We start from the raw sequence: 112,156 nt of genomic DNA on the forward strand, positions 1-112,156 counted from the left end.
TATTTGTATAAATATATTCTTTGGCTCTTCCAAAAAAACAACAAATAATGTTAGTTGTGCAAATCTATTTTTTTCTCTCTTTAAAATAAGGCAACAGATAATGTTATTTGTGTAAATATATTCTTTGGCTCTTCCAAAAAAACAACAAATAATGTTAGCTGTGCAAATCTATTTTTTTCTCTCTTTAAAATAAGGCAACAGATAACGTTATTTGTGTAAGAATATTCTTTTGGATCTTCAAAAAAAAAACAAATATCGTTAGCTGTGCAAATCTATTTTCTTCACCAAATTCACAAAACACATAAATCTTCACCAAATTCACAAAACACATAAATTCTACCCATGAACTGATCATGCACACACCACATTGTTCAGTGCACGCCCCTCGTATAATTGACACGTTTTTCTCCATGCAACTACCATTTTTTATTCTCATTCTCTTTAATATAAGCACTCAAAACTAGTTTGATCATCTTATATTTAGTTCCTAATTAACCCTGAAAAAAATAGTTAACAACAAATATCAATTACTTCCATTTTAATTATTAAATATTACAATTTTCTTGCAGCAAATATGGTTATCTTTTTAAATTCATACTCTGTATTATATCAAAAACAAAATAGATAATGTTATTTTTGCAAAATCTGTACTCTTTATAATCGCAATAAAATTAATAGATGTGATTATTTGCCTAAATCTGTACTAAGTATTATATCAGAAAAATTAACACATAATGTTATCTTTGTGAATTAAGTACTCTATATAATCGCAACGAAATATAGTTATCTATTATAATCTATATTCTGTATTATTCCCAAAAGACTAACATATATGGTTATTTACTCGAAATCTATAATCTATAAAATGAATAAAACCTAGAAATATTGATATGATTATTTGTCCAAATCAACATCAATGTTTCATTTTTTTGACTTTAGCCAATTTTTGTTGTAAAAAAATTTGAGAGGTGATTTTCAAATCACTGAAATGTGGTCGTAGTCATCTACCCAATTTTGATATATATTTTTTTTTTGGCTTTATGCTGAATCAAAAGAAGAACACTACACATGTTTATGAAAAACTTTGAACACCTGCATGACTATCCACTGAAAGACCAAACATTAAAAAATTATTATGCAAACAAATTAAGTTCGTCACAACTCTGAGATTTTCTCATAAATTGCTGCTCATGTGATTCAAGAAACATCACTGATCTCCGGCGATTTCCTTCTCTCTCTTTCCATCGGTTACCTCCCTCTCAGCTCCATCTTTGTCTTTCTCTTTCAAGGCTAACAAAAAAAAAGAAAGGCAAAATGGAAAATGGAAACCAGCGTATGGCAGCCATGGCCGCCGGGTTCCATCGCCGCCACCACTTCATCTCACTTCACCTCTCCTCCCTTCCTTCTCTCACCTTCCCTCTTTTCCTTCCCGACTCCTCTCCCCTTCTCCTTCTTCCCCGGCCGAACCGTTGCCACCGCCGTCGCGGCACAACTATGTGCAACTGCTGCTGCCGTGGGCTACTGCTCTCTCTCTCTCCTGTGTACTCGCAAGTGGGGTCTGGGTATGGTGCCGGCGGTGGTGCTGCGGCTACCATTTTCGTCGGGGACAGAGAGAGAGACAGCGAGACCCGAGAGGGCCACACGGCAATATAGAAAGACATAGGAAAAAACAACCGTCAATCATTCCCGGGGTATTTTTGTCCATTAAAGGACCTTCGGCACTATAATTGTTAAATCAATGGACTCTACACCCCATACAAACTTAGCGTGGGCTAGTTGGCCCAATAGACTCCTATTAAGGAGTTTAGACCAATTTTCTGCCTTATTTTTGGCTTGCCAAAGCACGCCATAGAAGAGGGCCCACGTATTAGAAGGGTGTATATTACAATACACCCTTCTATCGTGGCATCCAAACAGGCCCTTAGTTCATAAAATAGGCCCGGCCCTTGGGATAGCGTGGGCTTCACACTTTGCCCTCGGTACTCACACGTGCCAAATCCGACCGTTGTCGGCACACCGCGTATTTACTTTCCTACTCCTATTTCCCTTCCAAAACTATACTTCCAGTCAGATTCTACATCGTATCCTCCGTATCCGAAAAGAAAGAGAAAATATATATTAGTTTCCCAAATTCATCGGATTTTCCATTCGCAAATCACATATTCCAGAAATACGCTCCGTACCCATCTCTCCAATTCACCTCTTCTCTCTCCTCTCTGGTATTCTCTGATACAGGGCTAGCTCTCTCACAGAAGAAAGAAAGTTTTTTTTTTGGGCAATATTTCCTCAGAATGGAGAGGTATTACATTGCGTATGACCTCTTTAATATGTACTCTGTAGATATATGTATAGTTGCATACATATTTGTACTCTCTCTTTTTTTGTCTTGTATATGCATAAGATTCTTGATGTGATTCGTCTGATGTATGATTTGGGAATGTAAGCATAGTTTGTTGGTGTTATTAGGTGTATCTACTTCTTAATTAGATTCTAATTTCCATAAGATTTCCTGTGTTTTGTAATTTTAGTTTCTTTATGACAGCATTGTAATTTGTGGTCATGTCTTTTATGATTTATTCCTACAAGTTATATTACTACGGCAAGGCAGCATTACTATTACTGTATAAGATTGTTCTGTCCGAAGTAATTCGAAGTATCAATCTTTTAAGGGTTCCAAAACTGTCTTTGTAGTCTTTTGCAAACTAGTAAAATTGGAAAAGGGTGCTAATTGTTTTGATAACTCAGGTGTCTGGGCCAGCTTACGCGCGCCTCGACTAATCCTGGGGGACCAATCTGCACCCAATTGCAGGGAATCGCAATTAAAGTCGAGCAAAGCTCTGTATGGAAAAGGGTGCTTATTCGGAGAGGTTATTTTTGCTTTCTGGCCTCCTCCATTTATGGTTATGCATTGGGTCAAGTATTTGTGGAGGTATTCATCATTCTAGGAAAGCATGAAAATGCGCTGCTGAATCATCACCTGTTTCGAAACCCACAAAGCTACACTGAGATAAATGTGAGGTGCCTTCATTTTTGTAGCAAAACTATGCAGATTTGATAGTAAGATTCTTTAGTCTGCTGTCCTTTGAATCCCTTCTATGCGTTATTTGAAGGTAATAGTTTTTTGGGATTTCACAATTGTTCTACACAATCAAAATATAGCTAGTTACTCAGTCCTATTGTTTTCTATTCTACCTACTTTTTCTTCTTTGAAATTCAATTTTCTGACTGATTGTTTCATTTTGATAATGATTAGGGAACACGTACCGCACCGACAAATGAACTTCCATTGGCAGAACTATCTCTACAGTGTGCCACCTGCTTTAGGGGGTAGTAATTCTCAGTTTCCGCACCACAGTACCAGTGGAAGGTATTACAACTTCCTTCCGAGCATGCCAACTTATAACCATACTTCTGGTCCACAAGGTTATGGCTCGTCCACGGCAATTCACAATCCCAATCCTTCAGTTCAAGAGGGCTACACAAGCTTCCCTTCCCACCCACCCACATGGTATCTACTTGCTAGAGCAACTTTATATTGTTTATAGTCCATACAACATTAAGTTAACTTTGATTCTTGGAATTCCTAAAGTTTTCCTTTTGCTTGATACATCCCTCCACAGATTAAGGATCCAAACACAACCTTAAGTTAAATGCTGAATGTACCCAGCTTGCAGAAATGGCCTTTTTGATTCATCACGTGTTAGAAAATCCAAAATCCTTAGATGAGGTGGATATTGGATTCCATGTTCTCCCAATTGGAGTTTGTTTAACAGAATTATGCTGATCTAGTTTTGGATGATAATACATTTGCAGTGTGTTTGGATCTTTGATTCGCGAATTGGTTCGTCGAGGCAATTGGAAAGGGACTAGAGAACCGTGATGTTTTAAGGACTAATCTTTTTGTTTTTCCTCTGTAATTATCTGTTGTTCTTCAACTTCTATATTACTAACTGATTATTCCATTTGATCAACACTAGGGATCAAATACCACATCTTCAAAGAAATTTTGATGGATCGCGTCAAAACTGTCTCTCTAATTGGTGGTCCACCATAGAGCACAACAATTCTCACCTTCCAAACCAAGGAATCAGCAGAAGTAATCACTACTTTCATCTTCACATGTCAGATAACCAGAGTGGCATGATGTCAAACTATGGTCCACGGCGTTATGGCTTGCCTGCATCAATCCATAATCACAATCCTTCTATTCAAAATAACAGCTATACCAGTCTCGCCGCTCACCAACCCAGACAGTACCTAGTAGAGCAGCACTCTGTGATTGAAGATGGGGAGATCCGTATGATTTGGAAGTCCACAGAGTTAGCCCAAACTTCATTTTCCCATGGTAATTCATTTGCTATTCTTAGCTTCTAGTTCCTCTTAACTTCATTCTGCTTGCTATGTCATGCTTTCTGTTTTCATATTTCATTATTTGCATGATAAGGCGTTTTTTATGGAAAAAGCAGCGAGAAGTTGCAAAATTGGAAAATAATGTGTGGGAGAGGGAGAGATACTTGGATTGTATTTGGAACTTGATTTTATAGAGGGTTTTGTCGAAAGAAAACATATGGAAACTAGGAAAGGGGTTTGGGAAGCTATTTTGTTCTCTATTTTCTGTTGTTTTTCTTTTCCTGCAAATCGCTTCCCGCATCCAAATCCAAACACACCCCAAAGAAAAAATCAGATTTAATTCATGTCTCGTCCTCTCTTTCTTTAATGGATAATTGATTCGATATTCTAAAATCATGTATTGGGCTTGTGAATGTAAAGTTGGTTATACATATTGTGGTGATTTCTTCACAGGAATTAGTGCCCATGAAGGTTCAATGGAGACAAGGGAAATGAGAAGAATGCCATACCGAGAGAATGAAATGAATGGCTTTGTTGACTCTCATATGCATCCGTCTTACACTGGCAATTACCAACTCCATCCGAATCAACAGCTACCACATATGCAACCTATGAGAGGAAACAATCTCAACCTTCAACCTCAAATGCCATCATCTTCTACACACTGGCATGAAATGGACAACCCTCAAGCACTATACAGTTCACAGGCAGATAATAGGAATAGAAACTTTGAATCCTCCATGCCTGTCGACCAAATGTATAACCAAGAAAATCTACCTTCGGAAGACAACATGCTTGACCTTGACCGCTTAATAATTCAACATGTAGATGTATGTCTCTCTCCCTTTCTGCTGTTTTATTTGACCTTTTCTGCCATGCAATTGATTGTAAGCATTGAAGGATATTACTATATACATGTCCAAGTTTGTCATATTTGGAATCGGAACTAAGTTAACCCAAACTGTCTGTAGGATGTGATAGTACTGGAGGCTTTCGATGTGGATGTGTACCTGCGGGTTGCTGACGAGGATGGGTTATTGTCTTTTGAGGTATTAGTCTTAGCCAAACTTATCTCAGCCCTTGAAAAAGCCCAATTGTTTTCTTGTTTTTTCTTGAATGCGCACTTTGCAAAATACTTATTTTCGTTTTGGGGTGTAGCTATGAATTTATTTTTCATTACACAAAAAATTAACATACTTCAATTGAAAATTCACCTGCAGGAGCTGATTGATCTTGAAGAGCAAATGGGCCACGAAAATACAGGTTTGTCAGAGGATGAAATCCAAAGACATCTAAAGAAAAGGACCTATCTTTCATCTGCAAATCAGTTCAACTTAAATGAAGCTCCTCTTAGCAAAACATCCAGAATTAATGTGAATCAGTTAGATTTAAATGAAGCATGTTCAGACTCGGATGAAGAACCTGATATCTGTGTTATATGCCAGGTATGCAAAAACGATTCTCTTTACTCTGGAAATCGTAGGTGTTGAGTTCTGTGGAGTGTATTATTTGGAGTTTCAGTATCTTAATTGATCCCCGTGGTGACACTTTTTTGCAATTTTGTAGGTCGAATATGAAAGTCGGGAGAGAATTGGGACTCTTGAGTGTGGACATGAGTATCATGCAAACTGCATAACAAAGTGGCTGCAAGAGAAGAATGTTTGCCCGGTTTGCAAAGCTACTGCTTTGTCCATAAAAAGCTAGAAATTTTGTTGGCCAGTGAATGTTGGAGATGCTTCCATTTATTCCGGTAAATCTTAAATTCAGTCCAAAAGGCTTCTGGTAGTTAATTTTCTTTTGCACTGTACAAATGTATATAGTTTTTTTCCCACACAAATTTCTGTAGTTTTTGTCCTTGCGGTATATTTTCGCAATTTTTAGTCATTTCACAGCTCCCCTTACCTTTCTTCGCCCACTAATCCATTTTCCCCATCCTGGAAAACCTATTGTTCTCCAAAGAGAAGTACAAAGAGAACCAAAGAACAATAGAACCAAAGAACAATGGAACTGACAAACAGTACAAGTAACTTCTGTATGTATTATTCTCCAGTTTTTTTTTTCTATGCATGCAATGCATGGTTTGTCACTGCCATTATATGAAACAGAACCTGCTAGTTTTGATGAAAACATATACACGCAAATGCAGGAAAGACAGGAGTAGCTTTCAGTCTAATTGGATTGGAAAGACAGGAGTAGCTTACACAAGCACACACACACGAAACCTGTTGGTATTAATTGGATTGGATATCATTTCATATGGCCACCTAATAAGAGTAGGTTTCAGTCTATACCAAAGACTGAATGCATGTTCATTCCATAATGTTCATTCCATACTCACCAGAAGGGCATGCCAATGAACAATTTTTCGTTTCGTCAGCCACCATCCTACGGCAGTTTCTTAACCAGGCAACATGAGAGAGAGAGAGAGAGAGAGAGAGAGAGAGAGAGAGAGAGAGAGAGAGAGAGAGAAACTAGGTGAACAAAAGAGATGGGCTCACTGTATCTTGACTGGAACAATTAAATCCAAGTAATCACAACACCAGTAGCGCAATGAAGTTAATGAACACAGGAATGTATCAACCATTTTTCCATGGACGATAAAAAACAACTAATCAATCACTTAGGTGCACCAAAAATCAAATTATAGTAATACATTTCCAAAACCCAGTTGTAAGCAATCGAAGATAAACTAACCTAGGTTAGCTAGTAGCAAAATAGTACAAGGCAAAAAAGAAAAGGAAACGACTGAGATAAGAGGAACTAGGGAAGTTCAGAGTGTCATGCCTACATGAGCCGTAGAAACTAAAGTTCTTTGTCTCAACATTCTGTGCTTCTAGTTCAACATAATCAACCATGTTGAGCAACGATATAGAAAAAGGTGCTCCTGCGAGAAGGATAATGATATGGCACAGTGGTATTGTTGTTTTTCTTTGAGACTATGTTGAGCAGCATCCAACTTTCTTGATAGCCGATACATCATCCTTGCCGCCAACATTAATGGTTTGTCCCTTGGGCAGAGTTGCCTGATCATCCCCAGCATCAAGTGCCTTACGGCTGACAACACGATAAATCTGACTTAGTACTTCTGTGAAGGCATTTTCGACATTCATAGACTCTAGAGCAGAGGTCTCCATGAAAAAAGTGCTTTCTTTTTCAGCAAATGCCTTGGCATCCTCGGTGGACACAGCTCGTAAATGACGCAAATCCGCCTTGTTTCCGACGAGCATAATGACTATGTTGGAATCCGTATGATCACGAAGCTCCTTTAACCATCTCTCTACATTTTCAAATGTGACATGGCGAGTGACATCATAAACAAGCAACGCGCCGACAGCTCCTCGATAGTATGCACTTGTGATTGCACGATATCTTTAACAAAGAGTGCAAAATGAGAGAAGAATTTATTCTTAAAGCAACGCAGTGTAGTCAAAATACAAAGTTCAGCAATCATGCAAACAGACTCATATGACCATTTCCACACCATTGGGAAATAAAGCTCCACACCAATAAGAGGAATAATTATCTGTGCAGGGAACTACTTGAAAAATCCTAAAGTTCATCTCCGACAAAGGAGTCATTCTTGTAGCAATGAGGTAAACAACACTGGTAGAAACATGCAGTAGGATATGTCCTCAAAAGAAAGAGACCTCACCAAATTCATACATAATTGGGACAGTTTCAAAACCTGGGAAAAGATGGCTCCAAGGCAAAAGCAGGAACAAACACCTTAGGACTGAAACTACTTAGAGTTACACTAAAATCTAAGTTTGTTGTTTGCCTACTTAAATATGTAAACTGTAAAGTGTATGGAAGACATTAAACATTGAAAGAAAAAAAAAAACTGTGCTCACTTCAAACCATCACTGCAGGAAACTATAGTCAGAAGGATATGGTCCCTCTGAGACATTACCTCATTCTTGTAGCAATGAGGTAAACAACACTGGGAGAAACATGCAGTAGGCTATGTCCTAAAAAGAAAGAGACCTCACCACATAATTGGGACAGTTTCCAAACCTGGGAATAGACGGCTCCAAGGCAAAAGCAGGAACAAATACCTTAGGACTGAAACTACTTGAGTTACACTAAAATCTAAGTATGTTGTTTGCCTACTTAAACATGTAAACTGTAAAGGGTATGGAAGGCATTAAACATTGAAAAAAAAAAAAACTGTGCTCACTTCAAACCATCACTGCAGGAAACTATAGTCAGAAGGATATGGTCCCTCTGAGACATTTCCTTGGAACGTTTAAACTCAATTCAACATAAATTACCAGAAAGATCATATGTCGAAAGGAACTCAACAAAAGCATGCTGGAAATTATAGTAGTACTTATGTTGGAAAACCATTTTGACATCTCACCAATTAACATCAAGTAAAATTAGAAGCATCTGACAATGGTACACGTACGCATCATACGTAGTGAATAGATGTAATTAGTTGGATTCGAATTAACAGAAAATATGACTTTCATATAGCGTACGTGGCAGTGCTACATTATTAATTTATTTATCCAGGCAAAACACTATCCAACAAGTTTGTTAAAACTTAAGTTCCAATATAATTGATGCACTGAGAAGCTAAATAAACTAGTCTAACCACACGCACACATATCTCACAGGAAAATCAAGGATCTTAATGCAAAGTATTTTCAAGAGAATCCAACTCATGGCAATATATGCATTTAGAAAAGAAAAAAAATTTACATGGTAGTAATTGATACCTGACAAACAAAAACCTCCACTCGGCGGAAATTTTATATACCCAAAAGCAATAGGAAATGAGCCGGGAGGTTTCTCCTGTTATCAAGTGATCTCTAGATCCATAACCAATGTGGGATTATTCTCTAACACCCCCCTCGCCTGCAACTCATTCAGCTGTCAAGCGTAGCCAATTTTTTTGTGTCCGTCATCGTGGAGCATGGGCTATTTCAATTTTAATTAGGGATTGTATGGACCCGCTCTGACACCATGTGGAACCAATCCAAAACCAATTGGCAATGAGTGGCTAGACCCCTGTTATTATGTGATCTCTGATTCCATACCCAAGCAAAGTGTGACACTTCTCTAACACACTCAAGTCTCAACTAAACCCAGTACACAAATATCAATAAACCACGCGAATGCTTCATTTCCCACTAGGGCTGCAAGCAAACCGAGCTGCTAGTGGCTCGGCTCGTTAAGGCTTGGCTCGATTTGTTTGGTAATCGAGCCGAGCTCAAGGCTTGTTTACTAAACAAGCCGAGCTCAGCACTCAAAAGCTCAAATCGGCTCGCACATGCCCTGCTCAATTGTATAGGCTCGGCTCGTTTACAAACCAGCCGAGCTCGAACACTCTGAAGCTCAGCTCGGCTCGTTTGCACCCCTACTCCCAAAATTCCCACAGACCATACACTGCTACTAGTACCCCCCAAAAAAAGAAGCTTAAAATCCGACATTTATGCTTTTATCTTAGTTTCCTCAGCAACCAAACCATACGATCCAAACCACAATCCAGATTCCATAGTAACGAATCACTAGACCTCTTTACAGCCTAGTAGTACAGATCTCAAAACTGGAATAAATAAATAAATAAACATTTGAATCAATCGAAACAAAGCCTAACATTCGAGAAAATGAATCGAGAGAGAGAGAGAGAGAGAGAGAGAGATCTGTGTGTATACCTCTCTTGGCCGGCGGTGTCCCAAATCTGGGCCTTGACAACCTTGTCGTCGACGTGGATGCTACGGGTGGCGAATTCGACGCCGATTGTGGACTTGGACTCGAGGCTGAACTCGTTGCGAGTGAATCTAGAGAGAAGGTTCGATTTTCCGACCCCTGAGTCGCCGATTAGGACCACTTTGAACAAGTAATCGTAGTCGTCGTCTGCTCTGTAAGCTCCCATTTTGGTAGGGAATGTGTGTGCAGATGAAAATGGTATAGGAGATCAAGTTCTACTACTTTTTAGGGGGCAGATCTAAATCGAGAGAGAGGGTACGGAGGGCGCCGTTATATATGAAAGTTTTGAAAGGAGAGAGAGAGAGAGAGAGAGAGAGAGCATTCAAAGCTTTTTAGGCTCCCCCTCCTCCTCAACATAGATTTGTTTTTTATTACTCTATTCGCTTCTAAATAAATGTTCCGTCTGCAAATTTAGATATTTAAATAGATGTATTCTTTTAATTCAAAAAATTTGAAAAAATACCTTCGCCCCTAACGTATTTTTTTCCAATTTTTTTAACAAAAAAATGCATATTTTTAAAGACCTATTTTTTGAAAAAAAAAATGTATGTCTTTAAAGATCTAGATTTTCGTTCCAGACATTTATTTAGGAACAGAAAAAGTAGGTGCATAGGAGCATAAAATATTCAAACTCTTGAACTTGTAATGAGATTAATCAATTTGAAAAAGTTTTTTTTTTTTTTTTGTACTGAAATTTTGTATAAATGTTTACTCCTTATAAATCCGTCACAAATAAGTGTTGAGATTTTATCATTTTCACCTCATTAAAAATACTTATATTTTTTATATGCGTTATTTGATTAACTTCGCTAGACAAAAATTATGAAAAATCTTATAAAATATAGTAAAATATAAATTATTTTTAACCTTTTGAAATATTAAATAGTAAAATATGGATAATTGTTTCGGGACGGAATAGTTCTTTTTTTTTTTTTGAAATGTGGGACGGGATAGTTGATGTATACTCATTTGTTTATTTTCTGAAAAATGCCTATATAGGAATATTAAATTGTGGTAAAGTTGGACAAAATCATAGGAATGGCTGCAAGTGGGAAGGAAATATAGCTGTATTGCTCTTTTCCAATTTTATTCACATTCCCATTCCCATTCCCATTCCCATTCACACCCACATTTGTCATTTGACTTGTCTACTCAATAAGAATTTTCAAGCTTTTGAATTTCAAAATTTAGAGGCAAACCTGTACACCTGTTTAGCTCTATTTTTATCATAGGCAATTAAGGAAATTAATAGGTCACCGGAATGAAAACATGGCGGGCTTCGCGAGCACGCTGTTTTCAGAAGTATAAGTGTTTTTTTCTTTATTTCTTTTTTTGCAGGTATTAATAATACTCGTATGAATATTTCCAAGTCCTAGTTCACGGCACCAAGATGCCTGTGAAAATGCAGGAACTGATTTAAGCTTTGCGATACGCCAAACAATCGTTGAATTTCTTATTGCCTAGTATTATTTTGTTTTTTGTAAATTAATACAACATGGAGTTTCCATGTATCTGTGTTGGTGAAAGAATAAGATTCATTCACTGTTTGCATAATAAGTAACCAAAATTGAGGAAAGACTAAAACAAGTGAAATGGGAACATGTAAATATGGTTCACTATGGCTACCAAAAAATAAATATGGTTCACTATGAGGTTACAAAACCATATTCAAGTCGACTGTTCACTCCTTGGGCTTATTCCTCATCATTTTACGCTTGTTCGCGTCCAAGTATTTCTTCCTTAACCGTATGGATTTTGGCGTAACCTGAATAACGAAAACGAATTATAACATTTAAGACAACCAAATCCTGAGTCTGGAAAATATCTGGGAATTAAGTCACCAGGAGCAATAAGTTCTCAAGATTCATACAAAATGTTGAGAATTTCGCAATGTGTACTTGAATCGACAGGTCTTACCTCGATGAGTTCATCAGAAGCAACATATCCGATCGCTTCTTCAAGAGTCATCTGTAGACAACACATTCAAATGTTAGGTCCCACACATCACATGCAAAAATTATTAAGTTTCTACTTTCACCCATAATTTCGTTCATGCTTGGTAACCAGAGCTGTAGAATGAAGATTTAAGAAGCAAATGGTTGAAGAGCACGTACAAGGCGAGGAGGAGATAGCCTCACAGTATCATCCTTTCCAGCAGACCGAATATTGGTAAGCTCCTTAGCGCGAACTGGGTTGACCTGTGACAAGGCAAAGCAAGGTCAGCGACCACAAATTAAAGTTACACCGAAAGTAAGATGAAACCAACTGCTTACATCAAGATCAGTATCACGAGAATGTTCACCCACTATCATGCCATCATATGCCTGCATAGGGAATATAGCAATGCCACATTAAAACGGATGAAAAGAAGCATCCCTTCACTAGATTGTTTTCTTGTTGGAATAAGTACATCGAGTATATATAGAGTTACAGTAGTATTTTGCAATAATCCCACTACATGTGTGCGCGCGCGCATCTTCTTTAGGTTACATCCACGTGACAACATAAGGGTTAGCTGCTAAAGGGATTCCCTTGCACTAAAACTATGCAGACCAACATAGTGATAACCATTGAATAAAATCATCAAGATGCAAAGGAACGGAATACATTCAACAAGATTAATGACATAAGCAAAATGGAACAGCATTTGAAGCTAAAAAATGGAGGTCCTCTGCTGTTCAGATTTGTGTAACAACAAACAGCAAATATAATTGTTGAGGCAAAGGCATAATAAATAAAACTTATCATTTTTAAACCTACCTCCATCCCGGGGATCACAAAGAGAGTTCCACGAGGTTCTAAACTCATGAGTGCATAAGATGTGATCGTTCCACGGCCCATGGACACCTGCTCAATGAATCAAATGACAAGAAATTAGGTCCATGATAAAATTAATGCGCCATGTCAATCTAAGCTAATTTCGAAGTTAATGTACCAGAAGATATGAGTTAGTCATGAACATATATTTCTCAAGGCAAGAGGCGATCGCAATGTATGAGCTCTATGGTCACTTTATTGAACGGCCAAAAAGATACAAAGAATAAAACCATAGCTTCTGATAGATTTAACAAACACTGCAAGATTAGAGAGACATTACCAATACTCCTTTCCTGACATTTCCGAGAGGACCTCGATGTTTGGCATATGCTGCAAAATTAGAGAAGGAAGGCGTCAGCGATAGTATTTTTTCCAGATTAAAAAACAAAAAGCAACAGGCATGAAGAGCTGCAAAAAGGTAAAAAAGCAAAGGGACCAAAAATTGAAGGGTAAATGAAGGCACAAGTAGAACATGAACGTAATGAACTCCGGTGATATAATTTCAGTCAACTAGCAAGAAAGAAAGATGAAAACTTGAAAGAACTGGAAATTATACAGTTAATCTACATAATTGAACAATAACCAAACCAAACCGAGCCTTATGTCCCAATCACTTGGGATCGGCACATAATTGAACAATGCAGTTTAAAAACCAAAGGCAAAGGATGAAGGGTCAGTTTTTCAATGAACACAATCAGACTAGAATCTATAAAGAATGGAGACTTGCTTTTACGACATGTATCGGTGTTACGCTCTTTGGACTGTTGGACACTCGGACAAGTTGGGGACACAAAAAGGACACTCCTGTGTCCAGAAACCACCCAGAAACGGGTGACAGATAAAAAAGTTATCTGGGGCGGATTGTAATGTGTAAATGTTATGCCCGTTATGAATTGTGAAGGTCAGAATTGCACCCAGCATTTCAGTTCAGGCTGTAAACAAGATTTACAAGATTTCACATGGATTTTAGATGTGTAAATGTGTAAATGTTATGCCCGTTATGAAATGTGTAAATGCTATGCCCGTTATGTTATACCCATGTGATCAGAATTTCAGTTCAGGCTGTAAACAAGATTTCACATGGATTTTGCCTGTTCCAGTTTGCTTTGTTTCGATTGTAAGATTTACATATTGTTATGCCGCACTAAGAGCAAGTCCAAACAAGCTCTATAATGCTCCAAGTCCACATCTCAAAATTGAGGGGATATTTTGTAATTTACTCTCCGTTCTTCAACTTTTTGTACTCCCAGAAAAATACTCTTAACAAAATCCATGAAGCAATTATATCGTCTTCACTCCAAATTTTTTGGGGTGGAACTTGGATCGTGTGTGATTTTGGACAGTGGAATGGAAATTTTGGAGGACCAATTCACATATACAAAGCTCTGTGAAAATGAGAATTCTGTAGTTGAGGATAAACCAAATTATCTAGTTTCACAAGATGGGCCCGTCCCAGACAAAGAAAGAAATCTATCTAGCCAACTTTTCTGTAAGTACAAATTCCAGCCAAAATAAGAAAGGTTACTACAGGAAACAGTAATCGGAAGGGAAAAATCTAAAGTCAAACTGAAGGAAGGAGGTAAGAATATAAGGCAGCACGAGCTTACTCAGGAAAGCGCGGTGCATAAATCCAGTGCCACGGGTGTCACTGCTAAACACACTTCTGTAACCAACCAGCCCCCTGAGTTTCAAGACCAAAAAACAAAATTATTTTCGAACACGGGAAGAAACCAGTATCAAGTGGAAAGGGCAAAAACAGAACAAATGCATTTGAAAACAAGAAGCTACAAAAATGAAAACCTACCAAAATAACAGTTTTATATAGTCAACTGCGTGTTTGGGTTTGATGACGTAAACGCTATGTCATCAGTACTTGCTTTACGCAGCCGATGTAATTATACTCCATTCTTCACGCAATACATTGTAAAAACTTATGTGAGCCGTGGATTTTCGCAACTACACAGTTGGGAAACCAAGTAAAAGCTTTGTCTTGCATTCTCTTTTTTTTTTTCTTGATTGTTCTTCGCGCATTTATGTTTGTTGATTTGGCTGGTTTCTCGGCGTTGAGCCCAAATCATGCCTCAAACGATGATATTTTCTGATTCATGACGGTCCACTCAATCAAATATCAACACTCACAAGATGTATGAACATGTGTATGTACGCAGCTGCATGTAACATGTGTAGTACTCCATCCTCTTGTCACATATATTCAACTGTGCTTCAGTAGTTCAGTTTGCCATGAAATATTTAAAACAGTATCTTTAGGTAGGAGAACAAGGTATTAAGTCTGGAGGCAGCATATTTGAGCATATTATGCCAATGATTAAATTCTGTTCCCATTTCACCGACTTTGCATTAGCAAAGCACACAATAATTAGTTTTCTCTCTTATCAATTTTGGTAACCTTTATGCCATGAATTTGACATTAACTTAAACATTTTCCACATCAACTTTGAAAATAGTTGCGGTTTTAGTAATTTCTGAAGGAACAATGGCAGGGATAACAGGGCCAAAACACGCAGGGATAAGCTGTTCAAAAAAATAGAGGCAAGGATAAAGAAGTGCTTCAGAGCCGAACCCCAATTGGGTAAAAATGATTTTTACCCAAAATATTCTAACTGCCCATAACCTTGAACTCCCATAAAATGAGCCTATATTCTCAAAATTGCATTTTCTCGAAAAATTTGCATTTGCATTACTCACCACTATTGCATAGATTTCAGCCATCATAACTTAATCGCCTCCACTTCCAATCCCCGCAACCGTTATTTTTTCACTCATCAATGATATCATTTCACTTTTAGCAACATTTTAATCTCAACCAACCTCTCTAAATTTGGAATATGGCCCAAAAAGGAAATAGTAACCAAATCACAAACATACATATGTTTGCGAGCAGATGTTTGATTCCAAGGTTGGAAGAGGAGGATCACAAGAAAAGGGTGCTAAATGGAAAGACAGTTGGGCAGCAGCAAACTAGTTTTTGTTACAAGTTACGTACCAAAAGAGACTCTAATGGTACAAGCTCACATTCTTATATTAGTGAGAACAGACCACCACAAAAGAGAATCAGTCTAATAAACCTGAAAATAGCATGAGGTAAATCAGCTAACGACCAAGGACAATAACAAAAGCAACGTGTATATATATACAGCATACACACACACACACACAATTATGTACATGGATATCAGATGTATGAAGGACAAAGGTTAGTACCAACCTGGATGGACAAGTCAAACACATTCTGGTTCTGCCGAAATTTCCTGGGACTGGACCCATGTCAGTAACCTCAGCTCGTCTGTGAGATAAGGCTTCCATAACTAACCCCACATGCTCTTCGTTTACCTGAAGTGACAATAGAAATGAATGGCGGTTCAAAACTTAAAAGGATTGCACGCATATACAATCTACAAGTTCTTACCTCAACAGTCACTTCTTCAATTGGCTCCAGCTTTTCACGATTCTCAGTTTTATACCTGATTCAATTCAGGAATATTTTTCACATAAATAGAACAAAAAAGCCCCCAGAATAGCCATTGCCAAGACTCACGATATACCCTTAAAAATTCTTGGCGACATCGGTTGTTCGGTTCCCACTAGAACCTCTCCTTTAACACCACAATCACCAACAAAATTTGCCAAAAGTTACTACCATGTTTCACGTGATAGTACTAATATCACATATGTAACACAAAGTATGACCCTCACACTATTGAAAATGATTAATTGATAATCTCGTATTTGGCTCAGGCGGGATTGGTTCTTTTGAGGGCTCAACATCCAGCCTGACCTTGGTTGCTTGCAGATATCAAAACTCATGCAAGATCAAAGCAGCCCAGGCAATCTTATTGATAATATAGTCAGATTCAACGATTAGTGGTGCAGTCAGATCGAATCCTACATCAGTATGTCTCAATAATACTAGTAAAGTCAGCATTTGTTTAAATGCACATGCCAACACGTGTTTATATCTTACCTGTTTAAGCTTTGTCAAAGTATTATTCTCAAACTTTACAAAACCAAGAAATAGAGTTGCGAAGAACTCAATCAAAGGAATCCACAGTTTTGACGACAGTGCTAACTTACAACACATCAACCAAAATTATTGCTTCTTAATGTTGTCAGAGTACAACCAGGTTTTACGTTTTCAAACTACCCTCAGAATAGTACTCCCTCCATCCCAATTTGTTGTGTCCATATTAACTTTCCCAAAATTTAAGGAAACATCATAATTACATTGACTTTATCAATTTTACCATTTTACCCCTTTAACAAAATATTATAATTTTGTAAAAAATAAAAATAATTGAATCCAAATTATGGTATTATCCACAAGTAGTAGTCCTATCATGTCAAATCAAGTTTAAATTTTGAATATGGGAGGGAGAAAATGAGGGGTAAAATGGTAATATGAACATTCAAAAATGGAAAGTTTTGTAACAAGCACATCATTTTGGGACATCCCAAAAGGAATAAGGGCATAACAAAGTGGGACGGAGGGAGTAAATAGCATAACTTAAAGATTCAGCGTCAACTCCAAACGTGTAACAGCAGACCCTTTCTCTTCCTTGATAGAATTCTTAAGGGATTATGTATCAACATACCTCTGCCTGCAGAATGCAACCCCAATACACTTCAGCAGGAACCAAAATTTTATGTTCTTTTCTATGAGAGTTAAAGGAGATTGAATATTGATTCTCCACATTCTGTATAAGCCATTTGGGGGCTGGAACTGAAGTAATTTTTTCCCATATCTAAGTTAAGAAGATTGGATTTTGAATCTCTAAATTGTGGAAATGCAGCAGGATATGTGACCTAAACCGTTGGGATGTTACACGGGATGAGCAATGCCTGAAATTCTATCATTACTGACAAAATTTAAGTAATCATCAGTAGGACTCTAGTTAGCTCAAAGCTTAAATCTGCAGGTCCTCTTCAAAATTTAAATTGAACCATGTTACCGATGAGGTTTACTTCTGGACAACATAACAACCATATTATATGCTAACGTTTCAATGTTACTCCATTGTTTCCCTAGAAGGCAAATCTGATGAGGGTAAATAAACTGGAATAATTTTTAAGTTTGACATCTCTTCACAAAAGGTGCATGTACGTTGACATGTGATTCTTCCATCCATAATGATGTCAAAATAAACATTAAGCACTAGTAAAATGCCCAAAACTAGGTTCAAAGAAAACTCACATGACTTTAGGAGGTGAGACAGAGAGCTCAAATCCTTCACGCCTCATATTCTCAATTAAGATACCTGATTCAGCGAGGAAATTACACTTAGCATATACCCAAGTTTAAAGCTGAGAAGCAGAAGAAGTGCAAGAGGAAATTGTATCACTAAAGAATTATAAAGTAGTTCTTTTTCAGCCTTTTTAGAGGTCCCATTGAAACTAGATCACATGTATGATAGGTTAAGAAAACTAACCCAATTGAAGCTCTCCTCTACCCTGGACTTCATATGACTCTTGCAAACCCGGGATGACATTAATGGCAAGATTTGTTTCTGCTTCAGCCACTAGGCGATCACCAATTTTTCCACCGGTCAACTATATCAAACAAATCAGAAGATCAAAAAGGGTAGCATGGTCAACAACATTAGTGGCAGAAAAAATTAGACGCCTGACGAGGAAGCAGAAGCATAACATCGTTCTGATGTGAAAGCAGAATAGTAAACAATATAATTCAAATGCACCTTGAGGTGCCTCTGTCTCTGATTTCGTTACAAGCCAAGTACAATAGTTATAAAAAAAATACCAATAAAAAGGGTATAGAAGGAAAAATGCCACAAAAAGGGTATAGAAACAGGTACATAATATAGAATGTGGTACAGGTGGTGCCGATATGTTCTGAGATGATACTCATCTTGTTTTCATGGTAAGCACACGAGGGCACGGGTTTTTTTGATAAGCATCACATAAAACTTCAGAAGAGTCCAAGTAACATATCGGTCAAAACAAGCCATGTTACAACTCATAGGGTAAATGTTGGCCTAGGAAGTTCAGCTTGAAGAATGACATAAGTATTTGAGTAAATTACACCAACAGGAAGTGAAGGCACACAAACTAGATGAGAATAGAAGCCAAAACAACATTATTAGAAAACACAAATCCATTATCCATTATCTACCTTTCGTGAGAGTTATAAAAATAACTTATAACTACTGAAGTATCCTATACGCCTAGATAGAATCAACGAAGTGCTTTGAAAGCTTGAGCTTGTCTAGCAAGGAATCATTTACTTTAATACAAGATATCCACAAGTAACTAGCCAGTGCAAACTCAAATAGTCCATATGCAAAACCTTATACACAAGGTTATACCAACATAGCATTGCAGTACATACATTGTTTCATAGGTGACGGGGTATGGAGAATGTAAGGCAGAGGAGGTGGGGAGGGAAGAGCAACAGTGTGTTTGCCAGTGGTAACTGGTGTGACCAATTGGAAGAGGGTTGAGGAGTACGCAAGTGCTTCATAGGTCTGATGATGTGCTGTTCTAATAATAGGTATCTTCTAGATTGCCCTTATCTCAAGGCTGTGGCCTGTGGGTATCATTTGACAAAACTTAGAAGATCTTCAAAATACCCAGTGAATCTTATAACAGTCTCCACAGGTTATAAGGTTGTGATTTTGATTGGTATAAAGAGGATGTGGAAGGTTTCATCGTCCACTCGCGATAAGCAACAGTGACACAAATGTAGGATGAAAAAGCACTCCAGAATAGGTCCAATGGGATAAGGATGCATATGTGGGCCCATTATGTTCTTTTCAGATCTATTCCTCCCTCCCCGGACCCCAAACAACACCCTTGAAAGAACATCAAAGAGAAAAGATGAAGAAGAGAATTTCGGACATTGCCTCAAATAATACTAAAATGGTTAACAAAGAGATAATAAAAGCCTTTACATGGTAGCCTTTTTTATTAGGTAACTTGATACTGAAATGGTCATCCACTTTCTGAAATTCGGATAAATTTGTTATTAAAACGCATAATTCATAGTTCAACTAATTAAACTGACCCACTTTTCAGAGAGAGAAGAGAGACTATGGGCCGTGGGGTTACAACTGTAGGGTCAATTGGGAACTGTTATAAGGCTTTATTTAAACACAACTGTGAATATGGATCATCTCCATCTAAAGTAAAGAACACAAGAACAAAAGATAAAAGAGAACACTTGTCAAACTGAAAAATAACAATGGAGGAAAATATAAGGCTCACATGGGTCCCATCACGACCAGCCAAAGGGGAGTCATTGACACCAAAAGTCATTGAAATGGTTGGAGGATCCAGCTCAACGGGGGGCAGAGCAGCCATGACCTGGAGAATATTGTCAGACTCGGGAGTCAGTTTAAAAGTCCGACAAATACACTAAAATTCTACTCATGAAATCCTGGATTCAGAAGAAAATATTGGAGCAACATTAAAGAACACATCACTCCAAAGTTATGGAGAACAAATGGGGCAAACAGAGAACTTTTGTATCAAGGAACCCAGTGCATCATCAGCAATTTAGACATTAAAACCAAGATGAGAAGCCAACGCCATGCTCACATGCCTACATAGGTTTATGTATCTATATGTGCAAATACTCGTATGCATAGCAGCATAACGGATTAGTTTTTGAAACCTTTGAAGGGCACCTAACTCTGAATTGACTTACGCTGCTTAGTCTGAAATGAAAAAATGTGAATTAAGAATGAGCATCACTGAAGAGAGTAACATGAAAAATTCTAATTGTAACCAAAACTTGTTAGGTGGACTGGACACAACAAGATAATGCTAATCTGCAATGATGTAGCCACATAGTGCAAATCGAAGTATTTACAGAAGATTGTAACGTTAAATTTATGCCTTTTTGTGCATGTGCATGAATCATATCATATGCTTTCTTTAATGAGCTTTGTTTGGAATGTTTAAAACTTCAATTTTCTCTCCTGAGAAGGGGTGGGCAACAAAGAAGATAAAGATCAATTATCCCTTACAGTGCAAAAGCTACAAATGAATTCATGTACCTCCACATTTGCCACTGTATGTCCTATTGATGGACTTGCCAACCCGGCCATTGATATTATATCTCCAGCTCCTGCACTATCAATTACAACCATGCTTGTACCCTTCTTTTTCATCAATTTCACCACCTACATATAGGAATTGTTGATTAACCCAAGTAGTGTCCTGAATATTTAAAATGGTAGAAGACACATCGTACGGGAGAATACAATATGAAAACTGTACTTCCTCAAGTTCAGGGTGAGGGGTTTGCACCTCAGAAGAGAAAACCAAGAATATTGTTGAAACTTTTGAATTCGTGTATAAGGAGATTCAGAAAGACCAGCCATATAAATGCTCATACTTCGTAACAAGAACAGGGGCTCAACCAAAAGAGCTGACCAAGTAGATGTCATTGGGGTTCATTACTCATGCTTAAAGATCCAAAATCTGATGTGGGACAGGTTTGTTTCGAACGTCACCATTTTACCTTGCGGTCTCACAAAGGGGTTGAGCACCAAGCACCAAACACCATACCACCCCCGCCCCCCACCTAGTAATATTTCGACAACTTCAAGACATGGTCGGGATCTCTCGCAGTTGAGTGCAGGTAAGAGGGCTAGAAGTAGCAACCATTGGGAAGCAAGATATAGGTCACTTCAGCCCATAGCTCCAAAGATCACCTACGCAAATTTCCAACAGGAGGACGGGATCCTTGAAACAGAGGGCAGGTTTACTTGGCAACCACCCTCATTACTGCAAGCTAGGAAGTAGAAAGAGTAATATATTGAAAGCCTAATGAGGTTGGCAATTTTTGTATTACAAAACTGCCAAAGTCTTTGATGGGGTTCTTGGAAATGATTTCAACAAGTAATGCCGTATTATGCTATTCGAAAGTCCTAGACAATCAGAAAGCCAAGTGCAAGGTCATCACTTCAGTTCCATTGGTGCTGCAAGTGTTGCAGCATATGATAAGCAATACTAGTTTGCATCATGGAGTAGCATCCAAACATTTTGAAGCCAATTTCCAGAGAGAAACAATTTCCTCATCTTTTATTATCATGAAACTGGACTTTTAACCTAGTTCAAACCCTGAACTGCAAATTTTTAACTAATATTGTTCATCACTTAGAGAACATGACAATAGCCTGACTTTTATATTGAGCAATAGTAGTTCAAACTCAATCCAAGGGTAAGACGTCCAATACCACAGAAGTGTAATGACATTGGATGACTTTACTACAATCAGGCAATTAGGACTACCAACCTTTCCTTCTTCAATTTTCTCAGCCCCAGAATCCGTTTTTCGAAGTCCATGTACTCGGTCACCAATACGAATAAGTCCAGAAGAAACACGACCAGTCAATATTCGCCCAAGATAGAAGTCCTTTTCCATCATAGACACCTGAAATAAACTGTCAAGCGTCGTTTTCAATGTTCCAAAGAAAAAAGTAAAACAGGGAGAGAAGGGAGCCTGGGCATTCTCCCAAGAACCTACAAGATAGCAGAACCTCCCAAAGAAGAAGGAAGACGGGGGGATTCAAAGACCCATAAGGCTATTGTCAGCTCTTGGATAGGGAAAGGAATTGTGAGGAAATAGACTAATTGAAATGGATTCACAAGAAAAATGGATTGACAAATACATCTTTCTTCTCATTTTCCTACTCCTGCTAAAATAAACTCCACCACGTTTTCTTTAACACCGAATTCTCAAAGAGAAATGCTGGAGTATTCCAAAACATACACCATCCACTTCATATTATAATAATAGGTCCAAAGTGAAACAACACTAACTAACAATAAAATTTTATTCATGGTCAAAGCACGTGTAAAGGTCATCCTTGTTCCTCGTGATCAGAGGGGAAGAAGGTTCCTATTCTAACAGCAACCTCAACTATCAAAGGCAACTCAAAGTCAGATTGAGAGGAGACTCAACCCAAGTCAGGGCAACTCTATTACAATTCTTATTGTAGCAAGTGAAAATTCAAGTAGTTCAGTCATCTCATCAATGCAAGAACCTGCATCTAAAATTCATCAGGCGAGCCCAACCTTAAGTAAATAATCAAAATATTAAGAAAAGGCATGACTGCATGTGGAGATGCACTGTAGCGTGGACCAGACACCAGAGCCCCACCTTAAGCCAATAATCGAAATATTCAGAAAAGCCATGACTGTGCATGGGTGTGTGTTTGCAACTTTGCACAGTTACACATATATTACGAATGTAGCTTGAAATCCATATCTACTACCAACCATCATCTGGAACGGTGCATCAAGGCTTGCTGTTGGCGGTGGGACATGTCGTACAATTGCATCAAGCAAATCTGCCATATTCTTTGCATCATCCGAAGGGGTTTTTGTGAAGGTCGACGAAGCCCATCCCTCTTTAGCAGAAGCATAAAGAACAGGAAAATCTAGTTGCTCCTCTGAAATAAATAGTAATAGTGGTTATTTAAGTAGAGTAAGACTTAGCTCAAAAAAAAAAGGTCGAGCAAATGATGGCACAGAAGTTTCCACAGAATATATATTGCACCTGTAGCACCAAGATTCGCAAAAAGATCAAAAACCAGACTCTCAACTTCATCACACCTTTCCTCAGAGACTGCATGAAAGGTTAAACATGAGAGATGTAGATGTAGGAGCAATGATCATATGACCTAATAACATTCAGACTAAGGAATAAAGTACGTTCTTGCATCAGCCACCCACTCAGGTTGAAAAAGCAACACTTACTCCATACCAAGTAGTATAAGCACTTGGACGAATGAGAGAACCAAAACTCTGGATTCTCCTCCCTCTTAGCTATTCATTGTTCCATATTTTCCTCTCTTTTCTCAGTACTGTTATTGACTTTGTAAGTTTGTATAGTACCCAGTACTTGAAAGAACAAACAAAACTTATTGAGATGCACATCTAAATAGTAAGTTCCAAACATTTACACTAGTCTGGAAAATGTTCCTAGAACTTCAACTTCCCAACACAAGGAAAAGAGTGTCCTTGTCCCAATTATCTGTTTGTGCATCCAGAAGTAGGATGGACCCACACAAAATGGCTTCAGTTCTAGGATGCTCATACTAGAAAATGATAACTGGAAGTCATATTTAGGCAAAGGACAATATTCAACCACACAGTTACAACAACGAAGCCACTAAAGCAAGCAAAGCTGTCATGACATCAATTAGAATAATGGCCAAACAAAACTCGACTCGTGTCCATTTTTTTATTTTTAAGTTTTTTTGATAACTCAAGTGTCCGGCCCAGCTTACGCGCACCTCGACTGATCCTGGGACTCAATCCCACCGCTTACTTGTGGGGGATTGAGACAAGTTTGATCTTAGTTGCAGGGAGCTTCTAAAGTGGTGCCACTCCCATCTTAGGAGCGCACTCCTGTGCCCCCAACTAATGATCTTGACGAGAGCCCACTCCATTGAGATGGAAGCACGCTCCATACAAAGATGGGAGCCTTTGCGCAATCCTAGTATAAAAAAGCATGGATTTACCACTTGGTTTTATAGATTGGTCTCTGATAAACTTATATATATAGCCCAAGTCATGATATCTTGAAAAGAAAACCATATATTGTAACACTAGCCCATTTCTCACACTTATGTTATGGTGCATTTGGCACATATTTGTATTCCCTAAAATGACCGTACTTTTAAAGTGTATATTCTATGCTATATTATTTTCATCATATATGTACACGTTTGGTTCACGATCCCAACCTTAGGAGCTTCTATATTCCCACGCTCCCCTGCCCCCGCTTCGTGCAACTAAGAGTTTGATGCTCAACATCTTATCATCTAATGAACTTGATCAAGTTTTCTCACATACAAGTGCCACATCCCTAAGATGTCTAAATTCATACTCCTCAAAATAAGAAATTGAAGTTTACTGACAAGTGACAAGTCAAGTCACTATCACAAAAATAAAAAATACAACTAGAGCTAATTATAGTGAACTCCACTGAGGTTTCTGCCCATTGAAGAGACCTCCCTTGAGGTTTTCAAAATATCACTTCACTCCATTGCTTTACCTACCAAAACCTAGATTTTCCCCTCCCTTATTTTTTCCATAGCAGCGCTCAATTTAACAATTAAATGACAACACGACCCATATTTTTCCTCCTTGGATCTCATCCCAATTCTAAGGTTAACAAATAATCCGATGAGATAACATCCTAAATCTCTATAACCAAACAATGCAGAAAATTCTGAATCATGCATATGTTATCCACCATCCCTTCCAACCCACTCTACTCCCTCTCTTCAATTCCTTCATCTCCCCAGCCCCCATTACCATCCACCCTCCAAAACTACAAAACTCAGAACCCCTCCCCTTCCCACCTCAGTCCTCTGTCTTTCAAGTTCTGCCCTCTGCTTTTCTCTCTCGACCCCCGTGCGAATTGCGACCCACCTACACCATCGTCCACCCATTTCAGAACGTAATACAATGCAATGGGCAATATGCACTAAATGTGACCACCATTTGTATGCTTTTGAAATAGGGCATCAAACATTGAATGGAATGCATCCGCGTTTAGATATGCTAATCCAAACATACATAATACAACACACGTCAACAAGAGGTCATACCTGCAGGTCTGTCCACTTTGTTTAGAAGAAGAATAGGACGTAAACCATATTTTAAGGCTTTAGCAAGTACAAACTTTGTCTGGGCAAGCGGACCTTCACCAGCATCTACAACCAAAATGGCTCCCTCAACCATCCCAACTACACGCTCAACCTATCAGCCAAATCATCAAAACAAAAAATTACATGAATCATAAAGATGCTAACAATAAAATCAATAAATACATAAGGGCCTCTTTGTCTGTTTTGACCATATCAATTGTAAACATCCAAAAAATTTAAGAAGTTAACCTTTCTACATCAAAAACTTATTCTTCTTCTAAAACAAATAATCAGATATTCCAAACCATAGGACACTGGCACAATGCTGAGATAATTCATTTGATCCATTGTGCTTTTTGAGTTTTTTCAACATTCCAGTGCCTCAGTTTACTAAAGAGCTATGCAATAAAAGAAATCAAGAAGAAATGTACTTCACCACCGAAATCAGCATGTCCAGGTGTATCAACCATGTTAAGCTCATTTTCCTTCCACGAAATAGACGTAACCTGCAATAAATTGTCAGGAAATCAGCTCCAATCTCGTCCTTCTATATTACCCCAACTATAAAGCAATCACCAAAATGTCACTTTCCCACTTTCCTATTTACCGGAAGTCGGGCACCCACTCCCTAAATACGTCAGGTGTGGGAGTGGGTAGTTGAGCTTGAGTGGTTTTACTACTTTCCCCAACAGTTAACTCATGCTATAACAAAGGTAGTATTAAATTTTATTTTACTTTTTATGTTTGGTAATGCAGGGTGTCCCGGGCCAACTTGCGTGCACCTCTGACTATTCTCTACAGACCTCCCACAGCCGTTTCACATGCTTACGCGTGGGGTAAGGTGGCCCCAAGAGTTGCTAGCCCCAAGAGTTGCTAGTGAGGGGAATCGAACCTAATAACTTAGAAGGGAGCAAACTCTTAAGTCCCAAGCTAAGACCATCAGGCCAATCCCTTGGGGTTATAGTAGTAGTAAAATTTTGTTTTCTATTAAGACAATGCTAGAAATCATTTCGCGACACAGCTTCAAACATTTGTTCACACCATTTACTGTTCTCCCTTTCTCTAACTTCGTGTCCTATTTATGTTTCGTCAAATAATTTCCGGACTCCACTTTCTATAAACGCACTCCAAAATTCGACTTCCGTGCTTACAATTACATGCAACACAGGCACTAAAACACAATATTTCGAAGTGCAATTACAATACTTTCGTTTTTCCTTCATTTTATCAGCAACCAAACAGTAGATTAGGGTTTAACAGCGAAAAAACCTCGAACCTTGGAAGCGATAGTGATGCCGCGCTCACGCTCGAGGCTGATGGAATCGAGGGCGCGTTCGTGGGCGATGTCTTCGCCGCATTGGCGGAGGAGGCGGTCCATGAGTGTGGTCTTGCCGTGGTCGACGTGGGCGATGACAGCCACGTTGCGGAGGCGGCTGGGGTCCAGCGCGCCGCCGGGAGCCGTGGCGGGCGCGGGGGCCGTCGCGGCGGACGAGAAGGCGCGGCGGGCATAGGCATAGGGTTTGGGAGTGGCGGTGGATTTAGTGGAGTAGTAGTAGGTGGAGGTGGATAGGGATTTTCTGGTGGTAGACCAGAGAGACCGGAGCAAGGGACCGGCCATTTTTTTTGGAAGAGAAATGGCGGTTTGGTTTGGTTTGGTTGTGGTGTGTTTCAGCTCCGATGGAGCGACGTAAGTGGAGTCGAACAAGCGAAAGGGTTATAGCTTTATAGGGTTTATGGTCCAAGTCCAACGTCATAAAAGACTAGTCCAACCATTAGTTAGGTAATTCTTCAAAAATCTCCACATCTACACGGGTCATGTGACTTTGGCCTTATTTCAGAACGAATTTTAAATATTTATTTTTTAATAAAGTAATTTCAAGCTTAAAATAATAGACTTAATAAAATCTAAAAATATGCAATATGGATATTTTTGAAAGATCTTATAAAAGGTGAAAAAAATCAAAAAATTATTTTTATTTACATTATTTTTTAATTTAAAAATATGAAATAAAATACTTATTTTTCAAAAATATATTCTGGAACAGGCTCTTAGGTCTAACCCATAGGCCCACTGTTTTTTTGCTGCCCAAAGACTTGTTTGTTTGAAAGACTCAAATTTTCTACGCAGAGTCTTCAATAAATTTTCTTTATCTATCTATCTCCACCTATTATTTTTAAAAACCTCCCTCAAAATCCAAACCGAGTACAAGTGGTTGGTTGGTTACTTGGAGTTGGACTTTCTAGTTCAATATCCAAGCTTCCAGTCTCCATAAATGGTTATTAAGATTAATTACATTTTTCCGAGCTTGTTTATTTGGAGGACTTATATGTCCGAATCAGTTCATGCGCACATTGAATAATCTTAAGGCACAATCTCATTGCCCAATTGCGGGAGACTCCAAAAACATTATATTTATGGTTACAAACGAACCGTGCTGCTCGCCAAACACACGAGGTAGCCTATATTGTTCAAACAATTTCGCAAGTTTTACTTCTACGAATGTAACCTTATAAACTTATTCCATAACAGGTTTTAAGTACTTATTTTTTAATAAGGTAATTTCAATCTCAACATAATAGGTTTAATAAAATCTAAAAATATGCAATATGGATATTTTTGAAAAATCTTGATGAGATCTTTTATAAGGTGAAAAAAATCAAAAAATTATTTTTTATTTACATTATTTTTGAGTTTGAAAATGTGAAATAAATACTTATTTTTTAAGAAAGTGTTCTGGAACGGGCTTTTAGGTCTAACCCATAGGCCGACTGTTTTTTTGCTGCCCAAAGACTTGTTTGTTTGGGAGACTCAAATTTTCTGCGCAGGGTCCTCAATAATTTTTTTTTATCTATTTATCTCCACTTATTACTTTTAAAAACCTCTCTCAAAATCCAAACCGAGTTGGTTACATGGAGTCGGACTTTCTAGTTCAATATTCAAGCTTCCAGTCTCCATAAATGGTTATTAAGATTAATTACGTTTTTCCGTGCTTGTTTATTTGGAAGACTTACATGTCCGAATCAGTTCATGCGCACATTGAATAATCTTAAGGCACAATCTCATTGCCCAATTGCGGGAGACTCCACAAACATTATATTTATAGTTACAAACGAACCGTGCTGCTCGCCAGACACATGAGGTAGCCTATATTGCTCGAACGAATTCGCAAGTTTTACTTCTACGAATGTAACCTTATAAACCTATTCCAGACGATCTATTCTGCTATAGTATATTTTTTCGAATTTTGGTTCAACAACACTAATCCAAAAACCCGAAAACAAAGAGAGAGAACGAACAAGCAACAGAAGTAAGAACAAACATTAGAGGAGAATAAAGTCTGTAATTCCTCAAGGAGTATAAATGAACAATATTATTATTATTACAAATAAAAATGATGGTTAATGAAAAGGTAACCAAATTGGAAGAGGAAAAAATCATTACATATTTTTTAAGTTTGCCACAATACCTCAAATACGATTTTCACTCATTGATACAATTTAGGTCGATTTTTAACATTTATAAATTGAGTTATTAAAGAAACACGCATGGCCTAGGCCTTCGCCGCCTTTTCTTTTGCTTGGGAGGCTGCAGAACCACCTTGATCGCAGCATCGAATACGCCCTTCACATTCTGGAAAAACAAAATTGGGAAAATAAACAACCAAGGTAAGGAATTTATCTACAATGAATTCGTAAAAGGGAAGATAAAGACTTTGTTCGGTTTGGATTTTGAGAAAGATTTTAAGTGTAACGAGGAGAGAGAGAGAGAGATTTATTGGGAATCGCGCTCAGAAATTCTGAGTATCTCAAACGAACAAGCCTTTAAGTGCATTATTGGTCATACGATCCGGTTCATTCGCTCTAGTCTCCAAGTTTTGTATACCTTTTGTTACTCCCTCATTTTCCTTTCCGACCGAAAATTCAAGATCCGAACACAACTTCGTGAGTGTTAATTTGGTTACAATTGGGTAGTTTTTATTTGCAAGCACAAGTTACTTTATGCGTACAGGGAAACGAAATCCGTTGTACCTGTTGGGTCTTTGAGCTGCACTCTATATAAACAGCGGCACCGATCATCTTCTTGAGTTCTTCACCCTGTCAAACGCAATCCTTGTTAATATTCACCCGAAATTCGTGTCCAAACAAGACACAATCAATCTATGTGATGATCATGAATTTGCCTGAGCAGTAGTGATTGCGGTTGCTCCGGGGTGATTAGTCAAATACTGCTTGTCCTCGCGCAAATCTGCAAGTAACATACATGTACGATTCGGGAAATCAGCAAACAAAATCATAAGTTATATTTCTAACAAAATGGAGCATAATTTTTCTCACTGGAAATGAACAAACCAGAATTTCTTACCTAGTTTGGTTCCTACTAGCACAACTGGCACAGTTGGAGCATAATGCCTTAGCTCAGGAATCCACTGACAGGGGCCACAATGAACAGGATTAGTGTCAGAAACCCATGGTTTAACCTTAACATAACATGAATCAAAGCAAAAGGAAATGTTTCAAAAGGCAAACAATATTGGATTAGAGTTCTTGTGATCGGTAATTGATTACCTTCTTTGAGATATTCTCATAGCTAGCTTTGCTAATGAGAGAAAATGCCAACAAGAAAACATCAGCACCCCTGTAACTCAGAGGCCTCAGCCTGTTGTAATCCTCCTGGCCTGAAAAAATGCATCAAATTGAACGCTGTTAATTATATTGACACTCGAAGTTACACGTTCATTTGTAATTTTACGGTAAAAAAAAAGTGATGCACACAAGCCATCAATCCGCTTGAACAGACTAACGTGTCGAACACTGATTTGTCATCGTTGTGGTCAACTACGAGGGCGAAGCCAGGATTTTGCATTAGTGGGGTAAGAGTAGTCTAATGATTTGCATTTGTCATTCGATAAGCGAAGGAAATCCAAAAACACGAGAAATGAAACCTTCCAGATTTAATTTTCACAAACCTGCCGTGTCCCAAAGCCCAAGGTTAACCGTACTGCCATCTACCACCACATTAGCACTGAAATTGTCGAACACCGTAGGCACATAATCCTATCAGAAGGGGACCAAATGGAGAGATCATGAACCAGGAATCAAATCAAAATTAACAACATGGAGTAAAAAATTTACAGCGTCCTAAACATGAATATTCATCTTTAAAACGTTCAAATACGCGCAATCGATCAAAAACTCATATTCAGGTCAGCATAATCATCATGAAATTACATACAGTGGGGAAGGTGTTGCTAGTGTACGAGATCAGCATGCACGTCTTGCCAACGGCTCCGTCGCCGACGGTAACACATTTGATGAATCTTGCAGTGGTCATCTCTCTCTGTCTCTTGAATAATGGGATGTCTGTATATCTGTGTTAAAGAAACCAACACACAGAAGAAAACTGGAATAAGATAGAGAGGGAGGTTGTGGGGATGATTTGAAGTAAAGAGCTAGGTGGGCTCTTTGAATTTTGAATAGAAGTGGAGGGTGGTGGGAGGGTGGAATCTTATAATAAGTAATAATCTTTCTCTCCAACCAATTCTAACCCACTTTAGCCCAACTCCCCCTTTTCCCCCTTTACAATGATTGTTGTTTCCATTTGCTTTCTGTTTCTTTAAGGGGAAGGACAGACCAAAAGCTAGCCTAACAAACTCAACTGGGAGGGGCGTTTGGTGCTGGTGCTGTTAGCTTAGTTAGTTAGTTTAAGTGTTGAACAAGGGAGTGATTGAATCATTGAAGAAATTTTGAGGGGAAAATATATAATCAAATATGTTGGGACAAAAGTTAAGATGATGAGATTCGAAGACTTTGAAGCGTATCTAAAGACACTATCTTTAGAACGTAATTTGCCCCCACTCGATAGAGTTTGTTGTTGGGTTCAGGCAAAGTCGTCCCCAGGATTCAACAAAGCCTTAGGGTGAAGACTTGCAACCAACAAAATTGAAAGACTTCCAAGAAACCCTTTTTTCTACTGTAACTATTATGAGAGAGATGATATCTTTTGTGGAGCAGTAAAAAACGTTGGGGTGGAGGAGTTTATATTGATACATAAGTGCTCTTTGGGAAAGGTTACAACTCTTGAAAGAATCACATCACTTGGAAGAGTAATCACACCCTTTCATTTAAGCAACGCACCCCTGGAGCAATTAGTTTCTCTTCACACCCATTCGTTTAAAAGACATCCATTCGTTCAATTAAAATCGGACCGTTGATCAGGCGCTCCAACTCCAACAGTTTTAGACTGTTGATTTTTGTTAACGAACCGGAACCACGCGATGTGTACGAAGTGTATAATCAAACATGAGACAAAATGTCTCAACAATCCCCCACTTTGATTATAACAGTAAATCTCTCAATCACAACAGAAACAATATTATTATGAATACAAGAAGGTGTTTTATAACTTAAACCTTCAATTAGTACAAGTACATCAAAGTTTCAACAAAGTCATTGGTGGCCTGAGCTTTAAACCAAGTACTCTTAAAATGGTAAAACCGGACATACCATACACATAACAACATTCTGTATACAAGGATTTCTAAAACTGCTTTAGCACTATTATGGCCATGTGCTAACTCCTGGTTTAATGAATGATCCAAAGAGCAAACCTAAACTCTCGTGAGAAGCGGCACCACTCCGACGTTCATATAGGTGAAGTCCCTTACATGCCTCCATTACCAAACATTTTAGACTTCATTAAGAATGTAATTCAACCTTTTTTTTTTCTTCTATAATGGACAACACTGATTCTCCCTTCGTCTTCTTTTCCTTCCTTTGTGTTTGAGTGGAGCCAAAGTTCCGAATCAATGTTACTTGATCACTTTTCAACAACTTGTTCTTACCCATTAAACCTGTGACTAGAGGCTATCTAGTTTTGGGTTGGGTTACCATTGTCGGTGATCTTTTGAAAAAGTTTTAGCCCCATCTCCCTGGTCGTAGACCACACCAATTCTCTTGAAAGCGCTTTGGTGAAAGGATCTGCCAAGTTTTTGCTTGACCTTACATATATTATTGTGATCACGCCGTCTCGTATCAATTGTCTCACAAAATCATGTCTTAGACTTATGTGTCTAGACTTGCCATTGTAAGTACTACTGTAAGCTCTTGACAAAGTTGCCTCACTATCACAGTGAATACTTATTGGCGGCATCGGATTAGGCCACAACTTAATATCTAACAATAAGTTCCTAATCCATTCGGCCTCCTTGCCTGTTGCCGCTAATGCTATGAATTCAGACTCCATAGTCGAATGGGATATACAAGTCTGCTTCTTAGATGCCCATGAGATAGCACCCCCACCAAGAAGAAACACCCACCCTGAAGTAGATTTATTATCTCCTTGACTAGTAATCCAACTAGCATCGGTATATCCCTCAAGCGCAGCCGGGAAACTATGATAAAATAGCCCAAGTCCTATGGTTTTCTTGAGATAACCAAAGACTCTAACGACTGCCGTCCAGTGTTCTCCACTTGGATTACTAGTATAACGACTCAATTTGCACACAGCAAAAGCAATATCCGGTCTAGTACAATGCATTAGATACATCAAAGTACCGATCGCACTAGCATACTCAAGCTGTGCAATTGCTCTACCGGAATTTTTTGTCAATTTAATACTTGAGTCAAAAGGTGTATTAAAATCTTTTAAACCGAGATGCTTAAATTTAAGAAGCATCTTATCAATGTAGTGCTCCTGACACAAAGCGTAGCCCCCACTATGCTTTCTCACTTTAATACCCAAGATAGTATCAACTTCTCCAAGATCTTTCATCTTAAAACTTGAAGCTAGATACTTCTTGGTTTCCAGAATTCCAACCATGTTCGTGCCTATGATGAGCATATCATCAACATACAAACATACGAGCACACCATAGTTTTTGGTAAACTTGGAGTAGATGCATTTATCAGCACTATTATGAGTAAAACCAAATGCCAAAATGCATGAATCAAACTTCTGATGCCACTGTTTAGGTGCCTGCTTCAGACCATATAAAGACTTAGTTAACTTACACACTTTTCTTTCATTTCCAGGAAGGACAAATCCTTCGGGTTGATCCATATAAACCTCCTCATCTATATCACCATTCAAAAATGCAGTTTTCACATCCATTTGATGAATTTGCAAGTGATATATAGAGGCCAATGCCATAAGAATTCTTATAGAAGTAATTCTAGCAACAGGAGCATATGTGTCAAAATAATCAACACCCTCCTTATGTCTAAATCCTTTGGCTACTAGTCTTGCTTTGAAAGTATGTACTGTGTTATCAGTATTATACTTTCTTCGAAAAACCCATTTGCAACCAATAGACTTTGAACCTAGTGGTAGATCAACTAATTTCCAAGTACCATTAGACAAAAGTGAATCCATCTCATCATTGATGGCTTCTTTCCAAAATGCAGCATCTCTAGAACTAATGGCCTCTGTAAACGTCTTGGGGTCAGCCTCAATTTGTAACACCATGGGGATTTTATTTGTTACCACTTCTCTATCTCCTTCTACTAAAAAGATAATAGATTGAGATGAGATATGATTTGGATCTAGGCCTTTTTCTTTTCTTTGCCTTGTACTTCTTCTTGGCTCTTCATTGAGCACGTGTCGTTTGACACCGTTCTGTGGTTCTACTTCTTGATTAGGGCTAGAACCAAAATTCTCAGTCACCACACTCTTAGAATCTGCTCGAAATTTATTCTCAAAAAATTCCACATCACGAGATTCTACTATTGTGTTAGACTCGAGATCAAGAAGTCTATAGGCTTTGCTATGTTCAGCATACCCAACGAAAATACTTTTCATTGCTCTAGGACCTAATTTGGTCCTCTTAGGATCTGGAACCCTATAATATGCCAAACACCCCCACACTTTAAGGTATGACAAATTAGGCTTTCGCCCTTTCCATAACTCATATGGACAGAGATTAGTTTTCCTTGAAATGATTCTATTGTGTAAATAACAAGCAGTGTATAAAGCTTCACCCCACAAATATAAAGGAGCATTAGCATGCACAATCATACAATTTGCCATTTCTGTAAGCGTGCGGTTTTTCCTTTCGGCTAAACCGTTTTGCTGTGGTGAGTAAGGTGCAGTTTTTTGATGTATAATACCATGCGTTTCACAAAAATCATCAAACTCATGAGGAAAATATTCCATGCCTCTATCACTCCTTAAGACTTTTATTTTCTTGTTCAACTGATTTTCAACTTCATTTTTATAAGCCTGAAACTTGTTGAAAACTTCATCTTTTGTTCTTAAAAGATAAACAAAAGTGAACTTTGAAAAATCATCTACAAAAGTGGCAAAATATCTTTTCCCTCCACGAGTTAAAACTCCATTCAATTCACATATATCTGAATGAATCAGATTTAGAATTTCAGAATTCCTTTGAACACTAGGAAAAGATTTCTTAGCTATTTTTGCCTTAGCACAAATTTCACACTTATCGCAAACATTATCATGGTAATTGATCAAACCAAATCTGCTCATGTTTTTGATGGACCGAAAATTTAAATGTGCTAATCTATTATGCCATAATGAAAAAGACTCAACAATATAAGAAGAAGCTGTGTTATTCTCATTGATACTCAACTTAAACATCCCATTACAACCATACCCCTTTCCAACAAACATCCCATTCTTAGTAAGGATTAACTTGTCGGATTCAAAAACAACCCAAAAGCCTTTCTTACAAACGAGATCAACAGAAACTAAATTCTTTCTCATATCCGGAACATGAAGAACATTCAGCAAAGTCAGCATTTTTCCAGATGTGAAGTTCAATTCAGCACTGCCTTTTCCAGCAACCTTGGCGCAATCATGGTTTCCCATTTGCACTTCTTGACCATCCAGTTTTTTCGTATGTCTTGAACAGCGATCTGTCCTTGCACACATGAACCGTAGCCCCGGAATCAAACCACCACCCAGAAGATGTGTCTGCCATATTGATTTCAGTCACCATTGCGACCAACTGGTCTTCCACCATATTGGCAGAAGTTTTTTGCTTCTTGGAGCGACAATCTTTAGCGTAGTGCCCTTTTTTACCGCAATTGTAGCATTTATCGTTCTTCTTCTTATTGTTCCTCTTCCTTTTGTTGTTGGGACGGTTAGAACTAGAACCAAATCCAGATTCAATGTTATGAACATCAGTTTTAAAAGAATTCTCTCCCTTCTTATCTCTATTACGAGATTCCTCTTCAATTCGGAGATGTTTCTGAATTTGCTCAAGGGAGAAATCTTCCGCCTTATGCAGAAGTTTCTTCCTGTAGCCTTTCCACGACGACGGCAATTTTGCAATAATAGCCCCAACTTGAAAAGCCTCAGGAAGAATGATGTTCATACTACTGATGTTATTAACAACAGTTTGCAAAGCATGAATCTGGTCTAAAATGGGCTTGGTATCAATCATACGAAAATCGAAGTATTCGGCAATTAGAAATTTGTTTGTACCTTCTTCTTGAACCTTATACTTGAATTCCAGAGCATTCCAAATTTCTGTTGCAGTCTTTGTTTCTTCGTAAAAATCATAGAGACGATCTGACAAAGCATGCAAAATATGCCCACGGCACATCAACGCATCTTCGGCACGTTGAAGCCTTTGTTCCTTGAATTTATCTGCTCCCGACTCCGGAGGGTCTGGAATTGGTTGAGTGTTCGGATCAAGGATGTAGTATAACTTCAATGCAGTTAGAAGGAAAATCATCTTGTCTTTCCAACGGGTGAAGTTGTTGCCATCAAACTGATCCAACTTGATGAGATCCTGATTCATCATCTTAATAGAAGACTCGTTCTTCGCCGCTGCCATGATCGGAAATTACGTTCTAAATTGTTGGGACAAAAGTTAAGATGATGAGATTCGAAGACTTTGAAGCGTATCTAAAGACACTATCTTTAGAACGTAATTTGCCCCCACTCGATAGAGTTTGTTGTTGGGTTCAGGCAAAGTCGTCCCCAGGATTCAACAAAGCCTTAGGGTGAAGACTTGCAACCAACAAAATTGAAAGACTTCCAAGAAATCCTTTTTTCTACTGTAACTATTATGAGAGAGATGATATCTTTTGTGGAGCAGTAAAAAACGTTGGGGTGGAGGAGTTTATATTGATACATAAGTGCTCTTTGGGAAAGGTTACAACTCTTGAAAGAATCACATCACTTGGAAGAGTAATCACACCCTTTCATTTAAGCAACGCACCCCTGGAGCAATTAGTTTCTCTTCACACCCATTCGTTTAAAAGACATCCATTCGTTCAATTAAAATCGGACCGTTGATCAGGCGCTCCAACTCCAACAGTTTTAGACCGTTGATTTTTGTTAACGAACCGGAACCACGCGATGTGTACGAAGTGTATAATCAAACATGAGACAAAATGTCTCAACAAAATACATTGCTTAATTGATTAGCTAAAGGGTTATGATGGGTTTAAAGAACATACAATAAAGAAAGAAAACCAAAGGACACCCACAGAGAGAGAGAGAGAGAGAGAGAGAGAGAGAGTGTGTGTTATCGTCACCCTTAACATGGCCAGAAGTTTCATATTACCTCTCTGTCGGTCAATAAAAATAAATATCAGGTGCAACCAAATTGACGACGGATTTGCCACATTAGCATATGCGAGCTATCATTTTGACCATAGGAAACATTCATTTTATAGAACACGTAAAAAAAATGACGATGCCAAGATTCATGTTTATCAGAGGTCGATAAATGCATGATCAGAACACATTTATAATATTAACTCACACAAAAGACAAAAGTGTTCTGATGATACATTTATCGGTTATAGATAAATATGAATTTTCGGCGTGCTCTATAAAGTGGGTGTGTAAGTAGACTTTTCCTATAAAGTGAACAATCCCGATCATCAAAATGACAGAGAGCCCATATGGTAATGTCGCAAATCAATTGTAAGTTTTGTTGTAAAAGTGGGTGTGTAAGTTGATTTCTCCTTTTGTCACATTATCTTCGATTAAGACTCTCCGCTTCCGTTCTCAATCCTTGATTAATATTCCTCACTCAATCTTTGCTCTTACAAATTATAGAAGCTTAGAATATTTTGGAAAGGTGCTTTCATGCTCTTGCCTACACTTTGTTCATGCTCACACACACGCAGTATGTAACTTCAACTTAGAAAGCTATGTTGTTAGGCTCATCAAGGTTACTTTGCCATAAAAAGGGGTTAATAGGGCTCCAATAGTAACATAATCAAGGCGCTTTTATCTCGCAACGTATTCATAAAATTGTAGTAGCTCTTTGATGAATAATATCTCTAACATAACAAGTAAATGTGATATCAATTTTGACTTTTCAGATGAATGAGAGACTCAATGTCGATGAAATAAACGATCGATTTAGACTAATTCATTGGAGTGGACTCCATTAGACTTAGGTTTTATGAGCTTTATCTCTCAAACATCTATCTGGGCCTTCCCAAGACAAGCCAAGGTACTCATAGGACGTAAGCTGGTCTGAACTTCTGAATTTAAAAAAAAAACCCATCTACATGGGCCTTATCTACAAGAAATTATTTAATACCCTGGGCATAGTTGCACACAAATTTAGACTACACAAACGTATAAGGTCCACTCCCAAGTATGTAAACTCCGTCCAGTTATGTGGTCGAAGTTCATGCTCAACCATGCCCCAAGAGCATGGAATAACTCCTCCCTCATCTACGATTCTATACGGACACAATTTTTTTGTTTTGTGAAATTACACGGAGATCCTCTCATTTATACATTTTGAACATGGAGACCCAATAACATTTAAAATTATATATTCAGACCCCCTCATCTATATGAAATAAAAAATTTGGCTAACTTTGTTAACAAAATGAGGAGAAATGACGATTCTACCCCTTAAAAATTGCCTACACTGACCCCTCATGTATAAAAAAAGTGTTCACACTGATCTCTTCATGTTAACAGTCCGTTAACAGGATGGTATTGATTGGCTAACGGTTTGTAGATGAGAGGGTACTTTTGGATGTTTTTAAAGGTTAGGAGGTATTCGTGTCCAAAACGTATAGATAAGGAGGTTTCTATGTAAGTTCACTTCTTTCTTTTTCTTTTTTTTTGAACCAGACATGGTCACATGATTGCATAGGAAATACAATGCACCTGCTTTGAAAAGTAACTCATTTAAATCGGTGCTAGTGGGTGTCACCATAATTAAGAGAGAGTTTATGTGAGTGGTTATGAGCTGTTTCCTGATTCAAAAGGTGAGCTCTTCTTAGAGAAGGTTTTGCAAAGTACTATTCTGTTTAAATAAATTTTGCAAATTAATAGGGATTTTATTGTTAGTCAAAAAAAAAAAAAAAGAGTTTGCAAATTAATTAAAATAGGAGTACTGGTAAACAATCTTATAATGAGGTTATGACTGATGATCGGTGGATGGAAACTCCATTAACATCCGGTACAAAGTGCTTCTTCTTTTTTCACGTGTGGAGTGTTAGCTAAATGATAGGCGAAATCGGGAATCCAATAGTGCAGGGCGCACTACAGGTTTTAGTGCGGTATGCGAGCTGTCCATCTAGCAATCAATTGGTCTGAATGTCATCTCGGCAACCCTGTTGTAGCCGTTCATTGATTGCGAGATTAAGATAAACGATTAGGATGATGCACTACAACCATATAATGTACTCCTGCACTACAAGGCCCCAAGTGCACCCCTATACTCACATGTATTTTTTTTTTTTTTTTTTTACAGAAGTTCAAATCTCACAAACTATAATTGACAATACTATTTTCGCCTCGCAAATAAAATAAAATAACTCTTGGGACAGGTCGTTTGAAAATGATGGAGACAGCAAAATAGCTGTAAGGATTCTTCGGCCCAATGTGCTCTAGGATCTACTTTTGCAGATTTATAGCCCAATGAAATATAGGCCGGATCCAAACCAAAAGAAAAAAGGGTCCATCCAGACGGCCCAAATTGAACATTTGAACAAGGATTTTATTTTTATTTTTATTTTTATTTTTATTTATAAAATGGAGTTTGCACTTTTTTTAATCATCTGCATTATTTTCTCTTCTTTTTTTTTTGAAATCAGGCAATTTATTAATTCATACCCGAAGGCAAAGATTACCTTGCAATAACAGGATTGCACCAAACTACCTAATCCAAGACACGAGTACTGCATTAAGCACAAAGACTACAGACTCAATGACACTTTGCAAAAGCACCCGGCACAAGTGTCGGCCTAGAAATCCCGTCCAGGACTAGGCAGAGAGATACCAAAATGGGATCCCAGCACAAACCATTAAACATGAAGCAAAAATGTAATCACACTAACAACATAATACAAACGAAAACAAATATCTGCTCCCAATGACATGCCTCAAGGGCCGTCGGCCGGAACTGGACCAGGAGACCCAATCCAGAGCTATGGAGTCCTCAGGGGGATCCGAGGCAAACCTTCGCTGACACGCAAGGCTTCGGGCGTGAAGGCCGAGGCAATGCCGATGAAAAACTTTGGCTGGCCCAACACGCCCACGGTGGCCAAAAAACAAATACTCCCTCTCGCTGGACCTGCTGTTGACCACCAACCAAAACAGAGAGAAGTAGCCGACCAAACGAATCGGAACAGATCTCGGAAAACTCCAACACAGCCACCGCCTACCACCACTGCCGTTGCCGGGAGAAACCCCAGTACCCGTCCACGATTGCCGCCGTACCACTGAAACCCTAAACAAAATTATTCACCCACCATCCAAAAACAAAAAAAAATTATTTACCCACCACCACAACCTCACCAGATCCGGGGGAGACCTGAATTGGCACACAACTGGACTGGAAAACCAGCCGGTAGAAGAGGCGGAAGACCGCCGGAAAACAAAAACCTAACTCCACAAACCTCACCTTATTGAACCCTTCCATCGACCACTAGCTACCGGTCTGAGCTCCCACCGCGAGGATGGAACGAAAAGACCAACACGCCATGGCCGGAGTCCCCACCGAACTCAACAACTGAAAAAGCTGAAACCGGATAAGTGGAAACAACAGAAAGGAGAGGGGGGGGGGGGGGGGGGGAGAGGAGGAGGAATTAGGGGGAAAAAGGGGGGAGGAAGGAGGGAAAATTGAACATATGGCAAAATTGAACCACTGCAAGAGAATTTTGCTGGGCTTAACCCACAAGTGATCTATCCCCTCGTAATTGGTTTTCAAGTGTGTGATCGAAGTTGTGGATTTGAGCTAATAAAGCGGCGTCGACCTCCATAGTAATCTAAAGTTCGAACTAATAGGGCGGTGTCAGTGTCCGCAACAACCTCGTATATTATTAACATACTAAGGGGGTGTTTGGATAAATAAGCCAAAGTGACTTATTTTTTATCCTTATTCAAATTTTTTTCGTATCACTTGGCTTATTCTCATTTTTTTTGGGGGATTATTGTATCCTCATGACGAGAGGAATCTAAAAAGTATAAAATTTTGATCGAAATCCAATATTTTTTAAATAAAGACGAAAAAAATGACTTATTGGCTTATTTTTGTTTTTATGTGGCTTTATTTGGCTCATTTTTTACAGAAAAGCCAGTGGCTTTTTTAAAAGAACAACTCCTAACATTTGTAGCGTGACGAAAATGAAAAAAGAGAAGACTACATGTATTTTTATAAATTCCCCTTACAATTGGCTCCTCTTTTAAAAACTGAATTCTTTTGTGAGTTTCACCTCCATATCATTTTATTGTTCTTTTGTCTTCTACTCATTCTTGGATCAGGGATCATTAATATTGCTCATGAGCATCCAATCGAGCCCAGTAGCAGTGTAGCACAGAAACCCTCTTCTTTGAAGGACTCCCTAGTCCTCTGGTCTTTCCGGCATCTAGTGTTTGTGCTTCCGAGCTTCCGACCACTAGGACTGTGCCACGTGGCAATCTTCACGAACATAAAGTCCACATGATTACACCTCATTAGACATCAACATAAGCTTCCAATGACACGGGCACGACTTTAAAATACAACTCGGTATGTATACAACTGTGTCCAGAATCGTTGGATATAGTCCAGATCGCCATTAGATGCACATGAGTAATTCACGTACATCCAATGGCTCCGTGTCCGGAGTTGTCCCTAAAACAAGAGAAATTCTCCACCACTCCCCTTAAAGGTGCGTGCTCCATCTCCAATCGCACACCACCTACAATTTTACAAAAAAAACAAAAAAAAAAACTAATTTTGTAAGCTTAGATAATATTTACAGGTGTCATAGAAAACCCAATACCTATATATATATATATATATATATATATATATATATATATATATATTATACTTAATTTACACCTCTTCTTCCTATGATCTACCTAAATTCAAATCAACCCTAAACGGATAACCTTTGTTTTTATCTTAATCCATAGACCATCTTTTCATGCTCACAACTCATCTTTTATATAGGCACTCTTTTCATTTTTTTTCCCATAAAAAAGTTTGTATAAGGTATTTTTTTTTCTCACTAGATTTCTCCTCGATCTTGTCCCAATAATTCTTTCAATGTACTATCTTAATTAATTGTTTTGTTGATTTGATTTTCACTTTTGATATTATAAGATGCAACGGAATGCCGGCATGCCGGCATGCGCATCGTGCAAGCACCAAAGGAAGAAGTGCAGCGAAAAGTGCGTCCTGGCACCCTACTTCCCCGCGGGCAAGAACCGAGAGTTCCAGGCCGTGCACAAATTGTTCGGCGTGAGTAACGTGACGAAGATGCTGAAGAGTCTTAACGATCCGGAAGACAGGAGAAGAGCCAGCGACACGCTCGTCTGGGAAGCTTTTTGTCGCGAAAGAGATCCGGTGCTGGGTCCTTACGGAGAGTATAGGAAAGCGTACGAGGAGCTCAAGTTGTACAGGAGCCAGTACGGACCGATTCAAGTGCAAGCACCAGGGAGCATGATGTACAAACCGGCACCAAATATGATGGGATGGAACAATAATAATAATAACAATGGAATATCTAATAATAATACTAATCAGAATAATTCATTGAACTACAACAATAGTATTAATATTCAGAACAACGACGGCAGTTCCATTAATAATGGAGATTCTACTACGTCGTTTGGTTATTCTTCTGATCATCATCTCATGCAAGGCCTAGAGAGAAAGAGACAAGAGAGAGAGCTTGGTTCAGTCATAGTTCTTCCACAACAGCACCCCATGCATAGTCACCAATACTATCTTTCAGGTATGTAAGTTCAAATAAAAATATTGTACAAAAAAAAAAATCATCAAAAAAGATGTGGCTATCAATTTTGAAAATTCACCCTAAATTTTTGAACTGGTATTTTTTTTCTAGCTCTTTTTGCTTTTCGCAATTCTTTGTTGGAAATTGATTTCTACACTCTCCTAATCGATACGAACACTATTTTTTCCGTCTTTTAGTAGGTGAATTCACGAAATAGTCCCCGCATGCATACACTTTTTATAAATTTCAGGGACAGTTTCGTAAATTCACACGCTAAAAGAAGAAAAATGAGTGTTTGCATCAATTAATTAGGGAGCGTAGAAATCTATTTCCTTCTTTGTTTAACTTATGTTGTATTTTTTGGAATTAATCATTTCTCTCGACAAGAGAAACAAGAAGTATAAAAATGTAGACTAAAGTTGAAAAAGCTCATACAAGAGTTGACAAAAGTACTTAAAGCTTGAGTGGTTTAGTATAATTTTTGTATCTGGTGAAGTTTTTTTTCTTTTCTTTTTTTGCTTTTGGTAATATTTTTTTTTTACATTTTACACTTCTTTCGTCGAGACGAATCATTAATCCAAAAAATATGATGCAAGCGAATCTAACAAAAATTCAGAAAAGACAAACGAAAATACCAACAAATTTTTTAGGGGGAGGATGCGGCCAATCATGATTGTTTGGATTTGAAATAAAAGCATCGCAAAATGTAACGTCATTTTTTTTGCGGTTGAGGTATTAATTTCGCAGTTCAAATAAAAAAAAAAGTAGTGTATTTTCAATTACCTGCAAAGTTGTTCATTTATAGTTTCAATTCAACCTGATCAAAATACAAAATCTGATATACATAATTAGATCCTTTTGCTTATATATACTTGTAGGTACGTAATTAGTTGAGTTTTGATGGGCACCAAGCAACCAACAGGCCAGGAAGTCTTTGCTCGATCTTCACGTATCGCCAGAAGAGAGTTTAATTTTTTACTAAGTAGTAATATTAATTTATCTTTTTGTTTTTTGTTCTAATTATAAAGTATCCATTCAATGAAGCTGGAGACTTCTTTTTCCTACTTTCCAATCTCATAACTTCGTTTGGAATTGTTAGTAGCTTGAAGTATGGATTCTCTAATGTGACATAACACGATACTCACTGCAATCCCATTTGACTGTCTGATACTCTGATCTATTCATTTTGTCGGTCTCGATATGTTTATTTATTGAAAAAAAAAATCTTAGAATTGACTGAACTTCAGTATCCACCTAAATAAAGCATTATTGCAACACGTATATATTTCTCTATGACCAATACTCAAACAATTACCGATCGTCCGATCACTTTAATTTTTTGTATGGATGATAAACACATCTAGATATAACAAATAGACCGGCCGATTGGATTGTCCGGTAATTTAGACCGTGGTGGATCCCATTTTACATCAGATGAGAGAGTTCCATGGAACAATGTCATACTAGATAGCCTTGACACTTAGCGTGGTGATCGATCAGAACCTGAGAGAAATTATTGATGGTTACTGCTTCTTTGTAGTTCATCACTTAACACGATTATGTTGACAAAAATTTTACAAAGTCCATAATATTTATGATAGGCGCGTGGCTGAATATATATGATTCGTGATCGACAAATTATTTATTTTCACAGGTTGGAGAAGACGAGTCTCCACTATTTATTGGCCTTCATGGCTGTTTACACCCTATTTTGGCAAATTTCTTAACTGCCTTATTTGCCTGAGTTAGGAATTAACTCGGGTAAATAATGGCTTCAATAAGTTAACGGCTGGAAAAATTTTGATAAACGGTGAAAAAAAAGCTTCAACCTATACTTAAAGTCCGAAAGAGATTCTACAAACCTCTGACAATGATATCAATAATGTCATTTTTGATTCAATAAAAAGCCTCAACAAGGTCATTATGAGTTTCTTTCAATAAGAAGCCTCAATAATAAGTATGTCTTTTATGTCCTGATACAACAATTAATGCGATCTTGGCTAGTGACGGAATCAGGAATTGAAAGTGAAAGTGGTGGTACCAAATTAAGAAGGTCATTATACTAAATACCAGGAAAAAAGTGCACATATTCCAGCATTAACCATACGTCGACCCAGGTTGGAAAATTTCTGACAAGATGTATTGCCAACCAATTGGTTACATTCCATGCTACATTGGCAACACAGGGACCCAATGATGTTCTTACAAGGTGCAACATCGTTTACTAAAGTAGGAGTCTTTCTTTCTTTCTTTTTTGTCACTCAACGTATGCAGGCTCGCGCAGTCTTGGGATAGTGAGATTTCGGAGGCTCTAAGAGAGATATGAAAATGGGCCTCAACATGAGAAGCAAAATTTGTATCTTAGTGGCATGCATGTTGCTTTGAGTATGTTTTCAGTATCTTAGATCGTGAGTTTGACTCTCAACGCTATCAATTTGAATGATTTTTTTGCACAACTTCAAAGAATGTGCACGAGAAAACTGAGGCCTCCATGGATTATTTATTTTTATTTTTTGATCCGAAACACATTTCATTAACAGTCATAAAAGGTAATTACAATGAATCCATCCGAGTATAGAGAAAGGAAAACGTATAACAAGCCATCACAAAAAAAAAAAAAAAAAAACCCATGGAAAACATGTGACAAAGGGGCAACGACAAATCCGTCGCAAAACTAGAGACTAAACCTAAACATGACCCACCGCCTCAAAGGGTCAGGTTACGAGAGGCTAGCAATCTATCACCTAGCCGCCCCAGCCAGAAGCACAATTCCAATTAGAGACAAACAACACTCAAACGAACCTAAACATGACCCACCGCCTCAAAGGGTCGGGTTACGAGAGGCTAGCAATCTATCATCTAGCCGCCCCAGCCAGAAGCACAATTCCAATTAGAGACAAACAACACTCAAACGATGGAAATAGGAATAAACTAAAAAAAAAGAAAGGAAACAAAACACAGCCACCATGGAAAAACCTCCACCAATGCACACCGGCCAAGCTCCGGTTGAGAAAAGACCACCCGTTGCCGACAATGGAGGCACCAACTGGATCCCAAACCGAAACAGTGGAGAAAAACAACTCTAGCAAGCTCCCGTTAACACGAGCAGGCTCCTGGCACAAGGGGATGAAGAAGAAATCTGCTCGTGGGCTACAACTCCGATCTAACCGGCCCACGGCGCCGATGACTGTGAATCTCCTCTGCACAGATCCACAGCTGAAACAGGAACTCCAGGCTCCGGGACCAAGCCCTAGCCCTTAATTATAAAGCAGATCTGAACCAGACCCGTCACCCATCGCCCACCACCACACCCTCCGAATCTGGGTGGAACCCGAACCGGAAACAAACCGGATTGGGAAACCAGCCGATGGAAAAAAGACGACAGAAAGAACCTCATCACCCGACCTCCATCTTTTATTTGCCTCACCACCGCCTCTACCTCGCCGGAGTGGAGTTAGAGCCGCCAGGGGAAAACCCAAGACGAGGGAGAAAGAAAGGACGAAAATCTTGCCGCCACAGTAGAAAAGGCCATACTTAATGAGATTTTGGGGCACTTATTTGCACTGGCCGTAATTCTCCAAATATGGACAGGGAGAATGACCAAAGAAGCAGTCAATACGGGCTAACAGAAACAAGTCAGCCCACAACGATAAATGGACAAATTTAGCCAAAATTCAAGTGCACAAATAATTTATACCATGTGCAGTGTATAAGGTTTTTATGTACTAAAATTTTGATATTAACAAAAATAATTTTGACATTATTACGGCCTAATCTTCTGCTCCTATGTTACACTGGCTTCCTTAAATACAGGACCAGAAGAAGTCTACGCACAACTGAGATGGAGAGAACAAGTCTTCTTCATCAGCGTCTCCGGACCAACTGTTACTACTCCCTCTCTCTCTTCTTCGTCTTCGCCCCTTTCTCTTCTTCTCTCCTCCCAATCGGCATCCACCCCCTAGGTCCTCTCTCTCTCCCTCTGTACGCACCCACACTCTCTCTCTATATGAACGTATCTGTATAGTTTTGGTTTTACTAGTATGTGTTATGATTGTGATTGGCAGATGAGAAGTACTATGCTACGGAGGTGATTAAGTGCAGAGACGGATCCAAAGCTTTCACCAGAGACCGTCTCAATGACAATTTCTGCGATTGCTCTGATGGTACCGATGAACCCGGTACTGCTCACACTTGATTATTTTTTATTTTTTTATTTTGGATAACTCAGGTGTTACGGGCACCTGGACTAATCTTGCGTGTCCATTTCCACCACTCACTTACAGGGAGCCCAAATAAATTCGGAGCAAAGTTCCGAATGGATTGGACCCAAAGGAGCACTTGTGAGAGGTTCCGAACCAACCTAAGACCTTAGAAGGGACTAGGGAGCAAATTCCTGAGTCCCCAGCTTTGACCACTGGGCGAACCCCGGGTTCTCACACTTGATAATTTTCAAACAGCAAATACATATGTTTATTGTGTGGCTAATGATAAAATGTGCTCTCTTTGTTTGGTGTTATGAATCGGGTTTTTACTTCTGGGTTCTAGTTGGGAGTTGGAGTGAATCGACAAATGCTTTAGGGTTTCGTGATGCATAAGCTATTTGTTGATTTTGAGAAGACAAAATGCCTCATTTTCTTCTGTTTTTTTCTAAGAATTGAGAAAAGTCACTTAAGAATTCTAACTGATTGGAATGCAGGGTTTCAGTTAATTTGTTTTTAGGGTAGCAGTTAATTTGTTTGGGTTGATTTATGTAGTTAGGTAGGTACGGCTCAGTTCCAGTTTCATCAACTTTGGTGTGTGCAAAGTATGTTTCTTCCAATTATAGAGCTCATGAGAGAAGTCACTTCTTTTTTTCCATGTTTTGAAATTTGATCAGCAGAACATGTTTTGGAAATATGGTTTAGAAATTTCGAAGCTACCTACTTTATTTTAAAGTACGGTAGGCGTCCGCGCAATTTTGCGCCTTTGTCACTAGTAGACTTCAAACCACATGTTCTAGGAGTGTCAAAAGTATTGTGGACATAATTTGAGTCTTTTACTATCCTCGTGGGCGAAAATCGGTGCAATGAGAACACTTCATATACTATTAGCGGGCTTCTTTCCAGATGTAATGCACACAGTACTTCCCTCAAAATGATGGATAGTACTAGAACAAGGATTAGTGGTGGCATATGTGACTAAGGCGAGCCAACTTGCGACATAAAGAGTCTGTGTGCGCCTTGGAGTGGGGTTGTAGGTGTAGGTTCTATTTCATTTGATTTTTCTCTGCAACCTAGGCCTGAGATATTTTGTTCTCTTTCTGGAAACAAACTAGGCCTGAGATATTCTGTTCTCTTTCTAGAAACAATCAAACATTAACTGGCATGGTCTACTCATTCATCTGAAGAACTATTGATATCAATAGTTGTTGTTGAGAGGGAAGATTGCCTGTCGTTTCTTCTCTGCAACAAATACCAATTAATTTTTCTTTCTTCCTTTCTTGTCTGTATTAAATTATTATTTTTATAGTAAAATGTCACATGTATGACCAAATTCGGTTATTATTTATTTGTTCAACTCAGTATTCCGTTTTCTCCTTGTGGTTCATGTAGCCTGCTTTGTCTATTTTGCAGGAACATCAGCCTGTCCAACGAGTAAATTTTACTGTAAGAATGTGGGAAGTATACCTCAGTTTTTGTTTTCTTCTCGGGTGAATGATCATATTTGTGGTAAGTGCAATCTGTGAAACCACTTCCCTAATCTTTTATTTCGTTCAGGTTATCAACTTATCTGTGTTTTGATAGTGTCGTTATTTACATTTATAAATGAGTGATATGCGGGCATTGGGTGCCCTAGAGTTCCATAATTTCCCGTGGGTTGGACGTACATGTGATCTACCTCCTGGAAAGATGGTTGTCAAGAGTTATGCAGTACCTATTGTCGTCTTATCATTTGATTCAGTTTTTACAAGGCCCTCATTTGCTCGTAAAAGGACCATGGGATTAGTGACATGTTCCCGAGAATCACTCCCATCATTTGGATTTAGAAGGACCAAAACCATAATTGCAGACTTGCAGTCCAAGTCCAACTAGTTTCAAACAAGAATAAATGTAGAGTCGTAGACGTAAAATTAGAGGCTTTAAGTTCTTGTTCTACAGCATAGAATACGTGTTAAATTGCATGTATGGTATGGTATAGTTGCTTTCCCTGGTAAAATACCTTGCCCCTCACTTAAGCTGTATTATATCTGTCTTGTTAATTTTGTGTAGCTTCGGACAATAATTGATCTTATGGTTCATTTACCGAAGGAAAAATGAAGTATTTTATGGTTAGTAAAAGTCCTAGCTTTTGTTCTTGTTCCTTCAGCATTAAATTCAGTTGCCAATGCATTGTGTTTATAGATTGTTGTGATGGAAGTGACGAGTTTGACGGAAGCATTATTTGTTACAACACTTGTGTCATGGGCGGGAATGTTGCATACAATACAATAAACTATGGATCGACAACTGCTGATCTGGGTTCTGTTGATGTGAAAGTAACTGGAAAGGGAGTGATTCCGGAGGATTCAACTCAGAAACTTCAAGGTATTGTTTTGTGTATGACAGCTCTCGTGCAAAATGAGAATTTCACTAACTGTATGTTTGATATTTTGTGATTCCAGGTTTGAAGACACTCATAATCATACAGATCATCCTCATTACTTTTTTGGTGGCTTTCTGTTTATGCCGTAGACGTGTCAGATCAAAAAGAAGATATCCCCGTTGAACAAGTTCACTCCGAGCTTGCCATTCTGAAGCCAAAACATACCATTAAATTGCTGACATTGCCAAAAACTAATATCATTCCTCTCTTCCCTTTTCCAATACCTCCAAAGCCCCAATCAGAGATAATTTTACAACCTTAACCATATTTTCTCCCTCAAGTTGCCTATTCCTGCCTTCTCTCCTACACCCTGCACAGACCCCTCATCCCCTTCCTCTTTCTAATTCCAATATTCAATCCCTTCGCCTTCATTCTTACTCCCCAGACTCACTGTCTCCTTTTCACTGCATGACTTGATTGCTGCTCCTATCTCATATAGGATACAGCACTGGTAGTGGCTCTTGCAATTGCAGTCTTCCATAGGTCTGTGCTGTTGCTGCTCGAAAGTGGTGATGCTGTAATTTGTGGAATTGGTGCAGTCAGAAGGGCCTCAGGGGTGGGAGAAAAGATGAAAGGTACAGTGGCTAAAAGCCTAAAAGTGGGGGATTGACATCAATGCAGGAATTAGTGGTGAAAATGGTCAGACTATGGGCAGGTGAAGAGATTTGGAAAGCAGTCGCGATGGTTCTGGTTTTGGAGACGGCAGATTCTTGTTGGGTTGGAACGCAGAGTATTGTAGCACTTTGTTGCGATTAGTAATAGTATCTAAAACTAAAATACACATTTATGCCTTGAGTTTGAATTTCTGGTGCCTTTTAGATTTACATGACCTTTTGATTATTTCGGATTTCCAAAATCTGTATGAACTGCAACCAAGTCAATTATCCCATATGCTACTTGCCACCCCCTTTCATCTAACTCTGCTAAGGGATTGTGAATATTACTAAGCTACCAATTTTTATCACTATCTAAATTCTGCGAATTTCGAAATCCTGTAGTATAGCCGAGAACCCAAGGGACCATCACTTTACTACTGGCCCAAAGCCACCACAGTAATGTTGACCACCACCCCACCGTGCACAAATATGCCAGTAAAAAGCACCGCCGCCGAGCACTGCACCAGACCATCCACTCCATGGTTTTCCTTCTTTTCCTCTCTCCCTTACGACAATGGGAACCCGCATCTTCTGCACGTGGGCTCCTCATTCTTTGTGGAGCTTTTATTTGGAGCCAGATGCTTACGGCTTCTGATATATTTGTGTTTCAATTTGAACCCAATAACTCATGTTTGCAGACGAATTCCTCTTTTTATGCTCAAAGCATGTACACCAATGAAAATGTAAAAATGCTGATCAACAATGCATTTTTTTCATTTTACCTATTCATATCTCTCTCAACACTACACCAATACTATCTATTTTACCTAACTCCAATTAAAAAATATATTTTTTACTCATTTTTTATTATGTTTATTGTTTAAAGAGAGGAGGGAGGAGGGAGGAGAGAGAGAAAGAAGTAATAAAAAAAGAAAGGAGTATGAATAGTGCATAGGTAAAAATAGAAAATAATTATTCATAAATGTATTTTAGCTCCTCTTTTAAGTCATCTGGTGTAGATTATTTTTTTTATATTTCTCTTAGATAAAATAACAAAAAATGCATTTAAGTTTATCTAGTGTACTTGATCTCAGAAGACCATGAGATGGTTGTTTAGTTGTGAGTTTTAAGATAAGTTTTTAAAATTAAAATATTCAATATTGTATGAATTTGCATATTTTTTTTTGTCTTTAGTAGATTTTTAATATTTTACCACCTAACTTTTTATTTTTAAAATAGAGAAAGCAAAATCAATAAAGATGAAAAATTCCAATGACGAAGAAGAACGAGCTGTGCAGAAAGGTGCACAGCATTGTGTTGTACACCTTCGAGCCGTCGGATTATGCATCCGACGGCTCGAAAGTGAACAACACTGTGCCACGGCACAACACACGATCCCCAAATTCGAAGAACAAGGGGTGCAATGACATTTCAAAGATAAATGAGAAAAAAGTGTGATTCAATAAATTCCCAAAGAGTTTTCAGTGTAATTCTTCAAAAATACAACTGGCTATGCAAAATTAGTTTTTTGATTAACCTCATCTAATTTACGATTCCGAAAGTTCCACTTTAAGCACTGTAGAAGAAGAACAAGGGGCCCCAACCCTAGAACAAAACGTCACAGTCACCGAACGTCACCCCAATGACCACCAGCTCCTCCCCCTCTCTCTCTCTTCCCCACCAAGATCCCGAATTCCCACATTCCCAAAACCCAAATTTCCAACAACAAACTGAAACTCAATCCCAACCTCAATCCCCTCAAACCCTAACCCTAGATTTCCCAAACCCACAAGACCAAGAAGCTCAAGAAGAAGACCCTATAATCGTTGACCACAAGGGGGAAGAAGAACCAAATAAATCATCTATGTCAAAATCAGGTATTTCTTCTTCTCTCTCTCCTCCGCGGCTTATTATTCCACCAAACACGGACCAGGAGCCCAACCCGCGTTCTCTCGCCTCGCCCACGAGCCTATCGCGTCGACCCAGCAAGAAAAAGAAGGGTTGGCCCAAGAAACAGAAAGCCATCGAGAAGAAAGTCCAAACCCTAATCGAGAACCTGAAACCCATTCCTTTTAAGCCCTCGAAAACCCTTAATTTTGGTAAGCACGAGAAGTTGCTGAAGCGATTGGGGTTGTGGGATTTTGTTCATATTGAGTTCGACCGCGAGGTTCGCGTGGATCTCATTGCCCAGTTGATTGCGAATTACGAGTCTAGGTCTAGTTACGTGAATGGGCTTAGGGTTGCGGTGAACCGGGCTGATTTGGGCCGGGCTTTTAAGTTGCCGGTGAAGAAAGAGAAGGGGGGAGGAAGTGTGTCGTCGGAGGCGGTGGATTTGGATTCTGAGGCTGTTGTGACAGAGGAGTCGATAGGGTTTGTTGAAGATTTCGTGTCGAATTGGTTGCTTTTGCATGAGGACACGTGGATATTGCCGAACGAGGTGGTGAATTGGACCAAGGCGGTCAAGGATGGGCATCCGGAGAAAGTGGATTGGGCCGGGTTGATTTGGTTTATGGTTGAGAAGGAGTTGAACCAAGGGAACAAGTTGAAGGAGTGCTATTACGCATCGCATTTGCAGCACTTGATAAGGTCGCAGAGGGAGGAGTTGTTTCGGGAAGAGAATAGGGAGGAGGTAGGGGTGGAAGTGAAGGATGAAGATGATGGTGGTGATGTGGAGATGTGGCAAGAATCGAAGGGGGAGGCAGAGGTGGAAGTGAAAGAGGAAGATGATGGAGGTGAAGTGAAGATGGGGCAAGAATCGAAAGTGGAGACCATGGTGGAAGCAAAGAAGGAAGAGGTTGATGGTGAAATCAAGATGGGGGAAGAACCTGCAGTGGAAGCAAGGGTAGAATTGAAGGAGGAAGAAGAGGATAGTGGTGAAGTGAAGATGGAGAAAGAACCTACGATGGAGCTAGGGGTGGATGTTAAGGAGGAAGATGGTGGTGGTAAAGTGATGATGGAGCAACAGCCTATGGTGGATGTAGGGGTGGATGTGAAAGACGATGAGGATGGTGGTGATGTGAAGATTGGGAAAGAACCTATGATGGAAGCAGGGGTGGATGTTAAGGAGGAAGTGAATTTGGGGGAAGAACCTTTGGTGGAGTCAGGGGTGAATGTTAAGGAGGAAGTGGAGTTTGGGGAAGAACCTATGGTGGAGGCAGTAGAGGAAGTGAAGGAGGAAGAGGATGGTGGTGGTGAGATGAAGATGGGCGGGTTTGATGATTTTCAAGGACAACAGTTAGAGGACAATGTTATGGGGGAGGAACTAAATGTTGAATTAACCTTGGGGAAAGAGATAGCTGAGATGGAAGAGCAAGACACAGATGTTAAGGAAGGGGACATGATGGATGTAGAGGACAGCGAGGCAGATGAACAAGAACAAGGGCAATGGCTTTTGGATGGAAAGAACAGCGCGGGTGACCACTTCTTGCAGCGTTGTAACATAGATGCTAGTACGTGTATGGATGGTGATGAGGAGAGGAAACCAGAAGAAGAGGAGGAGGAGGAGGAGGAGGAGGTGGATGATGAAGAAGAGGAGGAAGCGGAGGACGACCATTTTAGTCTTTTGTCTCGGGGCAATACTTTAGAGGGCAATATGTTAACAGGCAATCTACTTCAAGGAATGGAGACAACCCAGATGCCTTTTTCTTTGACAGATACACATGGGACTTCGGGTGGTTCATCAATTTTTGGTCATGGCAGTTTTGGTCATGGCAGCAAAAGAGAGATTGTTCATGAGGATGATATCTCGCATAAGAGGATCAGGAGTGATGGGCCTTGGAGTCATAAATCATCCGACTTTGAAATGTGCATGGAAGAAATGCAGAACTGGATGGGAAAAGCTAGGATGGTGTATCAGGAAAAGGAGAACGCTTTTGAAGTATCGAATACGAGCCAGCAACTCTTACTTGGTGAGATCCAGCGTAGGGATGATTTGATTGAGCACTTGCAAAAGACCAAGCGTGAAGAGATACAGAAGAAAGATGGGGAAATATATAGACTTGAACGTGAACTGTATTTAATGGGTAATCTTTTAGATGGTTATAGGAAGGCTGTGAAGGAAACCCAGAAAGCATTCTTTGAGTATAGGCAACAGTGTCAACTTCTGGAAGAACCAGTTTACAAGGATGTGGGTCCTGGGGGCCTGGTACTTAGCACAATGGAATTGGAGAAACGACGACAGAAAAGGGAAGAAGAAGAGAAGATGGTTCGTATGGTGTTGGAGCAGAAGGTGAAGGAGTTCGAAGAAAACGTCTTTGGCAACATAGAGGAGAAAATGGAGGCACATTTCAATGATGTTCTAAAGCTGAATAAGCGGTTGATGGATGCTGAGAATGAATTCAAACTACTGAAGGAGTTGTCCGCGAAACCCAAGGTTCCGGTAACATCAGAATCTGCACCAGTTGAAACCACTCCAACGTCTGATGTGGTTGATATGTAGGTCAGACTTAACCTTTAAAACTTGTGTTGATATGACTTGCACGTTGCTTGTATTTTTGTGTGATTATGTTGATGCCTTGATATACGGGGTTGAGACCTCGTTTTGCTTGTACCCAGTCTCAGACTTAGAACATGAAATCTTGACAGTTTGTGGTTTTATATATTCACTGTGCACCATGCTTTGTTGTCTTTCTGCCTGGTTTCTTGAAGGGAATTGAGGATTCAATCCTGGTGAATCCATTTTATTTGGGAATTACTGAATTAAGTTGGTTGATCGGAATGAAGTAATGATCTACTATTGTTATCTGGTTCTGCTCTCCTAATTTTTGCCGGAATAGAAGATATCTGCTCTTTTCACTTTTTGGTGGCATTACTCAATCGTTCTCACTTCCCTTGTCTTGCTGTAGAAATATTCAGAAAAAGCACCTTTTGATAGAATTTTTGTTTCACGCTAATATATTTACCAGAACATTTTCTGGGTCACGAGCTTGAATAATGTAGTTGTGTTTCTCCAGTGCTATGTTGTTTTACTTGAAAAGCAGAGTTTGATGCAAGTATTTCAATGAGCTCGCTCTCTCTCTCGAGTTTGATGTAAGTAATTTGATGAACTCTCTCTCTCTCTCTCCAAAATACTCACCTTCAGGCGAACATATCAACATCTGAGCATTTCACTCTCCAAAATACTCGCCTTCAGGCGAACATTTCAACATCTGGGCATTTCAGTTTGTCCTTCCTTTCTGAAGAATTTGACAAGATTAAAATTTGAAGGATGACATTCCTGGATTTATTTGGCCATTGCAAAATTTTGGGACAGATTATGCTTTGCTTGATGTGTGTTGTCTAAGTCTTGCTTCCTTCACCTTTTCGAAAATAGCAAATTTCATCTTTACTATGTCTTGTTGACCGAGCAAACTATGTCCCATTTAGCTTTAATTGCATCTTTTCGATCTGTTATTGACCATAGCAAACTAAGTCTAATTACCGGAAGCATGGCCTTATTCCTCTCGGTGCCTTGAAGATTATATTTTGCCATAAACGCAAGTTCCTTCAATTGCATACCAAGTTCTGTCACACCCTGCAACTTCTTGATTTCAATTATTTTCTTACTTCAAAGAATAGCCAAGACTAGATTAGTCTGCCGGAAAAAAGAAGATAAAAATAAAAAATGAAGTAAATTAGTGGGGTTACATCTTTGGTTCTCTCTTATCATCATTTGCTTATTGAATTGCTCTGTAGATTTTTGATCCAAACTCAATCAGGACGTAATTTTGTTACCAGAAAGGCATGAGGTCTAATTCATTATAGCACAGACAAAATATTGGACATCAAAATACATCGGATTGCAAGAAGACCTGAAATGTTATTGACGTTTTCTAATGGAGACGTTACATAAAACTCCAAAGTTTCATTGCCTCATCATAGACAACACGAATATATCGTAAATTCTCCACACGAAAGGAACAAATTGATCAAAAATTGGTGTAGCAGCTCCATAAGGCTAATCCAGCTTGGATATCCTTGGCGGATGGCTTCACGACCAGCTAAACTGCAGTTCTGCTGTTGGGATTGTAGGCCAATGTGGACAAGATAAAATAGGTACCAATTCTCACGTCATAGGTCACACAATTTCACAATTTTACTATAGGACTCTTTGTTGCCGCTCTCAGTCATCGCTCTATGCTCTAGTTCAGTAGTGTGGGATATTTCCAAGAGGCGCTATCTTGCTCTTGATCTTGCTTTCAATTACGCACATGCATTATGTGACTTAACTCACCAGCAAAGTACAGGATCCACGGACTTTTACAATAGAGTCGCGGCACAAGCTGTGAAGGCCCAGCCAAAGGCGGACAATAGTTCACCAGTAGCCTTTAGTTAGCACTCAGCCCAACTACAACCAGGATTTTTCTGTATTCTCTTATCCCTCATCAGGTTTCTAATTTGTGCTGATCTTTCCCAGTCATTAGAAGTCGCAAATATGCTTGATAGCTGCATGTAAGCACCCGAATTCTCAGGATCCATATCTGTAATTCTCTCTGCCAATTTCCTTCCAATACTTTTATTACCATGAGTTACACACCCTCTCAAAACTGATGACCACATGCTTGCGTCGGCCTTGAATGGCATCTCTTCAATAAGGTTCATAGCTTCTTCAAGCAAACCTGCCCTGGAGAAAAGATCTATCATACAAGAATAGTGCTCAATCCCTGGATCTATATGATAGTGTTGTTTCATTGCATAAAACCATTTCCGTCCCTCTTCGACCAGTCCACAATGGTCGCAGGCAGACAGAATGCCGGTAAAAGTAATATCATTGGGAACAACGTCTGCATACCTCATGTCAGTGAACAAATTCATTGCTTCATTTCCAAATCCATTTGTAGCATAACCCATCAACATAGAGTTCCATGAAACTTCGTCGAATTTAGTTGTTTGGTCAAACAGTTTTCGTCCAATTTTTACAAAACCACACTTGCAGTACAGATCGATGAGGGAGGGAGAAACAACCTGATCGAATTCAAGGCCAACGATAGTGGTTCTACAAAAAATCTGTTCACCAAGTTCAAGCGAAGCAATGCTAGCACAGGCACTGATCGCACTGGCAAGGCTAAATTTGTCAATTCTCAAGCCCATCTCGTTCATCTTGCAGAAAAGATCTAAGGCTTCGATTGGACAACCGTTTTGGCTTAGTCCCACTATTATTGAATTCCATGAGATCAAGCTTTTCGTTTTCATGCTCTCAAAGATTTGTTTGGCATCTTCAATTCTTCCACATTTCGAGTACAAAGTTATCATAGAATTCAGCAAAATAGTGTCATGCTTTTTGAACTCTGTGAACAATTTGCAAGCATCGTTTGGGCTTCCACACTTCGCGTATGTGTCAACAAGAGCGCTACCAGTGATAAGGTCATCAAGGGTTCCCAACTTAGAAGCAAGAGCATGCATTTGCTTGCAGTTTTCAGGAATACGCAAACAACTGCATGCGCTCAAGACGCTGGAGAAAGTAGAAAAGTTTTCTCGAATTCCAGTTCTTCGCATCGTCTTGAAAAGAATCAATGCTTCATTTCTTTCCTCATTAGCAATGTAGCCTGCTATCAAGGTGTTCCATAGCACAACACATGGATCACTTCTCATATAAAAAATTCTTCTAGCATCTTCCATTCTACCATTATTTGCATACCCTGAGATCAATGCCGATACAGAGAATTCATCTGGATCTTGCATCACATTCAAAACATGACTTGCGCTATCCATATCACCTGACTTCCCATACAAATTTACAAGAGAACTCGCCAACACGGAGTCAAATTCCACTTGGTCAACAATGATTCGAGCATGGACTTGCTTCCCACAATCAAGAGCTGCCAAATCAGTACAAGCACCAATAACCGTTGCCAACACAAACGAATCCCCACGTGACTCTCCATCAGGATCCGCACCCAATTCCTTAAACAACCTGACGGCATCTCTAGGACGACCATTACTCGCATATCCATGAATCATCGAATTCCAAGCGACCCAATTCCTCCTCGGCATCTCATCGAACAACCCACGAGCAATCTCTAACTCACCCGCTTTTGAAAAACCCGAAACCACCAAATTCCACGAAAAACAATTCCTTTCGGGCATCAAACCGAACAACTCCAATGCCTTCTCCTTGACACCTGACTTCATGTAGCCTTCAATCATAGTGTTCCAAGTGAAGCAGTTTCTGTGATTCATTTCGTCGAACAGTTGTTGTGCATCACTGAGATGGCCGCATCTTGTGTACATCTGTAGGAGGCGGTTTCCGAAAGTAACGAAAGAACCGATCACACCCACTTTGAGAAAAAGGAGGTGGAGTTGTTTGCCGTGGTGGGAATTCAAGGATTCGAGTCGACGAGCATAGGAATGCAAATCAAGATCCATTTGATCAACGGAGAGTGAGTAATAAGTGGACCTAAACGTAGAGTTGTTTTGAACCCAGTTGAAGGGTATATAAATGCAGTGAACCGGAAAATATGTATTTGAACCGGCAAGAACGTCGGACTCTTATCCTCTTGGGATGGAGAAAATTCATGAGAAAAGAAAAGAGAAAAAATTCTTTACACCGCCAGTGTAAACATTTATTACCTCCAAATCAATTGTATTGTGACACGTGTCAAAACAGAAGTCCCAATTAATAAAACATGACGACGTGGCGCAATGCAATTGATTTGGAGGAAACAAATATTTACACCGGCGGTTTAAAGAATTTATTCTCAAAAGAAAAAGGAAAAAAAAGTTTTGATTTCTAGCCAAATCAGTTATTTGGACGGAGTATTTTGGGGAGAAAATGAGAGAAAAGTATAAAAATGAAATTTCTTGATTGGCTCTTTCCATTTCTTATCTCACCGTTTTTCGCCATCTAAAATACTCATTTTCATTGTTTATTATTATGTTTATCTCTTGGACATTTTTATTGTCCATTATTATGTTTCTCTTTTATGTTTTTTACCTATATCTTTTAGTGTGGATCTTAAAAATATATGCAATATAGATCTTGTTTAATAGATCTCGATTAGTTCTACAATACTAAGTTTTTAAAATTATGAAAAACATTATAGATTGAAAGATATAAGCAATTAAAAAATAGCAGGCAATTAAAAAATGGACAACGAAAATGGGACTAAGGGAGTAACTGTTAGCACTTTGTTAGAAAGTTGGATTTTAATAGCTCTGAAAGTTGGTATTTAGCCTTTGGAAAGAACAGTATTTTTTAATCGCTATGTTAATAGGAACGATTAACTCACCAAGCTATTTGAGTATGAACTCGTGTTTTCCCATGTTAAGTGCTTGTTCAAGATCGATTTGTTACTTAAATAAAATTTTCAAACTAAGTTTGAACAACATAATAGGCTCGTTTAGTTTATGATGCAGAAACATCGTCTCATGATTGACATGGTTAATACGAGTAGCACTTTTATCAACCTTATTCATAGGTGCCATGAGAAAAAAAAGCCCTTAGTCATGGGTGAGTATGAGTGTCTCCCTTCCTTCAACTCTTTTATCAACCTTAGCCATGGATGAGCATGAGTGTGGGTGTAGAAAAGGTAAAAGATGACTTGGGTTTAATGGAACCTCAAAACCCTACAAAGGTAAAATCATATGGCAAGCAGATGTTTTCGGGTCAGATCCACAAAGGGGCTCGGATCCCGTGACCCTCCAGACTTTTTGCGATGTAATGCTTGCTTTTGTTTTTTTTTTTTTTTTAAGAAAAATTCTAGTATTTTGTTGTTATGAGCTTTCTTGGCGTGCAAAAGTGGAGTAATTTTTTTATGCTTTCCATATCCCTTCCCAACCCTTTTTTTTTTTGCAAACCAGATCGTCCGAGATATTTTATATAAGAAGAACACAGTACAATAAAAACGGAAACTATCGGTCCGAAAATACAAAAAACAAAAAACAAAAAACAAAAAACAAAAAACAAAAAACAAAAAACAAACAAACAAAAAACAAAAAACAAACAAACAAACAAACAAAACAAAGCAGAAAAGAAAGCCGCTTAGAGCCAAGACGCCGGAGTCGAACCCGTTGATCACACTTGTGAAGAAGAGTTAGAATGGCCAAGTATAGAGTGACCAGATATAGACATTAAACACGTAGCAAACTCTCTTGGAATCTTGGATGGAGCTGCCTCAGTAACTTGAGCTTCCCAACCCAAGAACTAAGAAGGATGTCAACTTTCTCTTGGTAGGAGTTAAGCCCATAATCACAGTACGTACTGCATTAAAAACTTCTTTAAATTTCCCAGATAGTACTTACGATGATGATAGTGAAGTGTAAGATTTGAGAGCTCATTCAGTGCCCCAGGAGTCACTACCACGTGGTTCCCTAAACTTATTTCATATCACGCATTGTGGTGTGATTCATACACTTTATCTCTGATCTCACCGCAACGTGTAATAGAGAAAGAACCTGATGCACATGAGCTTTGAATTATTTTCTTAAGATTAGAGATGAAGTACAACACACTTCTTCAAATAATTATTAAAAAAAAAAAAAAAAAGAAAGAAGGAAAGAAAGCGATTAAGTAACCACATGAATGTACATATGCAACTCTAGTTGTCGCTAAAATGTATATATATAGAAAACTAGATATGACCTACTCCATTTCTCCCTTTGCATCATCGTATTTGAGGGAGCTTAGGTCATGATCGGATCCAGGGAAGGCTAAAACTGAGGAAAGTGCGTTTGGCTTTGCCCCACTGAACAAACTTCCGAAAAAGTTGTGACCATAAAGCGACATGCAGGAAAAACAATGCGACATGTCGAAAAACCTTTGGGGGTTGGGGGGTGTGTTTCGCCTCTTTTTTTTTCCGACATTCAGAGGTGTTCGGGTCAGTTTATACACAAATAGCTCGATTATTCCCAACCGTTCCTAGTCTGGTCAAAGACGGATTATCCACACTGAAATTAAGAGATTCACGAAAGGTTTATTTTTTGTGACCTGGCTCGCTGGCTCTAAGAGGTTCCCGAAAGAACCTTTAGAGTGGTTTGTTAAATGTTTTGAAGAAAGTTTTTAGGGTAATGAGCGAAGATAGAAAAATGCGGAAAACTTATTAGAGACTGTGGAGAGAGAGAAAAGTTCCGAGAAACTTATTTGAAACCGTTGATTTATTTTTTTCTTTTAGAATATTTAATTAAGAATGGCAAATGCTACAAGGTATATATGAGGCACAAGTTTATGTACGGTTCTTTAAATACATTAATTATATATTTTTTACTCATACCGACATTAATTACTAGTAATGACATTGAGAATGTAAACCACTAGTAATGATATTGAGAATGTAAACCACCCCATCAAAAAAATTCACAAGATTCGCTGTAGTGGAGGTGATAAGTAAAATTACTCTCTTATCCTTCCGTATTTGAAAAAACGGTCTTGCTATTGTTAGCCCAATGGGCTGAGGATAAACACACTATAAGACAAAAAAAACACGCATTTCTGTGTATTTTTTATATCTTTTAATACACATTCACACTCTCACTATTGTCAGTCCACTGGGCTGATTTTAGAATTTTCCTTTTTTAAATAACAAAAATGACCATACGACTCTCTCTATTCTTCTATCTTTAAAAATGAGAAAACCAACTACTCCTACTTTTTTGGAGGGATAGCTTTGTGGGGAAGAAAATGGCAGCTATTTTCTTATCAGAAGAACAATAGAGGAAGCCATTTATTTTTATTTTTTAATGTCATTAGACTCGTCACCTTGTATTAGTTAATTGTTTTTTCAAACGTTAGTAGTAATTAAATTGTTGACTCCGCGTCAAATACATTACTTGTGGGAAAATTTAAGGTAATAATTAATTTATCTCCTAATTTGTCGACACAATGTCGGTTGCGCCTACCCTGGAACCAGCTAGCTGTTACTCCAAATGAGAATCAGCATAAGAAAATACTACTAGAAGATTTCAAAACCTATGTCTCATGTGATGGTTAATTTTAGTGCTCCTTTATCTTTGGTAAGGTTTTTCTTCTTTTTTTTTCCAATCGATAGGAGAAATCATTTTACATCATATATGAGGTACAAAATACAAACTCGGAACACTACATCAATTATGAGAGTTCACGAAATAACCAAGCCCAATAACTAAATCAATATAAGAAATAAGTTCATTATAGAGTAGAAACAAAGATAGAAAGAAAAAACCCTTTAAAGAGAAGAACACCCACACACAAGTGGAGAGACTCAAACTCCTAACCTCCTAATAAAATGCAAAAGTCTCGACCAATTGAGATAGCACCAGTTGGTTGTTGGAAATTTGAATGGATTGGGGGGCCTTTACTTCCCCATTTTCATGGTGGGGGTTACCTCTATTCATTGTGGGGGGTTTTCCTTCATTTATTCTGCCATTTACTCCACGTATTGAAGGCTGACAGAATTATTAGGGTCATGCTCTGCCTATAAAAGGAGCATTTCACAGCATAGTTCTACACCAATTCACCCAAGAATTCACTAGCATTCTGATATAGTGTGAGAGAGAGAGACAGACGCTGAATTAGTTCGCCAAGACGTTCTTCGGTGGTGTTCTGACGTTCGTGGTCTGAGCCGGATCAATCCTGGGAGACAGACGCCGAGTAACCTCAACACCCTCCGGTAGGCGGTGAATCTGTTTTAAGGACACCGTGTGCAACAGGGTTTCGGTTCACAAATCCATATTCAGTATTTCGGTTCTCATTTCGGTTTTGTAATTTCATTATATTGTAATTCAGTTCTTGTGTAAATGTAATAGAATTTGTATTCTAGATTCCCGATTGAAACTTTTGGTAACAAGCTTAAAACAGATTTTGATCATTATGATCGACAATCGGATTTCCAGAAAACGTATTCTGTTTGGGACTAACATTTGGGTTGCAAGAACAGTTTGGTGACAGATTAGTTTCCTTGATGGATTAACCCCACTGGTGTCTGCGTTTATGAAGTAATCTGGCAGATTGCTCGATGTTCAAAGAGATCATTTGCAAAACCTGTTTGGCTTCGGCCATGGCCTGTCGTGCGCGACATGGCCACTGTTCGGTGATGAGATAAACAGTAAGGCTATGGCCTAAGGCAGTCGTGCGCGGCTTGGCCTTGGATCAATTTTTAGATGGCCTCTGGGGTGATTTACTTGGCTTATGCCTTGACATCGCCTGGCCTTGATCCCACTGTGATGATCTGCTTGGCGGATGCAATTTGGGTACTTGGCATGGCCAGTGGTGGCATGCGGCCTGGTGTGGCTTGCTTGAAGTGATTAAGCTAGTGGTAGGCGTGATTCACTCAGCCTTGGTACACGGCCTATGTGGTATAAGCCAATACCCAAATTACGCTGTTTAGCAGAAGGGGGAGTCGGATGGGCACAGTCTTGTTAGTAGCAGATTGTGTATACCGTTTACCTTTCGGGGGCGCTGCCCCCGAGCCCCCGCAAGGGGGCGCGACCTGACTGGGCAGGTCGATCCCCGCTGAGGCCAGCCCTCAGACTCCCGCCCCGGGGCGCTGCCCCCAGGACCCCCGCCAGGGGGCGGCCCTCTGGGACCCCCTGGTTACATGGTATTATGGGGATGTTAGACTTAGCTTGTTTAATAGATTGCTAATCTGTACATGTATAGCTTGTCATTTTGATATTGAGATTTGTTCTCTTATGTGTTGTTGTTCCAAATTTCAGGAAAAACATGACAACAGTGCAAGGGAAAACAACTGTCACTGGCAAAGACAAAGATACTGGTGAGGTCAGTGGCAATGGAAATGACGGTGGTGCTATTCCAACTCATGCTCCTATTCCTGGGATTCCCACTGTTCCAATGTCTCACGTGGAGAGGCCGAGCAAATTTGTTGGGGTAGACTTCAAAAGGTGGCAACAGAAGATGTTGTTCTATCTCACCACCTTGAACTTGGCTAATTGGCTTATCGAGGAAACACCTGTTATTGCTGAGGACGATCCTGACACTCAGAAGCGAATTGATGTGGCCAAATGGAAAGAGCATGACTACATGTGCAAGAATTATATTCTGAATGCTCTAGATGATTCGTTGTATTCTGTGTATGGCGAGGCTCCATCTGCGAAGGAGTTGTGGGATTCCTTAGACATGAAATATAAGATCGAGGGTGCTGGGTCCAAAAAGTTTGTTGTGGGCCGGTTCTTTGACTATATGATGGTGGACTCCAAGTCTGTGGCAGTCCAAGTCCAAGAGCTGCAGCTCCTGCTCAATGAGATCAGGACTGAAGGGATGATTCTGAGTGAAGCATTCCAGGTGGCTGCGGTCATCCACAAGCTACCCCCAGCATGGAAAGAATTCAAGAGCTATCTCATGTTCAAGATTAAGGAGATGACCTTGGAGGCTATTTTCATCAAGCTCCGGATTGAAGAGGAGAATCGGGGAATGGATAGGAGTGCAAAGGCCTCCTACATGGCCAAGGCAAATATCATGGAGCATGGTCAATCTTCCGGTGTGAGGAAAAACCAGAATGACAGGTGTTCTGACAAGCGTTCTGACAAGCGGTCTGATAAGCAAGCTGGCAAACCGAAGGACAAGAATGTCAATCTGAGACCGAGAGGTGGTGTTGCCAAGAAACAGAAAGAGAAGTTTCAGGGTACTTGCTTCAACTGTAACAAGTTCGGGCACAGAGCTTCGGAGTGTTTGAAGCCGCTTAACCCTCGCGCTCAGGCGCACTTGGCTGAGGTGGAGGCTGCAGTGGCCGATATCAACCTCTCGGCTATGGTATTTGAAGTGAACATGATTGGTTCAAACCCGCAGGAATGGTGGGTAGACACTGGGGCTACACGTCATATCTGTTGTGACAGGATGTTGTTCACTACCTTCGAGCCAGCTGCTAATGGTGAGAAGCTGTTTATGGGGAATTCAGCTACCTCGGATGTTGCGGGGCAGGGGAAAGTGGTCCTGAAGATGACTTCGGAAAAAGAGTTGACTCTGAATAATGTGTTGTTTGTGCCAAATATTCACAAGAACTTGGTGTCTGGTTCTCTGCTGAGCAAGCACGGCTTCCGTCTGGTTTTTGAGGCTGATGGGGTCACTCTAACTAAAGCTGGAATGTATGTAGGGAAAGGTTACATGACCGATGGTCTCTTTAAGATGAATGTAATGACTGTTATCCCTACTATCAATTAAAAGAAATCCCCTGTTGCTTATGTGCTTGAGTCTTCCTTTTTGTGGCATGGTAGACTAGGTCATGTTAATTATAATTCATTGCGTAAATTAATTAACATGGACCATATTCCAGCTTTTCAAATTAATAACAAACACAGATGTGAAACATGTGTTGAGGCAAAAATGCCAAGATCTTCTTTCAAACCAGTAGAGAGAAGTACAGCACCATTAGACCTAATCCACACAGATGTGTGTGATTTGAAATATGTCCAATCACAGGCCGGTAATAAGTACTTTATTACTTTTATTGACGATAGCACTAAGTTTTGCTATGTGTACTTGCTGAGAAGCAAGGATGAAGCCCTGGACAAGTTCGTTCTTTACAAGAATGAAGTTGAAACTCAACTTAACAGAAAGAGTAAGATGTTGAGTAGTGATCGAGGTGGTGAGTATGAATCACCGTATGGTGGATTATGTGCCCAACACGGAATCATTTACCAAACCACTGCACCATACTCACCTCAGTCCAATGGAATTGCTAAACGCAAGAATCGGACTTTGAAGGATATGATGAACGCTATGTTGATCAGTTCTGGGTTGCCTCAGAACATGTGGGGAGATGCAATTCTCACTGCTAATTATATCCTTAACAAAATTCCTCGCAAGAAAATGGACAAAACCCCTTATGAATTGTTCAAAGGTAGGAAGCCTACCTACAATTACCTACGAATGTGGGGGTGCCTTGCAAAGGTGGTCGTACCTCTTCCGAAGAAGGAAAAGATAGGCCCGAAAACTGTGGATTGTGTGTTCATCGGTTATGCAGAAGGCAGTAGTGCATATCGGTTTCTTGTTTATGAATCAAACATATCCGATATTCACAAGAATACTCTCATGGAATCTAGGAATGCGACATTCTTTGAGCACATATTTCCTTATAGATCCATTGGAGAGTCAAGTTCGACAAAGCGGACTTTGAGAACTACTGGTGAGAGTAGTTGTGACCAAGAAGAAGAAGTTGATTTTGAGCCAAGACGTAGCAAGAGGGCTAGAACTTCTACTTCTTTCAGTCCAGACTTTCTAACTTATCTTTTAGAAAGCGAGCCTCAGACATTCAAAGAAGCGGTTAGCTCTCCTGAAGGTCCTTTATGGAAAGAGGCTATCAAAGGTGAGATTGACTCCATTCTGCAAAATCATACTTGGGAACTGGTGGATCTACCACCAGGCAGTAAGCCCTTGGGCTACAAATGGATTTTCAAGAGAAAAATAAAGGCGGATGGGTCAATAGATAAGTACAAAGCTAGGCTTGTTATCAAATGATATAGACAAAAGGAAGGCCTAGATTACTTTGATACTTACTCACCTGTGTCTAGGATAACGTCCATTCGGATGATCATTGCGATCGCTGCATTGCGAAATCTTGAGATACATCAAATGGATGTTAAGACAGCCTTTTTGAATGGCGACTTAGATGAGGAAATCTACATGGAACAACCTGAGGGTTTTTCTGCGCCAGGACAAGAGGAAAAAGTCTGTAAACTTGTTAGATCTCTGTATGGTCTAAAGCAAGCACCAAAACAATGGCATGAAAAATTTGACAATGCTATGTTGTTAAGTGGTTTCAAAATCAACGAATGTGACAAGTGTGTATATGTCAAAGACATAGCCGATGGCTACGTGATTTTATGTCTATACGTTGATGACATGCTCATTGTAGGTAGTAATGATAAGATGATCAAGTCTACCAAGAACATGCTGAATTCTAAATTCGACATGAAAGATATGGACCTTGCAGATGTAATCCTGGGGGTCAAGATCACCAGAACATCTGATGGACTTGCCTTGTCTCAGTCTCATTACGTTGATAAGATTCTTGAGAGGTTTGACAAGTCTGGTATAGAGATAGCACGTACCCCTGTGGATTTAAGCCTCCACTTATCCAAGAATGTGGGGGAAGGTGTGTCTCAATTGGAGTATTCTCGGATAATCGAGAGTCTCATGTACTTAATGAGTTGTACAAGGCCTGATATAGCATACTCAGTGAGTCGTTTGAGTAGATACACGAGTAATCCAAGGCTTGATCACTGGAAGACGATAGTTAGAGTGCTTCGCTATTTGAGATATACTCGTGATCTGGGACTGCACTATTTCAAATATCCAGCAGTACTAGAAGGGTACACTGATGCAAATTGGATATCAAACATGAAAGACTCAAAATCCACGAATGGATATGTCTTTACACTTGGTGGTGCAGCAATCTCTTGGAAATCTTCGAAACAGACGTGCATTGCACGTTCAACAATGGAATCAGAATTCATTGCTTTAGATAAAGCAACTGAAGAGGCAGAATGGCTACGCCATTTTGTAGAGGATATTCCAAGATGGCCAAAACCTGTGCCTGCAGTATGCATTCATTGCGATAGTCAAGCGGCTATTGGAAGGGCACAGAGTACCATGTATAATGGTAAGTCTAGGCATATACGACGTAGACATAATACCATTAAGCAAATGCTCTCTAGTGGAATTGTCACTCTTGACTATGTGAGGTCAAAGGACAATATTGCGGATCCGTTAACCAAAGGGTTAAACCGAGAGCTGATTAATAATGCATCAAGGGGAATGGGGCTAACGCCTATTACGCTCAAGTTACCGTGAAGGAAAACCTATCCTAGCTGACTGGAGATCCCAAGATCTAGGTTCAATGGGACAACCTACTTGCGAGTAACAGAGAATGATCACTGAGGAGATATGCTCTCCTACCCATTCCTATGGTGTGAACAGTGATACCTGCATATGGAAATAAGTTAAGCATTAGCTTTTAATGACTCTTATGCGCTGGAATGCCAGGCAAGGTATAGCAGGATACCCTTTATAAGAAAGTCACCTATGTGAGTATGAAGTGGGGCCGCTTCTATGAGAATTTGAAAGGCAAAATTCTCGAGAGAATACTTGCAGAACCAGGAAGGGGTGTCATGGCCAAAATGAATCCAATAGTGAGAACTAAACTGCGTTAGGAGAAGCTCCTGTGTGAAGTCTATTGACTCGGTTTACACCAACGGCAGAACAATTCAAGACAGTACGTTCATTGGTCAGCCAGTAAATCCGATGGGCTTTTACAAGGGAAGGTTCAAGGCCAAAAGCTACCTATCCTATGCAGGAATTATCCGTTGTGCTCTCTCTCCAGCGTCTGCATTAGGTTTGGTCCCAAGTCCATTCATGTGGAGGACTGTTGGAAATTTGAATGGATTGGGGGACCTTTACTTCCCCATATTCATGGTGGGAGTTACCTCTATTCATTGTGGGGGTTTTTCCTTCATTTATTCTGCCATTTACTCCACGTATTGAAGGCTGGCAGAATTATTAGGGTCATGCTCTGCCTATAAAAAGAGCATTTCACAGCATAGTTCTACACCAATTCACCCAAGAATTCACTAGCATTCTGATATAGTGTGAGAGAGAGACAGACGCTGAGTTAGTTCGCCAAGACGTTCTTCGGTGGTGTTCTGACGTTCGTGGTCCGAGCCGGATCAATCATGGGAGACAGACGCCGAGTAACCTCAACACCCTCCGGTAGGCGGTGAATCTGTTTTAAGGACACCGTGTGCAACACGGGTTTCAGTTCACAAATTCATATTCAGTATTTCGGTTCTCATTTCGGTTTTGTAATTTCATTATATTGTAATTCAGTTCTTGTGTAAATGTAATAGAATTTGTATTCTGGATTCCCGATTGAAACTTTGGTAAAATTGGTTTCGTTATCTTTGGTAAGTTATAGCCAATTGTAACATGGCGTGTGATCTTTCAATAAAAATACTTATAAAATACTCTCGTACATATGTTTTACTTTATGATGTTTAGGGTCATCCAATATTCCGCCCAGTAGGCAGACGATTGGCGGGAGTTCCGTGGCATAATTCACCGTCCTTTTTTGCCATGTATCAGATAAAAGACTGAGGCTTTGTTCTAGAACACCTTTTTAAAAAATAAGTACTTATTTCACATTTTCAAATTCAAAAAATAATGTAATGAAAAATAATTTTTCTATTTTTTTTGCACTGTATTAAAAAGATCTCAATGAGATCTATCAAATAAGATCCATATTAATAGAAAAATTATTTGCTTAAGTACATAATTTTTAAACTTAAAATTACCTTTTTAAAAAATAAGTACTTATTTCATTTTCGAGAACGAGCCTGGAGACTTCATCTAAGAAAGTGAAGTGACCTAAACAGGCCTTTATTCCTTTGTGTATACGGTTATACTTGTAGAACTTTGCTGTCCTTCGCCGTAGACCAATGGGCGCCACCTGCCGGTGCCCCCCTACATTGTACCCCCTTTGCCTTTCACTGCACAAAGATTCCATTTTAGAACATCTTTTTAAAAAACAAATACTTATTTCACATTTTTAAACTCAAAAATAATATATAAAAAAAAGGGCCAGTTTTAAGTAAAAAAATAATTCGATCCGTTCAATAATTTTAAAACAATACCGTGGCTCGCGAGAAATCAGCTCAATTCGATATGTATAAGTGATCAATCCAATCTTCTATTTTTTCATTCAGATTCTAAGACACAAATCTGAATGAAAAAATTGAAAATCGGATCAAACACTTACACATATCGGATTGAGTTGATTTCTCGCAAGGTCATTCGATTTTTTTTTCTAAAATTGTTGATTTTTTAATTTTTTTTAACTTGGTTTATTATTTTAACTTTTACATTTCTCTCATCGAGCTGAACCAATAATTCACAAAAATATTAACGCAAGATTAAAAAATGCAAAAAAAAATTACTTAAAATAAAATAATAATGTAGCTCTCTTTGTACTATAAAAACTCAATTACAACAACTCAAAAAAATATGCACAAAAGTGCTTTTCTTTTTTATCCAAAATTTGAACGTTTTACCGACTATAATTTTGCAATGGCGAGAGTAATGACTTTTAACACAATAGATTCTGTACTTTATATTATGTTGTTTACTTTTTCAAAATGGATCCTTTTGAGTCCAAAAAAACAGTTATGTTTGGTACCATTCATTTGGTGCAATTAATGATTTGGATGTATTTCTAAACTCTAATTACCAGTAAGAGTTACTCTTTCTGTCCCACTTTGTTGTGCATGTTCCTTTTTTGGGATATCTCAAAAAATTGTCTATATCTTACTCCCTCCGTCCCTTTTTAAGTGTTCTGCTTCGTAACTTCAACTTATTAAAAAGACATCATCATTACACCTTTGCACATCTACTTTTTCCTCCACTTTCCCTACTTATTCATCATCATTACACTTTTACTCACTAACTTTTCAAAATAAAATCTACTTTTAGGGACAAAATAGACAATATACCAACTTTTACCCCCCTAACTTTACAAAATGGACACTTATTAAGGGACAACCCAAAATGAAATACTGGACACAAAAAAAAGGACGGAGGGAGTACAATCTATAATATTTTATAGATTGTTTCATTTTTGGAATAATTTTTTGAGAAGTCCCAAAAAGAAAATAGGCACAACAAAGTGGGATAGAAGAAGTAATTTTTACAGGTAAGAATTGATAAGCAAATTTAAACCATTGATTCTACCTGGATGGTCCCGATTTGGACTGTGTTGTCCAGTCCAAATCACTGGACTAAAGAGGATCCCGATTCTTAATTTTTACAATCTGATGATATTTGTGTGATTTTAGAGCGGGGGAAAACCTATTGAAAAATGTAGATACGAAAGGGTTGAAATTGTTGTAAAAAAAAAGAGGTTGAAGTAGCAGATCTTACGAGCACGGAATAATTTTTCCCTGAACGTACGAGCACGGAATAATTTTTCCTGAAGGGTTGAAGTAGTAGGGACAAATGCATTGATTTGACATTTAGAAAGATCAGTCGTTATGGCACGTGATACTCACCACCGCCAGCCCACTGAGTTGACCGTAGATTTTGCCCTTTAGGATTAGTCACCGGCCAAAATATTGTGACGGAGACGGTACGTACACAAATTCACAACAAAAGATCATAAAAGCTATTGATTTTGCTTCTTATTTTTTTAACGCTACTCCGCTGCAAGTGTGCAGCAAAATAGCGTTAACAAAAAAGGAGTGTCAAAATCATTTCCCATCATAAAATATCAAACAGGTATGATCAATGGTATGTGCCATTATAGTACTCCATAATATATAACATTAATTCTACCACCACACCCATTTTATACGCTCAAATATAAGTGTGTGGGCTCCACACATATTTGTGCTTATGGATGTGTATTTGGGTGTGGTCCTTGAACTTCTCAAAATATAATGACACACACTAGATGGTTTCCGTAGCGGGACGAATCAACCAAGGTTGCTTGAGCCTAATGGACCACCAGTCAACCGACTAGGCACTTGGGTCGAATCGGGTGTGACAGACTGGAAGTCTGGCACCAATGCGTTGTCGGCCTCTTGTGTACGCCATTCGAGCTTGTGGTCTGGATGAGTTGCCCTGGGTCGCGCGGGTTCGTACTGACCCAAACCAAGGCTAGAGGATTTGCTCGTATTGCGGAGAGGTTGTTCGGCCATGTCAGCATAACCATTCAGGTCCAAGTAAGTCATCCATGACTTCACACCAAGCGGTTAGGGCACGTGCTAGGCAGAAGATAACTTGGGAGGGAGGAGGCATGCTGCTACGCCCCATTTTGGGGCTCATTCCGGTCTCGCTCCGATGATCGGAATTGTTCACTTTGTAGAGCTTGTCGAGTATAACAATTATATAAAAAAATCAGCTTAATTGGATATCATTAAGTGCCTGATTGAAACCATTTTATCTTAAAAAGAATGGATCCGAAACACTGGATCAAATCCACTGTAACCCATGGACTGAGAGTTATATGGGCTCCGATCAGTTATTTAATGATATCCAATTAAGCTGATTTTTTGCATAGTTGTTCTACTCGACGAGCTCTACAAAGTGAACGATTCAGATCATTGGAGCGAAACCGAGGTGGGCCCCAAAATTAGGACAGCAGCCCCCCCCGCGTCCGATAACTTGGGGGTTAAGGCCCCGTTCGGCTTATTTTTTAATCCTTATTCAAATTTTTTTTCGTATTTGTTAGTTTTTCGTCAATTTTTTTGAGGATTATTGAATCGTCATGAAGAGAGGAATTTAAAAAGTAAAAAATTATGATCGAAATTTAATTTTTTTTGAATAAAGATGAAAAAATTAGCTAATTGACTTATTTTTGTCTTTATTCAAAAAAATTAGGTTTTGATCGTAATTTTTTATTTTTTAAATTTCTCTTGTCATGATGATGCAATAATCTCTAAAAAATTGATAAAAAAATAACAAATACTAAAAAAATTTAAATAAGAACAAAAAAAATAAACCAATTAACTTATTTAGCCGAATGAGGCCTAAGTCAAAAGGTCCCATATAAGAATAAAAGAACACCAACTCAAAGAGGTACGCAGTTTCTACACACAAAAGAGCTCTACTTCGGTTGTGTTTGGTTAAAAGTTTAGTTTAATTTAGTTTTGATAGTGGGTGGAGAGAAAAATAAAGTAATGATTGATGATAGAAGTAATGATTGAAAAGAAATAGAGAGATATGAGAAAGTAATAATTAAAAAAATAAGGTAATAATTGAAGAAAAAATAAAATAATGATTGAAAACAAAATTAAAACTAAACAGTGAACAGAACAAAGCTCGAAGTCTTCATCTTCTAGAGAACTTTTTTTAATCATCGGAGTGCTTTTCCGGTCCTTACTGACTGGTTAGGCACTTACAGTAGTTCCCTGCATTGTAGGGCCATGTACAAAGACAGAGCTCTCGGCACTGGCAGTGGTTCCCTACATTGTAGGGCTATGTACAAAGACGGAGCTCTGGGCACTTGCAGTAGTTCCCTGCATTGTAGGGCCGAAAAGTCTAATGTTACCGGGTGGTTCCACTTTCTTAAAAAAACAGAACTTTAAAAAAAAAAAAAAATTTAAGCTCAAAAATTATATGTTTACGTAAATAATTTTTCTACCAATATGAATCTTGTTTGATAGATCTCATTGATATTTTTTAAACCGGTCCAAAAAAATTTAATTTTTTTTTATTTTCATTATATTTGAACTTGAAATTATCTTTTTTTTAAAAAAATAAGGTTTAAAAAGAAAGCAAAACGGCAGACCAATCGAAATTGTACTGATGGCCGCGTCGAACCGTTTCCGGCCACCGGACGGCCGATTTGAGCTTTCCAAAATTCTAAAAAAAAAAAAACGAGGGGGCCTATGTGGGAATTAACGGCATCCGATATGTATAGAGTGATTGGATCAAACATCCTATTTTTGGTGTACATATGTATATGTACACTAAAAATACGGTATTTGATCCAACCACCCTATACACATCGAATGCCTTTGATTCTCATATAAGGTAGTTGGATCAAATACCATATTTTTGGTGTATCTAACCACCTTATACAAGAATAAAAAACATTCGATGTGTATAAGGTAGTTGGATCAAACACCCTATACATATCGGATGTCGTTAATTCTCGCGTAGGCTCTCTTAATTTTTTTTTAGAATTTTGGACAACTAGAATCAACTGTCCGGTGACTAGAGACGGCCCGACGCGACCTTGGGTACGATTTCGATTGGTTAATGGTCGGTACCATTAACAGGACTCTTGTAGTGCTATGCACAAAGACGGAGCTCAGGGAAGATCGGAATCTAAAGTTCGAATCAGGAAGAAGGCTGCCCCACAGTTTCACTTTTTTCAATAAAAAAAGGGTTAGTTTCACACTAAACAATTGCTGACGTGGAATAAATAATGTATTTTGTGGCTTTATAAACAGTACCCAGATACTCTACTCCCTCAGTCCCCTATTGCTGAGATTTTTTCGATATTTGTATCAATTTTTAATCACTTATATCTTTTAATATGAATCTCTAATAATATAAAATATAGATCTTATTTGATAGTTTTTGATAAGATCTATAATATAAAATTTTTAATATTATGAAAAATATCATAAATCGAGAGATATAAATGTTTAAAGAACGACGCGAATATCGAAAAAGATCAAAGATTTTGGGGCGGAGGGAGTATTAAAATTGGTTTCTTTTCAATTACTTTAATAATAGGGAAATGATAATGCCAAAATTGTTTTTGCTAATACCAAAACTCAAATGCACAAAAGACTTGTACCATGTGCAATGTACAAGACTTTTATGTATTTGAATTTTGGCACCAACAAAAACAGTTTTGGCACTATCACTACTCTAATAATAATACTCCTTCCGTCTCAATTTATTTGTTCCAGTTTTATTCTAACCGGATAAAAAAAACTAATTATATCTTTAAATTGGTAATGAAATTCAATATGGATCTTGTTTGATAGATCTTGATTTGTTCTATAATATAATGTTTTCAAAATCACCTAAAACATTATAAATTATAAGATATAATCAATTGAAAAGTGACACGAACTCTCAAAAGTGACAATTAAATTGGGATAGAGGCACTATCGTACTCTTACAATCTTACGGCGTCGATATTTTAAAAAACCTCGATATCTGGGGATTTTTTTTTTAAAAAAACCTCGTACGTCATCGATATTTGACCAAGTCATGGGTTGGCATGGCGTGGATTATCTAGGGGATCGTGAGGGTTGTGATTATTTTATTCACTCTAAAATTGCGTTCACATTTGCTTTCTAAATTCTAATAGTATCTCTGGCTCATTCCCCATTTGTAATCCAATAATTTTACGCACCAGTTTACGCGCAACTCAATTAATCTTAAAAGTTCAATTCTATCGTCACCGTAGAAAGCCCTATTGAAACAGAATCAAACTCGGTCTAAATTGACCCCAAAGATTTTTTATTTTTATTATTTTATTTTTTGACGATGGACAAACAGGCCTGTAGCCAGATCACTAATTGGACTTGACTGCACAACCCAAACTTCCGGAGGAACTAACACGACCACACCAGCTAACGGCCTCCCACTTGCAGCAGGGGTACTCACCCTGTGCTAGTATTGTGCTAATATGCAACCTGGGGGAAAAAATAGAGAAAATTACTCTTGGTTCTTGGAGCACGACCATGACATAATTAACAAATTAATACTAAATTATCATTATGGTTTACGAGTTCGTGCGACAAGAAATAATGGGGCCATTTTTTTTCATCTCCCAGTTGACGAATTAGGCGAGTCAAGTGGGACTCTAATACTCTATGTATGAAGACTTGATTTCGGAGTAGTATCGTGTCAGCGTGCTGAGTCGGTGTCTCAAAAGCACTGAATAAACTAATCACATCGGATGGACCTTTGAGGCTAAACAATTCATGAAATCAACGAGACAAACTTAAACACGAAGCGTCTTGACTTGGGATTTAGGTGTTTGTTTAATTCTAAGGGCTCAGGTTCGATTATTTTGTCAGCAACTCTTGGAGCCACCTTATCCTTACGCGTAAGCGTGTGAAACAGCTATAGGAGGGGTTGTAAGAATTAATCCGAGGTGCGCGCAAATTGGCTCGGAACACGTTGTATTACCAAAAAAAAGAAGACAAACTTACATATAAAAGACGATCAATAACTATGAAACAACTCCACAATGATGAAACATAGATTGTTTTGTCTAGCCATTCTCCCCCTCTTCTTCCTACTAGTCATCCATGGAGGGAAACAAATCTTAACCAACTTGTCATTTTTGGGTTTGGCAACAGAGGGAGTACTGGGAAATGCAGGGGAACAGGCCTATTTTCTGCTCAAGGATTGGTTCTTGTCTGAGGATTGTGAGCAGACATATGGATTCTTGCCGTGCAGCACGATGGTGGTCGGAAACATGTTGTTCATCTCTGCCTACGGCTACTTGATGTTTCGGGCAGCCAAACTCTTGTCTGAAGGATGTGAGATTTTGTTGGAAATCCTTGGCCCTGGTATTATTGGTGGCCTTGTTTTGCCTATCCTCTCTGCCCTCCCTGATGCTATTGTCATCCTTGGTACTCTCTCTCTCTCTCTCTCTCTCTCTCTCTCTCTCTCTCTCTCTCTCTCTCTCTCTCTCTCAAATTCCAAATATTAGTGATAGTTGGTATTGACTATATCATTAAGTGGTCATTGGATTCGTAGAAACTAGTTATACTAAAGGTTGACATCAGTACAGAGTGTACAGTGGAAGATGTGGAATAAGATCTTGATCAATTTCTCACCGATAAATTTCTTACTTTTTGAACCCAAAAAGGCCGAAGAAAGATCGAAAACAATACTTATTTAGATGGATTTGCAACCAAAGAGCCCAAAAACTAAGATTGCAATTGCATTTTTACGTATGTCTATAAGTAATTGGTACTCAGATTTCTTTTTTTTACATCCAAGATTTTCCTTAAGCCGCGGTTGGATCTTAGATTTCATGGAGGGATTTGTGCAAAGGAAAGAAAACAATTGAACCATAAGTTTTCTATGTTCAGAAGTACTTAGCTTAATATGAGAGTCATATGCTCTTGACAATAGTACTCTGCAAATTCTACTGATGAAGAACAATATTAAGGTTGAGGAATTGGTTTTTATAAACTTTTTTTTTTTTTCTTTTTTTGACGAAGGGTCCATAATTTGTTTACTGCAGCATCCGGGTTATCCGGAAGCAAGGAAACTGCTCAAGATCAAGTATCAGTTGGGATGGGGTTACTAGCTGGATCCATAGTGATGCTCCTGACACTGCTGTGGGGATCTTGTGTTGTAGTTGGCAAGTGTGATCTGGTGGATGCCAATGCAAAAGATGAAGTAGATACCAAAGGGTTTAGCTTAACTGGTACATTTATATACATCAAATTAACTCCATTTCTTTTCTTTTCTTATTTTTTTTACTTGGCATATATATTGTTCTTTCCTCTTGACCATAGCCTTGGGGTGTTTGTAAGCACATTGGCGATCTCCTGTTAACTAAATCTAATGTCGTATTATCGAACGTGTGAATTAAGGGGCACACCGGCCTTCTCATTCTGCAAACATGGCAAATCAAATACGGTGCCTTCTAACCAGATCATTTGATGAGTTTACATGCAACGAATTCATCTAGTGAATTATTTACACCCATTTTTGGCCAAAATGAGAAAGAGAATAAAAGAATGGCCTTGAAAGTAGTTTCAGGCCTTGAGAAGTCTTATGAATCAGTCACCTACAGAATTGGGCCTTTGGAAGAATTTAAAGTGGCCATAACTAGGCCAAATTGAGTTTGGAAAGGCAGGAGAGAGTTTGAAAATTGATTAGGCCACATTAATGTTTGGAGCATGGCATAATTAGTTAAGGCCCAAATTAATTTTCAGATCTAGGCCCATTTTCAGGCCTTGGCCCAACTAATCAAAGCCCGGACAAGTTTTTCAAGCCTATCTTGGCCTTATCCTATCTAGCCCAATAAGGCCAAGATTCATTTTTCAGGTCTGGGCCCAGTTTTTTAGATTTATTTAGGCCTAAAACTAACCAAGTCAAAAAGGCGATATAAGCTGCCTAGTCATGCTTGGGAAGCAAGCTACTCACAAGCAGCTCAAAGGCCTAGAAGCTTCTCCCTAGCAAGCTGCTCAAGCAGCTCAACCAAACCTGCGTTTTTTTGGCCTTGGTGGGCCCAAATATCCCTTTTTTACAAGCATCCATGCACGCAAGCAGCTCAACCAGACCAAGGACACGTGGCAGCCATGCATGGAGACATCCCAAGCAGCTCAAAGGCCTAGAATGTTCTTGCTGGGCAGACCTGGGTAAGCTGCTTACAAGCAGCTCAAGGTCTGAGTGGACCCCATCCTTCAGCATAAAGCAAGGCCAAAGACAGGTGGCGCACATGCAGCCCTTGGAGCTGCTGGTGAATGATTCATGCAGACCTAAGCAAGCTGCTCATAAGCAGCTTATCCAGGTCTGGTTGATCCTTAGTTTCTGGATCCTTCTTCTGTGAGAGATCAACCTCAGAGGATTTAGAGGGCCCACAAATTATGCAAGGTTCAATAAAATGATAAGAAAGGCCTGGTGAAGTATTGGTCTGCAACTGTGGGGGGCCCGGAATGGCCTGGATACTGCAGAAAATGAAATTTTCTTTGCCCTTTTTCAAAGTTTTATACAAAGAAGAAGGATTTTTCAGGTCTTTGCCCTTTTCTTGGAGTAAAAGACACGTTTTGTTCAGGAAGTAGCCCCTCATTGGAGCATTTTGAAGCTGCTCAAGCCTAAGCCTTTACAAGGAGGACACTTGGCAGCCAGGCATGAAGGCCTGTGGAAGCAGCTCAAGGCTTGGAACATCTGCCTATAAATACCAGAGTTGAAGGCCTTGGCAAAGGTCCCCCGACCATCAAGCCCACGGCTTATGCATATTTATTTTTCAATTATCTTTAGTTTCCCGTTCAATCTAGCCAAGCCTAGATTTTATTTCATTTTCTTGTAATCAGACTTTATTAAACCGTTAATGAAGTCCTTTTATTTCTGTTTTAGGCCTTGCTCTACCTTTCTTTCCATTTTTCACACGATTAGGAAATTTTAAGTTCTTAACCCGCAAAGGCAAACCACGAAGCTCCTCACGGTCTCCACCCTTAGGCCGTGCACTTTCGTCCAGTTAGAAGTCAGATTAAGGCTTCCAGGCCTTGATACGAATTTGGGCAGCAATCCTGCCCTGGCACGCCCGTATCAGGCCTAGAACTGCACTACTCGCTGTTCCTAGGCCAATTGTTACTTTTTCGGAAGAATCATGAATATAGTAAGGTGCTACACTTTCATTCTGGGCCTTCGGGCGTTAGTCATTTTTGTGCTAGGCACCACACTGGTGTTGGTCATTCTTTCGGTAATTTTATTGTCTTGTATAGTACTTGGGTTCTTGCTAAATACTATGGTTCTTTGTTGGATTTCCACGTTTGTGGCACTTCAACTGTTGGTACGTAGCTCTCGTTTTCCTCTTCACTTATGCTTTTTTCGCGCTGTTTCTTTACCCATTTGTAGCATCATTTTTGTTGTAATAAATGTTACTTTCCTCTGACCAATAAAATGTTACGGAGTACATGTATACGGTACATCGCGAATAGAGACTAATGACTAATGAGACATAATTTATGCAGGTTCAGGTGTTAGTACTGATATCTGGACAACTTATGCTGCAAGGATAATGGTTCTATCTGTTACTCCTTTTGTAATAGTGCAGCTACCGCAGGTCCTTAACACCACTGCCGAAAGCCGCTTATTCATCCTGACTGCTCTCATTCTCTCGATCGCTTTTCTCATCTCCTATTGTCTCTATCAGGTAATTTTTATCTACTTGACTTCAAAATTTATTTCTCGGTTCCTCTTTCGAAGCACACACATGAACGCGGAGATTCATATGCGCATGTGTCTATATGTAATATCTTTCCTTAAGTAGTTAAAACTTCCGGCAACTTAGCAAGTTTGAACATACGATGAATATATTTATCCATTCCTTTTGGTATTGTTACAGGTCTTTCAGCCGAAGGTTCAGAAGAGAAGACTTGCCTTCGCTAAGTATAAGCACGTAATGTCTGGAATTTTAACTTATTTTAGGACACGTACGCTGGGAAGAATCCTCTCGATCGATGGTAGACCGGACAGGGATGTTATAAAAAAGTTTGTCCCTCTCTAATCCTCTTCATTTCTCACTCATCTGAGTTTTTAAGTTTTTGTATTGCTTTCGTTTTCATCCTTTGTTTTCAATGTCATCATAACAAAGATAACGAAAGGTCCGTCTGCTACTTCTAAACCAATTATTTCTCTAATTGCAGGTTATTTCAATCGCTTGACGTTAATGAGGACGGACACCTCTCAGCAGAAGAGCTAAGAGCACTAATAGTTGGAATCCGGTTTGATGAGGTCGATGTGGACAAAGACGACATAGACGATGCAGTAAAATCCATAGTGAAAGAATTTGATAAGTCTGATGACTCCCTTATCGATGAGGACGAGTTTGCGAATGGTATCTCAAGCTGGATTTACAGGGCGATGCGTTCGGCCAAGTATGCAAAGGATCAGCGTCCAGATTCGGAGTCTCCACACCTGAAATTTCTATCTGAATTCTATCAGGTACATCAGTGTTATTTGGAAAACAGTCTCTCTACAAAGTCCTTCAGGCGTCATCGACAATATAGTTTTGAAAAATATAGTATCAAGCGGTTTTTTTTTTCAATCGCAAACAGAATTTTCGAACAGAGTTTCGTAAAAGCAATGCAAGTTTCTACTGTCCTGTTTTAAATCGAAAATCCCATTGCGACATTGGCCATGTTATCCCTTGAATATTATGTTCGTATTGTCATAATTTTGCCTTACTGCAATGTAGTAGAACGCGATGGCAACTTTCTGTGCCTATGATTCCAGAATTTGCTAATATCCCATCAGCTTCTTCCGTATGTATTTATGGTCTTATGTGTTATCGAGTCATTGCTAGACTTGGTGCCGGAATCTGTATTTCATTTTCCATGCAGCAAACGAGGAAAGAACACGATTTGTTGGGTGATAGCAGCGATGACGATGATAGAGGCATCAAAAATCCCAAGTGGAACGCCTTCAGAGCCGTGAGGATGTTGCTCTCGGGAACTGCTGCTGTCTGTGTGTTGGCTAACCCGCTGGTGGACGCTGTCAACAACTTCTCTTCCGCCACAAAAGTTCCAACATTCTTCGTCTCCTTTGTGGTTTTGCCATTTGCTAGCTGCAGCGAGGGGGTCTCGGCTCTAATCTTCATCAGAAACAAGAAACACAAGACTGCGTCTTTAACGTTTTCTCAGGTTCGATCCCCCCCCCCCCCCTCTAGTTTTATAAATCCCAGATTGGAAAACGAACGCCTCAAAGGGAAAACAAAAAACAGAAGAGTGCTGGCCCAATAGTATAGAAAAGAAATTAAGCTCGCTGGTTTAGTAACGAGCCGAGCTCGAACACAACAAAGCTCAGCTCGGCTTGTTTGCAGCCCTATGCAGCGAAACCAACAAATGACTTGTGGCACTATCACGTAGTTGTGTTGTATATCTATGCTTGGTTATGGAAATTGATCGATGCGAAACTAACAGAGGATTCGATTGTCAAAGTGGTCTATCTATCCATAAAGAGTTTTTTTTCTTACCTGCAGATTTACGGATCAGTGACGATGAGCAACATACTTTCTCTGTCGGTCTTCCTAGGGCTCGTCTACGTTCGGGAATTGACATGGAGCTTCTCATCAGAAGTTCTGGTTATACTCATAGTGTGCATTCTCATGGGCACCTTCGCTAGTTTTCGCACCACTTTCCCTCTCTGGACATGTCTGGTGGCCTTCTCGCTTTACCCGCTCTCCATACTTCTTGTCTATGTACTAGAATACGTCGTCGTGCTCTCCTAGCTAGGTTCAGGAAAAAAATGTACGAAAGCAGAACTGGTTTTCGAGATCAGTCACTGCTTTGGGTATTGGAGAGAGCAAATTAACTTTGAAGATTTGACTAGATTTTCCTCATCTATCTGTGTACAGTATTATGACAAGATAATAGTTGGCACTCTATAGGCTTATACTATTGATTCGCTTTCATTTTTTGCCTTTGGTCTAGATTTGTTTTTAGGAATGCGTGGCCCGTGATCTTGAATCTGAACTCCTCTTCGGTGGATCTTCGAGGGTGTCTAGCCTTCTTGAACGCACTACTAAGATCTGGCCGGGGGTGTTCCCGGCAAAGCCCTCCGGCAAGATGATGAGAATGTGCTGAGATCAAAGCAAGAGACTAGGGTTCTGAGTATGAGTTTTGGTGTATCGCTTTGGGACTGCATCACTTGGTATTTATAGAGTCCGCTTGGCTTGCTCTCCAAGTACAGGCATATGCCTTGCACGGATTGGTTGGAGTCATCGTGACGTCACCGATAAGATCTGATAACCATTTATGGGGTGAGCTGGAGCTCCCATGTGCTTCAATCATTATCTCTTAGGGCTCGATTGGATGGTGTATTGGGTGGGTGTATTACACAATACACCCAGATGAGGAGTCAATACACCATTTGGCATCCAATTCTTCCCCTGTATTAATTAATCCCCGTATTCACTAATACACCAAGAACAGTCATAAATTATTGCTACCCTCCCAGGTAGCAATAGCTAATCTGGGTGTATACGCTTGATTTTTGACCAAAACACCCCTCCTCATCCCCTCCCCAACAGCTCTCCCTCTCTCTGTCTCTAACTGCTAACAGAGATGGCAACGAAGAAGAAGAACAGGCCACCATCATCACAAAAACACACACACAAAATATGTATGTATATGTGAGACGAGACAGAGACGTACCTGGGTTCCGTACATATCGGAGAGAGAGACGATCGGAGAGACAGAGAGAGACGATCGGAGAGTGAGGACCAATGGACCAGTGGCCGCCGCCATCGCCGCTGCTTTTTTTTTCTTCTTTTTTCTTCATCGTTTCTCTCTCTCTCTCTCTCTCTCTCTCTCTCTCTCTCTCGGAGTAAACCATAAGAACGAGGGGAAAAAAGAAAAATGATTTGGTGTATTGGAACACAGGATAATAAAAATGAACGGTTGGATGGAAACAAATAGATGGCTGGAAAAAATCATTAAATACATTAAATTTTGCAATTATATAATTAATATTAGGCATAATAAAGTTTGGAACTGCATAAGGGCAAAAGAGTCATTTGATAGTTTTTTACATCATCTACACTTCCTTCTAATACATCATCCAAACCATCTATTTTTTAATACCCCCTCTATAAATGTCATATCAATGTGGGTTCTCTCTTCTTAACTAATACCCCTTACTATCTTATCACCCCTTCATAATAATACACCCTAAACACATACGGCATCCAATCGGGCCCTTAGTGTAACCGCTCCCCGCGCGTGGGGGAGACGCGGTACTGAGAGTGGCTGAGCCATGATGCTCGGTCACCAGAGGAAATGCTTCTGAAGGAGAGGGTGGGAGCGTGCCCTTCCGTCAGAGCCTCGGCCTCGGCCAAACCAAGGCGCTTCCTTCCGGCCGAGGCATCTCCGTCGGATACGTTTGGCACGCGAGAGGCTAGCCCCGGTCCATCTCTGTCGGATACGTGGTCCGAGCCATTTGGTTCGGCCTACTACAAGGAAATTTGGCGAAAAAAGTGTGAAGGTTTGGCTGTTACGTCTAAAATTTATGATTAACATTCACATGATTATTAAAAGAGAAAATTCTGTGTCAAGTTGTTAGTAGAAAGATATTTTCAGTATCGAGGACTAAAATAACAATTTTTTGATACATTGTAGAAGAATTTTTCTCATTGACCACGGTCATGTTGTGCCCGTCCAAACATCCCTAATTGTCGAACAAAAAGGAAAAGAAAAGACATATGAGATCACTTTTGACCCAAAACTGTGATCCAATCTATTTTATTGTCCTATTTGTTGAGTTCCTTGCGTTTGCAATAGTGGAGAGACATGAGCAAAACACGTTTATTTTGACAAAGAAATACCAAGTTGTATGAACTCAAGATGTAAATTTGTAGATAAACGTGTCTCAATCATGTCTTATTGATCGGATCAAAAATAAAAATAAAAATAAAAATAAAAATCATGTCCTATTGATATTCAAAATCAATACTATAATCTTTTGCATATGTAACGAAGTTGATATGTCCAACACAATGGACAACTTGAGTAATTTTCAAAAAGAAAAAAATGAACAATTTGAATTAAGTTTTTTGGATCCAGAATTGCCTCAAATTGGGAGTTCTGCCATGAGTTAGGGTGAATTTGGATTGAAAAGGTTAACTGTAATTTAGTATTTTTTTTTGTATAAAAATAAAAAAACAAATCACTATTACACTTTTAAAATCAAATCTACCCTTATTAAGCACAGCAGATCCCAGTCCGCGTGCTCTGGGTCCAAAGACGGAAAACCCATTGAAGAAACAGTGACTAACACAACAACAGTACTACCACAGATGTACCGCATAATCCTTCCATGCTTGCATTGGTTCCCACTTTAAATTTTCACTCTCGCAAATTATAGTTATTTGAAATATACAACAGTATCACCACAGATGTACCGCATAATTCTTCAATTCTTACATCGCATTCGCATTTTACATCGCGTTCGAATTATTTGAAATATAATTCGGACACGATTTTACGTTCGTGCTTTCGTACACATATTATGTGACTTTGGTTCCAGTAACTACTGCACAAACTCTCTCTCTCTCTCTCCCTTCCTGTTTGTTTTCCCATCTCTCTTCTCTCAAGACACCAACGGTTGCATTCCTAGGGTGTAACTCCCCATTATTACCATCGCAAAATAAAAACCACCCACAAACCCCTCCGCTCCCCTTCCCACGTCTCCCCTCTCTCTCTCTCCAATGGCTATTCCCCTCTCTCCCTCTCTCATCCTCTCCCTCATCTTCCTCACGACAACACACTTACTCCACTCCCCCTCCCACGCCTCCCCTCCCGCACTCAACCGCCTCCGCCTGCGAACCGCCGTCACACAGACCGCCAGCGCCGCCTCCAACGGCGGAGCGGCGGCGACGGTGCAGCTGTGGTGCGTGGCGAAGAACAACGCCGAGGACTCGGCCCTCCAGAGCGCGCTTGACTGGGCCTGCGGGTCGGGGAAGTGCGATTGCGGGCGCATCCAGCCAGGCGGGCCCTGCTACGACTCGGCCGACTTGCTGAGTACGGCGTCGTATGCCTTCAATGATTACTTTCTCAAGAACGGCTTGACGGAGGACAGCTGTAACTTTAACGGCGTGGCTGCCCTCACCTCTCTCAATCCAAGTAAGCATTTTGCTCCAAATTAGGGATTTTTTCGAAAGGGCTTTCACGAGCTTTACTGTCTGAAAATGTCTAAATTTGTGACCCGTCGGGGGTAGGCTAATTGGTTGGGAGGGGAAAGTCCGTGTGGGTAGCCTCATGGGCGAGTCGCTGAGTCCAGTGGTCCTCTCCTAACTGCTTCTAACTGTTTTCCGTGGGCGTTGGTTCCTACGGCCGGTTTGAAGCGGATTAGTTTCATCCCAAACACATAAATGCCTTGTGGGGTTTGTCTTATTTTGTTTTTTGACTTTTGGATTCAGGTCATGGTAGCTGCAAATTCCCATCCAGGTAATTCTAATTACATAACTACAATGTGTATGGATTCTCTGTGTTTTTGGCATGTACCGTTACACTTCGATATATCGATGATGCCCAAGATTCACATCCGTATCGGGCGATTTCCGATGGGTATTAATTTTTTGTCTGCTTCATGGCAACTGATACTTGGTCGCTTAAACCACATTAAGTGCTCTGGCGCCCAAAACAATTTTAAAAAGTTCGTCGCTTAAACCACATTAAGTGCTCTGGCGCCCAAAACAATTTTAAAAAGTTCGCGTCCGCTATTCCCGATGCCCACTACATGTCATTGTACTCCTGCTACCCACTACTTACCATTATACCCTACTGTTTCTGTTACACGGGCTGCTACTACTATTTAGAACCTCACTTTGTGTAAGTACGTTGTACTCTAATATGTTTGCAGATGAGGTTGAGTTCTGTGTGATAAATGAAAATATTGGAGGAATTGAGAGAGAAATTAACTGTATTTACAGAGTCTACGGCCCCTTACCCTTGTATAGTAGAAGGTGTTTTGGCACCTGTGATTAGCCTGCTATGAATATGTTAGGATACGGGACTTGTTTACAATCAAAGTTGAAGCATTTCTGATGATATATGAAGGTATAAAATACGAATGAGTTGAAGCAGTTCATCAAAAGGTGCAGTAATCGAGAGGGATGGTTTACAAGCCTTCAAACTTAGTTGTTAGAATGGTTTACAAGCCTTCAAACTTAGTTGTTAGAAATTAGAATTGTACGAATCGATACGATTCGGTAGTTAATTGATACGAATAGGCTGCTTGAATTGGAAATAGGTGCGAATCGTAAATGAAGCGGTGATCCAAATCGGGGAATCGTTCTATTCATTTAAAACTTTCGAAATTCATTTTTTACTCTTGCTATTTTTTAAAGGGCTTTAATATTGTTACCATCTTTTGTCTATGTTTCTTCTTATGTAGTATTATTGGTAATAACAAAGAGAGATTTATTACGAGAGTGAATTGAAAATGAGAAAGATAAAGGGAATACAACCACCCTATAGACCTTCTAAGGGTTTATTTTGTACTTTTAACTCTTTTTTACAAAAATGACCATAAGTAGGATTCACGAATCCTCATCTCTTGGTAGTTGCGATAGAAGCAGCTTACCAAATACTGTGCATTATCATCAAATTTTAGAAGTAGGTTTTTATTGATTTAGGCCAAAATTTCATTTGTAGTATATATTTTTGTTACCCTAATTACTAAACATAGGTTTCCATGCATCATAGAAATCGTGACTGAATTGAAGCAATTCACGATTCGGAGAAAGACCATTTTGATTATCGATTCGATTCATGATTTGACAAACTTAGTTCAAAGTAATTGCTTATTCAGGTGGTCAGGACATCACCCAACACATGGGTGTTTTACCAAATACTGCCAACATTCATTTCAGACCACATAAGAAGATGAAGAATAGTGCAAGTCCAATGTACATTTTATGCGTAGAACACTCAAAATGAAAGCTAAAATCAGGTCCTACCATACTGTTATCTTGAAAGAGTGAATACTAGGGCCATAAAGCATATTATGAAGAAATCCCCTGTTCCAAATTTTGAAATTTTGGTTGCATCTTACGGTCAATGGAGAAAATGATTCATGTATCCGACAACCGAGTGATTGGAACTTGAGGTGTATATATGTTGATTATTTAACATTTGAACCACCAGACCTCGTTTCTAGAGAACTTTTCAACATATGTTTATTTCAAGAGAACTTTTCAACAACATGATTCTAGGATTACGTTGTGTTTAACAATTTTAGGGGCTTAGGCTTTATTGAGCACATTAGGGGCTATTTTTCGCCTTTTCTTTGTTCAAAATATGTTCGCTGTTAATGTTCTGTACCAGTGATTTCATACATAGGTTGGCTTTTTCACATTTTAACCCTATCATATCCAAAGCTAACATTTCGATGGCATAAATTTCTGATAGCAAGAGTGGTTAACCAATCGATACTCTGATTTTCCAAGACTTTAGCTTTCTGTAAAGTTTATTGGGAGCCATATTCTGTAATTTTCTGTCGTGCAAAATATTTATGTTGGTCATTTTCCATTTCATTTGTACCATGTATATTGGTTATTTCACATTTCAACCATATCATATTGTAAGAGCATTTCCATGACAGCGTTTACCCCATATATACCCCATTTTCTGCTATATGTTTTTCTGTTGATTATATATACATGGTTAGTGATTGTGTATAACTCGCGGTGATTGGCAATGCAGCCTTGCAGTGAACAATGGAAGCGTTGCAGGGTCGACAATACTAGGATTAAGCCCAGATAGTGAAGATATAAGTGGTGGCGACAACGTTAATACCGGTAAATTGTGCTGGGCCTTTATCACCTTCCATTTGTTGTATGCAAGTTTGCAACTGCATTGAACTTTGCGGACTACAAACATCTACCTAGAAGCAGTGCAAAAGCAAAGGCTGTTGTTTGTGGAGTTAGAATTTAGGTATTTTTTTCCGCAGATTCTCCTAAACTAGGTTGAAATCAATGAAAAATCGTTCATTACTCGTTAGTTCTGTTTTATATTGCAGTCAATTTCATGCTTTTATCCAGTGAATTCTAGTCCTGTTCAGTTTCCAAACCCTTTAGGTCTGTACTCATTTGGCACCTTGATGGCTCGTTGTTTTGCTCGTCTTTCCGGTTTCAACCTATATTACCCGACTCGGGTGTGAGTATGGCGTGTGGGTGTCAATGGCGCAGGATTTGTACAAAGCGGGGGCCCAAATCACGGGTATTTTTACATTGAGAACAATAACTATAGTCTATAATATAAATATTGCTACTTACTAATTCTCCTAAGACGAGATTGTCTACATATACATAATCGCATCTAATTTTATAACCACGACCAAAAAATTGTCAATAACTTGAAATTTTAGGATTTTTTTTTCCAACATATATAGAAATTTTATTAACTTTTTTTCACTCAAGAGACTTGCAATGGTCGATCTTATAGAACTTTTTCAAATTAACCTAATATGTAGTATAGTTAGTGAGATAATTGGGGAGATGCGCAGGGGCTTGGACCCCTGCTTGCACCCCCCTCTGGCAGCCCGTCTAGAGATCAAGTACTAAAATAGAGGTCTAGAGATCAAATACTAAAATAGAGGAAACATAGACATGTAATGTAAAATGACACAGGTAAACCAAACCAAATTGAGCCTTGTGTTCCAATCAATTAGAGTCGACTACATGAGTCTTGCTTTTCTATTGAACTCTGTTTAGGGCTACCTGTTCACTTGGATTTAGTAAGTCCAAGTCTTTCTGTATCACGACATCCAAAGTCAGTTTAGGTCTTTCTCTTTCCCTAGTCCGACTATCCACTACTATCATGTCACTTTTCTTGACTACAACGTCTGTAGATCTACGGTATCTATGTCCAAACCACGGTAAAACGACACAGGTACTTCACCCAAAATGGATGATCCATGTAACACAGGTATGAACGTGTGAAGCTTGCCGTATTGGTAGGTTTGCTTTGGCTTCATTTTATGTTTGATTTCCTGTATAATTTCGAAAACAGAAACAATAAGACTTTGTTTGGAAAAGTTTTTATTTCCAGTTTTTTGTTTTTGTTTCCGATATTTTTTGAAGCAGGCACCATAAATACGTTTGTGTTACTATTTTTTATTTTCAAAATACATAACTAATTCAACTAGTTTACAGAAATTTTAGAAACACAAACATTGTGTTTTCATTTGTTTTGAAAACACTTTCGGCAGCCCAAAAAACAAATAAACAAAAACTATTATGATCGCCAAACATGTTTTTTTGTTTTAGTTTTTTGTTTTTCATAAACGAAAAACAAAAAACAGACAACTTTTACCAAACAAGAAGTTCGAAAACTGTGGGATCGTCTTTTCCGTTTTTGTGTAATCAAAGACATCCTTTTGCTGTACAGGTTTTTTTTTTTATACCAGGTCCTGGAAAGTTAGCTTCGATTTACAGTGGATGCTTGAGAAGATTTTTACACTTGATTAGCTCATTTCCATGATATATACAACGGGCGCCTGGTGTATGGCTAGCCTCATAGTGGAAACTTCGAAATTCCTATAACTCCTCTAGAAGAGGTTCGTAGGAAGGCTCAATAAGTCAAAGTGTTGACTCTAGTAGAACTGCGGATCGCCACTAACGGGTGTTGCATGGCACATGGCATCTTTGACCGTAGACACATGGCATGTTTGCAAGAGACAAATATAGTGAATCAGTACTTTGAGGTCCACTAATGCGTGTCATATGGCACATGGCACCTTTGACCACAAACGCATGACACGTTTGCAAGAGATGGGTATAGTGAATTAGGACTTCGTGGTTGTGAGGGTCGCGATCTAGAGTTCACACGTGGTTTTACAAGGACCGCGTTGAGGGTAGATTCAGGCTCAATGTGAAAGAAGTATATCCAGGGGAAGAAGCCTTATAATGGCCCTCATGAGAGAGGATAGGGATTGTCGCGAGCTGAAAGGGGCCAATTGCGCGGTGTATTCCCAAATTGCTTATTACCAAGACGCCAAAGTGTGTGCTCCGGTCAGGACCCAAGGAGCCCTCTGACTTAGATGCAGTAATAGTGAGGGATCTTGCGCTGGTTGGAGTCGCGTTGCGAGACCCTAGCGAGAGTCACAATCCCCACGGCCTGACGTACGGAATGGTCAAGTGTCGAGATTTATTACCACATGGCGTCCGAGAACTAGTCTAGGTCGCCTATAAATAAGAGACATTCCTATTTGAGATACCCGATCCAAATGATTTTTTGCGTGGTTGATGCCCTCGACGAATTCTAGAAATTGAACACTCATGATCCTTGTTTTGGTCTGGAAGGGTCAAGTGTCGAGATTTATTACCACATGGCACCCGAGCACTAGTCTAGGACGTCGCCTATAAATATATACGAGACATTCCTATTAGAGATATCCAATCCACATGATTTTTGGAGTGGTTGATGCCCTCGATGAATCCTAGAAATTGAACGTATCATGATCATTGATTTTGGTCCTGAAAAAGCACAATGTTTGACAGGACCCCCTCCATTCCATTTGTTGGACTACAGAAAATCTAGCCTGTATATAAAACAGCCTAATTAAGCATAGGGTTCGAGCCCCATGAGGGGCAGGTTTGGGTTTCATTCGTTGACCAGCATCCGAACATATTAACACTCCGCTAACCCATGCACGCTGATGTATAAAGTGTGACGGAAAAAAAAGAAAGAAAGAAGCATAGGGTTCAAGTTGATGGAATGGAAATGAGCGCGGCCAAAATGAATGTTCCCAAAACTACATGAACCACTGATGCAAATTATATCATTTACAGTTGACCCTCTAAGAAATTTTTTTAGTTAAGCTTAGGCTTAATTATTGGGTCAATGGCTCGTAAATGGAAGCTAGAGTTAGCTAGTCCACATGGGCACGTACCTTACCTGTCACTATCATGTATTAACAATTAACCAAAATTTCTTAAATATAATTGGCTACCAAATGCTGAATTTTTGTTCTCCCTAAGTCTTAGGTAAGCAAAATTTATTTCATATTGTAAGTAGAATCTCACTCTTCCAACCATATTTTTTTTCCCGATCGGCAACTTCCAACCCTATTCCTACTCCCATTAATTCGCCAAACAAACCTTTTTCGAGGGAGAGTTTGCCTTTATTTTTTTCTATTTTGACTTTTTTTTATATATTTTCTGAATTTTCATTAATTGGACATTAAATTTTTACGAATTATTTATTCGTCAATTTCTATAATGGGTAAGTAGTATCCAACTGTTTGCAATAAGATAACCAAAAGCAACGACAAAACAATCATATACACAGCACAATCCACCTAGAAATAAAGCAATTAATAGAACCTGCCAATGAAATGATTAATTTCACCTAATTAATAAATCACATCCATTACTAAATTATTTTCTGTTATTCACAACAATATAGTACTGATCATCTTATCTAACTCTTCTTAATAGCTCATCTCTCAGGTCTCACCGGCCCCGACGACCGGAGCCGATCGAGAAATCTCGTCTATGTTTCTCTTCTCATGTGTGCGACTAATCAACGTCTATATGTGTATATAACAAGCAGAACAATTTTTATACAAACACAGAGCACATGGAGAGAGAAAGAGAGAAGAAATTAACAAAATAGTGTAGGAATGAATGGTTTCACCTAAATTGGCTGCTCTCGACATCCAGTTGGACATCCTCTTGGCCACAAGATTGGATCCGCCGCGACGATTTATCCCTAGAATCCCTACTAAGCATCCTCCGAAAAGAACTCAACCTCGAGCTCGAACTTGAGCCGCCACTATTGACAATCTTCGCGGAGGATGGTGTTTCTAGTTCCCCGCCATGTGACGTCCCTTCCGCATTTGTTAACTCCGAGTCCCCGCTTTCCAGTACTGGCGGAGCTGTGGGCAAAGCCCTGGCCCGCACTGCCTCACAGGACTGGGGCAGGTGGAAGGGCAGGTGGAAGGGCTCTGCCCCAGTTCGACAAATAGGGCATGTTGATTGGGAAGTAAGCCACTTATCGACGCAGTCCACGTGGAAAGTGTGCTTGCAATTTGGTAAAATTCTAACCATTTCACCATCCTCCAAAAAGCTCAAACAGACAGCGCACTCTGTCGTCCCACCACCTGACGTGTCATCACTGTGTCCCGTTTGTTTGAAGGCGAATATCGGTAGGGAGGCTATGACGGCCGGGTTAAGCCCGCTCGTGGGCGGCTCTGTGGCGGCCTGGGCCTGGGCAACCGCCAGCCGGAGCTGTAGCATGGTGGCTCTACGCCGTGCCTGGCGGCGGAGGACGAACCTCGCGTATAAATGAAGTACGGTCACAATCACCACCACCATGGATAACGAAACGACCGCGGTGAGCATGACTTTGCTGTTTAAGTTGTATTGGTTCCTCTTTGGAGGTGGGAAATCGTCCTCATCCATGGCGGCGGAGGAGGAGGAGGAGAGAGAGAGAGAGAGAGAGAGAGAGAGGGTTGCAAAAAATGGAGTAATGTATATATTTTATTTGTGTAACGGTCTCTTTCTTTGATTACGTGTGTGTGGGAGTACTTGTGGTGTAGGTGGGCTATTGGTCTTCCATGGAAAAATCCCCCACTCCAACAAACCACTAGCAATGACTCCAATGATTTTTTTTTTTAATTTTTATTTTATAACTCAGGTGTCTAAACCAGCTTTTGCACATCTTAATTAAAATTGGGGACTAATTTCATAGCTCATTTGCACGGTCACAATTGAAGCCAGAACAAAACTCCGTAAAAATTGGACTCAAAGGAGTTAATAGACCTTGATGGATTTCGAAACTGAAATCTTAAGTTTTAGGTTTCGACCGCTAGGTCAACCCTTGGGGTCGACTCTAATAGTAATTTTCAAGAAGAACACCATTGAATGTTGAATTAAACCTCCCTCAAATTGTTGTTTCTTTACCATGAGTTGTTATTAAGGTACGTAGTCGGAAGATGTATTTTTATTCTGTATTTAATAATTTGTAAATAAGATGCATGACGGGAGGATTTTAGGAGATAGTAGAGATATGAGGTGAAATCCGAGTGTTCGGTGAACAATAGCGAGGCTTAGGCTATCCGTCAGAGAGCGAGTATCCCACAGGACCTGGATCTTATGGTTCTAAACTTCTAATACCATGTTAAGAAAGATCGATGAATTGAATTGACAAGGAACTTGCTTTCATTGATGTGTATCATTGAATGTGTATAAACCATAACCCTAATATGCCTTTATATATGTTACTCCCTCCGTCCCGATTTTTTTGTCCAATCTTGGGTTTCCAACTTATTAAGGAAACCAAATCTAATCCATTAATTTGAAAATTTACATAATCTGAGCCATTGATTTTAAACATGGATAATCAATTTGAGACATGCATAAGTCAAAAAGTTGGACAAACAAATCAGAACAGAGGAAGTACAAGACTTGGTGACTAAAAAACTAACCAACTACATGAATAATATATAAAACCCTAATACACAAATTTAAGCACTGTTAGAATTAATTTACACAAAAATCAGTATGATATGGGGTAATTGTTTAAACTAAATATATTCAATTTGGACAGAAGAGATTAAAGTACTATATTGTTGAATTACTCGATAAGAGAAAAGAAATGCCAAAATTACGTTAATTAACATAGTGTGGCCGGATCAAAAAAAAAACATGGCGTGGCCCCTCATCAAGGCACAGGATGATCACGTGCAGTTGATTTCCAATAGTCTAAGCCCAAAGCTGTTTACCAGAACTGATTACATACTTAACATTTTTTTCAATGGAGACTAATTACATTCGACTTTCTGTGCATTTTTCCAAATTTCAAACGCCCATTTCATACTATTCCCAAAAGTCCATTTCATACTAGTCCCAAAAGTCCTGTTTAGCGATTGAGGGAGGACTGGGTCTTCTTCCGACAATTTTTTGATGGGTTTTTCTCTTTATGGTTAGAAGATTCGGGGGCAAATTTTTACGTCATATTACTCGTCTCAACGTGAGGAATCAAAAAACTATAAAAACATGGACAAGTTGAAAAAAATTTATCTAAGACAACAAAAAAGACCTTGAAATGGACTTTCTTTCTTTTTTTTTTGACTTTTTGGGTCTTTTTCATTCTCTTGTATGAACTTTTCTCAATTTTAGTGTATGGTTTCATATTTTTTCTACCCCTCTTGTCGAGACAAAAATATGATGTAAAAATTTGACCCGTGCCAAAAAATTAAGAGAAAACAACCAATAAGCCCATAATAAATTTGTTCAAAGAAACTATAGTTACTAGTATTAGAGCTTCCGCACCAAACTCTCTATAGTTTGGATCAATTAATTTATATCTTAAAAAGTCACTTTATTACTTTAGCTATCAACTTTTAAAATAACTACTGCATCAGACTCTTTACTTTCACTTTCCTCGCAATAAATAATCAAAACCCACCTCAATTAAATACTCTCCCTTGCCTTGGACAGAGAAACAAAAGCAGGAAAGGTATAAAAATGAGAGAGAGAGAGAGAGAGAGAGAGAGAGAGAGAGAGAGAGAGAGAGAGAGAGAGAGAGAGAGAGAGAGAGAGAGAGAGAGAGAGAGAGAGAGAATATAAAAATGAGAAGCGCGCAAGTGAACAATTGCTCGTCTGTCCAAACAAGCCGCTGTTGCAAAGTTAGAGTTTTTTCAAAGTAGAGAGGAAGGAAGAGAGATTGATGCAGGGGGTTTTGGGTGTTTTTTCTTCTTCTTCTTTTTGGCTCTTTAATTTAGTTTGAAGAGGGGAGTAAAGAGAGAGATGTGAATGCTCTTAGTTAGGGGGTTATAATTCACAAACTCTTTTCCCTATCCTAGCTACCGTATTCTTTTTGAATTATTATTATTAGTATTGTTATTTTCCCTCAAGCAAAAGAAATTTTAATTAATCTCAAAATGGAAACAAAGATTAAAAGGAATAATGGCAAGTAAGAGCTACCAGAGACCCACAAGGAGGCATTGGCAAGAAACCAACAAATAAAAAAGGATAGCACCAACATTTCCCTTGAATTGAATTTTCTTTTTTTCTATAATAAAGTTTCAAGAAAATTGTGGAAGGGAAAGAGCTTGACGTGCTTAAGCATACTTATGCTGAAAGTTATCTTCTCAATTATCAATTCATTCACAGAATTAAATCCGGGAGAGATAATTAAATGTGAACTTTGACAATATAATAATTCAAGACCGCGTTTGATTTGATCATATTAACTAACCTGGTAGTTTAAAAGAAATCCCTCAGTACGTAGCCCCGACAAATTAGATTGTACCGACGAATTAGAAAAAAAATACACATATCCCTGTTATTGCAGTCATGAAAATGATGTTCAATTGTCGGAGGTTTACTTTTTGCCTTTGGTTTTGCTTTTTCTAATCTCAACTTTTGACAAATATATCATCCCCACGCGTAATCGTGCGAAAGGGACTGTATGGATTAGTTGGAAGTGCGCGCAAGCTGATCCCGGACACCCTGTATTATCCAAAAAAAAAAAATTCATCACCCTGTGTATAATCTGAGTCCTTAAAAAGACATATTCTAAATGGGCAAACGTGTGACACTTAAATAGTTTTAGTCCTGAACCACTAACGTCCCTAACGGGGCTCAAACACTGACCTCCCACAAAAGAAAGACCAAAAAATACCATTAGGCTACAAGGTTTTTGGCAACCATCCTATTTCATTGTGTACAATTTAGACGTCTCGTAGCTCGTTAATCTTCAAATCTAGTCTCTGCGTTGCTTAAAGAAAAGGTTACATTATTTTACGGTACGAAAGTTTTATTTATATGTGGAGTTTCTTTTTGGCATTTCTTTTTTCAGCAGTGCTACAGTCACCGACCGGGGGTCGGTGATCGGCCACCGACCGCGTGTGGGGTCCACTCTGGGCCCCGCACGAATGATCCTAGCCGCTCAATAATTTTTTTTAAAAAAACTGAGTGGGCTACGTGAGAAATAAGCTCAATCCGATGTGTGTACGTGCTCGTTCCAAACTTTTATTTTTGAACGGCTCGGATCATTTGATTTTGGAACGGCTCGGATCGAGCACGTACACACATCGGATTGAGCTTATTTCTCACATGGCCCGCTCAGTTTTTTTTTTAAATTATTGAGCGGCTCGGATCATTTGTGCGGGGCCCAGAGTGGACCCCACACGGGGTCGGTGGCCGGTCATCGACCCTCCCGGTCGGTGACTGTAGTGTTTCTGTTCTTTTTTTTTTTTTAAAGAAGGATTTATATATTTTGGGAGGTGAGTTCAATTTGAAAAAAGAATTCTTACATTATTGAGCAGTGGGGGGAACGGTAAATGTTAAGCGGTACTAGGGAGTGTAGACTTTCTGTATCCACAAATACTTGCACACACAAATACAAAGTTGAATGATGTGCGAAAAGTGTGACAATTGTAGTAGGTTCACACCACGCGTAAAGAGGTATGTGTCTTGATTGAAAGTAGGACCGAATTAAAGAGTAGTTGTGCTTTAGTGTGTAACTAAGCAAAAAGTCTCATAAGTCTGTGGTACCAATAGCATTACTCCTGTGAATAAACGCCGAATGATGTATTATTGATTGTGACAAATATATAATCCTTAAATGCTTTTATATAGACTATAAAATTTGACCACCAAGAACCTTAAAACAAATTAAGAAATATATATGTAACATGAAAATTTAGACTAAATAAGAAACACAAATAACTGCCTAGACAAAATAAGAAACATAATTATAAAATCAAGAAACTATGGTAACATAATATTTTTTAATATTATGTTAACAACTCCCTAATAATACAAGGCAACAGTTTGGAAACTTCTTTGGTGAAATTTTCCAAGAAGAATATTAATAATATTAGTGTTTTGACGTGAAAAAATGGCCTAGAGATGAAAGAGAGAATGTTTGTGGCTCTGGAGTCAACAAAGGAGACTTTTGTGCTAGATTTTGATACTTTATATTTGAACATACTAGGGTGAGGTATACAAGTTTCAATAACGTAACCCAAAGGGTGGTGCAGTTGGTTGATCAGCTAGGACAGAGAGATTTATCATTTCGAAATCTCAGGTTCAACTCTCATACACTGCGAAAGGCCCCTTGGGACCACCCTATGTGTAAAAACCCTCTGGGTTAGCAAAGGCTGGTAGGGGGCTGGAGAGATTAGTTCTGTGGTGCGCGCAAACTGGCCCGGGGACCACTCTTCATTACCAAAAAAAAAAAGTTTCAATTATGTGAAATTCTCGTTTGTCCAAAAGCAATGACGCTGCCGTTGATCTTTCACCAGCCATCGATGAGGACATGATGACTTTGTCCCGTTGTGGAGAAGAACTTGATCAAGGAATTAGTAAAGCTGAAAATGCATTTTTTTCCTTTAATAATTCATGCGTTCAGACTAATTCTGGAAATCAATTTCACTGTCCGATAGTTAGGAACTCAATTAAAGTCGGGAAAAGCCCCGTATGAACTGGATGAAACTTTAGAATACGTGCAGTGAACGTAGGTGGATCCTTGACTTTTGTTCAATGGAAATGAAGTCTGACCTTACAAGGGGCGAATTATCGAGACTGCATGCACAACTAAGGATGGATAATTAGGGTAACGAAAGGGAAGAGCTGAAGAAAACTTGAAAACAAATATGAAGTCATTGGGAGGGTTGCAAATTAATACTCTATATTGGGAGACACAGAGAGCTAGTGGGGAGCAGGACAAACTAATATATATAGTACTCTATATTGTAGCTAGGTATTTGTCTAGGGAAATAGAAGTCATTGGGAGGGTTGCAAATTCCAAAATTAAAAATGAACTTGTGTGTAATTTTTTTTATTTTTTTTGGGTAACTTAAACATTTCAAAGCACGCAAACAAACCCAAACATAAGGTATAGCCTTTACAAGCAGTCAGGTCAGTCTTGGCCAAAGCAAAACAAAGCAAAGTAAAAAATCAAACAATGCTACAAGAAAACACCCAGCTATCAATGACAGTAACAAGACTCAACTCCTAGGCAAGACTGACCTTGAAGCCAGAATACTTGGAATTCACATTCCAACGCCTATCCTCATCATTGGACTTGATCTTCCTCCAAGAACACATACAAGCTCTAACTTCATCTGCAATCTTGGACCTTAAACTATCAGCAAAAGTGCTAATTTCTTGGAACACCCTAGCATTCCTCTTCCTCCATATCCAATAGATGGATCGATGCAGCTAAGGAAAGTTTATAAGTCCTGTTGGTATAAGAGTCCGTCTTCATATGAGTACACAACCAATCAATCTCCCTAGCCAGCCCAAAACAAGGCCTAACAATGTTGTTTTATCCAAGCATACGAGTCCACACAGACTTGGCATAGTCGCAATCAAAAAATAATCGTGAATTTATTTTTCATAACATCCAATCGAAACATGCCGAAGAGAGGTACGAACTCCTAATTATTTTGAACCATCCTAGGTATTTTCCTTCCCTTCCCATAGAAGATGCACATCGTAATCTCTGCGGCCCCCTACCGTCCAGTACCGTCACCATCCTCGCTCCAAAGCCACCAAACTCAAACCCAAAATCAACGTGCATTACATCCACCATTAGCGATAAAATAAAAATAAAAAAAAAACAAACTACCAATATCATCGATCGAGTTTTTTTTTTTTTTACATTCTTTGATGAAGGAGGTTGTTAGAACTATGACTTATATGTTAAGTATGAAGAGATACTAAAGAGTTCTAGAAAGAAAGCCAGATGCTGGAGCGGAATGAGTGGAGCGTAGCGGAGCGTAGCGGAGCGACGGCATCTGACCCATTGCCAATGATCCAGTGAAAGTAGACTGACCAAAGGCCCAGAAGTTCCATAATTGGGGAGTGCAGGGGGCAACGCCCGCCGCGGTATAGTATGGTAGGGTTCGTACAGGAGTATTTTTGGAATACAGACCAAATACCTTATTAGAGTTAGAATGGAATAGTTATAAATACTCTATGTCGTAAACCCTATTCCATACTGTGATAATAAGAGAACAGCAGCCGTTCTTGCTCTTTTGGACGTACCCGGTTTTGGAGAATCACGTATATCTCTGCGTTGATTCTTTACTGTTTTATACTCGTAAATCGTGTGCGTATGTGTGACGATCCTAACATGGTGAATCTGTGGTCAAACCGTTCCTTGTGTGCTATTGAGAAACTCCTCACTCTGATTAACAAAACCGATAATTTGCATTTTCCTGGCGCATTTGAGTGAGAGAACTGTGTTGTAGTGTTGTGGGACCTTTGAAGGTGCAAATAATGGATGCGTTGATAACATGTTATTGAAATAGGACCCCTTAAGTAAAATTCTCAACAGCTATACGCTACGTGCACAATTATCTGTATCTATATCCACTCTGCACCTCAAACAATATCGGATGCACCGGATGTTCTGTGTCCTTAACTTTTTTTTACTCCCAAAGAGTTCATTCATGCCGAAGGTTGAAATTGTCCAACACTAATGATAGGGACACAACTACCAACTACAACTGCTTATATGACACTTCACGATTGGTAGTTGCAAAGTAGTTTCAACGTGGTTGTTCTCCTATTATCAATCATACGGTGCCACGTATGCCAGTTGTCAACTTTGCTGACAATTATATATTTTTTGGTTAGTCAGAAGAGTCCTTCGAATATTTTGGTCTTGTAGTTGGGTTGTGGTTGGTAGTCGTGTCCCTAACATTGTTTATCAGTACTATCCAAATATATAGCTATATAAAGTTCCTTCTCACGAGACACCAGGCCTCCATGTCCTAAAGCCCAATGAGAATTCTAATGTTTTATGTTAGGCCCGGCCTTCTCCCTTGTACTACCCATTTGAGGCAAGCAGTCTGATAACTTAATATTAGGTAAAATGACGGCCCATGACGTATTTTGATAATTAATATCCTCCAAAGACATGCTAAGAACAATTGTTAATACTGAAAATGTCATTGGAGAGTATTAATTATCAAAACATATCATTGGCCGTCATTTTCTCTTAATTATTCACAACCACATATTTTTATCAATTATCATGAACCCGACATACGCGAGTGTGAAAATGTGGATCGCCACGTAAAGGTGACTTAGGAGTACGCAATAATTTTCTCACCCCAGGGCCACTGCGATTCGCAGTAAAAAAACAAAAAGTCTAAACACAGACAATCAGTGCACAGATTTCGTTGTGGGTCCCACCATGGGTCCCACAAAAATTATCCGAGCCGTTCATTAAATGTAAAACACTTTTTTAAAGGTCTCCGTAAAAAATAAGCTCAATTCGATACATATAGGTGCTCGATCGAACCATATAACTTTTCCTTATCCGAAAATCTGAATGAAAAGTTAGATGATTGGATGAAGCACCTATAAGTATCGAATTGAGCTTATTTTTTACGGGAACCCATGAAAAAATATTTTACATTTAATGAACGGCTCGGATGATTTGTGTGGGACCCGTGGTGGGTCCCACAATGAAATTTGTGCACAGATTGTTTGTGTGTGTAGCAGGACTTGTCAAAAAACAAGATAGGTGAGCCCTGCATTTAGGGCTGTCCACGGTTCGGATTGGATCGGATTCCAATAAATCCAATCATAATCTGCGAGTCACGATTTTTAGAAAATACGATCCGTGTCCGGACCAAAAGTCCTACAGTTCGGTTCTAATCCAATCCGTGAATCTCTGTTCGGTTCCAATTTTATCTACGAATTGCCTTCCAAAAAAAATAAAATGATGCAACCGTCATGCCATTACATATCATCATATTCAAACTAAAAATGCAAACACTAAATTCCATAACATTACAACAAGTCATCAGCAATGTATATATTACATAATCATATTCCAAATTTCTAGTCCAGATACCAGCAATGCAGCAACATTAATGTGAAATTGTACATTGTTAGTCCAGAATTCCAGTCCAAAGTTACATTTAAGTGTTATATATTACCACATTAATGTAAAATTGTCTAAAAAAATTCAAAACAATAAGTAAAATTATAATTATTTATAAATATTACACACACACACACACACATTTAAATATCTCACGGTCCGGTTTGGTTAATCCACGGTTTTGAAATGAAAATCCAATCCTAAACCGTATGTTACAGTTTTTTAATTTTTGAATCCATGTCCGGACCATTAATTCACGAACAAAATCCAAAGGGTACGGATCGATTTGGTCCGGACAGGTTTCACGGTTTACGATTTTTCTTGGACAGCCCTACTTGCATTAGAACACGAACACATTGGTAGAGAACCCATTATAATTCCGGGAGAAGTAAGAAGAAACGAACAAGTTGTTCCGACTTATGAAACACGTGATTTCGGGGTACAATCATGTCAAAGAGCAAGATCAGGAGAAAAGTTCACTACTGAATGACGTACCCTTCATACTGTTACTGTGAAGAGACGGATACAATTTATGTCCTATGCCATAAAAAATAATACACGTTGCTACTGTGCGCTTACAATCAGCGAGGATTAGGCTTATTCGCACCTTCTCAGGTGTGGCACATAGAACCACATTCGCAAAACACCCCCATATTTAGAAGAAATTAGAGGTAGCCTTCCTACCCTTAACAACTCGTTTAGGGTTTTGTTAATCTTCTTGCGAGGTACCTTATCAATGATATGATTAACAAAGAGAACCGCTTCCCCCCACATGTTATGGGGCGTAATATGAGATTTTGGACCGTTTATTGAAGGAATGAACGACTCAGATGCACCTTACAAGTACTATAAGAGCCTCTCCAACCCATCTCTCACACAATTTCTATTTTAGAGACTCAAAATAATACTATTCAAAATGTAGATTTAGAGAATACAACTCTTCATACCAACTTCAATCCACATTCTCCATTTTCATTTTTAAAACTTCTCACCCAAAGTTTCTTCCGATTCTTTAAGTCTTCAATTTTATTTAAATATATATATATATATATATATATATATATATATATATATATATATACCCAACATTAATAGCATTTTAAAGTTATCTTCAACATCTTCTCATCACTTCCAATTTTATACTGTAATTAATGTTAGAGTTGAACGTGTTTTACAAATCTACTACTACTACTTTAAAAAAGCTGAAAAATCAAAAGTGTTTCCCATGGCCACACTTTAGATACCCAAAATACCCCTGCTAAAAATTACAATCAAATCTTGGCCTGAATTTTAAACAATAGATCAGTTACGACGGAAGACACGACTTTTGAATGCCAATATATGCAGCTCTTGGACTTGAGAATCCATCGCAGCCCTTGAACAAAAAACATATACGACTCTTAAACTAGAATCATTCAGGGAAAGAATGAAATATTTCTACTGCAATGTTGTCAGAATGGAGAACGCAATTCACATGTGACACGCCACATTTTGGCTGTGTGCAAGGTGTTCGATGAAATGTCTATTAAGGGTGTGAGATTTTTACACTCTTTGAAGTCGCGCTACAACATGAATAACCTATTGTGAGGAACATATTCCGTCGCTAAATCATTAAATTTCCTCTTTGAATGTATCAGCGAGGAATCTTTTTGTCGTCCACTTTCTTCGCCTAAACATTGTCGCAAATGCTTACTACGAGGAAGGAAAAGCAATTTCGTGAAGAAAATAAACTTCCTTGCAACATAGATTTTGACGCCAAAAACCAAAATTTCCTCGTGCAAACACTAGATGCCACATGAATGATAGCAATAGGCGAGGAATAAATCCCTTGCCATTGGCATATATGATCATCGACAAAGTAATTTCCTCGCAAAAAGTGGCCTATTGTAGACTTAGAGACAAATGTTTTCCTTGCTTATGATACATATAGGCAACGAAATAATTCCTAGCAAGCAATGAACACTTGTTGTTACAAATATTTTTTCCACATATTCCCTGCTAATATTTAGAATTCATCACTACCTCATGCAACTATGGACAACCATAATCATAAATAGTCTAAATCCATTAGTCTTTACTTGAACGAAACGGCATAATTGTTGAACATTAGCCAAATCACTTTCATCTACATAACAATGGCTGCGTATCATGGTTCAAACCTTCAAAACAAAGTTTAGTCCTTGGAAACAAAACATAAAGTTTACTACCACTTATGCTCTAACATTCTCAAAAAAACATCAGGGTCTTTCCAGAATACTACACCACCGGGGTGCCAACTTTAACAATGTATCCTTCTTGAAATTCCATCTCTCGCAGCCATAAACTCGAAAGAGAACATCTTACACCCTGCCAAGGGATAAAAAAGATGCATTTGAATGAAAAATCTACTGTTGGCGAAATATAGGTTAAGTAGCATTCAATATATAAATAATAAATGGCAACACCCAAACAGGCCTTTATGAGCACATGAACTACACCTAGAAAGTAGTTGAATTTTTTTATTGACAAAGATAATATTTTATTAATAGGATAGAACATTACAACGAATAAAATAAAAGAGCGCGCTTGACCATGGCAAGAATGAGAAGCACAACCCAAACTATTTTGACAGCCATACTCATCCCACAGTTGATCAAATCTCACAACCTACAAGAACAAATAGAAAACCAGGCCAACCTACCAATCTAGAAATGTAGAACATGAGGTACAAATTAATACTAAGAACTGACTTAAACAAGCGCAATGAACTTCTGATGTACATATGATATTAGCTCAAGGGTAAATTTCACTAACCTCCCCCTGAGGTTTTTGACAATAGAACCTCAGAACACTAACCTCCCTCCATTAAAACTTAATATAAATTAATTCTTTTCATGAACACCAAGACCCTAGTTCTTGCGAGGCAAGATGCCATGTAAAGAGGGCCAATTGGGAAGGATTTTCTTCACGCTATCAATGAAGTCGTTTGTGGTATGGGGAGCAAAGTTGATGCGCACATAGGAATCTCCTTTGAATAAGTATGCCTCATTAGTATAGTGCGAAGCAAACGCTGCCTCAATTCCGCTTTCAAATATGGTGTCTTTCAAACTAACAAAGCCTTCAGTGATGTGACGAATGGCGATGAGATGAGGGTCATTGTAGTTTATAAGAGCATACTGGTTGCCTTTGAAAAGGTAAGCTTCATCAAGTACTGTCGATTCAAACGCAGAGTCTATGCCGCTTTCAAACACCGTTCCTTTAAAGAAAGGGAACATCTGAATGATGGTCATCGGGCCTTGGATGATCTTGTCATTTGTGGTCCCTGGTGCGTAGTTAATCCGTGCACAAAGATTTCCAGAGAAGATGAATGCTTCATCTCCATGATGAGACCCAAAAGCGCAGTCTATTCCGGGATCTGCAAAGGCTGTGTTCTTGAGGGATGGAAACCCTTCGGAGATACGTAGCGGTCCATTCAACACCTTGTCGTTGGTTGAGTATGGAGCATAGTCCAACCGTAAATACTCGTTCTTCATGAATAGGTAGGCTTGATTTCTATGAGACGAACGAAATGCAGCATTTATGTAGTTTGACTTTTTGACGAGATTGCAATTAATGCATGACTTGGCATCCTTGGAATCTAACCGATCATAGCTCCCCTTTGAGGATGCGAACACTTTTGGAATGATTCCTTCAATTTTGGAATTTTTTAGCTTGTCAAGTTCATCTTGCCAGGCATCCATAACCTTACCCTTTAGTGTTGATCCAAGTGCAATAATAGCAACCGGCAACCCTTGACACTCTTTACAAATTGTCCATGCTATTTCACGAGGTTCAGGAGCATCAACGTAATTTCCAACCTTCTTCTTAAAAAGAGCCCATGATTCTTCTTCAGATAAATTTTCGATTTTAAAGTCTTTAACATCCATGTTCTTCCACACATCTCGGTTTCGAGACGTTAGCACAACTTTGCAACTTTTGTTTCCATTTGTGCTAGGAATACCTGTTGGCAATCGAAAATTTAACAGATCAAATACGATACCTTTTTTTTTCCTCGTGTGATAGGGATTCAAAATACTACACTTAATTAGAAACTCAATATCATGAAACCAAAAGGAGTAAATCAATAAACTAGAACCTATTGAAAGGGGCAAAGCCTCTATGGGGTGTGTCTCCCGTTAAAGAAGTGCGGTTCAAGTCACCGCATACCAGCCTCACTCGATAATCGAGCCATTAATATGTAGCCTATTTTCAAAGATCATTCATAAAAACTAATTAGATTGGTCCTGTAATGTCTATTACTTACATGATTCATTCATACTTAATAAAAAAAAGGATGAACCACGTAACCTTCAAATTAGTCACTTGATACTCTTAAGATGGTGAGATCGTATAACTACATGTTTGGAACAAATTAATTTTCGTGTAAATAATGCACACGTAGACCTACACCCATGGGCCCATGTCAGACAACACCTTCTAGCACGTGGAATCAGTGTCTAGCCCAAGCATAAAGCCATCTAATAATTGCTTCAGGAAGGGTCGACTCTGAGATATATGGGGCCTAAAGCGGAATTTTTTCCATATAATCCTAAAATCTCAATATACTTAAAATAATTAAAATTAGTTTTGAGAAAAATCTTACTAGCAAAGTCATTACATGCAGTATTTGAACACATAATATCCAACATCAATAACCATTACAATATCCCAAAAACTATCATCTAATTATTATTTGCTCACATTTTAGCTGCATATGTGTACTTATTAAACCTGAATAATCAAGTTTTTCCACCATAGTTTTTTCAATAGACAACAACCAATCTTATTCTCTCTTGTGGTATGCTTGACCGAAGGAAGATTTTCATCAACTTTTATTTTGAAAAGATTATTTTCCTTGTATCAATTGTAACCAAAATAGTTAACAAGATTGTGTATGCAATCCATGCATTTGGAAAAAAACTATCATTGCCATCAAGTACGTACGTAAGCACTGAGCACATCAATAGGTTTCTCGAGACTTTCAATTTCAATTTAAATAAGGGTAATGAAATGCACACAAGATTTCTTCCAAACTTATCACGCAAAATTATGTGACTTTTAATTACTGATTCTTCGGCTTTAATCCAAAATGTCCACCTTTACGTATCAAAATTTCAGAAATACTAGTGCCACGATATTTTGGATTAGTTTTCTACACAAAAATCCTACTTACAAATTAGAGAAATATGGGGCAATCAAAGCAGCAAGCATGAAACGTAAGTAAAAATCAATATAGAATAAATACTCCCTCCATCCCCAAAAAAAGAGTCGAGTTGTTGGGCTCAAAGTGTCCCTATGCATTTAGTTACACAATGTCACTCCCTACGACCGCTCTAAAAATAGACTTGCGAGTGTGATGTCAAATTCCAAAAAAGACTTAATTGAAGCCCTTAATTCCTAACACCAATTGGGTTTAGAAGAAATGGTAGAAAGGCAGTCCAACAAGTGGTATCAGAGCTAGGAAGTGATCATTGGTTTGAGTCGCGGGAGCTAGCGTCACCGTGAGGTGGGATTGTTCGGCCCGGAGTACCCTAATAGATTTGGTTAATTATACAATACCACTTCTTGTGGCCGCTCTAAAAATAGACTTGCGAGTGCAATGTTGAATGCCATAAAAGACTTAATTGAGATCCTCCTCACACCAATTGATTTTAGGAGAGATTGTGGAAAAGCGATCTGACACGTATTCCATTTAGGGCTGTCTCTTAATAAGTAGCTATTTTGAAAATTTAATGGGTGAAAGTTTGTACATTTATTATTTTTTCCTTTTGAAAAATTAGTGGGTAAAGAGATAATGGTTAAAAATGGAGGATAATTTTGAAAAGTGAAGGTAAAAATTAAAGTGCAAGGCGTGATTATAATATTTTTTTTATAAGTTGAAATTATAAAACTGAACACATAAAAAGAGACCGAGGGAGAACTTATTAGTTTAATTTAATAAATTAAAAGTGCCTCCACCAGAAAAGTTGTTTGCTATTGTAAGGACTGGAGAGAAGTAATCACCAATATGAAGTTTTATAAGTCAAAATAGTAGGGGTGCTCAAGAAAACCGTCCGAATAGTAAAACTGGTCTGATTCAGACCGAACCATCCTATTTGATCTGGTTTTGCAATTAATTAGTTAGGTTATGGTTCCACAAAACTAAGAACCATTAATTTTGGTTCGGTTTAAAGAACTATTGTTAGAACCGAACTGGACCATTTAGAACTACTAATATATATATAGACACACACACACACACACACACACACATACATACATACATATATGTGTGTAATTAAATATGTATTTGAATTTGGTAGGTTAATTTTTTCCTTTTTAAAGTTAATTTAAAATCTTATTTGTTAGGAAAGTTTTTAATAAAATTTTTATTATTATTTTATCTGTGAGTTATTATTTTTTTTAATTTTTAATTTTATGAGTTCATATGAATAAGTGTTTGTATGCTAATTGGATAGAACCAGAACCGAACCTAAATCGGACCGGTCTTATGGTTTGGTTTTGCTAGGTTCCACCCATATATTGGTTAGGTTTTGGTTCTCAATTTTTTAGAACCGTTTGAAATGATCCGGTTACTAATTTTCTAGAGAACCGAACCAATCCGAACCATGTGCACCCCTAGTCAGACATTACAAAAATACGGTGACGAGTATGTGCACACAACATTAGCGCTTAAACCCCAATTGTTAGTGGGAAAAGACGAGTAAATTTTACGTTAAAATCATATTCAAGAGGTGCAAATTTGAGAAAATACCTATTTCCTTTAAGTTCAGCTCTTGCCAAACATCATCCAATATTATGAGATTTTTCTTCCCATTGCTCAATCTATTCCATAGTTGAGTCGCTCTTCCCACTTCAGTTTCTCCACTGAGTTTTAGATTCAAACAGTCGGCGAGTTGCCCTTGAATTTTTATCACATTGGCATCCTGAGAGACAACTGCCATTACGACTTCGTCAAAAGTTCCATCTCTCAAAACTAGTTCGCCGACCTTTGTAACCATAGTCGTCTTACCAACACCTCCGGCTCCATAGATCCCAATCTTGTTCACCTTGGGGTCTTTTAATGCCTCCACGATACCTTTGAAAACTTTCTCTCTTGAATGGAAAGCCTCATAATCCCTAGAGTGTGAAACTATGCCAATTTTGCCGCCTTCCTCGGTGAGATGTTTGATGTGGACCACCTTCTTCTTAGCTTCCTTGCTAAGGCGGTAACGCGAGACGAAATTGGGACATGAGAAATTAAATATTAACATGTTTTCCTTGACAGCTTTCTCATCCCTAAACTTGTCAACTCCTTGTCTGGTCTCGTCAGCATCCTTTAGCCAGACCGAAACATTATTGTCAATGGCCTCACCGCGGCGGTTGGCTTCAGTAACTTTTCCTTCGACGTTGCTTCTCTGCTCTTGAAGGTTATTCGCCTCGTCTTCCAGGTTCTTCAGGTTCTGCTTGTAATGTAAAAGAAACCCGACATGACATCCCACTGAATGGAACACTGTCTTGATTTTCTCTAAACTTTTCTCCAGTAAGATTTGTAGACTAGACATTTTCAGTTCACTTTTTCCCCCCTTTCTGTATTGAGTTCTTTTCTTGCCTTTTCGAAGGATATATACGTCAAGTATCAAGAATGAGATCCGAATTTGAGAAGATAAACCCTCTCCCTATCTGCACTCAAAGAGAACAAGAGAAGTAACTAGTGATGCACTAAGATATTAGGAATGTACATACTACAACAACCTACAATTCATACTATAGACATGCAAAGAAACAGGTTAGAAATGCAACTGGATCGTTTCACTGTTTTTAATTTTAGTACTCCCTCCGTCCCTTTTTTTGTGTCCAGTATTCCATTTTGGACTGTCTCTTAATAAGTGTCTATTTTGTAAAGTTAGGGGGATAAAAGTTGATGCATTGTCTATTTTGTCCTTAAAAGTAGATTTCATTTTGAAAAGTTAGTGAGTAAAAGTGTAATGATGATGGGTAAATAGGAAAATTTGAGGAAAAAGTTGATGTGAAAGGTGTAATGATGATGTCTTTTTAATAAGTTGGAGTTACGAAGCAGAACACTTAAAAAGAGACGAAAGGAGTACTATTTTTCCTTGTGTTACTCACGAATTATACATATGCGAAACTATCTAACGACTCTCGTACATTACCAAACAATACTGAAGAGAACGGGAGGTCAAATATTGTGAAAACACAATCCTAATTGTTGCTGAGTCAATGGATGCTAAAATCAGATTCCTTAGCATTGGAAAATTCGAATGTATTTTTGAATGGGAAAAGGTACTTCTAGTATCTCTCACAAAAGAAAAAGGGAGGTTACACACATCCAAAATAATTCTCTCCAACCCCAGTTTCTTTTTATATTCATTAAAAAAAGGATATATATATATATATATATGTAGAGTTAGGTTCCGGTGAGGGATCCCTCATTTTATTAAAATGCGGGACTCCTCTTCCCGATTGAATTTCGATGATCGGAGCCGCTCAAAGTGATCAGAACGTGATTTTAAGGGTCCCCGTGAGAAATCAGCAAAAAAAATGACCGGGAAGGGCTTCATCCGAGCAGTTTTCATTGAACGGTTCAAAAAAAACTGTTCGGATGACGCCCTTCCCGGTCATTTTTTTTGCTGATTTCTTACGGGGACCCTTAAAATTACGTTCTGCACACATTCAACGGTTCAGATTTTCAAAATTTGATCGGGAAATGAAAGTCCCTCATTTTAACAAAATGAGGGATCCCTCACTTGAAAATTCTTCAATATATGTATATATACACAGTCCGTCTCCTGTAAGAACCACCTCATTTTAATAAAATGCGGACCTCCCTTTCCTGATTGAATTTCGATGATCCGAGCCGCTCAATGTGTTCAGAACGTGATTTTAAGGGTACTCGCGAGAAATCAGCAAAAAAAATGATCGGGAAGGGCTTCATCCGAGGAGTTTTTGTTTATTTTTTATCGAACGGTTCAAACAAAAACTGCTCGGATGAAGCCCTTTCCGGTCATTTTTTTTGCCGATTTCTCGCGGGTACCCTTAAAATCACGTTCTGAACACATTGAGCGGCTTGGATCATCGACATTTGATCGGAAAATGGGAGAAATAAGGAGGTCTGCATTTTAACTAAAATAAAGACTCCCTCATTTGAGACTGACTTAATATATATATATATCAGTCAGGATCAAGTCAGAAGATGTGGACCGGAGCTCCGGTCCGCACCTCCCCATTTCTCACATTTCCCGATTGAATTTCGATTATCCGAGCCGCTCAATGTGTTCAAAACGTGATTTTAAGGGTATCCGCGAGAAATCAGCAAAAAAAATGACCGGGAAGGGCTTGATCTGAGCAGTTTTTTTTGTTTACCCTTAAAATTACGTTCTGATCACATTGAGCGGCTCGGATCATCGAAATTCAATCGGGAAATGGGAGGTGCGGACCTTATATATATATAAGGGCATTAACGTAAGTTGACACTTTAGGATGACAGAGTTAGAGTTGCAAAAATCCCAAAACCATGAGGAGGTTAATTGGTTATTTTCAAATGATAGGGAAGTGATGTGCCAAAGAGGCAAATCACAGGGGGTAAATTACATTTTGCCTTTTTTGTAAATTAAATTTTTTTTTTTTTGGGAGTACCTAACCTTAACAAAAATTTTAGAATCACAAACACACTCACATGTCGTGTGGGACTTGCACACATTGCACATTTAGTGTGTATGGAGCCCGCAACTTATGTGAGTATGTTTGCACAAGTATTTATGTAATTACTTATGGTTGCATCGCTCTAGCCTGAAAATTTTGAATGAAACTAGAACCCACAAGAAAATATATATAATTTGCAAAACTCCTGGGTTTCTAATTACGAGGTGTAAATATCGTTCGACTTAGTATCGACATCCATGGCATAACTTCTAAAAATGAACTTCAAAGTAATCTGTGAGACTTCACATTGCAACAAAAAAAATAACCGTTCAGACGCCATACTAAAATCACTGCGACGAAGATGTCCTTATAATTTTCATTAACTCACAAACTGCTTTCTTTTCTTCTTCTTGTTTGTACTTTCACGAAAAGAAAGCACACTTATAAATCATATGTTAGACGAAACAACACCGGAAATTACGCTTTACAGACATACCTCAGGTGTTTGTTGTTCTTTCTCAATGTTCCTCCAAAAACCCTTCGTCTTTTAGGCCAAATAAAGAGGACGGTACGTAAGAGTGCAGGAGACGATCGAAGAAGAAAGAAACTCAAGAGCTTGAATGGCAGAAGAATGAGGAGGATAGGAAAAAAGTTTGGGGCATTTATACTGATGCCGTCAACAGTCAAGTGTCTAAAGTCCCCTTCAGAAGCACATATATAGTAGCTTACATGAGAATAATGCTTTAAGTGCTAGGTCAGCAATCGAGTTCCTCCCAAAGTTTTTAAAAGAAGTTTAATGATCCAGAAACGAGTCTCGTATAAAGAAAATAATATTCTGGCAGTGGAACTTCGGCAACGTCACGTGGTGCTCTAGGATCCTTCTCTACAGCACATTTGTGTTGGCTCCACCAATGTGTACGTGCTAGGAAAGGGTCCTGGACTACCAGGTAGCGGTGCTTTAGGAGCCGAATGATCACTCGATGTTGGTCTGAAACAAAAGCATAACAAAAGGCAATTAATGCCATTCTACATGAAAAAGTTAGCTGTCTATCACCAATCTGCTAATGATTTTGATAATTTCAACGGCCGATCGAGGTGAAACACGATCATGATTGCATTTTGCTACCAAGGCGCCATTGGTTTTTTGTGAAGTTTTCATCTTTGTCTGAATTTTTACTGATAAACATCAACTTTTATCTTCTCTTATAGACTTTTTATTGCGTTATTTTCCACCAAAAAATATGTTACCGCACAATGCCCCAATTGATTAGAACTCTACTGAGTAATTCATGTTCTTAATTGTATGTCTTTTATCAATAGTCTAATACTTTTTCGAAGACAAATATTTCTCATCCAGCCGTAGGCAAAACGCGACCAACCCATGCCAGTTACTTTTTCTTCAATCGGAAGAGATTCGTTACTTTAATTCTTCTTATCATGCTGTTGGCATGGAGATTAACCAGCCTGCAAAGTATATACATAAAACTACATCCAAGAAACACTGCAAATCAAATTACTAATTACGTCGTGATGGAAAAGGTTTGAAGTACATTGTTGACCGTTTCTGCACACTAAATACTGTATCCATTTTGGTAAAGATCTTCTCTGTGCATCACATGTACCAATCACTCCATCAAAATGAACTTTTTCGTTCAATCTATTACCAAAACAACTGGAAATGTTTCAAAAAAAAAAGTAGGCATAAGATGTACAAAAAATTTGCGCCCTTCTATATCTCTAAAAATAGGGTGTCCTAACCATCCAACCGCTGTTAATTCCATCCCCGTTATCCACTGAGCCCGCCCTGAATAATCCCCTTTTGCCGGATTATTACCGATGTAATCATAAAAAGCTAATTTTTTAGGAATTTTAGACCAAGCTTCTAATAAACTTTTATTTTCGGCTAGTTCAGCACCAACTCTTCGATGTATCTCTTGTTGGAAGTACCCCTTGAATTCATTCGAGATGTGAGTAAAACCCAAATTGGGGAAGAATGTGGTCCTTGGTCAAGAGCTCTTTTACCTTGGAAAATCATGCAATTACCTCGTGGGGAGTTAGCCGCACCTACGAATAATATAAATATTACTATAGCCTACCTCCTAGAAATAGAAG

At 38.9% G+C, this 112,156-nt stretch overlaps 12 protein-coding genes across 16 annotated transcripts; 6 read left to right on the plus strand and 6 right to left on the minus strand.

Moving 5' to 3' along the window:
- The first annotated feature begins 2,058 nt into the window (after positions 1–2,058).
- Positions 2,059–6,201, plus strand: LOC131322329 (uncharacterized). Of its 3 annotated transcripts, none has more exons than XM_058353627.1 (7): positions 2,059–2,311; positions 3,254–3,508; positions 3,978–4,345; positions 4,804–5,180; positions 5,322–5,399; positions 5,571–5,795; positions 5,917–6,201. In XM_058353627.1, the coding sequence occupies exons 1-7, from the start codon at positions 2,292–2,294 to the stop codon at positions 6,052–6,054; spliced, it is 1,461 nt and encodes a 486-aa protein (XP_058209610.1). In that variant the 5' UTR covers positions 2,059–2,291; the 3' UTR covers positions 6,055–6,201. The 3 variants fall into 3 exon arrangements, with proteins under 3 accessions (XP_058209610.1, XP_058209611.1, XP_058209613.1); XM_058353628.1 differs by having other exon boundaries at positions 2,059–2,299; XM_058353630.1 differs by lacking the exon at positions 2,059–2,311 and adding an exon at positions 2,583–3,013.
- Positions 6,202–6,922: 721 nt separating this feature from the next.
- On the minus strand, positions 6,923–10,428 carry LOC131321728 (ras-related protein RABA1f). Its single transcript, XM_058352637.1, has 2 exons — positions 10,011–10,428; positions 6,923–7,719 (listed from the first exon to the last, which is right to left on the minus strand). The coding sequence occupies exons 1-2, from the start codon at positions 10,229–10,231 to the stop codon at positions 7,287–7,289; spliced, it is 654 nt and encodes a 217-aa protein (XP_058208620.1). The 5' UTR covers positions 10,232–10,428; the 3' UTR covers positions 6,923–7,286.
- A 1,064-nt stretch (positions 10,429–11,492) lies between these two features.
- Positions 11,493–27,249, minus strand: LOC131321725 (uncharacterized). Its single transcript, XM_058352633.1, has 19 exons — positions 26,800–27,249; positions 25,955–26,029; positions 25,485–25,635; positions 23,423–23,491; positions 23,143–23,315; positions 22,157–22,294; positions 20,913–21,038; positions 20,119–20,217; positions 18,327–18,447; positions 18,092–18,155; positions 16,310–16,364; positions 16,109–16,233; positions 14,490–14,563; positions 13,163–13,212; positions 12,826–12,912; positions 12,339–12,389; positions 12,180–12,263; positions 11,983–12,033; positions 11,493–11,830 (listed from the first exon to the last, which is right to left on the minus strand). The coding sequence occupies exons 1-19, from the start codon at positions 27,139–27,141 to the stop codon at positions 11,747–11,749; spliced, it is 2,019 nt and encodes a 672-aa protein (XP_058208616.1). The 5' UTR covers positions 27,142–27,249; the 3' UTR covers positions 11,493–11,746.
- A 1,595-nt stretch (positions 27,250–28,844) lies between these two features.
- Positions 28,845–36,982, minus strand: LOC131321732 (rac-like GTP-binding protein RAC2). The gene is made up of 8 exons (XM_058352640.1): positions 36,951–36,982; positions 30,757–30,892; positions 30,491–30,578; positions 30,090–30,199; positions 29,887–29,950; positions 29,705–29,769; positions 29,553–29,618; positions 28,845–29,154 (listed from the first exon to the last, which is right to left on the minus strand). Exons 2-8 carry the CDS (start codon positions 30,853–30,855, stop codon positions 29,056–29,058), a joined length of 591 nt encoding a protein of 196 aa, XP_058208623.1. The 5' UTR covers positions 30,856–30,892; positions 36,951–36,982; the 3' UTR covers positions 28,845–29,055.
- A 5,082-nt stretch (positions 36,983–42,064) lies between these two features.
- On the plus strand, positions 42,065–42,895 carry LOC131323660 (LOB domain-containing protein 2). The gene is made up of 2 exons (XM_058355507.1): positions 42,065–42,698; positions 42,810–42,895. Exons 1-2 carry the CDS (start codon positions 42,065–42,067, stop codon positions 42,893–42,895), a joined length of 720 nt encoding a protein of 239 aa, XP_058211490.1.
- A 3,604-nt stretch (positions 42,896–46,499) lies between these two features.
- On the plus strand, positions 46,500–50,234 carry LOC131321729 (glucosidase 2 subunit beta). Its single transcript, XM_058352638.1, has 5 exons — positions 46,500–46,660; positions 46,763–46,876; positions 48,311–48,406; positions 49,079–49,261; positions 49,339–50,234. Exons 1-5 carry the CDS (start codon positions 46,540–46,542, stop codon positions 49,440–49,442), a joined length of 618 nt encoding a protein of 205 aa, XP_058208621.1. The 5' UTR covers positions 46,500–46,539; the 3' UTR covers positions 49,443–50,234.
- A 1,243-nt stretch (positions 50,235–51,477) lies between these two features.
- On the plus strand, positions 51,478–54,541 carry LOC131321723 (uncharacterized). The gene has a single exon (XM_058352630.1). The coding sequence runs from the start codon at positions 51,558–51,560 to the stop codon at positions 54,351–54,353; it is 2,796 nt and encodes a 931-aa protein (XP_058208613.1). The 5' UTR covers positions 51,478–51,557; the 3' UTR covers positions 54,354–54,541.
- A 1,151-nt stretch (positions 54,542–55,692) lies between these two features.
- On the minus strand, positions 55,693–58,374 carry LOC131321724 (putative pentatricopeptide repeat-containing protein At1g77010, mitochondrial). Its single transcript, XM_058352632.1, has one exon. The coding sequence runs from the start codon at positions 58,256–58,258 to the stop codon at positions 56,225–56,227; it is 2,034 nt and encodes a 677-aa protein (XP_058208615.1). The 5' UTR covers positions 58,259–58,374; the 3' UTR covers positions 55,693–56,224.
- Positions 58,375–75,488: 17,114 nt separating this feature from the next.
- LOC131321726 (sodium/calcium exchanger NCL-like) lies at positions 75,489–81,443 on the plus strand. 2 transcript variants are annotated; one of them, XM_058352634.1, is made up of 7 exons: positions 75,489–75,916; positions 76,537–76,722; positions 78,998–79,179; positions 79,372–79,517; positions 79,673–79,970; positions 80,369–80,668; positions 81,007–81,443. In XM_058352634.1, the coding sequence occupies exons 1-7, from the start codon at positions 75,529–75,531 to the stop codon at positions 81,253–81,255; spliced, it is 1,749 nt and encodes a 582-aa protein (XP_058208617.1). In that variant the 5' UTR covers positions 75,489–75,528; the 3' UTR covers positions 81,256–81,443. The 2 variants fall into 2 exon arrangements, with proteins under 2 accessions (XP_058208617.1, XP_058208618.1); XM_058352635.1 differs by lacking the exon at positions 75,489–75,916 and adding an exon at positions 76,029–76,240.
- Positions 81,444–84,065: 2,622 nt separating this feature from the next.
- On the plus strand, positions 84,066–87,580 carry LOC131321731 (PLASMODESMATA CALLOSE-BINDING PROTEIN 5-like). 2 transcript variants are annotated; one of them, XR_009198617.1, is made up of 4 exons: positions 84,067–84,646; positions 84,943–84,970; positions 87,230–87,460; positions 87,546–87,580. XR_009198617.1 is itself a non-coding variant. In XM_058352639.1 (3 exons), the coding sequence occupies exons 1-3, from the start codon at positions 84,232–84,234 to the stop codon at positions 87,384–87,386; spliced, it is 600 nt and encodes a 199-aa protein (XP_058208622.1). In that variant the 5' UTR covers positions 84,066–84,231; the 3' UTR covers positions 87,387–87,526. The 2 variants fall into 2 exon arrangements, 1 of the variants encoding a protein (XP_058208622.1); XM_058352639.1 differs by lacking the exon at positions 87,546–87,580 and having other exon boundaries at positions 84,066–84,646; positions 87,230–87,526.
- A 3,248-nt stretch (positions 87,581–90,828) lies between these two features.
- Positions 90,829–92,002, minus strand: LOC131321727 (RING-H2 finger protein ATL40-like). The gene has a single exon (XM_058352636.1). The coding sequence runs from the start codon at positions 91,930–91,932 to the stop codon at positions 91,162–91,164; it is 771 nt and encodes a 256-aa protein (XP_058208619.1). The 5' UTR covers positions 91,933–92,002; the 3' UTR covers positions 90,829–91,161.
- Positions 92,003–98,204: 6,202 nt separating this feature from the next.
- Positions 98,205–107,946, minus strand: LOC131323661 (putative disease resistance protein At4g10780). Its single transcript, XM_058355508.1, has 6 exons — positions 107,157–107,946; positions 103,333–104,363; positions 102,642–102,730; positions 102,407–102,523; positions 99,542–99,614; positions 98,205–98,426 (listed from the first exon to the last, which is right to left on the minus strand). Exons 1-6 carry the CDS (start codon positions 107,944–107,946, stop codon positions 98,205–98,207), a joined length of 2,322 nt encoding a protein of 773 aa, XP_058211491.1.
- Between the last annotated feature and the right edge of the window lie 4,210 nt (positions 107,947–112,156).

The sequence above is a fragment of the Rhododendron vialii genome, chromosome 4a (assembly GCF_030253575.1).
Source record: "Rhododendron vialii isolate Sample 1 chromosome 4a, ASM3025357v1".
Classification (NCBI taxonomy): Eukaryota; Viridiplantae; Streptophyta; class Magnoliopsida; order Ericales; family Ericaceae; genus Rhododendron; species Rhododendron vialii.

Coding starts and splice junctions, on each gene's coding strand:
- LOC131321728 (XM_058352637.1), bottom strand. CDS start 10,231: ATGGGAGCTTACAGAGCAGACGACGACTACGATTACTTGTTCAAAGTG. Junction 7,720..10,010: donor GACACCGCCGGCCAAGAGAG/GTATACACACAG, acceptor TCTTTGTTAAAG/ATATCGTGCAATCACAAGTG.
- LOC131321727 (XM_058352636.1), bottom strand. CDS start 91,932: ATGGATGAGGACGATTTCCCACCTCCAAAGAGGAACCAATACAACTTA.
- LOC131323661 (XM_058355508.1), bottom strand. CDS start 107,946: ATGTCTAGTCTACAAATCTTACTGGAGAAAAGTTTAGAGAAAATCAAG. Junction 104,364..107,156: donor GCTGAACTTAAAGGAAATAG/GTATTTTCTCAA, acceptor GATTGCCAACAG/GTATTCCTAGCACAAATGGA. Junction 98,427..99,541: donor ATCCACATTTTCACACTCGC/GTATGTCGGGTT, acceptor AACTCTAATAAG/GTATTTGGTCTGTATTCCAA.
- LOC131321725 (XM_058352633.1), bottom strand. CDS start 27,141: ATGGCCGGTCCCTTGCTCCGGTCTCTCTGGTCTACCACCAGAAAATCC. Junction 26,030..26,799: donor GCATCACTATCGCTTCCAAG/GTTCGAGGTTTT, acceptor AATTTATTGCAG/GTTACGTCTATTTCGTGGAA. Junction 23,492..25,484: donor CAAAGTGGACAGACCTGCAG/GTATGACCTCTT, acceptor CCTTTCATGCAG/TCTCTGAGGAAAGGTGTGAT.
- LOC131321726 (XM_058352634.1), top strand. CDS start 75,529: ATGATGAAACATAGATTGTTTTGTCTAGCCATTCTCCCCCTCTTCTTC. Junction 75,917..76,536: donor TGATGCTATTGTCATCCTTG/GTACTCTCTCTC, acceptor TGTTTACTGCAG/CATCCGGGTTATCCGGAAGC. Junction 79,518..79,672: donor GACAGGGATGTTATAAAAAA/GTTTGTCCCTCT, acceptor CTCTAATTGCAG/GTTATTTCAATCGCTTGACG.
- LOC131321732 (XM_058352640.1), bottom strand. CDS start 30,855: ATGACCACTGCAAGATTCATCAAATGTGTTACCGTCGGCGACGGAGCC. Junction 30,200..30,490: donor TGGGCTTTGGGACACGGCAG/GTTTGTGAAAAT, acceptor GCATTTTTTCAG/GCCAGGAGGATTACAACAGG. Junction 29,770..29,886: donor GCTAGTAGGAACCAAACTAG/GTAAGAAATTCT, acceptor TGTTACTTGCAG/ATTTGCGCGAGGACAAGCAG.
- LOC131321723 (XM_058352630.1), top strand. CDS start 51,558: ATGACCACCAGCTCCTCCCCCTCTCTCTCTCTTCCCCACCAAGATCCC.
- LOC131321729 (XM_058352638.1), top strand. CDS start 46,540: ATGGAGAGAACAAGTCTTCTTCATCAGCGTCTCCGGACCAACTGTTAC. Junction 46,877..48,310: donor TGATGGTACCGATGAACCCG/GTACTGCTCACA, acceptor TCTATTTTGCAG/GAACATCAGCCTGTCCAACG. Junction 48,407..49,078: donor GGTGAATGATCATATTTGTG/GTAAGTGCAATC, acceptor TTGTGTTTATAG/ATTGTTGTGATGGAAGTGAC.
- LOC131323660 (XM_058355507.1), top strand. CDS start 42,065: ATGCAACGGAATGCCGGCATGCCGGCATGCGCATCGTGCAAGCACCAA. Junction 42,699..42,809: donor TCACCAATACTATCTTTCAG/GTATGTAAGTTC, acceptor TTTTTTTTCTAG/CTCTTTTTGCTTTTCGCAAT.
- LOC131321731 (XM_058352639.1), top strand. CDS start 84,232: ATGGCTATTCCCCTCTCTCCCTCTCTCATCCTCTCCCTCATCTTCCTC. Junction 84,647..84,942: donor CCTCACCTCTCTCAATCCAA/GTAAGCATTTTG, acceptor TTTTGGATTCAG/GTCATGGTAGCTGCAAATTC. Junction 84,971..87,229: donor AGCTGCAAATTCCCATCCAG/GTAATTCTAATT, acceptor TTGGCAATGCAG/CCTTGCAGTGAACAATGGAA.
- LOC131322329 (XM_058353627.1), top strand. CDS start 2,292: ATGGAGAGGTATTACATTGC. Junction 2,312..3,253: donor ATGGAGAGGTATTACATTGC/GTATGACCTCTT, acceptor GATAATGATTAG/GGAACACGTACCGCACCGAC. Junction 5,400..5,570: donor ATGGGTTATTGTCTTTTGAG/GTATTAGTCTTA, acceptor ATTCACCTGCAG/GAGCTGATTGATCTTGAAGA.
- LOC131321724 (XM_058352632.1), bottom strand. CDS start 58,258: ATGGATCTTGATTTGCATTCCTATGCTCGTCGACTCGAATCCTTGAAT.